Raw genomic sequence first — 104,878 nt, forward strand, 5'->3', positions numbered from 1 at the left:
GGGCAGTGTGAGGGGGTGCCGGGGGGGGGGGGAGGGGGGGTACAGGGCCGCCGCCGCGCGGCTCCTGTCCCGCGATTGTCACTCACCTGCGGTCGCAAAATGTTACATCGAGCGCAACTGCGCCTGCGCCGGCCCCGGGCCCCCGGCAGCAGCGCCCCCTACCGCACGCCCCGGGGATCACAGCGCCAAGTGCTGGGGCCGGTGTGATCATGGTGGGGTTGTTGTTGTTGTTGTTGTTGTGGTGGTGGTGCAAAGAAACAGGTTTAGGCTGGTGCTTACTTTCTTATTTAAAAAAAATTAAACTGCAAAACTCCCCCCTCCCCCCACCCATCACCTTTATAATAACAATCCTTGCATTTAATATGATGGCTGATCACATCATTCAGACGTCTCAAAGTGCTTCACAGAACACAGTAAATTGTAAAGTGGATTGACTGTATTTTGTGGGCGAAATACAGCAGCCAATTGAGCACAGTAGTGTCCCACAAACAGTCATGGATTAAGTGATCAAATTTATTATTACTTATTTTTGAAGCGATTATTATTATTTGAAGGGATTATTGCCCCTGGAGAGCAACCGGCCAATCAACAAACAACTGGGTTCCCTACTTACTGACAGGTAAACAGAGTCATGTGGAATAAGGAATCAAATCAAACCTGGGTCCTCTCGCTTGCCAGGCAAGTAGTGCTATAACCAATACTCTATACACAACACTTTTCTTTCACATTCAAAAAGCACCTAAATTGGCCACTCTGCTACTCACAATATTGGGCTACTTTTGGGATAGTGTAGTTGACTTTGGGCTACGAACCTAATTTTTAATTTCTGGCAAATCCTGCCGATAGCATTAAACTGTGGTGTTCCATACAGCACGGGTTGAGCCTCAACTAAGCTTCACTGAGTACTTTGTGTGGAAAAATGTTCCCCAATTGCATTCACTTCTTTCTGCCTTTTGATGGCAGCTGGATCTGAAACAGAGGGGCTCCTCCACTATGGGCTGAAACTCCTGATATCTAGTAGGCTTTTTAACTCTTCCTAGGAAGCATAATAAGATTTGTATTTAATATTGCGCCTTTTAGGTCAGAAGGATGTGTCAAAGCACTTCACAGAATTTACTGTAAGACCATAAGACATAGGAGCAGGAATAGGCCATTTGGCCCCTCGAGCCTGCCCTGCCATTTAATAAGATCATGACTGATCTTCTAACCTAATTCCATTTACCCGCCCTATCCCCATTTCCCTTAATCCCTCTATCCTTTAGAAATCTATCAACCTCAGTCTTGATTATGTTCAATATATTCACAGTCTTCTGGGGTAGAGAATTCCACAAATTCACTACCCTCTGAGTGAAGAAATGTTTCCTCAACTCAGTTAGAAAAGGCTGACCCTTAATCTTGAGACTATGACCCCTAGTTTTAGATTCTCCAACCAGGGGAAACAGTCTCACGGCATCTACCCTGTCAAGACCCTTAAGAATCTTATAGGTTTCTATAAGATCACCGTTATTCTTCTGTATTCTAGAGAATATAGGCCTAGTTTACTCAACCGATCCTCATAGGTCAACCCCCTCATCCCAGGTAGAGTGCGGTGGCTATGTAGTTTGTGGGCATATATGTAGACTAGTGGAAAACTACATGTTTTTAACGTTTCACCCACAAAATATACAGTCAATTCACTTTACAGCTCTGTGAAGAGCTTTGAGACGTCTCAAAGATGTGATAAGGCGCTATATCAAATGCAAGGATTATTATTATTATGCCTTTTGTTAATAATAATCCTTACATTTTGTATAGTTAAGCACCAAACGTTACCATAATAACAATTACATCAGATAACATAACAGCCTATTTGTGCAAACTTCAACAAACTACTATGATGTAACACGAATGACTATTTTGTTTTGGTCAGCAGTTGTCTAAACCCATCACCATGTTTAACAGTATCTAAACCAAACTGAGAATTCCACACATCCCACCTACACATGGAAATCCCAGAGATAGATTGCTGGAATGCTATGCGCACTCTCTCCCTGGAGGGACGGATCCTGCTTACCTAATTCTGGAAAGTATTAGGCACAGGTTGGCAAGAGCCAAGGATGATCAATTAGTGTCGAAAACTGTTGGTCAGGTCACTGGGAGAATTATCTTCTCTTTTGAGTACTGTAACGGAATCTTTAACATTCACCCGAACATCTCAACTGAAGGATGGCATTTCCAACAATCCAGCTACGCCCTCAACAACACACTGCAGGATGGTGACTCAAAACACAGGCAATGAGGTTGCTTTTCAGAAGGGCTCTGAAAACAGAGAGTGGAAGGGATCTTGAGAGAGTTGCAGAGAGTGAGGGCAAAATGTATGAAATCTTGCCCCTAATGGTGGAGAGGATCAAGCCAACGCCATGAAACAGGCTTAGCTGGATGGAGGGAATGGGCGAGGGGTTTGAACTGGAAAAGGTGACAGAAGTAGGGTTGGGTCAGAGTGTAGAAGCATCTGAAGGTGAAAATGAGGATCGTTGTTCATGAAGTTTGCCAAGGGATAAGGATGATATGGTGATGAACTCTGGTACGGCGGAAATGAAACTGCAGAATTTTGGACAATTGCACCTTGTGGAGGGTTGAGTTAGCAAAGGCCAACTCTGACTGAATCAATAGGGCATTGGAGAAATCAAGTCTGGAGGTGATAAAGGCATATAATGATAATCCTTGCATTTAATAAGCATGTTATCACATCTTTGAGACATCTGAAAGTGCTTCACAGAATATACTGTAAAGTGAATTGACTATTTTGTGGGCGAAATGCAGCAGCCATTTGCGCATAGCAGTGTCCCACAAACAGTCGTGGATTGAGTGACCATATTTTATTTTTTGTTACTATTTTTTATTAAGGGATTATTACACCTGGAAAGCAATTCGCCAATCGACTGACAACCGTGTCCCTACTTACTGCTAGGTGAACAGAGATGTGTGCGATAAGGAAACTTGACTAAAGTTTCGCCCGGCCTGGGAATCGACATTGTTTGCCAGGCGATCATTCTAACCAATACATTACAGGACTCCATCCCAAATACCATCAATTAGGTCGCATTGATTGTATTTGGGATGGAGTTAGGTGATGTTGCAGAGATGAAAGAAATCAACAACAACAAACAAACAACAACTGCAACAAAATTACATTTATAGAGCGCCTTTCACGTCGAGAGGACGTCCCAAGGCACTGAACAGTCAGGTGTCGGGGCCCAAGCATGGGGGAGGGGTGGTGTAGGGGTGAGGGAAGACAGAGAGGTGGGAGGGCGACTGAAGGCACGATCGAAGAGAAGGGTCTTGAGACTGGCCTTGAAGGAGGGAAGGGAGGAAGCGAGGTGAAGGGACCGTGGGATGGAGTTCCAGAGTGTTGGGCAGAGAGGCTGAAAGCCCGGCCACCGATGGTAGGGTGGGTCGGGCGGGAGACATGGAGCAGGCCGGAGCCCGATGAATGGAGGGAGTGGACAGGTTGGTAAGGAGTCAGCAGGTCAGAGACGTGGGGGAGCAAGGCCATGGATGGCCATGAAAGTGAGGATGAGGATCTTCAACTCAATCCTCTGGGGGATGGGGAGCCAGTGGAGTCGGGCGAGGGTGGGAGTGATGGGGTCATGGAGCCTGGTGGGTGGAAGTACACGAGCTGCAGAGCTTTAGATGATCTGCAGCTTGTGAAGGGAAGAGTTGGGAAGGTCGATAAGGAGGTAGCTTCAGTAATCGAACCTTGATGTGCCTTGATTGAAGGCAAATGCAGATTTGGTCAAGGACTGAGTGAAAGGTATAAAGGAAAGCTGTGGTTTGTACAAAATGCCAAGAATGAACACTTGTTCCATGAGCCATCAGGTTCAATCCCCAGCTTTCCTTTCTACCACACATCCATTCCCTGACAAGAACCGCTTTTTACATCTCCACCACATTGCTCGCTTTTGTCTGTACATCACAATCAATGCAGCTGAAACCCTCGTCCACGCCTTTGTCATTTTCCAGCTGGACTATTACAATGCCCTCCTCGCTGGTCTTCCCAGCTCCACCAAACACAAAATACAACTAATTCAGAACTCGGCTGCGTGGATTCTCAACCGCACAAAACTCCGTTACCCCATCACACCAGTCTTTGCCAGGCTTCACTGGCTCCCACTCACCAAACGGATGGACTTCAAGATCCTCTCACTCGTTTTTAAATCATTTAATTCCCTTGCACCTTCCTACCTATCTGATCTGCTTACCGCCCACTCCACCATCCGTTGCCTCCGCTCGGCTGACTCCGGCCTCCTATTTGTCCCTCGTACCTTCCATTCTACGAAGTGGCCGTGCCTTCAGCCACTACGCCCTGAAACTCTGGAACTCTCTCCTCCATTCCTTCCCACTTTCAAATCCCACCTAAAGACCTTCCTTTGTGATTGTGCTTATGCTCCCCTTAACTCGTTGTCAGACTCCACTACTATGAAGCTCTCTGGGATGCTACTCTGTGTGAAGGGCGCTATAACTGCCAAGTTGTTGTTGTTGAGCTGGTGAATTGCAGTGAGGTTAATTCAATCAGAGATAACAGAAATGAGGAGGCACTGACGGGCACCAAGCAGGACAGCTTGAGGTTCATCACCTGACTTCAGGTGAAGTTACTTGGAGCTCACTGAGGATTGGATGTATATCATAGAATCATAGAATTATACAACACAAAAGGAGGCCATTCAGCCCATCGGGTCTGTGCCGGCTCTTTGAAAAGAGCTATACAATTCAATCCCACTCCCCCGTGCTCTCCCCATAGCCCTACAGTTACAGAACAGCAATGATCCTGGAGTCTGAGTGGTGGAGGTGATCTGTATTTCATGTGGAAGTTGACCCCGTGCTTGTCAGACAAAACCTAAGCTGAAAGTCCTAACCTGGGGCTTCATGATCTCACCAAAGATGAGAGTGCTCCCATTTAAGTCCAGCTGACCCCTTATTGGTGATGTCTATCTCCCCATCGGTCCAGGGCTACACTGTGCCCGTCTGAAATTTGATCGCTTTCCTCAGCTCCTGTTAAATTTTTTCAATCACTTGTATCTAAACATACTCAAATGTCTGCGAGGGAGGGAGGAGAAGTCAGGGCTCAAAGAGTCTGTTTTGCTTTGATCTGAGAAGAATTAACATGTTTGAAAAGCAAACAGGAGTCTGAGTGAAATCCTCGACTCTCCCGGGAAGAGACTGGATCACTTACAGATCAGAGCTAAGGTGCTGGAAAGCATTCCCAGAAGCTGGAGCGAGAGTCGACTCACTGCTGACTTTCTCCGGATACCACACATCTGCACATCAGTACAAACACCAGCTTTACGGTGAGAACAATGTTACAAACATTAATTTGCCCAAAACCCGCTTGCACCTTTTCCTCCTTGATCTCTTTCTTTGTAGTTTTCATTCTCCCCTTATTTCAGATGTTTTGCTTCAGCCTTTCCTCCTTCACCTGTTTTCTCTCTCACATTTTCTTTCTCAGTTTTGCAACCATTTTTTTCTCTTTCTTCTCTCTCTCAATTTCATTTATTTCCATTTCCTTGCCTTTTCCCACCTCTCAAGAATTCCCTAGTTCTTGTTTTGTTCCCTGAAAAAACACTTGGATTCTGTGTTTTTTTTTGTGGGTCGGTAACCAGACGATACGGATTTAAGATAAATGGCAAAAGAACCAAAGGGAAGATAAAAAGATTTTTTTTAATGCAGCGAATTGTTACAATCTGGAATGCACTGCCTGAAAGGGTGATGGAAGCAGATTCAATAATAATTTTCATTAGAGAATTGTATATATAAAAGGTACAGTTTTAAGGAGCAGAGAGACTTGGGGATTCACATACACAGGTCTTTGAAGGTGGCAGGATGGGTTGATAGAGCTGTTAAAAAAAACATATGGGATCTTTGGCTTTATAAATAAATATACAAAAGCAAAGAACTTCTGCTATCCTTTTATAAGTCACTGATTAGGTCTCAGCTGGAGTATTGTGTCCAACTCTGGGCACCACACTTTAAGAAAGATATCAAGGTCTTGGAGAGGGTGCAGAGGAGATTTACCAGAATGGTACCAGGGATAAGGGACTTCAGTTAGTTATGTGGAGAGATTAGAAAAGCTGGAATTGTTTTCCTTAGAGCAGAGAAGGTTAAGGGGAGATTTGATAGAGGTGTTCAAAATTATGAGGAGTTTTGAAAGAGTAGATGGGGAAAAACTGTTTCCACTGGCAGGTGGGCCAGTAACGAGGGCACATAGATTTAAAATAATTGGCAAAGAACCAGAGGGGAGATGAAGAAAATGTTTTTTACACACAGAGAGTTTTTATTTTTCAGCGCCTTGGGACGTCCTCCCGACGTGAAAGTCGCTCAATAAATGGAATCTTGTTGTTGTTGTTGTTTATGGTCGGGAATGCACTGCTTGGAAGAGTGGTGGAAACAGATTCAATAACAACTTTCGAAAGGTAATTAGATAGATACTTGAAAAGGAAACATTTCCAAGGATATGGGATATGGGAAAAGAAAAGTGGGACTGATTGGGTAGATCTTCGAAAGAGCTGGCACAGGCTTGATGAGCCAAATTGTCTCTTTCTGTACTATAATATTCTATGATGAGATGTCTTAAAGACATAAGGCGTATATCAAATGCAAGGATTATTATTATTATATACTCAAAAAGAAAAAAATTGCAAGACTATGGGGAAAGAGTGGGGGAGTGGGACTAGTTGGTAGCTCTTTCAAATAGCCAACATGGGCATGAAGGACCGAATGGCCTCTTTCTGTGCTGTAGGATTCACACCATCTTTTCTGTTGGATGATTCACACTGTCCTTTCTGTTAAATTTCTTGTTGGATACAAGGCACAGACAATATTTATAAATAATCTCTTTTCTGCCTATGTGTTTCAAACTCATTCCAATTTTCTCCCCCTTCTACTGCTTTTTCATCAGTCTTTATTCCCCAAAGTTAACTTTAATTTCTCTTCTCTTTGTCCCTTCAACTTTGATCCACTGCAGTCCCTCTTCATGTCCTTGCACATGTCAAAACGTGTTTGTTATGTTTAACTCACGTTTGGTATTTCAGATTCTTGTGAGTATGTGAATCTGGGTTTGGAACGATCAAAGTGCAGTAACTTTAACCTGTGTTAGTGGATTTCATTTGTGTTTACTGTGTTAATCCAGCATTCGTATTCTATTCTGTGCAGGGTGCAAACAGGAAGCATTCCTTGTCAGAACATTCAAACAATGGAAGCAGCCTGAAGCAGACTGGGCTCAACATTGTTCTCAAGTGACACCCAGAGTGTGCGATCAGCAGAATATTGCGGAAAGCTTCTATTGTACCAGGATGGTGAGGAGAGAATGCTCGCAGGGGTTGGCGAAGCTGTGCAATGGCCAGTAATGGATTGAGCCTTACGCTGAGCACAGGGGATTTACTATACCAGCCTGCGCTGAGATCCCGCTTGCATTTAGAGGGAAAAGAAACATCTTACCTGCCTGGTGGTGCTTGGGAGATATTCCCATGGACTGTGGCCAGTGCTGGGCATAATAAACTGCCGCAACAGAGAGTGGAAGGCGGTGAAGAGCTGAGACTCTCCACTGAGCAGTGAGCAGCATGGACAGTGACCGTCAGCTGTGTGATCAAGCCTGCTCACTGGCCTCAGGGCTCCCACTAGCGAGTGAGCACGATCAATTTGGAGTCCGCTTTACCGAGGTGACGCAGTTTCCTGGGGACGTGCATGCGGGCAGGCTGCCCTACCTGCCGTGGCATGGACTGCGCAATTTCCCCTTCGAGCCTGACTTCATCAGGAAACGCAATGAGAGGGAGCGGCAGAGGGTTCGCTGCGTAAACGCCGGCTACGCTCGACTCCGAGCTCATCTTCCCCTGGAATTGGCCAACAGGCGGCTCAGCAAAGTGGAGACCCTGAGGGCCGCCATCGCTTACATCAAGCACCTGCAGCAGGGGCTGGAGCTAAGCCCTGCGAGGGCTGAAGGGAGTGGCTTCCTGTCTCGGGGGGCTGGAGGCATCCACGGGATCCACAGTCCTTGCCCCAGTGACAGTGACGAAGAGTCAACCTGATCCCCTCTCAGCGCAGTGGCTGGGCTTGGCACCTAAACTTCCCCAAAAGCCCACCGCGTTAGACGAGCACTTAAAGGGCACTGTCTAGAAATAATTTTGCAGTTTTTTTGCGCGACAGGGATTTCCCTTCAGAGACAAAAGTGTGCAAGGCTACAGATACAACAACAAATTACATTTGTTTCATGCCATTCACGTCCCATGGTTCTGGACAGTGAAGGATTTGCATCCTGGCAAGGTGGACCCTGGGAAAGTAGTGCATTAATAGGCATCCGAGCCCCAGCTGGTGGTGATTCAGAGAGTTCTGGCATCAACACAGAACCCAAGAAATCTGCAGCTACCACCACCCCCGAAAGATGAGACCAGACTGCAACTTCATTACGCTGGAATATACAGAGTATGTCTTACCAGTCTCAGACACTCCATGCGTATATGAAGGGCATGATGTCTATAAATCAGGCAGCAAAAACTGTAGACACAGATTCTTTCTTTTCCTCTGTCTTTTCTGGGAGCATTCACCTTTGCTTTTTTGTTGTCACGGTTTTGCCCACTAGATGATGTGATCCCTGTCAGTAAAGCAGTTACCATGTGTGTCTTGAGCATTATTAGAGTGTTGACACTATCAGCCTCTGACAGATTTTAATCAACTTCAGACTGACGTTTATTCGCCTGGAAAATGAAGTAGAGTCCCATCGCATAGCACGCTCGCCTCACAAACAAAAGGACCCCAGTCTGATTCCCGGGAGGGACAAAAGCTGTAGGCAAGTTTCCTTACTCCACATGCCTATCTTTACCTTGCAGTAAGTAGGAAGATCTGTTTCCAGGAGTAATAATCCCTCCAAAGAAAACGATGTGATAAGGCGCAAGTATTATTATTAATAGTAATAATCCTTGCATTTGATAGAACGCCTTATCGCATCTTCGAGATGTCTCAAAGAGCTTGACAGAATATACTGACTACATATTTTGTGAGCAAACCGAGTAGCCAATTGCACACAACAGTGAGCCACAAACAGTTGTGGATTGAGTGACCATATTTTTTAAAACTTTTTTTTGAAAGTATTATTACCCTCGGAAAAGCCATCCACCAATTAAGTTCCTACTTACTTCTAGATAAACAGATGTGTGTAGAGTAAGGAAATTTGCCGATAAAGGGACTTGGGCAGATATACGATTTAGGCAATTGTACAATTTATACAGATCAGACGAATGCGAGTTTTACTGTAATCCATACCTAGCATAATTCATATTAAACATACGGTCCAAACTGATACAACGTAGTTGCTCTATTGGTAAAGAGAAGGGAGCTTCTCTCTCCCGGTGTCCTGGCCAACAATCTCCCAAATAAAATTGGTCCCTTACTTTGTAGCTGTTTGTGGGACATTGTTGCCATGTTTCGCCCACAAAATACAGTCAATCCGTTTTACAGTATATTCTATGAATTGCTTTGAGGTGTATCAACAACGACAACAACAACTTGGATTTATATAGCGCCCTCCACGCCGGACGGCATCTCAGAGCGCTTTACAGTAAAGGATCTCGGGACCGAGCCAGGGGAAGGGGTGGGGGAAGGTGCGGTCGAAAAGAAAGGTCTTGGCAGAGACTTGAAAATGGGAAGGGAGGGAGCGAGACGAAGGGAGTGAGGAAAGCAGTTTCAGAGCCTCGGGGCATAGTGGCTGAAGGCACGGCCGCCGAGGGTGGAGCGGAGGACTCGGGGGACAAGGAGGAGGCCAGACCCAGAGGAACGTAGGCAACGGGTACTGTTTTGAGGAGAGAGGAGGTCAGAGAGGTAAGGGGGTACAGAGGAGTGCAGGTACTTGAATATGAGGGTGAGGATCTTGAAATCGATCCTCTCTGGGATAGGCAGCCACTGCAGTCTGGCAAGGACTGGGGTGATCGGGGAGCGGAGTTTTGTGCGGGTGAGAATGAAGGCAGAGTTTTGAATGATTTGGATTTTATGAATGGTAGTGGAGTGGAGACCGGCGAGGAGGGCGTTAGAGTAGTCCAGCCGAGAGGTGACAAAGGCATGGACCAGGGTTTCAGCGACTTTTGGGGAGAGGTATTGGCGGAGACGGGCGATGCGTCAGAGGTGGAAGAAAGCAGTGCTGGTGAGGGACCGGATGTGGGGGTGGAAGGATAATTGGGGGTCGAACCTGACGCCGAGGTTGTGTACGGGTTCGGAGAGGTTTAGGGGGAGGTCGGGTAGGTGGAGGAGTTGAGAGCCGTGAGATTTTAGACGTTGACGAGAGCCAAAGAGTACGACTTCCGTCTTGTCAACGTTCAGCTAAAGGAAATTTGCGCTCATCCAGCCCCTGAGATCTGACAGGCAGGCTGACAGAACATCAGAGGACTGGGGGTCGCAAAGAGAGGTGGAAAAATAGAGTTGGGTATCGTCTGCATACATGTAGAAGTGTACCCCATGTCTGCAGATGACATCCCCAATAGGGAGCATATAGATCAGAAAGAGGAGGGGACCAAGGATGGATCCTTGGAGTACCCCACAGGTGAGAGCGGGAGGAAACGCCATTTGTGCAGATGTTGTGCTGGCGGTTTGTGAGGTAGGATTCAAACCAGGCGAGTGCGGTCCCACTGAGGTGGATGACAGAGGAAATGCGGTGGAGGAGGATGGTGTGATCGACTGTGTCGAACGCAGCGGAGAGGTCCAGGAGGACAAGGAGGCAGAGGAGCCCTGGTCACAGATAGAGAGGATGTCGTTTGTAACTTTCAGCATGATAAGCCACTATATCAAATGCAAAGATTATTATTATTGCCAGTGAGAGGATTTCATACACTCCATTCCTCACTCCCACTAACACGCCCTGCAGTACAGAGATTATTTACACCTAGGAATGTCAAACTCAGGCTATGAGGTGAGGGCCCCCTTCAAAGTTCTTATCTGTGCAGTGAAGAGTGCCATTACCCTTATGCCTGTGCCACACACAGGCAATTAAAGGCAACAGCAGCAACAGATCACAATCTGCATCTTTCAGCAACTTGTGTTAGATAAGAGGCTGATCAGCTGATAGCCAGCAGTGGAAGAGCTAAGTACTCATTCTTTTTTGGAAGCTCACAGGGTGTTCCTTGTACCTACCATCAATTTAGTCAGGGCTCAAACCGGCTCTTGTTGGATGTCTAACAACCAACTAGTGACTATCCTCCTTGGGTGGGAGGAGGTAAGGGGGGTCTCCTTGGAGCCTGGCAATAGAGTGTTGGAATTGAGCCAACCAGTGTGCATTCCATTCCAATAATCTATCACTGGAATTTGCATATGTGTAGGTGGGATACCTGGAAACCTCAGTTTGGTTTGGATAGTCTTAAGCACGGTGATGGGTTTTTACATATGTCAGACACCCAGCTGACCAAACAAAATATACATGTTTTCTGTATCTATCCTGACTGCGCTATATCTTACCTGATAGTGCTGCTTGGATACTGTACAGTGAATTTTACTCACCATTTAACCCTCTCTGATCGCTTTGCTCCCAGACTCAGTGTATATGTTTTGGCTGCCACCCAACTCGAGCATCCCCCTCCCAAAATGCCCACCTCTATTCCTTTGATCCTTCACTCCTCCAAGTTATTGTTGTTGTACTTGACTTGGCAGTGCTGATGGGATTGTAATGAGGGAACTCTGCTCTATGTCTAACCCTTACTCTTTCTGCCTGGGAAGTTGTGATGGGACAGTGCAGAGCAATGGTGGCCAACCTTTATGATCGGCCAACAAAATAAATTTTCTTGACTGAATATTTCTTGATTTATGCCATCACGGTCTTACCTAGAGTTGTGCAAATGTTCGGCATTTTGATGGCTGTCCGGGCCACAGGTTGGCCTCTGCTGGGATAGAGGAAGCTTCATTCTATTTAACCTATGCTTTAATTGACCTGGGAATTGACCTTGAGAGGGATCAAGAGTTAAGAATGGAAGAGACACAAGGATAAACTGGGGCTTAATACAATAAGGAACAGATCGTCTGGAGGAAGTATTGCTTGGTGTTGGATGTGAGACATTTCTCGGTGTGGGAAATAGTCCAGAATTGGAGCGAGTTCAGGGAGAGGGACAGATCTTTCTTAACCTGACAGACTGTCTCCAGAACTCAAATCTAATTCCAGCCAGGAATAGCACCAAGAAACAAAGGAGAACATGGCACCTCCACCAGCATAGAGGCACTCCCAACTCTATCTCCCATCTCAAACACAGCCTTTCAGAGCTCTGCCACATTCAGACTGTCTCCAGATCCCACTGAAGATTAGAGCCATTAGCTGAGGGCAATGTAGGCAGTAAGGTGAATGGAGAAAGCTCATCAGCAAGCCTGCTGTTAAATCAAAACCTCACAGGGCCTGCAAACCAGGAATGTGGATCTGATAAACATCCGCAGCTGAACAAAACCCCTTTAAGTATCACCACACAGTGTTCTACCTCCCTGGAGTTTCTGCATTAACCACAGGACTGTGAGGTTAGTTAGCACACCCCCACACACTGCAAGCAAAACACCCACACTCCAACTGACTGAAAACTGTTCACGCACCTTTTCACTGACTACATGCAATATGTCAGAGGTTCTGTCCTACACCTACAGATAAAATGTTGAATCAGGTGGACCTTAAAGATCTCATGGAACTATTCAAAACGAGAAAAGAGTTTCTTCCCATGTCCTGTCCCAACAATCCGCTATGTAAAATTGGTCATTCAAGCTGTGACTGTTTGCTGTACAAACACTGGCTGCAGCTTTCATCTACAGTCACTGTGCTTTATAGTAAATATCTGGTGAAGTGGATTGAGACATTTCAATTGTGTGATTGCATTATATCAAATACAAAATATACAGTCAATCTACTTTACAGTATATCCTGTGGAGTGCTTTTGGATGCCTTTACGATGTGATAAGGCACTATATCAAATGTAAGTATTATTCTTTCCAATCAATATATTGGAAGCTGGGTGGACAGTGTGGTCAGTGGGAAGCTGTGTGGACAGTGTGGTCAGTGGGAAGCTGGGTGGTCAGTGGGAAGCTGGGTGGACAGTGGGAAGCTGGGTGGACAGTGGGAAGCTGGGTGGACAGTGGGAAGCTGGGTGGACAGTGGGAAGCTGGGTGGACAGTGGGAAGCTGGGAGGACAGTGTGGTCAGTGGGACGCTGGTGTTTCATGATACTCCTTATAATAATAATCCTTGCATTTGATATAGCGCTTTTCATGTCTTCTAGACATCTCAAAGCGCTTCACAGAATATACTGTAAAGTGAATTGACAGTATATTTGTGGGCAAAAAGCAGCAACAACAACAAGATTTCATTTATAGAGCGCCTTTCACGTCGGGAGGACGTCCCAAGGCGCTGGACAATTGGGTCGGGACCCGAGCAGGGGGGAAATGGTCAGGGTGAGGGGAGGGAAGGGAGGGAGCGAGGAGGGTGTAGAGAGTCGAGAAGGGAGCTGAAGGCATGGTCGAAGAGAAAGGTCTTGAGACCGGCCTTGAAGGAGGAAAGGGAGGAAGCAAGGCGAAGGCACTGGGGGATGGAGTTCCAGAGCCTAGGGGCTGAGAGGCTGAAGGCCCGGCCACTGATGGTAGGGCGGTTGGGGCGGGGGATGTGGAGCAGACCGGAGCCAGAGGAACGGAGGGTACGGGCGGGTAAGTAGGTCGGAGAGAGCAAGGCCTTGAATGGCCTTGTAGGTGAGGATGAGGATCTTGAATTTGATCCTCTGGGGGATGGGAAGCCAGTGGAGTCGAGCGAGGGTGGGAATGATGTGGTCATGGCTTGTGCACATCAAATGTCCGACAGACAGCCATGGAGTGAGTGACCCCATTGATTATGCTTCGTTGGCCAGAACACAGGTAGAGAATCTCCCTTCTCTTTTCAAATAGCGCCATGGGATCTTTGACATCCACCTGAACAAGCAGATTGAACCCTCCCCAGGGTCTCCCTCAGACTACCAGAACCCATTTGCAACTTAGGTGTTAAGTTTGATCCCCAGCTTTCCTTTCTACCCCACTGTTCTCTGACCAGAACACAGGTAGAAACTCCCTTCTCTTTTTTCCACCTCTGCACATTGCCCGACTCCGTTCGTATCTCACAACCAAAGTAGTCAAAACCCTCGTCCACACCTTCGGCACTTCCCGGCTGGACTATTCTAATGCCCTCTTCACTGGTCTCTCCAGCTACAACATACTCAAAATCCAATAAATTCAAAACTCTGCTACCGCCACCCAGATACTCACCCACACGAACCTCCGTACCCTCATACATCAGTCCTTACCAGGCTCTACTGGCTACCAATCACCGAATGGATCGATTTCAAGATCCTCTCACTTGTTTTCAAATCACTTCATCCTTCACATCTTCCTAGCTATCTGAACTGCTTACCCACCACTCCATCACCCGCTGCCTCCGTTCAGCTGACGCCAGCCTCCTAATTGTTCCTCGTGCCCTCCACTCCACCCTCGGTGGCCGTGCCTTCAGCGACTATACTCTGAAACTCTGGAACTCTCTCCCTCCGTCTTGCCCCCTCTCTCCTTCTCCATCTTCAAAACCTGCCTAAAGACCATCCTATTTGATTGTGCTTACTATCACCTTCCCCTCTCCTCTTTGCGCATTGTCAGACTCCGCCACTGTGAAGTGCTCTGGAAGGCTACCCCGCGTGAAGGGCACTATATAAATGCAAGTTGTTATTGTAGTTTTTCAGAGCCTCCACCTCCCATTTACAGTCACCAAACCCAGGTCATGATCATAACAGAAACTAATCAGCCTGGTCCGTTCAAGTTGTTCCACTACTTGTTTTTCTATTTTAATATTCCAATTAAAAATCTTTCACCATAATCCCAAAATGTTTAGGAACTTTCTGGGGGATAATAATCCCTCAAAGTCACTTAATCAACGACTATTTGTGGAACACAGCTGTGCACAATTGGCTGCCACATTTTGCCCAAAGTAGCCATTCCACTTTACAGTATATTCTGTAAAACACATTGACACGTTTCACTGACGTGATAAGGCACTATATGCAGATTATTATTTTCACTGCTCAGATACTAATTAGGCTCCCTTTTGACCAATCCATCTTCCAATCAAGAGTGATAAATTCAAAACACAACATTCCTCTAAACTGAGGAATTCTTTCGAACCTGTGCCTACATGATAGTCGCTATAAATTTTGTGAAGTCCTGAGAGGTATTCTCGACTTGGAAAGTCATATTGAATGCAAGGATAATCATTAGCCTCTTCCCCAATCTTTCCTATTGTAATCAATTTGAAATTTTTGCTCTGTGCCCACATGGTTTCAATCAAATGGGGATTTGTCCAGTTCAAACCTTCCTCTGCTCCTATTTATCTTAAACCACATTTCAGAATGAGATCCAACTGTTCTCTTGAATGCTACTCTGGACAATGCTGCCTCTCAGTGGTAATGGATACAGCACAGTACCTCCAGCAAAGAGGTGACAGAAATGGTTTTCTTTTACATCATCATTTTGCTCCTTGGAGTGAATTGTACAGAAACTGAGATTGTCACCTTTATTATGTACCAAAACAGCTTTCTTTCATTTGTACCTGCAGGAGCTGACACCGATACACATACAAGCAGTGGAAGTTGCAATATCAACTTAATCACCAAGGGTAATAATTCCTTTAAAAAAAATTGGTCACTCAATCCACTACTGTTTGTTGGACACTGCTGAGCACAATTGGTTGCGTGTTTCGCCCACAAAATAGTCAATTTACTTTACAGTGTATTCTGTGAAGCGCTTTGAGATGTCTTGAAGCCGTGAAAAGGATTATATCAAATGCAGGGAGTATTATTTATTAATCTGTCTCACTAAAAGTAGTCCGTTTGGTCCCATTCTCCTGCCTGTTCCCTATAACTTGACGAAGCAGCTTTCGTCACTTCCCAGCTGGACTATTCCAATGGGCCCCTCGCTGGTCTACCCAGCTCCACCATACACAAAGTCCCATTCAAAACTCCGCTGTCTGCATACTCACCTGTAAGAAACTCTGTGCCCTCATCGCACCAGTCCTTGCCAGGCTCCACTCGCTCCCAATCAATGAACGGATTGACTTCAAGATCTTCTCACTCGTTTTCATATCACTTCATTCTCACACCTCCCTACCTATCCAACCCGTTTACCCCCCATTCCACCACCCACTGCCTCCGGCCAGCTGGCTCCGGCCTCCTAATGCCCCCCCGCTCCACCATTGGTGGCCGTGCTTTTAGCCACTACGCCCCAAAACTCTGGAACTCTTTCCCTCCACCTTGCACTCTCCCCACCTTCAAATCTCACCTAAAGACCTTCCTTTTAGATCGTGCTTAGTCACCTCCCCGCTCCCTTGGCTCATTGTCAGACTTTGCCACTATAAAGCGCTCCGGGACGCTATCCCGTGTGATGGGCGCTATATAAATGCAAGTTGTTGTTGACCAAGATGAAATGAATGGATACAAAAGAGGCTCAGATTCCTGAATGTTTAATAATGGTTTGAATCCTATGCTTCCCTCAAACAAATGTAACAAAAAGAACTCAAGTCAATATTTACATACAATCATCTTTTGGTTATGAAGTTATAAAGATGGACAACAATAATCAGAGATGCTGGTGCAGCACTTCCCACTGGAATGAAGTAGACAGCCTGACTTAAGGCCAAACAGACAGTCAAAGCCTGTTGGGTTGCTGCTGAAGACATGGAAATGGAGGATTCAGGGCAGCAGACAACTATGGAGAGCATCAGCTCAAGAGTGGGTAGTCCTGGAGGCCTCAGGAAATCAGCTTTGGGAAATAGCCAGAGCAGAGGTTGGAGACCCCTGGATGGACCCGCACTTCGAGAGCACGGGAATCAGAGAACACAAGGTGCAGGACATGCAAACTAATTGAGGAGCGGGATTTGGTGCATGGGCAAGATTCCAGCTCTCAGGGTGAAACTGAATGGGAACCATTTAAAGAAAAATCCCATTGTTTTAATGTGGAGGAGGGGAAAAGAAGCAGGCAACAATTAATAAATTCTGACAAAAGGTCACAGACCTGAAATGTTAAGTCATTTTCTTCTCTCCATGGATGCTGCCTGACCTCCTGCGTGTTTCCAGCAACTTCTGTGTTTATAGAGATTTGCGGCCAGATACGGAGCAGTGAATGGGGAGCAGAGAGGTAACTGTTCAGAGGCTATGAGAGGAGGCCAGGCAGAGGGACTTAGGGAGTTGCAGGTCAGCAGACATAATAGGCTGAAGGCTCGGCCTCCATGGCTGTGGGGGGCGGGGGGAGATAGGCAAACAAGAGAAAAGAGAAAATACAGTAGGTCTCAGTTTGCTGAACAGAGATGGCAAGTTGCTGTTTGCAAGACCCAGAAACTTGCTGGGAACTAAAGAACAGAAATAATGGGCATCCAAAATTTTGTGTGGGTCAGGATACCTGCCTGCAAGAATTATACCTCGCCTCTACAGCTGGGTACAGTAAATGGACATTTTTGGGAAGTTAAATAACCAGTTAAATAAAAAAACATCAGTGATTATGACCCATGTGAGGGAATACACATCTGAATAATCATCCGGTGACAAAGAGATGGAAGAAAGCATGCACCCTGGCTATAATGACATCCATCACCGATTCCTGTTTCTCTTTTCCTCTTCTCTATCACTAGAGCAGAGATATCTGGCAACAGTAGTCTGCTGCTGAATGTCAGGACACTTAAGTGGTGAAGATAACAATCCCGACTTAATCCCCCCCACACAAGATCTCCTCCCGATTGCAGTGTCAGGCACCAAGCTTTGTATTTAGACTGTTGCTTCTGATCCAGCCTGAGCCAGGGACTTGAGGTCCTCACAGTGGTGTGGTTGGTGGGAGGGGCATTATTTTTTATAGATATGGGCAAGCGGGGAAGCTTTACTGCTGTGTACACTGTACACGTAGAGGGCCGGGCATTGGGGCTTTAAACAGATTAGACAAGTGACTGAATATGCTCCAGACCAGGGCATTACTCGCTGGCAGCAGCCTCCACTGTCTGCGATTTGGGCTCCACTACTTTGGCGCTCGTATCCATTGGCTCCCCACGGCCACCCTCCAACAGACTCTCCTCCTCTCCATGCACTGACTCCTTCGGCTTACTCTTCATCTTTTGAGCTTCCCGCTGTCAAAAAGGAGACAAATAATAACATAATTGTATGAAACGCAAACCACATTTGTTGCATTGATGACAAACATCCATTGTTTTTAAAAAATAAGACTAGCAGCTTACTTCTCAATTCCACATTTTCAAACTGAAGTCACAAACTACTCAAGAAACATAGTTTTCAAATATCTTGTTTTTTGTTAACATCAACTGTGATGGAATGTGTCGCAGGGTGGGGAAAACAAAAAGCACAACCAAGCCTGATCTTGCCCTCACTTGACTTTCCCCCATACAACATTTCCCAGTGGAGGTACGCTAGATAGAGATCAAGAGCCAAATAAAGGTGTTACTTGGCTCAGGAAGTAGAACTTACACCACTGGGTTTAAGGACCACATCAGGATTTTGACCTCATAACCCAGACTGATACTCTCAGGTAATGGTGGGGGAGTGCTGAATTGTTGCGAGATGTCGTTATTCAGATGGCTTGTTAAATCAAGGAATGATCAGCTGGATATTAAAGATCCTATGGCACTATTGGAAACAAAATGGGAATCTTGGGCAACAATCCTTCAGATAAAATCAGTCTCCACCTCTGGGCTGTTTGTGGGACAGTGACATTGTGAACATTGGTTGCCATGTTCTCCAACAAATATGATACTTGACCCGCGGGCCTTACCTTGGCATCAATGTCTGCAAATTTATCGAACATGTTGGCGTATATCTTCTTCTCCCGGTCCAGCTGCTCCTTCATCTTCTTCTGGCAGATTCCAATCTGCACTTTGGCCGCCTTGTTGTTTGGGTACAGTTCCAAGAGCTTCTGGAAATCAGACTTCGCCAACTGGTACTCGTTTATTGCCAGTCGGGCTTCACCCATCCTGAAGAGGGCCTTCTCATTGTTGGTATCCAGTTCCAAGGCCTGAGAGAAATGTAGAAGCATGAGTATTTCACCAACCAAGCAATTACATACAGTGCCAACCAAACGTACAGTCTGGACCTATGCCCCACATTGCTTAGTGGTTATCAACACCATATAGTGCATTACAAGGTTAAAGTTCTGCCCCCCACCCACCGGTGTGTGTGGAGTTTCAAAGGAGGAAGTTCAATCAGGCACCAGTACAATGCCTATATGGCACTTTCCAGGGGGTAAGAGAGAGAAAGGTGATCACAACTGGGCCAAATCTTCACCTATCCAGCAAAAGGAAAGGTGGAGGGAAGAATGGTCACCAATAGACAGTGATGAAGACAGAATTTTTCCCCTTCCTTGTGTCCCATTATGGCTGAGAAGAGTAAACTGCCTGCACTGTCACCAAAACCATGGAGGTAAACCATACAATTTACTCACAAAGCCACAAGGGGTCATAAAATCTCTAATCTCGCAACTGATAGTCCCCACTTTGAGCTGTTTGTGCGCGAGTGTGTGTGTGTGGTGGGGGGGAGAAGAGAAGATTTGGAAGGGGATGAGGAAGATAATGAGAAGCTCCCCAAGCGGGGGGTGGAGTAAAGAGGTCACCTATTACCTTCTGGCAGTTCTCCACAGCCTGTAGGTTCTCCTCTAGTTTGATGTAGCACATGGCCAGGTTGAGGTGAGCGGCCAGCCTCAGAGCCTGTGCACTTTTTTCTTCATCCTCGGACAGGCCTGCCTCATGCTCCAGCCACGACACAATTTTCTTGTAGTTAATACTGGCTTGTTTGTATTTCCCCAACTGGAACAAGGTAATTATACCAAGCAAGTGGTCATCCAACATACCAAGCACTCCACCAGCATCCAACGTCTGGACATGGCACACCCAAGATTCCCAGCCAACACCCAAATACCTTATGTACCTCGACCCCGCCCCACAAACCAGGATCCCCACACTCCATTACCAGTGCCTGACTCACCTAGCACCTGAATAACCTGCATCCCAGATCTCACATTCCACAGCCAGTGCACACTTCAGCAAGCAACTGATCCAATCTATGAGGATCTCGGCACTCCATGCAGTGCTCAATTCACCAAGCAAATGGACACTCCACAGAATCAGCACCAGGACCCCAAGACAGCATACTAGGAATGGCTCTCACCCCTCCCTCCCATACAATGATATTAATGGGACCTGCCTTCCCACAATCTAGAAACCCAGTATGGAGCAAGGACTGAAGACAGCATTAATTAGGGCTCTGGAATGTGCTCAGCCTGTTCTGCTTTCTCCACAGAAAGCCCTGTCCGCTTGCAAGAAACCCACCTTGAAGTTTTGGGTGCCTTTGTCCTTAAGGATAGCAGACTGCTCCAATTTCTCTGCAATGTTCATCTCCCATGATTCTTTGGCCTGAGGAAAGAAAAATATTTACATACTTAAAATATTTCACTAAGAAATGTAAAAAAAGTAGGGGCAAAAGGCAAAAGAATAGTTTCCTGTGATCTGAATGTGTGTGCTTATAAATGTTTCAGCAGTCACTTGTGTTAAAGCATTTTATATTCTAACAACCATCTATGAAGAGATTATTTTTAAATCTCCCCTTTTTTTCTTCTTCTGGTGATATTAAATTATGTTATTGACCTGTTCATCTATATTAAATGTATAATTTTGAAAATCTCAATTAATTTCCTCTTCTGCACCAACAGGCTTCAAGTCTCTCCAAGGAAAACATCACCTCTCATCCCAATTATCACTGCTGTACCCTCGCCACGCCTGACAAGTGCTGTGAAATGGGATGAATTCAGAGGAAATTGTTTTTCCAGCCAGAAGGGGCAGAGTTAGCTTTCTCCACTACCACCACACCAAGCTCAGGAGTTTAAAATTGGGGAGCAACAACTTCAATAACTTGTATTTATAGAACCCTCTTCACATTGGGAAACATCTGAGCATTTCACAAGGATGGGGTTGGACATTCAATAAAAGAGGGCCATAGATGCATTGAATGAGGTAGGATTTTTGGACAGGATTTGAAAGCGAGAAAAATGGTGATGGTAGGGGTAAAAGAAGGGATCCAAAGGTTGGGGAGTTGGAACTGAAGGCTCAGTACCAATGTTAGCATTGAGGAGGTGGGGGACATTCAGCAAGCCCGAGTTAGCTGAGTGGAGGGAGAATTAAAGGGATATGTAAACAAGATTAGATTTGCAGGTGAGAAATACACAATTGTCCCATTGCAGTCAATGTGTCTCTCAGCAAAGGATTGGGAAGTGGCGGACAGCATCAGCAGCTCACCTTCTCAAAGTTCTTCAGCACCACCTCGTACACCAGACTTGCGTTTGCTGGGATGCTAAACTTACTCTTTCCTGCTTCTCCAAAGCCATATCTACTCGAGAAGACACACAGCAAAGGTTAGTGAGATGCATTAACCCCCAACCACCACCACTACCATCAACACCTGGATTTAAGCCTCTCCTTTAACTCATTCTCTGAGATCAATATATAAACTACCTGAAACAGATGATCAGATTCCAGTCTATAAGACACTCAGTTATAACATTGTGATATAGCACAATCAGTTAATCTATAAAACATCTTCATTTCTGAATTAGATACTATCTTGTTTTCTCATTCTAGTGAGCAGTTATTTTAACCACATGAACCTCTACAACACGGACTTCATTCTTCAGAAATGTTATTCTATGTATAACCTCCACCACACCCATGAATTAGATTCCAACCGTAATTCACTCCTGGGGATCAGATATTCCATATAAATGTTTCACCCTGGATTAGATTGCAGGCTAAAACTCACTCTCAATGATCTATAGTTCAATGTACAACTTTTATTCCCCCCACATCTCCAACATACAGATGTAATTCTAGCCCACAACTCTGCTGGAATCCATTATTCTCTGCACAACCTGTGTCGGGCTTAGTTCTAAAGCCAGAATATTGTTGGGGCAGAGTTGTACTGTCTCATCGTTGGAAACCAGGCTGCAATTTGTTGCTGGGGCTCAGAAGAGTGGGACTCACTTAGGTTTCAGGGATATCATGGCATCCTCCCCCTTCTCCATGCTCTGCAGAGCCTGCTCAATACCCACAGGAATGTCATTCTCCTCAGCATCTCCGAGGACAAAGGACACATCTCGGCTGTCAAATACTGTGCCCTGATACTGGCCTTCCAAATGAACTGGAAAAGAGAAAGATGTGAGGATCAAATGTGCGCAATTCACTGCTGTTGCTAACTCTTCTACCAGTCCACTCCTCCGATACGTAGATTTCCCGCTGCCTCACAGGTAACAGCTTCTGATAATTGGATAGCTGCACAAAATTCAGAGAGAGGGAAGGAAAACAAGAACATTACTTACTCTCAACTAAGGCTCCCTCGTTTGGTTTTGAATAACCTTCTCCCTTCTTCCTGATCCGACGCATAATCCCCCCATCTTCATCCTCAGTCAGGTCTTCAGCTTTGAAGCTGAAGAGTTCAATCTAACCAAGAAGAAACAAAATACTGAGATGTCAAAGAAGCAAAAGCTCAAGTGCAACTCAGAGGCATTCCTTTATTTGCTGTTCTCCTCTTCTGATTGGGTTTGACCCCTTCCTTTGTTTGGAGAGAGAGACACAGCACCTTCAGAACTCCCCCAAATCCTTACTCTTCATGTGTAAATGTTGAAAGCAACTGTTGAAAGGGGACTTTTTGACCACTTGCATTCCAGCCTGCCTTTACCTGGCTGGCATCCACATCTGCACCTTCCAGTGAGGTGGAAATGGTTTCCAGACAGTGATTAAGCACAGGAAATTGCTGATTTTATCCTTCATAACATAGAAGCACTTAGAGCAAGTCATCAATCACACCAGATATCACCGTCAATGCTTCACACCAGACCTGAACCCACACTGCTTAGTCCAGACAGAAAGACGTACCTCAAAGACCAGGGTGCTGTCAGGTGGAATTTTGGGGGGACTTCCTGCTGAACCATAGGCGTACTCTGGTTTACAGATGATCTGACAAACCTCTCCGATCTTCATGGTGGCCACAGCTGTGTCCCAAGCCTTGATGACTTGCCCTGTTCAAACCAAGTAAAACACCCATGGGATTCCTGTAATCTGCACATGATAGAACAGGAGTATGTATAGCTGCTGGTATGGCAAAACTATTTTATGAAGTATTGGTTTGGGCATGAGCATGACCACAGACGAAAGATTCAGACAATCTTACCTTTGCCAAGTTCAAACATGAATTGCTCATTACGGTCCCTGCTGGAGTCAAACTTGGTGCCATCCAGTAGCAGCCCTGTGTAGTGCACAAAGACCTTGTCGCCAGTCATCGGGGTCTCATCCCCAGTGCCATCGCTCTTGATCAGCTGTGGGTCAGAGGAAGAAAAACAGGCAGGTTGGTTAAATGCACATTGTACAACGGTTCATAGAAGATCGAATTCTCCTGGACAACTCTCCTGTTCATTCTCCTTTTCAAGTATATTACCAATTCCGTTTTTCATGAACTTATGGAATCTACTCTAAGTATGGCTTACCCGAGGCGGGGTGCGAGTGAGTGCTTACATGAAGCAGAACAGCAGGGAAATGAGAACGCAAGGACAAAGATTTTGAATTTGATCAGTTGGGGAGCCAATCTAGCTGAGAATGCGTTAGGTGTGCGGATCCATTCTGGTTGTTATTCAGCTTGTGTTGGGTGTAGCTGGAGACTCCACTCCAATCCTCTGCTTGTTGGGAGCAAGCAGAGGATCAGAACGGTCAAGGTAGGAGTGGTGAAGGCGTGAATGAGGATCTCGGAAGAAGAGGTAATGATTGGCATTGGTGAGCAATGTTGCATCAGTAGTGAAAAACTGAGCAACTGAGAGCCCAGATTTTCAACTTGAAAGACAGTTGGGTATCTAACAAAACACCGAGATTTTGCACTGGCTTGTTGAGATAAAGTGAGCATCCAAACACATTTAAGCTGTCAACGTTTGAGAAGGCATTGATGGGGGTCAAGCAGGAGAGCCTTGGTCAAATTTATAGTCAACTGAAGGAAGTTAAGTAACCATCCAGAATTTGATTTGTTAAATTGTGTCCACTTATGATTGATTTGCTCCAGTGGAAATAATTACTATTAGTAATTACTACTATTCCAGGAGGTTGAAAACTCATGAAGTTTCCCCTGAAGCTTTTCTGCTTGTGTGGTTGAAAACAAATGACAAATTTATTCAGCCTCTCCATAAATGAAAAATAACTTGGCAGTTACCATCCAAATGAACCTACCCTGCACCTTTTCCATTGCTTTTATGTTGTGTCTATTGAAGATCATCTCAGACATTACAAACACCAGACGAGCCTAATTCTAGAAAAAAAGGCTTGCCTGTTATTGATCTTTTTTCTTTCCCTCAAAAAACTGTGAAGTATGGTCCAATCCAATTTTCACAGGTCAGGCAGGTACAGAGTAAAGCTCCCTCTGCACTTTCCCAGATCAGGTGCAGGCAGCATACATGAAATACAAAATTAAGATCCCTCTATACAATCATTCAAGACTCCAAAGTTATGTACCTGGTCACATACTGAGTAAACTGAAACATCCTCTAAACGGTCCCATCCAAAACTTCTACCACATGAAATACAGTACGCACCCCCGCGTCAAAGCCGATCAGCAGTGATTCTGGTAAGAAAATGTGTTGCAAGGTGAGGAGAGGAGAGCTGCAGCAGTCTGCCTCCTGGTTGCAGGTGCAGTAACCAGCTTGGGAACGAACAAAAAAACCTCTCCAGGTTGAACCTCTCTGGAGTCCGCAGCAATGCAGTGACCGAGCTGATTCTGCGGTGGGGTGGGGTTACAAAGCCAGGGAGTGGGGTGGAGGAGAAGCGAGGTGCACACATGGGTGGCGGCCTGCGGTGCCCGGGTGAACCCGGCCCGGGGCGGGTGGCGGCCTGCAGTGCCCGGGTGAACCCGGCCCGGGGCGGGTGGCGGCCTGCGGTGACCGGGTGAACCCGGCCCGGGGCGGGTGGCGGCCTGCAGTGCCCGGGTGAACCCGGCCCGGGGTGGCGGCCTGCAGTGACCGGGTGAACCCGGCCCGGGGCGGGTGGCGGCCTGCAGTGACCGGGTGAACCCGGCCCGGGGTGGCGGCCTGCAGTGACCGGGTGAACCCGGCCCGGGGCGGGGGCGGCCTGCGGTGACCGGGTGAACCCGGCCCGGGGCGGGGGGCGGCCTGCGCTCACCTTCAGAATGCCGCCGTCTTTCTTGGGGCTGATGTCCTCCCCCTCCAGGGGGATGTGCGCCTGCTCGGCCTGCTCCTCTCCTGCAGTCATGGCTGGTCTCGGTCGGTGGGACTGCGACAAAACAGGTCAGCGGCAGCAGCGATGGGGGGACCGGAGGAGTGAAGCCGTGCGGTGCGGAGCGGAGCTCAGTGTACCCGCGCCGCTGCCGGTCCCGCTCACCTTGTGTCCGCGAGGCGCGGAAAGCGCTGAGGATGCCGGGAGAACGCCCGCGAAGAACTTTCCAGAACCGCAGAAGGACCCGCCCGCGCGCTCCGTTACGTGCTCCAATGTCACCCAATCGGCCGAGGCTCTCGGTGTTCACAAAGGGCTCTTCCTTCCCTCCATGTTGTTTGCTACAGAATGATGGTAATTGTATTGGGAAGTAATTAATTGTATTCAGTACACGTGTTTAACTGTGTTTTGGCGGCCAGAGGATGGGCGCGAGTCCCATCATTATAATGGCAGATAATAATCCATTGCCACGTTCGGAGTAACATTCCGTAAGGATTGGGAGTGACCCGCGAAATACATCTCTGTTTCCAGCTCCTCCGTAGTCTCATATCGCTGTTTTGTAATAATGGAACAGAGTAATAATAATTATTGCATTTGATATAGCGCCTTATCACGTTGTTGAAACATCTCAAAGTGCTACACAGAATATACTGTAAAGTCAATTGACCTATATACAGTGGAGTCCTGTAGCTCAGTGGTTAGAGCACTCGCTTTGCAAGTGAGAGACCTGAGTACAATTCCAGGCAGAGGGCGAAACCTTGGGCACGTTTCCTTCCTCCACACAGAGCCTAATAATAATCCCTCCAAAACCCCAAACAATAATAAATTGGTCATTTTTAATCTACGACTGTTTGTGGGACATTGCTGTGCGCAATTGGCTGCCGCGTTCGCCCACAAATATACAGTCAATTCACTTTACACTGTGTGTTCTGTGAAGCGCTTTGGGATGTCCTCCCGACGTGAAAAGCACTATATCAAATGCAAGGATTATTATTATTATAATATTGTGAGTGAAACGCGGTAGCCAATTGCACACAGTAATAATAATAATCCTTGCATTTGATATAGCGCTTTTCACGTCTTCTAGACGTCCCAAAGCGCTTCACAGAATATACTGTAAAGTGAATTGACTATATATTTGTAGTGTGTGAGACTGAAACTCAGTGAGAAAAAGGCAACGTGTGTGAGACACAGGGGCAGAGCGAGAGAGAGAGAAACTTATATTGTGGAGTCCTGGAGTCTTAACGAGCACTCCTCACGGGTTAGGACCCAGTTTGATTCCTGGGTGGAGCGGGACCTTGGGCAAGTTTCCTCGCTCCACACACACCTCTGTTTGCCTAGCAGTAAGTAGGAACCTGATTGTCGGTCGATTGGCAGAGGATGGCTTCTGTCTCAGCGGGGTAGATATTGTGAGACTTTCCCCTGGTTGGAGAATCTAAAACTAGAGGTCTCAGGATTAAAAGTCAAGACTTTTAGAACTGAGTTGAGAAAACATTTCTTAACTCAGAGGGCAGTGAATTTACGGAATTCTCTACCCTAGAAGGTTGTGGGTGCTCAGTCATTGAACATATTCAAGACTGAGATTGATAGATGTTTAAAAACTAAAGGGATTAAGAGATATGGGGATAGGGCAGGTAAATGGAATTAGGTTAGAAGATCAGCCATGATCTTATTAAATGGCGGGGCAGGCTCGAGGTACTGAATGGCCTACTCCTGCTCCCATTTCTTACTTTTCCAGTGATAATTCCTTCAAAAATAATAATACATAATTGTTCACTCAATCCACGACTGTTTGTGGGATACTGCTGTGCGCAATTGGCTGCCGTATTTCGCTCACAAAACATAGTCAATTCATTTTACAATATATTCTGTGAAGTGCTTTGAGATGTCTCGGAAGATGTGATAAGGTGCTATATCAAATGCAAGGATTATTATTGTAAGGTGTAATATCAAATACAGTATTACCCTGAAAAGCGATCTGCCAATCGATTAACAACCGGGTTCCTACTACTATTAGGTAAAACAAAGCCATGTGATGTAGGACTTTGTGATCACATGTTGTTGAGTGCTTAGCTTAAAAAAAAGTCAAACCTGCAAAATGTTGTTTTCCCCTTCCCCTCTCCTCCCCCCCCCCCCCCCATTTGAAGACCTTCCATTGCAGTTTCAAAAAGCACTAACCTAAATCAGGCCGCTCTGCTCACTCCATAGAGCAGGTGATACATAAACTTGAGGCTACTTTGGAGGCTAGTGTTTGGTTGACTTTGGGGCTACAAATATATCTTAATTTCTGTCAAAGCCCTGCTAGCAAGACCCCCACAACCCACATACCCGGGTTATATCTCCCCCACTCCCCACCATGCACACACGTAAACACATACTTTGGCTCTGGCCAATCTGCGCTCAATACTCTCAGGTAAGTAGGCTGTGAACCTCTGGGGGAAGAACAAGAGCACATTAACCAATAAACCATTAAAACCATGAATTAGGGCACCCAAGTTTTAGGGCCCCGGATACGGTTGATGCCTCTCACTCTAATTGTCTTCCAGTTCTCCCAAAATAATTTTTTCATACATCGATATATGCTTCAGTGCAAATAAACTTGTCTATCTGTCCACACATGCTCAAGTGCCAACTCAAATGCATTTGTACATGCTCAAATGCAGAGCAGCCTCTCCCTTTGCACATGGTCCAGTGCAGAGCAATACTTCAGTGGAGAATAACCTGATACTTTATCTGCCTGTGGGAAAGTGGAACTGGTTATATCTGTATGAGCGAGACAGTAAATGAGGCTACAGAGAGGGTGAGTGTGAGAGAGGGAGGGTGCCTGTGTAATGGGAATGTGAGACAGTGAATGAGTGTGAGAGGGTGAGTGGGCTGTGTAACGAGAATGTAGTGACGGTGAATGCGTGTGACACGGTGAGTGTGAGAGAGTGAGAGGGGCTGTGTAATGGGAATGTGAGATAGTGAATGAGTGTGAGAGGGTGCGTGTGAGAGGGAAGCTGTAGAACCGTTTGGAAAAGGAAAGTTTCGAGCTGAGAAAGAAAGGTTCGCGTTTTGAGGATGTCCGGGGATCTCTTTGCGGCCTCCGTAGATCCAGAAGACCCGGAGAGAAGAGAGAGAGAGAGAATGAGTGCGAGAGAGTGAGAGCGGCACCGAAGCTCAGGGCTCAGGGCGAGGCCCAGACCTGGAGCACAAGCCATGAGGTCGGTCAGTTACGTGGAGCGAGTGGCGCTGGATTTCACCGGCAATCTGTTCCCGCAGGCGGTGTGTCTGGGAGACACCGACAACAACGGGGTAATGATCACGGAAGTGACGGGGAAGTCCGTGTTTCCATTGATACACGAACCCATTCAGTCAGATTCCTGTCTTGTTTGTCACTGCCCTGGAAACGTTTGTAAACCTCCCAAACCGTTCACCTGTTCGGGCGGCGCTGGAGATCTCATGTCACCACTTATAATAATAATCCTTGCATTTGATATGGCTCCTTATCAGGTCGTCAAGGCATTTATTGTAAACAACAACACATTACATTTGTAAAGTGCTGGACAGTCAGGGATCCGCACCCGAGCTGGTGGTTGGGATCAGGAGGCTTGAGGGGCAGGAGTAGGAGGGTGACCGAAGGCACGGTCAAAGAGGAGGGCCTTGATTCGGGTCTTGAAGGAGACAAGGGAGGGGGGCGCGAGGCGGAAGGACTGTGGGATGGAATTCCAGAGGAATCGGAGAGGGTGAAGGCCCGCCCGCCAATGGTGGGGTGGGCGAGTTGGGTCGTGAAGCAGGCCAGAGTCCAGAGTGCAGGGAGGGGACAGGTTGCAAAGGGGTCAGGAGGTCACAGAGGCAGGGAGGATCAAGGCCGTGGAGCGCTTTGATGGTGAGGACCAGGATCTTGAACCGTATCCGCTGCGTGATGGGGAGCCAGTGAAGCCGGGCGAGGATGGGGGTGATAGGATTAGAGAGTGATGGGTAAAGAGGAGTGACTATGTTTTGGGAAGAAGAGAGATTTTCTTCTGTATCCCAGCTGACAATTCCGAACCTTGGGCAAGTTTCCTTAATCCACACAGAGCCTAATAATAATCCCTCCAAAACAAAACAATAATAAATTGGTCCTTTCAATCCACGACTGTTTGTGGGACATTGCTGTGCGCAATTGGCTGCCGCGTTCGCCCACAAATATACAGTCAATTCACTTTACAGTCTATTCTGTGAAGCGCTTTGAGACGTTGAGATGATGTGAAAAGCGCTATATCAAATGCAAGGATTATTATAACTAAAAATTGTTCATTTATGACAAGCCTGTTTGTGGAATATTGCAATGGGGAAATTGGCTGCTGTGTTATCTTCAAACCGCAGTCCTTATATAATCTACAGTATTGAATTCCAACCTGTATCTTGCTCTCAGGGATCTGTTATTCTTTGCACAGTATGCTGTCCGGGGGTGGGGGGATAATGCATAGGGGTCTCCTTGGTTTCGGTTGGTTTTTAGCAACAGATTTTTGGAATCGAGTCAACTCAATGGTGGTCTCGATTATCTGGGACTTGAGTCAGGAAGGTCTGCAGGCCTCCGGGGCAATGTTAGACCAATCAGCCTCGCTTGTCGACAGGAGTTGGAGGCGCAGGTAGTTATTAGGGCAGGGATTCTTCCCACTCAGCTCTTGTTTATCCTGGAAGCCAAAGCCCCACCCAATTCCAATTCTCCCAATGTCCCAGCCAAAAATCCGCCAAATAAAAATTGTTCATTCATTACATGGTAATTTGTGGGACACAGCTATGTGTGAATTGGCTGCCATGTTCACCTACAAGTATGCAGTTACTACACTCTACAATAAATCCTGCGAAGCACTTTAAGACAACAACATGATTTGATATGAAAAGACCAGTGCTCTCATCATTGATCCCTCCACCAGAGGACAAAATTGTTAAACGAACCTGTCAATTCCTTTCATTATTTTAAAACACCTCAATCGAATATCCTTTAACCTCCTCTTTTGTGGGGAATACAAGCCCAGTTTCTCCCAGAATTTCATTTGAGCTATGTCCCTTTAGCCTAAGTATCAATCAAATGGACTGATGCTTGTTGTGACTTTTTTTATTGTGTGCAAACTTGCTGCCTAGAAGGAGAATGCTTATAATGTTACTACTAATTGTTCTACAGTTGAATGAGCTGGTGGTTGGTGACACAAATGGTAAACTCTATGTGTATAAAAATGATGACAGCAAGCCTTGGCTTACTCGATCATGCATTGGAATGGTATGTATGAAATCTTTGGCTTGCTTCTGTAATGTTCTCAACACTCAATACGTAGAAAACTCTTTTATTTTAGCTCACTTTTTTTAAACAAATCTATATTTATTTGGTATATAAAAAAAATTCAGCATTCTACATATATTAAAACACACCCATCACTGAACATTTGCAAAAAAAAATTTAACATCACAACAAATCGTGACATCGGAAATGGCCCCGTCCTTTTCTTCCCAAGTGATTATATAAACAATACATTCCTCATAGAAGGAAAACACACTCGTAACAGAAAAAAATGCATCCACTTCAAATTCAATATTTTCAAAGAAGTGCTCGATATCTTGTGTCGGCCACTACTGTCTCTCACTCTCCTTGCTCCTCTATTCTGCTGCCATTATTTACCTCCCTTATCTGGAGTCTTGTGCATTGTGGCTCTGTAGACATGATCCGTCCCAGATCTCCAGATAAATAAAAAATGCTTTTGGTGACTGCACTGGCCAGAGATTCACCTCTTACTGGATCACTAGATTTTTCCCAGTGATTGACAGTGAGCGCTGTTCCCACCTCCCTAGTTTCTTCTTCACTCACATTATCCGCTCTTCCCAGTTTTTCTTGCATGCTCCGACAGCCCCGAACCAGATGCCGAGGATTTTGATGTCAAATGGTGTAAGTTTGCGTTCTTACCAGTTGCCAAAGTACATCACCTCACTTTTCTGTCAATTGACTCTTTTGAAAGAAAGGATAAGCGATTTACCCTTTTGAAGTTCATTCGAAATGGTTGCAGATGCCCAGCAGGTTCTCGATCGATCGTTGGTCAGAGCAAAGGACTGACATCATCCAAATACAGGGAAATCTTGGCTTGTGAGCCACGGCTACCTGGGATGGTGACACTCCCTCCTCCTTCCTGATGGCCTGTGCAAAAGGTTCTATGCAGCAGACAAACAGGGTTGGGGAAAGGGGATACCTCTGCCTGACTCCAGATCTGATGGGAAGACTGTGGGTTTCATGTCCATTTATCATCATGATTGCACTACAGATGTCTTCGTAGATCAGCCGTATCCAATTTAGAATTCCCTCCGCGAAACCCATTTTAGCAAGGACCTCAAACATGTAGTCATGAGATACTATTTTAAAAGCTTTCTCCTGATTAGGCAAGTCTCCACGCCCCTGTCCTGCACGTAGATGGTGGTATTCCTGAGCAACGTAAGGTTTTCAGAGATCCTCCAGCCCGGAACCATGCAAGTCTGGTCATGGTGCAACAACTGCTCCAGCACCATCTTCATCCTCTCAGAGATTACCTTAGCCAGGATCTTATAGTCTACATTTAGCAGCGAAATCGGCTTCCAGTTTTTCATCTCTTCCCTCTTTATTTTTGTATATCAAGGTGATGTTGTGTTTCCTCATTGAGTCCACCATGATACCCTCCAGCAGCATGCTGTTGTACACTTCCAGCAAATCCAGTCCTATCTCATCCCACAGAGTTGAGTAGAGATCCACTGGAACGCCATCAGTCCCAGGGGTCTTACCGGTCTGAAGGGACTTGATTGTCCTAATCAACTCTTCCATAGAGAGCGAGCAATCTAAATGTTCCCAGCTGCCCTCATCCAGCAGCTCTGTGAGGGCAGACAGGAAATCCCGGGGGGCTAAGATGACCTTGCGATCCTCTACATGCCTTACTGCTCTGCGCACACCAAGCCGTTCACATCCTTATAATAATAATATAATAATCCTTGCATTTGATATAGCGCTTTTCACGTCAGGAGGACGTCCCAAAGCGCTTCACAGAACACACTGTAAAGTGAATTGACTGTATATTTGTGGGCGAACGCGGCAGCCAATTGCGCACAGCAATGTCCCACAAACAGTCATGGGTTGAAAATGACCAATTTATTATTGTTTTTGGTTTTGGAGGGATTATTATTAGGCTCTGTGTGGAGTAAGGAAACTTGCCCAAGGTTTCGCCCTGCCTGGAATTGAACTCAGGTCTCTCGCTTGCAAAGCGAGTGCTCAACCACTGAGCTACAGGACTACAGGACTTCAATCCAGAGATCACAGAACTGCCTCTGTTCGCTTTCTGGAAGAAGAAGCTTGAACATTTTTCGTCCTGCTCTATCGTGCGAACTCTGGAGCGGAAAATCACCTTGGAAGTTTTGGAGGCAAGGAGTGAAGTTTTCTGGCCTCTTAATTCCTCCCTAATCTCGGCACCTTCCAACTGCTGTCGCAGGAGCCCTGCAGCCTGGTCTGGAGTCTGGCCATTTCATTTTGCCTAGCTCTAGCTAATGCTACCTCTTTCTGATCAAAGAATTTCTTAATTCTTTTCTTTACCATTTCCCACCATTAGGTTGAGGAGTCACAGAAATCCCTCAAGGATTTCCACCCTCAATACTCCTTCTGCAACTCCTCAACATTTCCCCGGGTCATTAATTTCACGTTCAATCTCGTTCAACGTTCAACGTCCCCATACCCATCCTACGGCTTTCCTGCACTTGCAGGTTAGCCAGCAGGAGGCGGTGGTCAGTAAAGAATGCCAGTTGGATGTCTGTACTCTTAACCTCAAGACCTCTTGAAACGAACAGGAAATCTATGTGCGAAACAAACGATCCATTTGGCCTGGAAAAGGTAAATTGTTTTGGTGCACCATCCACAAGGGCTTTGAAAATGTCACGCTGATGCATGTCCATCACCACTCTTTGGAGCAGCTTGGACATAACATCTGGACATAACATCCATTTCCCATCAGATTGGGAAGATCTCCCATCTCTCTCCAATATACAATTGAAATCCCCTTCTAGAATGACTGGTCTGGATGTGACCAACAGTGGAGAAAGCAACTGGAACAGGGCCACGCATTCATTCTTCCCTGTCGGGGCATACACATTAACAAGCCTGATCGGAGCTCCGTTATACAGTACGTCCACCACGTGGACTCCTCCACTCCTCCTTATGGTCAGTGTTAGTGAGGTTCTTCCCCCGAGGTAGGACCAACATTCCAAAGCTGCAGCTGTCATTACACCCGGATCACACAGAGTCTGTAGGAATCCTACCACTTGGATCAGGCTCTGTAGCTGTCGGAGTGCGGGATTCTGCACTCCTGCAGGAACAGCACATCGGCCTTTACTCTGGACAGGTAGTGGAGTGTCACAACACAGCCCGGTTTATCATATACGCTGAGCACGTTCAGGGGTACCTATCTTCAGCGACATCTTACCCTATACTTAACACCTTTCCCTTGTCCCCTTTTCCAATCTCCTGCTCTGATCTGTTCCCAACAGCTTTGAAGGAGCTGGCAGGTACCCTCGACCAAAAGTTCATACTTTCCTTCTGTTTCCGGTTTCCTCATAGTTCCTGAATCACCAGTCCTCTGTCTGTTTTTAGTCCGAAGGATGATGTTGGAGGAGCTGGCAGAAAACTCCCACACTTTTTTTCTGTAGTCTGGGGCTTTTTGACTTCTTCGTCTCTCCATCTCCAGTTCCCTTCCTGTTTTTTTTCCCCATTGTTGTTGGATCTGGCAGAAACCTGGCCCAATTGTCCATTTTGGGGTTCCCGTCTTTTTTTCCCATTTCGTTGTCACCCCTGCTCCTTCACTATCCGTATCCGTGTTTTCCTTCTCCTCCTTCTGTAGTTTTCACTCTTCTTCGCCTTCTTTTCCCGGGCCCATTTGCCAGCCATCTGCCACTGTCCCTCTTTTCCGTACTCAGTTTGTTCATCCCTGTTCTGGCTTAGAGGTTTTATAAGTTTTATAAGTTTTTCTTTTATCACTTTTAAGCCAATATGATCTTGGATTTTCTTCCAAATTTCTCCTTTTGTCCAACCTTCTGATTTTAGGTTTTTCTTCCTAAACCATATTCTCTCTCCTCTTGTNAAAAAAATTCTCTTTTCCTGGTTCATTTCGTGTTTTCCCTCTATTTCTATTGTATGGCACTTGTGGTCTGAATTTTTCTGTTCCGAGGTTAACAAATTTCTTAACCTTATGACATCAGTATTTGTGTTGGTGAATGTCCCTCGTTGTCTTTCAGAGTGATTCATTTGGCCAGAATTAAACAATAACAAATTGGTCACTTCAATCCATGACTGTTTGTGGGACACTGCTGTGCACAATTGGCTGCCGCGTTTCGCCCACAAATATACAGTCAATTCACTTTACAGTATATTCTGTGAAGCGCTTTGAGATGTCAAGAAGATGTGAAAAGCGCTGTATCAAAAAAAATCAAAAAAAAATGCAAGAATTATCTGTCTCTTTATAATCTATATTTTGTGTTCCATCGGACCATTACTTAGGGGCTAGCCTGATGAAGTTGTTTTGTGGTTTATTTCCCACTATCTTGTGAATACCTTCTATTGAAAATTGGGGCCCATTATCACTAATTATCTCCCTTGGTATTTCATGCCGGGCATTGATTTCCTTGTTTTTTTCCACTATGGTTTTGGATGTTATTCATTCAACTCAGTATATCCACTATATCTCGATGTATAGTCTATTATTATGAAGTAGTTTTTGTTATTATAATAAAACAAATCAGTTCTTATTTTGGTCCAGGCTTTACTTGGTTTCTTGTGCCATATAATTGGCTTGTGTCTTTCCTGGTTTTGATATCTTGCACATGTTTCAGTTTCCAATAGTCTTGGCGGTGTTTCATTTAGCCCTTTTCTCAGAATGGTCTCTAATGGTTTGTGATTATTCTCTATAATCACTTTTTTTCCCAATACATATTGCTTGAACCTTTCGCATCCAGACACCACAGCTCCTTCTCTATCTTGGTATATCTTTTCTCCGTTTCCTAGAGAGCTCTGGATGCATATGCTATGATTTTTCCTCCTTGCATTAATACTGCTCCTTTCCCTGACTGACTTACATCCACAGATATTGTCACCAGTACACTTGCATCGTAACATTTTAATACTGGAGCTTTTGATATGGCCTCTTTTATTTTATTAAATGCTCATTGCTGTTCCTTTTCCCATATGAACTCTGTTTTCTTTGACCATCTCTCTTCTAGACTCCATAACTTAAATGACTTTGGGAATGAATCTCTCCATCCAATTCACCAATCACATCAAACTTTTTATTGCCTTCTTATCATTTTGGTGATCGCAGTTACGTTTTGTGGATACATTTTTAACCCATTCTGGGTAATAGTGTGTCCCAATTATTTTACTTTATTTACTCCCATGTGGCATTTATCCTTGTTCAATTTTACATTTTCCTTCAAACATTTTTTCACTATCTGCTTCAAACTTTCAACATGTTCCTTTCTTGTCCATCCATATTAAGATGACATCAATATAGTTTATGACTCCTGGTATTCCTTCTATTATTTGACAGTTTTTTCTGAATTACCTCTTGAGCTGATTTGATGCCAAATGGCATTCTGTGGAAGTAGTGTCTCCCTGAAGGTGCCAAAAATGTTGTCAAATATGTACTTTCCTCTGACAATTTGACCTGCCAATACCCGGATGAATAGTTTAATGTCGAGAAAATTTGGCTCCAACAGCGCATGAAATATCCTCTAAAGTAGGTATCGCATAGTGCTCCCTTTTTATTGCTTTGTTCAATTTTTGTGAGTCAATACATACTCGTAATGAGGTTTTTCTACAATTACCAATGTACTTACCCAATCAGTAGGTTTTGTTGACCTTTTATATTATCTGGTCCTTTTCCATTTTATCTAACGTTTCTTTTAGTCTCCTTTTCAATGTTTCTGGTACTCTCCTGAGCAGCAATATCATTGCCTTTACTGTTCCTTTTAATCTTATTGTGCATTCACCTTTCATCAAGCCCCTTTTTCAAAAACTTGTTGATATTTTTCCAGTATTTCTTCCGTCTCCCTTTATTTGTAGTCTTCTATCTCCACACTCCAAATTCTTTTGAGCAATCCCATTTCAATGATATCTTGTAGTCCGAGCAGAGTATCGGCTTTTAATTTTACAATGTGAAACTTTATCTTCTATGACTTATCTTTGTACACCTCTTCTATAGCTACTCTGTCCACTGTCTCCATCTCTCCTTTGTTATAGGCCAATAGTCTACTTTTCCAATTTGTCTTTATTGGGTTCTCCCAGCAGTATATACTCTTCAAATGATATTGGGTTCTCCCAGCTGTATATATTCTTCTAATAACATTACACTTGCCTGAGCTCCTGTATAAAATGCCCGTACAAATGACACACGTAATATTCCCTTCCGCAGAAGATCTCCAAAAAGGATGCACTAATCCACACGTTTCCTTTATATTTGTTTGCCTTTTAGGCCTGTATATCCTCTGTACTCCATATTCCTTTATTTGAATCATCCCAGCTTCTTCTTTGAGCTAATTCATCAATTTCCATCATCTCTTCCGCATTTCTATCAATGTCCCTCGTGTGTGCTTTGGACATTATTCCTATACCAACAATTTGCAGAGCTTTTTGGAGCGTTAAAGTCTCCTCTTTCAAGAGCTTGCTGCGTATTTTGTTATTCAACCCTATTACAATTTGGTCTCTGATCATCTCATCTTTTAAAGCTCCATAATTACACGTTTTACTTAGTGATCATAATACTGCACAGTATTGATCCAATGATTCTGCAGGCCCTTGCTTCCTTGTTCCACATTTGTATCTATGTACTGTGACATTGTTATACCCACAGCATCTTTCCTGCATGACCTTTATCATTGCATCTAATGGCATGTCCATATTTTTCCCTGTAGTTGCAAAGAATCCCTTGCTTCTTCTCCTGCTTCTCCTCCCGGTTCGGACGCAGAAAATCTCTCCTCTCCGCTAGGGATTCTCTCCCTTCTGGTCTCCTTGGTGCTAGGTATTCTCTCCCCTCTGCTCTCATTCACCGTTTTTCTTCCCAGCTTTCCGCCAAACTTTTGGGTCCTATCTTTGCGGCCTCACGGTTTCTCACTGCGGCTTTGCGGATTACCTTAGCAGTCTCCCAGCTTCTCTCCATGTTTTTGGGCCCTACCTCCACTGGCTTACGGCTTCCTGCACATCTTTGGACCCTATCTCCGCGAGCTCATGGGTTCCTGACACGTTTTTGCCACCATCTGCCTTTGGCTCCACTTCCATGACTGTCTCACCCCCCGCAATCTTTTTTCCACTTCCCAATTTATTTTTCTCTGCTATTTTCCCACTTTGCTTCACAGCAGCTTTCTCACTTTTCTCCTCCTTTTCGCTTTTCCTCTCCTCTTTCTCTATCCCACTTTTCTCTCCTTTCCCCTCCCTCTGCTTTCACTTCTCTTATCTCCATCATCATTTCTTCTCTCACTTCTACTATTACTCCCCCCCCCCCCTCTCTGCTTTCAGTATCCCTGGCATTTTGCTCCTACTACTTGTTTTATGCTTCCTGGTGTTTTTATGCATCATAATTTCTATTTCTCCATCTTCCAAGATACTCCTGGTCTTCTTCCTCCTCTCTTTCACCTTCCCACTCCATTTCTTTTTCCCCATGACTCAGCAAAAATTTAACCCAGTTTTCCTTAAACAGTGAAAAACCCAGGCTTTTGCCTGTCTTTTCTCCAGTCTCCTCTCATGCCTAGCCTGATATGACTCCTTTCTCTCTCTTTTTCTTCCTCATCTCAAAACTCTTTCAGTCTCAGTTCTCAATACACAAATCAAACAATTCAACCAAAACCCCTCCAGTCAGTTCTCCCTGCTTCCTGCTTTGCTACCTCCTGATCCTTTTCCATTGGTCCTAGTTAATTGGTCCTTAATGTCTTATTGGGTATCCAACAGCTTCCAAGCGTGAAGTAATGAAGCGTGTTTGAAGTGTTTTGTTTCTCTAGCTCATGTTGATGACAGGTTGTCTCATTTGGTATATACTCTTGCCATTGGATTAGAAGGTTGTAGTTACAATTTGGGACTTGAGCTGCCACAAGCATCCCATGCCATCGCTACAAGTGTGCCAAGACCGCACACATCTGGTGCTGTGGCCACATGTTTCCGGTTCAGTCACTGAACGTGCCTTGCCATGGCGGCAGTACGCACCCTAGGTTGTTCCCTTTTTTCAAAATGTTTTGATCTATTAGAAAAAATAAAATATTCTGGGACTTGGAATTCAGCCAAAAGAGCATACGCTTTATAGTGGAGAGCAAATTAGAGGTGGGTTGTGTGTGTAAACTGTCAGACCCATGTTACTGAATGAGTACGTAACAGTGTGCTCAAGTCTTTTGTCTTTATTTGCAGGTGACGTGTGTAGGTGTAGGAGACATCTGCAACAAGGGCAAGGTATGAGATTAGCAAGTACTTGGTGTATTGATTGTGCGTATACTCATCCGCACTAAACTCCGTACCCCCATCACACCAGTTCTAGCCAGGCTCCACTGGCTCCCTATTCCCAAACGGATCGATTTCAAGATCCTCACGCTCGTTTTCAAATCCCTTCATGCCCTGACACCTCCCTACCTCTCCGACCTGCTCACCCCCAACTCGCTGCCTCCGCTTGACTAGCTCCAGCTTCCTGCATGTTGCTCCTGCCCTCCATCGGTGCCCGCACTTTCAGTCACTGTACCACAAAACACTGGAACACTCTTCCTCTATCCCTGTCTTGCCCCTTCCTTCCCCTTCTTCAGATCGTACCTGAAGACCTTCCACTTCGACCGTGCTTACGGTCCCTGCACCAAACCCTGGCTCAGCGTCGTGCTCCGCCACTATCAAGGCTTTGGGACACTACCCTGCGTGAAGGGCTCTGTATAAATGCAAGTTGTTGTGGAGCACATGAGAGAAAGGACAGCGCTACGGGTCGATTGCAGTGAGCTCCTTCCTCACGCTCGTATCTGTCGTGAAGCTGAGTTTTGAAATAAAATGCTGTGTCTGGTGCAAAGAAACACCATAAATATGATGCAGAATCAGACAACAAACCCCAAATCTAGTAAAATAGTTATAAAAGATGCTGGACAGACATTTCAAGAGGAAGGCAAAATGGGCATCTGGGGAAGTGCAGGGAATTGGGCGAAGAAAAGTTTGCTCACACGTGGAGCTAGGCGCATTGGTGGGTTCAATACCAAACATGGGACTTTGAGCTCACAGGCCAGGCTGACCCTCCAGCACAGCCCTGGGGGAAAGCTGCATTGTCTGTGTTGCTGTCTTTCAGATGAGATATTGAACTGAGATTCAAGTTGTCATTAATAAGATATCGTTACACTTTTTGAAAAGAAGAGGATGTTTTTTCTGTTATCATAGCCAACAATCCTCCAGATGATTTTCAAACCTTGGGTGCTTTTGTGATACTTTTCTGACATAATTAGCTGCCATATTTGCCTATCAAAACAGACACAATTGACAGTAACTAATGAGAAGCAATTTGAAAATGTGTTAAGGCTCTGTGACGAATACATGTACCTTTTCTCTTCTTCTGAGCAGAACTTTGTGGTTGCAGTGGGCGCTGAGGGATGGTTCCATATCTTCGACCTCAGTGGTGCGTCCTCCACCTCTGAGTTGTCCAGTCACCATGACATTCTGTTTGGGGAGGAGCAGAGAGTCTCCTTCACACAGCACATCCCAGCCAACACCAAGGTGATGCTCATCAGTGACATCGGTCAGTACCCAAGGAGGACCAGTCAGGGTCAACTCATCCTGCAAGAGTGGGTGGGGAATCGAGGTAGTGAGGTGGGGAGGAGGGAAGTAAGATGAGAATGGGGGAATGGGGTGAGGAAGCAAAGTGGGGAAGGGGAAGTGATCTTGAGATTGGAAAAGGGGAGTAAAGTGGGGCAGGGGGAATGAGTATGAGATGGATAGGGGCAGGACACTAGAGAGAAGAGAGAATAGGAGAACAATATGTGGCATGGGGTTATGATGAGATCCCACCAAGGCTGGAGATTGAAGAGACAAGAGACTGAACAGTTGTCTGTGGCCTCCTACAGATGGAGATGGAAGGTGTGAGATGGTTGTGGGATATACTGATCGTGTCGTCAGAGCATTTCGCTGGGAAGACTCCTCCACTGATGGATCTGATCACATTGCTGGACAGCTGGTATTCCTGAAGAAGTGGCTTCTGGAAGGACAGGTACAGACCTTGTGACCCTGATAAGTTGTGAATTGTCCACCACCGTAGATTTTTAGACTAAGATGATTCAACACATTAGTTTCATGGAGAATAATTGATCCCTGGAATGAAAAATAGGCCAGAATCCAGTCCAGGAGTTTGGATGTTTTTTATATGAAATAATTGATCCCTGGGAATGAGATGAAGCCATTTCTTGCCAAACCTTCCACCTTTTCCTCCTGTCACAATGGATGGAAGTACAAGTTTCAAAAGAGTCTCTTACAAAATGCTCCTTGCAACACCAACAAATTACATTTATACAGCACCTTTCACGTCAGAAAGATGTGCCAAATTGCTGGACAGTCGAGCGTTTTCACTCGAGCTGCAGGCTGGAGTCGAGTGGTAGAGGGCAAAGGTGGTGGTAAGATGACCAAAGGTGAGGTCGAAGAGGAACTTCTTGAGACAGGCCCTGAAGGAGGCAAGGGAGGGGGCAAGGCAGAGATGGAGTTCCAACGAGAGGGGGCAGGAAGGCTAAAAACCTGACCTCCGCTGGGGGAGCGGGCAGGGCAGGGAATATAGAGTAGGCCAGTACCCACTGAGCAGAGGGTGCGGACAAATTGGTCGGGTTTTAGGAGGTTGCAGAGGTAGGGTGGAGCAAGACCATGGGGGGGTCTTTAAAGGTGAAGTGGAGCCCTAGCTAAGTTAGAGAATTTGCCATAAGCATAACCATGGGGACAGTGCACCAAATTTCTGCACATGTTCCCTGCATTGTGACAGGTTGACAGCCTTTCAGTTAACCCAGGACCTGATGGAACTCCAGAACTGATGGTCTCACAGCCGGGCTGTGGATATGCGGTTCTTCTCTGCACCTGGAGATTAGATCAGGATTGGACAATGAAAAGAGACCAACCTACTGTCTCTGGCAGGTAGGCATGTACAGTAATGTTTGGGCAAATTTGTCCTTAAAAACCTCTCCCTCCCAACATGCCCCAGTTCTGACGAAGGCTCGTGGACCCGAAACATTGACACTTTCCTTTCTCCATGAATGCTGCCTGACCTGTTGAGTTTTCCCGGCTCTCTCTGTTTTTGTTTCAGTAATGTTTGGGGATGTGTGTGTGTGGGTGGGGGGGGGCTCAATTAATATTATTGTATCTAGTCATCTATCACGTTGAAAACATCTCAAACCACTCTACAGAAAACACTGTCAAGTGTAGTGATTGTTTTGTGTAGGCAAATGTGGCAAACAGTTTTCACACAACTCTGAGATGAATGCCAAATTAGTAAGGGGAATTTCTGGCCTGGAGAAACCAGAATTTCAGATTGTGTTAGGGAATTGTATTAGGACATTGGCCTGAGAGAACACACTGACTCAGCATCCACAGTACAGATTGTTGGTGCTGTGTACAGTCAGCACAGTCAAGGCCCACCGGTTGGAGTGTCAGTGTATAAACTGATTCACTGCACACAGTGGAGTGCTTGTGTTGTGTATGCACTTGCACTCAGTAGCCACAGTGTGGAGTGTTAGTTCACCCACAAAATATACAGTCAATTCACTTTACAGTATATTCTGTGAAGTGTTTTGCGACATCTCAAAGATGTGATTAGGTGCTATATCAAATACAAGGATTATTATAGTGCTGTGTATAAACTGACACTCATTGGAGTGCCCACAGTGTGAGTACAGCTGCTGTGAGTGCAGTGGCTTTACAGTGGTTCAGGCAGCGAGATTGCAAACAAGCCAAGTGTCGAAAATACTCAACCACATTTTATTGGAATAAATTAGAAATTGAAACAGTGCTTGCTTGGGAGGGAGAGGTATGTCTATATATTTAACATCAGAGAGAAGAATTTGGTGGTCAACTTCAAGATAAATCACATGTAAACACGGACAATCTTTTGCATCTGCAAAAGATGTTTGTGTTTAAAGGAGTTTTGTGCTCCCTCAGTTTGTAACCAGTTTGCAATGACACTAATTGTATTGAAGCAGTGCCATTTGATCAATATTCACTTATTCATTACTGTACATGCCATATTCACTTCACTTGTGCTTGTCCCACTTTGTGGGACATTTCTGTGCATAAAATATGTGGAGTCCTGTTGCTCAGTGGTTAGAGCACTTGCCTCACAAATGAGAGACCTGGGTTCGATTCCAAGCAGGGCGAAATTTTGGGCAAGTTTCCTTACTCCACACGCCTCTGTTTTCCTAGCAGTAACTAGGAACCCGGTTGTTAGTCGATTGGCGGATCACTTTTCCAGGGTTAATAATTCCTTCAAAAAAAAATTGGTCACTTCAATCCACGACTGTCTGGGACACGGCTGTGCACAATTGGGTGCCGTGTTTAGCCGACAAAATATACAGTCAATTCACTTTACGATATATTCTGTGAAGCGTTTTGAGACGTCTCAAAGACGTGATGAGGCGCTATATCAAATGCAAGGATTATTATTATTTATTATTATCAATCCACAGTCATTGTGTTTGACAACAGTTCCCTGTGAATCACTGTGCAATGTTTAGATGTTACAGACTTTGTATCAAATGTCAGAAAGGTGACACTGCTCTGGAGCTTTGTTTAAATTGTTTAAACTTCTAATTGCAGCAGCACAAGACGTGCTAGCATCTGTGTTTTCTCCAGCAGTGCCTGATTGTTTTCTTGCACAGAAGCATGCCTAGCTGTTTAAGGAGAAATCTTTTTGGAACATTGAGCCTAAACTGGTGCTGACTCCCATCATTGGAGCTACATACTCAAATGCTACATTTCTTCTTTCATCATTTAGCTTAAACTTAGTTTGTTCTGTCACTGAAGCTAAGAGCAATTCTCTGCTCTTTCTTGTAGTCTTTTTTTATACTCTTTATTCAGTAATGCCTTAAGATGGACTCCATGTTTTTCGCCCACTTTGCAATGTTTTCTTTTGGCGTGGTAGTGCGGGTGAACTTCCTTTGGGTATGTTGAGTTTTCTGCAGACTGGCCGAGAGTTGGCAAATGCTTATTTGGGACAGGACCATGATTGTCTTTTCTCTCCGCAGCGAAGGCCTGGTCAGAGATGTTATTCTGCACCAGACATCCGGACGCATTCATAACAAGAATGTCTCCACCCATTTGATTGGCAGCATCAGCAGAGGTGAGTGCTCGAGCCCTCTCATATTATCACGAGTGATGCACCGCCAACAATGTATCTCAGCAAATGGTATTTCCTCCTATCCTGGCCCGGTCACCTGTGGGTTACCCCAAGGCTCCATCCTTGACCCCCTTCTTTTTCTCAACTACATACTGCCTCTCGGCGATGTGTGGTCAAGTTCCGCATTTATGTGAATGACACACAAATCTACTTCTCCAGCTGCGACTTCCAGTCTGCTGATGTCCTGTCAGCTTGTTTGACGGACATGAAGGCCTGGATGAACGCAAATATCCTGCAGCTGAATGTCGTAAAGACGGAAGCCATACTCTAGTTCCTGTCAACGTCTTCTCTACTGCGAGTCTGAAATCCTCAACCTCCCTGGCTCTCCCGATGTGGGGCTTCAACCTGCCATGTTCTGATCCAGAGTCGAGCACTGAATCTGAATGAACACTGAACATTTCCTTCTTTCTCCACAGGTCCCAGTGAGGATGAGTCAAAATCTGGACTGTTTGCTCTTTGCACTTTGGATGGTAAGAAATAACCATGATACTTAGTACAGAACTAAGGCATTGCAAGAATATCATCTGTCAGAGGTGCTTCACTCAACAATGCAGAACAATATAATGATACTCAATAATACAGTACAATACAGCGCGTCAGAAGAAAGCAATTCATTGGAGTACAATACAGCATGCACAACAATGCAATGCTGTGTGGTCTGATGTTTTTCCTCCCACATCTGCCAGATCACCTGCAGGATACCCCAAGGCTCCATCCTTGGCCCCCTTTTCCTTATCTACCCGCTCCCTCTTGGCAATGCTATCCGCAGCCATGGTGTCAACTTCCACATGCACGCAAATAACACCCAAATCTACTTCTCCTCCAGCTGCGACCCCCAGTCCGCTGATGTTCTGTCAGCTTGTCTGACGGACATCAAGGCCTGGATGAGTGCAAATTTCCTGTAGCTGAATGTCGGCAAGAAGGAAGCCATGCGCCTTGGCTCCCGTCAACGTCTTCTCTTCTGTGGGTCTGAACTCCTAACCTCCCCAGGTTCTCCCTCAGACTAACCGAACCCGTATGCAACTTAGGCGTCAGGTTTGATCCCCAGCTTTCCTTTCCAACCCACATCCATTCTCTGACCAGGACCGCATTTTTCCACCTCCGTCACATTGCTTGTCTCTGTCCATACCTCGTAACCAAAGTAATCAAAACCCTTGTCCACAACTTCATCACTTCCCAGCTGGACTATTCCAATGCCCTTCTCGCTGGTCTCACCAGCTACACCATACACAAAATTCAGTTAATTGAAAACTCCGCTGCCTGGATACTCACCAGCACAAAACTCCCCCATCACACCAATTCTTGTAAGGTTCCACTGGCTCCTAATTACCGAACGGATCGATTTCAAGATCCTCACACTCGTTTTCACATCCCTTTCAAATGCCCTCACACCTCCCGACCTATCCAAATTGCTTACCCCCCACCCCATCACCTGCTACCTCCGCTCATCTGGCTTCGGCCTCCTGTTTGTCCCTCGTCTCCTCTGCTCCACCATCAGTGGCTGTACCTTCAGCCACTATGTCTTGAAACTCTGGAAGTCTCTCCCTCAACCCCTCTGCCTTGCCCCCTCCCTCCCCACTTTCAAATTCTGCCTAAAGACCCTCCAGTTTGATCGTGCTTACGGTCACCTCCCTCTCCCCCAGCTCGTTTTGAGACTCCACCACTGTCAAGCACTCCGAGAAGGTATCCCGTGTGAAGGGCGCTATAAAAATGCAAGTTGTTATATGTTGCAATGTGAAACACCGTGTTATTTAGGCACAATTTGAAAGTAGAACAGAGTTTTTATTGATATTCTACCCAGCTATAAAATTGGGCATTCACTTCATCACTGTTTGTAGGATATTGACAGGGCCAAAAGAAAATGACGGAAATATTTGCCAAAAATTGCAGAGAAATTTAACAAATTTTGCAGGAAATTGCAGGGAAATTCAACAAATTTTATGGAAAATTGCAGGGGTATGATCTACAGCCCTCCAAAGCTCCTGGCTCCTTTCTCGCAAATATCTCCCATCTCCTCTCATCCCTCTCCCTCTGCTCAAAATGCCTGCTCATAATCGGCGATTTCCACTTTCATGTAAATTCCTCCTGCCCCACCTCCTCTGACTTTGCCACCCTCCTCTCCATCCTAAACCTCACCTCCACGTAAACTCTCTGACCCACAACCGTGGCCACCCCCTCGACCTCAGCATCACCCTTGGCCTAGATATCGCTGAGCTGTCCATCACAGACAAGGCCATCTCAGACCACTTCCTCATCTCCCTCTCTTCTCACATCACTCTCCCCTCCTCCAAGACCACCATTTTTTCCATCCTTTATCCCCCAGTTGTCGATACATTCCATATTTGGTATCCTTTTCTACAAATTGGTTGCCTGTGCATTATCTCCAGTGAAGTTTTAGATTCCTTTTCAACATTGTGGGAAGGATGTTCCCTTTCCAATTGTGAGGGAGGAAGAGGAAGGATGAAACCATGTGGTTTCCAAGTTGGATGAACGTGCCTGTGTGCATGCCTGGTATTAGAGGACAGAGGAAGAGTGGGATGGCTGTGGTGAAAAACTTTTCAAAGGAAACTGTTTGCCTGCCATTTCAGTGATAAGTGCATTTGTGGCTCCATTGCAGAATGTACATCAGAAATATTGAGAATCTAGCAAAGATTCACTTGGGTGCTATCAGGGATGACAGGTTGTACTTATGACGAAAGGCAAAAAAAAGCTATTTTACTGGAGCAGTGATGGCTCAAAGGGGAGCTCACAACAACTTTCAAAATTATGAAACGATTTGAGAGTGTGAATAATGACACACTATTCCCACAAACTGGAGAATCAGGAGCAAGGAAACATTAACTCAAGATTATTACTTGAACAATAAAGGGGTGATTACAAAGAATGTTTCCAAACGGGGTATTCGCTGAACCATGAGTGACTACTATAGATGAGTCAATTACATCATTCATAGAATCATAGAACTACCCAGCACAAAAAGGGGAGCCATTTGACACATCTTTGAAAAGAGCTATCCAAATCAATCACATTCCCCCACGCTCTCCCCATAGCCCTGCAAACTTGTCCTCCCCAAATAACTATCTACTCTCTTAAAAGTTATTATCGAATTGGCTTCCACCACCCTTTCAGGCAATGCATTCCAGATCTGAACAACTCGCGGTGTGAAAACATTTCTCCTCACCTCTCCTCTGTTCTTTTTAACAACTATTTTAAATCAGTGCCCTCGGGGGCAGTGGAAATAGTTTCTCCTTGTTCACCCTATCGAATCCCCTCACAATTTTGAAAACTTCTATTAAGTCTCCTCTTAACCTTCTTTGCTACTAGGACAATAATCCTAGCTTCTCTAGCCTCTCCTGATAACTGAATTCCCTCATTCCTGGTACCATCCTGGTAAATCTCCTTTGCACCCTCTCTGATGTCTTGACATCCTTCCTAAAGTGTGGTGTCCAGAACTGAACACAGTCTCTCGCTGAGGCCTAACCAGTGTTTTATAAAGGGTTATCATAACTTCCTGTCTTTTGTATTCAGTATACCGTACGCTTTTTTAACAGCTTTATTTACTTGTCCTGCTACCTTCAAAGATTTCTTATATGAACTCCCAGGTCTCTCGGTTCCTTCACCCCCTTTAAGATTCTACCATCAGCTTATATTGCCTCTCCTCATTCTTTCTTCCAAAATGCATCAGTTTGCATTTCTCCACATTAAATTTGATCTGCCATGTGTCTGCCCATTTTAATCAGTCTGTCTATGTCCTCTTGCAGTCGGCTACTATCCTCCTCATTGTTTACTACTTTTTCTAGCTTAATATCATCTGCAAACTTGGAAATTGTACTACCTATACCCAAGTCCAGGTCATTTATATGGATCACAAACTGCAGTGGTCCCAATACTGTCCTTGGGGGACACCACTGCACACTTCCCTCCAGTCAGAAAAACAACCGTTCACCACCACTCTCTGCTTTCTGTTTCCCAGCCAGTTCTGTATCCATGCTGCCACTGTCCCTTTAGTACCAAGTGCTTCTATTTTGCTTACAAGTCTTATTAGATGAACACTCATAGAATGAAGATATTAAAGAACAGAAAACTCCAGTGGAGGAGCAAGTACCAGCACAATCATGATTAGGGGTTGAGTCGTGAAAGGGGATCAGTGAAGATTGCCCAGTGGAGGAATTGTCATTGGTACAGACAGACTGAGAATAGAGCAGAGTAACGGGCTAAGAGCAAATACAGGAAGCTGCAGTAGGGGAGCAAGCAGCAAACAGAAATGGGTCGGCCTCCTTTTGAGTTTTTCGTGGTCCATGATTCTATGAAGCTGGGAAGATAAAATGTAGGGTTCGTTTACAGGGTACTTTTCTTGGCATGGATCAGGGTGAGGAAGCTCAGTCTCCCAAGAGAATAGGCAGGATTTGATGTATAATAATGAGTGATTATGACTCTAAAACCAAAATTGAAAACTAGAACGCTCATAGAAGTGTGGAGTCCTGTAGCTCAGTGGTTAGAGCACTCGCTTTGCAAGCGAGAGACGTGGGTTCAATTCCAGGCAGAGGGCGAAACCTTGGGCAAGTTTCCTTACTCCACACACAGCCCTAATAATAATCCCTCCAAAATCCAAAAACAATAATTAAATTAGTCATTTTCAATCTACGACTGTTTGTGGGACATTGCTGTGCTAATTGGCTGCCGCGTTCGCCCACAAATATACAATCAATTCACTTTACAGTGTGTTCTGTGAAGCGCTTTGGGACGTCCTCCCGACGTGAAATGCCAGGATTATTATTATTATAGAACAAACCTTGTGATGTAAAATTGAGAAAGGTATGATGCTGCCACTTTGACCCCTTCCATGATGTGCTGTGTGTTTAGTAGGATGCTAGTGGGTAAAGCATTCTGGATTGCCTCCTTGCACAGGTACTCTCAAGTTAATGGATGGATCAGAAAATCTTCTGTGGTCTGTTCAAGTGGATCACCAGCTTTTTGCCTTGGAGAAGCTGGACGTAACAGTGAGTATTCCCTGCCTGCTCTTGGTTCATTTCGCTGACAGCATCACCATCCATGGTTGCACACTCAACCTTGCTAAGCCAGTCCGGAAACTTGGGGTCTTGTTTGACTCTCAACTTTCCTTTCCACCCCACATCTGCGCATTGACCAGCTCTGCTTTCCCCCACCTCCTCATCGTCGCCCGGCTCCAACATTGTCTCAGCCCACAGGCTGCCGAATCCCTCATACATGCCTTCATTACATCGAGGCTTGACTATGCAAACCCTCTGCTTGTCGGCCTCCCCAACTCCTCCCTCCACAGACTGCAGGTCATCCAGAACTTTGCAGCCCGTGTCCTCTCCCACACTAGGCTCCGCGACCCTATTACCCCCATCCTTGCCCAACTCCACTGGCTTCCCATCACACAGGATACAGTTCAAGGTCCTGGTGCTTACCCTCAAAGCCCTCCACAGTCTTGCTCCCCCCTACCTCTCCAACTTCCTAACCCCCTACCATCCTGTTCGCTCCCTCCACTCAGCGGGCTCTGGCCTGCTTCACGTTCTCCACCTTGCTCGCCCCACTATTGGCGGGCGGGCCTTCCACCACTTTCCACCCACCCCCTGGAACTCCATCCCGCAGTCCCTCCGTCTTGCCCCCTCCCTCACCACCTTAAAGACCACCTCAAGATTTCTCTTCGACCGTGCTTTCAATCTCTCTCCTTCCCCCCCCGCCCTCCCCCACCCCAGCCCCCAGCTCGGGCCCGTAACGTTGTAGGTCCAGCGCCTTAGGACGTCCTCCCGACGTGAAAGGCGCTCTACAAATGTAATTTTGTTGTTATTGTTGTTCATCCTGTACTTTTTCCATAATCCCTGAGTCTTCAGCTAGTTACACTGTGTCAGTGTTCTCTTGGTCCAACTGGTGGCCCGCGGGTGGCATCCGGCCCAGTGGGTGATTATCGGGCCCGAGACCATTTCCGACATTCCATCTTCCGCTCCCTGCCTGGCAGTCCTTCCCTCCCGTCCTTCCATGGCAGCGGTAGGGAGGACACAGCGCGGAGAGTGGAAATAATGCCGGCCATTATTGCAGTGTGTACGGGAGCTAAGGGGAAGAGAAGCTCCTTATCCATCACATATGTAGCAACTGCCAGCTTCTGCCACTGCAGATAGTGAACCGCACGGCTGATTGGGAGAGAGAGAGAGATTGAGAGACGGGGTGAGGGGGACAGAGAGGGAGGAGAAAGAGAGAGAGAAAGGGATTGAGGGAGGAGGGGATGGAGAAGGAGGGAGAGGAGAGAGAGAGAGAATGGGGGGAGACAGAGGAAGGGGAGATCGATAGAGAGAGGGAGGGGAGAGGGGGACGGAGGGATGGAGACAAAGAGAGGGGAGAGAGAAGGGGAGCAGAGGGATTGAGAAACAGGGAGAGAGAAAAGGTTTTGAGAGAGGGGAACAGAGAGAGAGGGGAGAGGGCAACAGAGAACAAAAATAACAACAAGATTACATTTATATAGCGCCTTTCACATGAGAAGGACGTCCCAAGGCACTGGACAGTGTATAGCATTTCAGACCTGAGGACAGCGTTTCGTGGTTCAGTCAGGACAGATGATCAGATCTCCCTCGGCTGCTGTCAGGGAAGACGATGACCAAGGACAGACACCGAGATATGTGCCATGCAGTTTCCTCACAGAAAGCTCCCTCTTGCCCCAGTGAAAAACCTTTCTACGTCCTTCATTCCCTCTCGCCCCCCCCCCCACCTCTGCGAACTCCCAACCCGGCTGTTCCCTTTGCCCAGCAAACACCAGCTTGCTTCGTGTCACCCCCCCCCATCCCATCTGCCTCACCATCTCTATTGTGCCCCAGCTCTCCTGAGTTCCATTCCTGGAGTCCCTCAGACTCCCTCCCACCCTTCCTCCTTTCTTTCAAAGCACATCAAGAACTAACTCTTTGACCACACTTTTGGCCATCTTTTCCCCTACCCATCCCACCTCCCTTGGTTCCCACCCCCAGCTCAGGTGCCCAGCCAGCAGTGTTGAGCGCTTTGAGAAATCCTTCCAACATGAAAAAGGTGCTGTGTCAATGTTATGTTGCTGGAACGGAAACACAAAATATTGCTTATGGGGCCCGAGAACCTTTCTCAAACATGGAATCCAACCCAGGGCAGCCAAAAGGTTGGACCAATCTAGTCTAGGATATGTGTATGGATTCCAAGAACAGGGTATATGTGTATACTCCTGGTGCAGGTGTAACAGTGTGTTCTCCTGGTACAGGGCGATGGACGGGAGGAGGTTGTGGCCTGTGCGTGGGATGGACAAACCTATATTATTGATCAGAACAGGTCCGTTGTACGATTTCAGTTTGATGAGAACGTCAGTGCATTTTGTGCTGGTGAGTGTCAGTGTTAAGTGCAGTAACCTAACAAATATATGACAGTGTCAGAAGCCATTTGACCGAATGCATTTTTTAAAATTCCCATCTTACATACATCTTGCTGATGTCAGCCTGTACAGTTACAAGACTGAGCTAAAGATCAACAGTTTATAAGTTCAAGCTCCACATTAGGACTCATGCTCACAATCCAGGCTGAAACTGATGCCGAATCAATAGGGATGTTCAAAGGATTCTTGGGGATTTTGCCCACAAAATACACAGATAATTCACTTTACTGTATATTCTGTGAAACACTTTTGAGATGTCTCAACAATGTAAGGTGGAGTCCTGTAGCTCAGTGGTTAGAGCACTCGCTTTGCAAGCAAGAGACCTGAGTTCAATTCCAGGCAGGGCGAAACCTTGGGCAAGTTTCCTTACTCCACACGCCTAATAATAATCCCTCCAAAAAACCAAAAACAATAATTAAATTGGTCATTTTCAATCTACGACTGTTTGTGGGACATTGCTGTGCGCAATTGGCTGCCGCGTTCGCCCACAAATATACAGTCAATTCACTTTACAGTGTGTTCTGTGAAGCGCTTTGGGACGTCCTCCTGACGTGAAAAGCGCTATATCAAATGCAAGGATTATTATTATTATTATTATTAATAAGGTGCTAGATCAAATTTAAAGATTATTGTATTATTATGAAAGCTATTAAAGGGTATGGCAAAAGGACAGAGTAATGGGATTAAAAGATCTAGCAAAAATGAATAAAGTGGTAGAACAGAGTCGATGGTCAGAATATCCTCTTGTGTTCCGATATTCCTAATCCCTACAGATATTCCCAATCCCTACAGATAGTTTCCGAGCAACTGGGAGAGGAAATGGTTAGCAAAAGTAAAACATCTCAAAAGACCCAAGAAATTCACAGCATTATTTCTGAGAATCTTCTGCAGCACCCCAAGAACATTGTTGAGCAAGGCTGTGACTTGACAGACGTAAAGCTGTGGTCAGATCGTTATAGATCCCCAGGGCACAGTTTAAAAATGAAGAGAATTTCTCCTGGTCTCCTTGTCAACAATTCTCTATATAAAATTGATCATTCAGTTCTCAACTGTTTGTGAAACATTGATGTGCGCAAATTGGCTGTCGTATTTGCCTGCAAATATGCAAACACAAAACAAGACTGGAATTCCCTCTGAAGCGCTTGGAGTCATTTTGTTGTTTTCAGGCACAACATCAAAAGTGAAGATTATTATAAGAAAGGTCTTACGGATAAACTCCCTGGGGTTTGTAAAGTGAAAAGCTTGCGTCCTTTTACAGACTTGTATTTGACTCTTGTTTGCTCTTTCTTGTGGACTCCTCCAGACTGTTAACTCCTTTTCTATGCCTATAAATATTCTGCTGCCTTTAAACCAATTTGTGTACACTGAGTTTTGGAGACTATTCCAGAATGAAGACTATATGTCTGTCCCGGACAAGACTAATTTGTGGTTTCCAACTGCAAATGTAGCATTGTTTTTAGAAAGCATTAGCACAATAAAATTAAATGAGTTTGAAACTGGAAAGATGATGTGTTCAGTCTCCAGTTGCTCCTGTTAGACAAGACAATCTCTCCACGTGGGGGATATGAGCACATTTGCAGCTTTCTGCTCGGCTGGGTAATGCTTTGAATACAAACAATGTGGCAGCATTTTGTGAGATGGGTCTTGCACAAGCTAATAAGGCCTTGTCTGATCTCTACTGGAGTGCAGGAAGGGAAGCTGTTACACAAAGGTGTGCCTTCACATCTGATAAACTGGGTTTTTCTCAATATAACAAAGCTGTTGATGGGTTTTGTTGACATTTAATTGTTTGCCAATGGCTGTTAATTGCTAAATGCATTTTCTCGACTCTTAAGTAGAAAAAGAAATGAAGCATGAATCCTCACAGAGTTTGATTGAAGGTAACTTGCCTTGTTGTTCCTGAGTACAAATTGCAGAGGCAGAGTTTTTACACAAACTCCGGTCCTCCAAAGACTGCTTGCAGTGTTCATGAGACATTTCGCCATGGTTTCATGTCTCAAAGATGTCGAGGTATTTGCGCAAGGGTGAACCATTATTTTTTTGGTCTGTCTCCAAAACACCAAGACTGGAGGCCGGGAGCTGTGCCTGACAATTGGGCGACTTTACTCGCAGCTTTTTTCGCAGTTCGCTACTGTTATTTTGCAAGAGTAGGCACAAAAAAAACTTGACGTCATTGCCTTACTTGTGCAATATGGATTCCTCCTCAGTGCGCATGCGCAAGAAGACAGTTTGCATGTGTCTATCTGTGTCTGGTTCCCCCTTTTCTCACTGTCACTTTTTTTGCCATGTCCAGGTATGTTTGCGTGCAAAGAGGGTCGAAACAAACCCTGTCTGGTGTATGTCAGCTTCAACCACAAAATCTATGTGTACTGGAGGGTGCAGCTGGAGCAAATGGAATCCACTAACCTTCTGAAGGTGCTGGAGGAGTCAGCGGAGTTTAGCAGCCTCCTACAGGGCACATCAGTGGGTGAGTCTGTCAGTGGCTTTGGAGGAAAGGAGTGCATTGCTTTCCATTGATCCATAGAACAGGTGGACATTCAACCCATTATTTTTGTGTCATTGTCTGTTCCTCCAAAGGAGCTCTCTCTCCTCATTTAGCAATTTCCTGCTCTTCCCCAGTACCCCCTAATTCACAAGGCTCTGTATATAAATTCCACAGTTTTCCCTTATTCATACAATAATATCATAATAATCCTTGCATTTGATACAATGCCCAATCATGTCGTCGAGCCGTCTCAAAGAGTTTCACAGGATATATTGTACTATATAAATGGTGTGACTGTGTGTATTTGTCAGTGAACATGGCAGCCAATTTGCACGCAACAATGTCCCACAAACAACTGGAGTGAGTCACCAATTTTACTTGGGGGCTTCTTGGCCAGGTTATTGTGAGGAACTCTCTTCTCTTTTCAAATACACTAAAATCCCAGCTGGCTGGACCAATGGGGAGGAGCTCTGGTCCGGCAAGCCGGAATTTAGGCTAAGTGCAATTACAATGCTGGTCCTGGCATTTACTGGCTTTTTTCAGTGTCAAAAAGTATGATAAATCGGTAAAGAAGATTGTGAATAAGCTATCTTCTGCTTGTTCAAATTGAGTCAGAATCGATATCCCTAGCCAATGAAGGCCAGCAAGCACGATGAGGCAGAGAGTGGCCTGTGGGACTCTAGATGCGCAGTCTTTTTTAAAAAATTCTGTTTCAGGCTTATTCTGGCTAGGTCCAAATACCTTGTACAATGGGGGTGAGTTGCTGTGGTGCCATGGGATCTTTAAAGTCCACCTGGACAAGCAAACCGGACTTCAGTTTTAATGCCTTCGTCCAAAGAATGGTACCTCCAACCATGCAGCACTCCCCAGGCAATGCATTGGAGAGTCAGCAAAGACGAAATGGGTTCCAAGGTCTGACACGAGGCTTGAACCCACAGCATTCTAATTCAAAACCAAAAGTGCTACCAACTGAGCCAAGCTGGCATTTTCCATCAGTTTTCTCACTTTCATCTATCTATGGTTTTGTATCCTTTGATCTCTCTGTTCCTCCATTACATTGATAATTTTACCACTGAGAGTAAATTTCCATTCTCTTTTCTTTTCTCTTAAGTATACTGTTTCGTTTTTTCTCTGTGTTAAATTCCATTTTCCACAAATCTGTCCACTTCGCTAACCAATCGATATCTGCTGTAACCTCCCACACGCTTTCTAACAGATTTTGTTTCCAGATGCCTGAACACATATGCTTTGTGAATCAGTATAATACAATACAAATTGACATTTGTATAGCACCTTTCACGTCGGGAGGACATCCCAAGGTGTTGGACATATGTGGATAGAAAGGACAGTTGAGGGTCAAACAAGACGCCAACTTTCCGGACTGGTTCAAAGAGGTGGAGTGTGCATCCATGGATGGTGGTGCTGTCAGTGCCGGGAGCCATTCAGGAGGCCCTCGGTCTTGTTGGCATTTAGCTGTAGAAAGTTAGGTCTCATCCAGGACTTAAAGTCTGACAGACAGTCTGTCAGGACAGCAGTGGTCCTGGAGTCGAGGATGGAGGCAGAGATAGAGTTGTGTGTCATCCACGTACATGTGGAAGTTGACCCCATGTCTGCAAATGATGTCACCAAGAGGGAGCACGTAGATATTGAAGAGGAGGGGACCAAAGATAGAGCCCTGAGGAACGCCGCACGAGATGGTGTGGGGGCTAGAGGTGAAACCGTTTGCGGAGATGAAGTGGAGAGAGTGTGAGAGGTAGAATCTGAACCACTGAAGGACAGAACCAGGAAGGTTGAGGTGAGAGAAGAGGAGGTGGAGCAGGATAGAGTGGTCAACGATATCAAAGGCAACAGAGAGATCAAGGAGGATGAGGAGACAGAGGGTGCCCTGATTGGAGATGGAAATCGCTTCACTCCCTGGCACCTCCCTATCTCTCCGACCTCCTCACTCCCCAATCCACTATCCAGTGCCTCCACTTAACTGTCACTGACCTCCTATTTATCCCTCACACCCTCCATTCCACCATTGAATGTCGCGCTTTCAGCCACTATGCCCCAAAACTGTGAAATACTCTCCCTCAATCCCTCCGCCTTGCCTCCTGTCTCCCCTTTTTCAAGTCCTGCTTTAGAACCTTCCTTTTCGACCGGGTTTATGGTCATCTCCCCCCCCACCCCCACCCCCCCACCCCCACCCCGGCTCGCCATTGTTAAGTGCTCTGAGACGCTGCCCTGCGTGGAGGGAGCTACATATGTCCAAGTTGTGACGTTCTCCCAATGTGAAAGGAGCTATACAAATGTAATCTTGTTGCTGTTGACAAAATGTAGCTGATGTACTGATCCCAGCTGATAGCAGATAGTGAGAAACAGCGAAGAACATTTTAGAAATGGGCTTCTCAACCCAGTTTCCCATGGATGTAAAAATAAAACCTTGTTTATGGAATTCATACAAATTTTACAGCACAGCAAGAGGTTACGTGACCTGTCTTGCTTGTGCTGGTATTTGTGTGTACATTGGCACAGCCTCCACTTGCAGCCTGGCAATTCAGTGGAGGACGGTAGTTGCTGTGTGGAGCATGGGAAGAGGATGGGGTGGGGGGGAGGGGGGTTCACATGCTCATTGATGTTATGCACCACAATCCAACTTCTGTGTCCTTGAGTGAGGTGACCCAGGATGTCAGAAGCTTGCAAGAAAGGTTCGGATGAAGGAAGCCTTTACACTAACCCTATCTCATTCCCTTTGCAGGATCGAGTCATATTATTATTATTTCTTAAATAAGTCAGGGGTTCTGGCCTTATCCACTCTTCATGGTAACCTGTTCCAGATGTTAATTATGCTCTATAATAATAATAATAATAATCCTTGCATTTGATATAGCGCTTTTCACGTCGGGAGGACGTCCCAAAGCGCTTCACAGAACATACTGTAAAGTGAATTGACTGTATATTTGTGGGCGAACGCGGCAGCCAATTGCGCACAGCAATGTCCCACAAACAGTCGTAGATTGAAAATGACCAATTTAATTATTGTTTTTGGTTTTTTGGAGGGATTATTATTAGGCGTGTGGAGTAAGGAAACTTGCCCAAGGTTTCGCCCTGCCTGGAATTGAACTCAGGTCTCTCACTTGCAAAGCGAGTGCTCTAACCACTGAGCTACAGGACTCCACATGTAAGAGAATGCTATGTAAGAGAATGCTTCCTACTGTGTGTCCTAAACTTGCCCTTCACAAACCTGAACAAGGCCCATTTGATCTCATCCTTTGAGAAAACCCGACAAACTGTCTTCTCACTATCATCTCAAGCTGTTTCATTAATGAGTCCAATCTCCTGGCCTTTACCACCCTTCCTGGTAAAGCTGTTCCAGCTGTTAATTTGTAAAGTTTAAAGACTATGGCATACATGGTGACTCATTTACACGCTGCATGCATCTTACCACTGGTTTCAAATGAGGATTGTTTCTGTTTTGAGGAGAGAAGAGTACGTTTCATAAGCATTAATTGTGGCTTGAGGATTGTTTCAGTCAGACTTACAAATATGGAGACTTTCCGAGATCCTGGATGCAGAGGTTGCAATCGAGAGGTCTGGCAGAGGGATGTAGGAAGGACACGCAGTTCTTTCCAGGCAGGCCTCTGAACCTTGCAGTCATTTAGCTGTGCTATACTGAGTGTGGGAACAAGCCTGGGAGTTTAGAATGTATGTGCAGCCTGGCATTCTGCTGGTGAGAGTGAGTGCTCGGCTGCCCCACAGTCTCCTGACTGAGAACAAATCATGCTGCTTTCAAATTGCTGAAAGAATTGATTTCACAAGAGAATTTCGGATGAAGAAGGCCCTTCGGCTTATTTAATCTTTTCCTTCCACAATGCTGGGTCCAAAATGCAGAAAATAATCAAACAGAAATAGAAAGTGCAGAAGAGAACTAAAAAAGGAAATAAGAGGGGCAAAGAGATTATATGAAAAAAGATTAGCAAGTAACATAAAAGGGAACCCTAAAGAACAAAAGGTTAGTCAAAGGTAGGGTGTGGCCGATTAGAGAACCGAAGAGGAAATCTTCTTGTGGAGGCGGAGGGCATGGTTGACATACTGAATGAGTACTTTGCATCTGTCTTCACAAAAGAAGAGGACGCAGCCACTGCCACAGTATCGGAGGAGAAGGTAGAGAAATTGAATAGGATTAGAATAAACCGAGAGGAGGTACTAAAAAGGTTGATGGTGCTCAAGGTAGATAAGTCACCCGGTCCGGATGGGATGCATCCTAGTTTACTGAGCCAACACAGATTTGTTAAAACGCAAATCGGGTCTAACATACCTGATAGAGTTTTTTGATGAAGTAACAGAAATGTGAATGAAGATAGTGCAATTGATCTAGTACATGTGGATTTTCGAAAGGGTTTTGATGTAGTGCCACATGTTAGAAAATTTAAACCCACAGTATTAAACGGACAGTGACAGCATGGATACAAAACTGGCTGGGGAACAGAAAGCAGAGCGTAGTGATGAATGGTTGCTTCTTAGTAAAGTAATAATGCAGTCAGCTGGGTTCAGTATCTTAGCTGGCAAGTAATTAGCAAAAGACGAAAAAATGGTTTGACTTCACGGATGCCAGGTTACTACAAACAGTCTTTGCTTCCCGTGTGCAAGAAGTGCTGCTGTTGCATCTTTTACAAAATGATGTTAGGGCTGCTGTGCATCATGTGCAGAAAATGATATCAGCGATTCGTCCTGCACATCACACAAATGCATCTGACGCACAGGCGATGATGTTAATGACTTTGAAGCCAGCCATTTTTTAGTGCAGGGAACTGTAAATTAGCACTGGATGTGCCATGCTTCTGTTCAGTGTGAATCCACACTGTACCAGGGAGGCAAAATAACATGCTCTGTACAGCTTGGTGTCTGTCGCGTCACCAGACATGTCTCCTCAGAGCCAGTTCAGCCTCAGTGGAAATTGATTTTCTCCCAGAAAAGGGTGAATTCTAATATAACACAAGATTGTTCTGGAGAACTATCTGTTTTTGAAAGAAGCCTGGGAGTTTAGATTGTACATGTGTGACATAAGTGATTAGGCAGCTTCAATCCATGTGCTCGCACAACTGTGGCTCTCCTGTCCACACAAATTTCAAGAAGTCAGTTAAAAAATGACAGCTTAATTGCTTTGTTTGTACTGAGACCGCACGTTCATTACAAATGTGTTCAGGGACAATTCGCTGTCACAGCAACAGCAACAAAATTACATTTGTATTGCGCCTTTCATATCGGGAGATCGTCCCTTGGTGCTGGACAATCAGTGTTTTTGCAGCAAGTCTGCATCGTGAGTAATCAAACTCTCTCAGGTTTTATTGCCTTCCAAATTCTTCCTCCTCTTTTCGTTGTCTGGTGGTACTGACATATCTGCCAAATAGGCCAGGGAGATTGCTTCTCACTCACTCTGGTTGCCAAAGTTTTGAAGAGGAAAATGGTTACTTTGCTTTGCTCCTTTGTATGTACTGATGTCTGTTTCTGTTTGTGTTTATGTCTCCTTCTTATGCTCTCTCTCTCTGTGCATGTCTGTCAGTGTCTGGTTTACTTTATATGTGGTTTAGAAGCTAAGGACAACCCCAGACTCCTCTTTTCTACCATAAACCAACTCCTCCGTTCACCCTCCCATGCCTCTGCCAACCTCTCCTCCAACACCAAATGCGTGGAGATGATGGATTTCCTCGAGTCCAAAGTCGAGGGGATCACTCTGCTGCCTCTAGCCCCTCTATTAGCACCCCATCCCCACCTCCCACTCCCCTTCCAAGCCCCCCATCCCTCCCTCCACACTTTTGACTTTGTCCTCGGTCCCCTCCTCTTCAATCTATATATGCTCCCGCTCGGCGATGTCATCCGCAGGCATGGGGTCAATTTCCAGATGTATGCGGATGACACCCAACTCTTATCTTGCTGCCTCCATCCTCGACTCCAGGACTGTTGATATCCTGGCTAATTGTCTGACATCAAATCCTGGACGAGATCTAACTTCCTCCAACTCAACGTTGGCAAGACAGAGGCCCTCTTGCTTGGCTCCCTCACCTTGGCCGCTGACATTATCACTATTCATGGCTGCACTCTTCACCTCACTGAGCAAATCCCAAACCTCCGTGTCCATTTCGACCCTCAGCTATCCTCCAAACCCACATTTGTGCCGTGACCCATTCCGCCTTGCCACATCTCCACAACATTGCCACCGAGACTCTGATCCCTACTTTCATTTAGTCCCGGCTTGACTATGCCAACTGCCTGTTCGCTGGACTTCCAAACTCTTCCCTCCATAAGCTGCAGATTATTCAGAACTCTGCAGCTCATGTCCTCCCGCACCAGGCTCCAGAAACCTATTAACCCTGTTCTTGCCCGGTTTCATTGGCTCCCCATTCTTCAGAAAATCGAGTACAAAACCCTCCTTACCTTCAAGGCCCTCCACGGTCTTGCTCCCTCCTACCTCTCCGACCTCATAACCCTATATCAATCAGCCTGTCTGCTCTCTCCGCTCGGCATACACTGGCCTACTTTGGCTGCCCCGCATTTCCCGCCCTACAGTTGGGTATTCAGCATCTCTGCCCCCACACTCTGGAACTCTATCCTGCAATCCCTACTCTCCCACTCTCTTGCCTCCTTCAAGTCACAATCTTAAGATCTTCCTCTTCGACCGTGGCTTCGGCCACCCTCCTACCCCCACTCCCGGGCCCTCCTCCCCATCTGACCCCAACTCCTAGCTCAGGTCCAAAACTCCTGATTGTCCATTGCTCTAGGATGTCTTTCCGACATGAAGGGCGCTAAACAAGTGGAATTTGTTGTTGTTGTTTATATGTGTCTCTTTCTCTCTTATCTGTGTTTCGGTCTCTGTCCTTGTGTGTGTCTGAGTGTGCGCACACATATTATCTTGTGCGGTGTTCCTCAGGGCTCTGACCTCGGTCCCCTCCTCTTCACCCTCTACATGCTCCCACTTGGTGACATCATCCGCAGACATGGGGTAAATTTCCACATGTGTACGGATGACACCCAACTCTATCTCTCTGCCTCCACCCTCAACTCCGGGACTACTGGCTTCCTGACCGACTGCCTGTCTGACATCAAGTCCTGGACGAGGGACAACTTTCTCCAACTGAACGTCAGTAAGACCGAGGCCCTCCTGGTTGGCACCCGCCAGCGCCTCCGCACCTCAGGCGCTGGCAGCATAAGCCTCCACAGCTGCACACTCAACCTCACTAAGCCAGTCAGGAACCTGGGTGTCTTGTTCGACCCTGAACTGTCCTTTCTCCCCCACATCCACACCATGACCGGCACTGCCTACCACCACCTGTGCAACATTGCCAGACTCCGCCACTGCCTCACCCCTCAGGCTGCCAAAACCCTCACCTATGCATTCGTCACATCAAGGTTCGACTACGGGAACTCCCACCTCATCGGCCTTCACAACTCTTTCCTTCACAAGCTGCAGATTATCCAAAACTCTGCAGCTCGTGTACTCTCACGCACCAGGCTCTGCGACCCTATCACCCCACCCTCGCCCGACTCCACTGGCTCCTCATCCCCCAGAGGATTGAATTCAAAATCCTCATCCTCACTTTCAAGGCGATCCATGGCCTTGCCCCCTCCTACATCTCTGACCTGCTGACTCCCTCCGTTCAGTGGGTTCCCGACTGCTCCATGTCTCCCGCTCGACCCACCCTACCATCGGTTGCTGGGCTTTCAGCCTCTTTGCTCCCAAACTCTGGAACTCCATCCCACGGTCCCTTCGCCTCGCTTCCTCCCTTGCCTCCTTCAAGGCTGGTCTCAAGACCCTTCTCTTCGATTGTGCCTTCGGTCGCCCTTCCACCTCTCTGCCTTCCCTCACCCCTACACCACCCCTCCCCCATGCTCGGGCCCCGACACCTGACTGTTCAGCGCTTTGGAACATCCTCCCGACATGAAAGGCGCTCTATAAATGTAATTTTGTTGTTGTTCTTTCTCTATCCGTGCATGTATGTTGCTCTCACTATCTGTGCCCGTCTCTATCATTGTGTGTGTGTCTCTCTCTCTCTCTTTCTCTCTCTCTCTCTCTCTCTCTCTCTGTGTCTCCGTATGTCTCTACATGCTCCCCCTTGGTGTCATCATCCATAGACATGGAGTCAGTTTCCACATGTATGCGTATGACATCCCTCTCTACCTCTCCGCCTCCACCCTCGACTCCAGGACCACTGCTGCCCTCACAGAAGACCTGTCGGACATCAAGTCCTAGATGAGAGCTAACTTTCTCCAGTTGAATGTCAACAAGACTGAGGCCCTCCTGCTTGGCTCCTGTCAGCGCCTCCAGCCCTCAGGCGCTGACAGCATCAACGTTCATGGATGCACTCTTTACCTCACGGAGCCAATACGGAACCTTGGCATCCTGTTCCACCATCAACCGTCCTTCATTCCCCACATACATGCAATGACCTGCTCCGCCTTTCCCCATCTCTGCAAAACTATACGCCTCTGCCACTGTCTCTCACCGCAGGCCCCCGAGACCCTCATCCACGCGTTCATCACATCCAGGCTCGACTACTCAAATGTCCTGCCTCTCCAACTCTTCCCTCTACAGGCTGCAGATCATCCAGAACTCTGCAACCCATGTCCTTTCCCACAGCAGGCTCCGCGACCTTATCAGCATGATCCTCGCCCGGCTCCACTCGCTCCCCATTACTCAGAGGATACAGTTCAAGATCCTGGTCCTCGACTCCAAAGCCTTCCACGGCCTTGCTCCTCCCTACCTCCGTAACCTCCTAAACCCCTACCAACCTATCCACCCCCTCCACTCAGTGGGCTCAGGCCTGCTTCATTTCCTCGCCTTGCCCGCCCCACCATTGGCAGGCGGGTCTTCAGCCTCTCTACCCCGACCCTCTGGAATTCTATCCCTCCACCTCGCCCCGTCCCTTGCCTGTTTCAAGACCTATCTCAAGACGCTCCTCTTCGACTGTGCCTTCAGTCACCCTGCTACCCTAACCCTCCCCGCCCTCCACCCTTTCCTGATCCCAACCACCAGCTTGGGTGAGGATTCCTGACGTTCCTGACGTGAAAGGTACTATACAAATGTTTTTGTTGTGGTTGTATTTGTCTCTCTCTTTCTCTCGGGCCTGTGTGTCTCATTCTCGCACTCTCCTATCCATGAGCTCTGTCTGTGCATATATCTATATCCTTGTGTGTGTCTGTCTCACGCATGCTCTCTTTATCTATCTCTCATTGCCTGCTTTGCCTCCTTTGCCTTGATATAAAAAAGTCAGTCTGGCTCAGTTAGTTGAGCCTTTGAGGAAGAAGGCTGTGGGTTCAAGCTCCAAGTCAGATCTTTGAATTCACATTTGAGGCTGGTGTTCTAATACAGCGCTGGAGTTTCTTTGCATTGCTGGAGCTGCCACCTTTCATATGAGATGTTAAACCAGCCTTCTGTTCAGGTGGACAGTCGAGATCCCACGGCTCTATTTGAAAAAAGAAGTGAGTTTCTCCAGAGAAGAGAAGGGGCTTTCTCCAAGGCCAACAATCCCCCAAATAAAATTGGTCATAAAATTGGCTCTTCTGGTACATTGCCATGTTCAAATTGGCTACCAACTTTGCCTACAAATACATAGTCACTACACTTTACATCAAATTGTGTGAAGCACTTTGAGATGTCTTGTTGACGTGATAAGACGCAATAACAAATGCAAGGATTATTATCTGCAAATATTAATTTAATATTAATGGATTGGATATGTGCAACTATTGCCAGGCATGTCACCTTGGTGCCAGTTAAACTCCTAGGAGACCCCGCTTACCTCCCCACTCCTCCCCCACAAGAAGGATAGAGAAACAAACATACAAAAAAGAGATGTAACAAACAGACAGAAAGACACTTGTATGCACAGTATTTACCCATACGTCTATCAGGACACAGGGAGAGACTCCCTTCTGTTCGAGTAGATCTTAAATGTCCACCTGAACAGGCAGATGTGGCCTCGGTTTCATGTCTCATCTGAAGGACGGCATCTCCGAGAATAAATTGGAGTGTCATCCTAGATTATGTAAATTTGAGGCCTGATTTGGGCCTTGAACCCTCAACCTTCTGATTTAGAGGGGAGAGTGCTGTTAGCTGAGCCAAGCTGACACACAGTAGCATACATGGACAGAGAAAGATGTACACAGGATGAGATCAGACATAGATAATGAAGCTGGTCTGAAACTCAGAGATGCATAGCAACTAAAATAACATGAGAAGATCACAAATGGTATGGATAGAGAAGGCCATTTGGCCCATTCGATCTACTGGAAGTACAACTACCCTCCTATCTTCCCTTGAGAAACTCAAGGTTGTTTTTCTTAAAAGAATACAGCCTCTTGACCTCTACCATCCTTCCTGGTAGTTTGTTCCAGCTGCAGATGCCCCTTTATGTAAACAAAATATTCACTAGTGTCTGTCTGAGCCTTGGGACGTCCTCCTGACGTGAAAGGCACTATACAAATGTGATTTGTCAAATGTGATTAACAACAAAATGTTATTTGTTGTGGTTGCCTGAATCCATTTCAACTGCTGGTCGCTTATTTGTTTATGTGTGTTTCAGACACCAATGACACAAGTGCAGTCCGAAGCGCACTTCACCAGATTTTGTACTTCCCAGAGCAACCTGAGGAGGGCCCTGGTGGAGAAACAGCATCGAAGGCAGCCCACACTGAAGCTGCCTGATGGACTTGAAGCCACGTGAAAGCAAGGACTGAGAAGGACAACACAGGAAGAAAAATCTCCTCAAGTGTTACCTTAAGGCAGACAGAGGACATGAGGACAAGAGAGGACAGGACAGATGCCATGTTCTTTAACAAGGCCTTGTTTTGAGGCAACTTTCAGGCGACAGACAGAAGATTAGAAACTTTTCTCAGCATGAGGAATGAGAGTTTTGATGGGGCACAATGTACGTGCAGACCATGGAGAACATCTAAATCTAGATTTTATTAACTAAATATATTGTCTTGTCATTTAACATGTGTGCTAAGCCATATAAGCTACGCCTGTGACCTGTGCCTGTGGCCCATGCTATTGAACTACACCACTGTGACCAGTGCCAGTGGCCTGTGTGAATGACCTGCACCAGTGGCCTTTGCCAGTGACCTCAGTTATTGACCAGCACTGGGTTCTGCATCAGTGATCTGTGTAAGCTCTGCTGTGGAGCAAATAAAAGCCACGTTCACAGATTGGAAGTAAATTCCTATTATTGGAAATGTTCTCTTGATCAGCTTGACTGGATTTATGTTTCCATGCAGCGATCCACCTGACGCACGCCCTGCCTCATGCCAATTATTGATGAGCCTATAGGTTCCACCTGCCTGTAGGAATATTGAGGATTTCCCGCTTTCCTAGCTTCCCAGAATGGTGGGGATTTAAGACCTGTTGCAGGGACTAAAGTCTCTGCTTGGCTTTGCAGTTCAGTGGCCTTTGGTCGAAGTTACAGGATGGTGACCTCTGATTGAAATGGCAGGACTGTGGTCTCTGCTTGGAGTTACAACACTAGCCTCTGCTTGAACTTTGGGGACTGGTCTCTGCTCGGAGTTGCTGAGCAGAGATGGGTCAGTTTGGACTGAGCAGACAAAGAGCTGAATTGGCTGATTGGCACTTTGATTTAACATGTCACTCAACAATGTTGTGACTTCCCCAGTCCTACACTGGAGTGTAAGCCCAGACTGAGCTCAAATTTTGATGTTAAGCATGAACCCACAACATTTTGACCCAAAAGCTCGAGTTCTGCCAACTGAACCTGGCTGTCGCTCTTTTTTCAATATTAAGAATTAACTAACTATTTCAAATAGTTCCACTGTTGAGACTACTGATGAGCACTGGTTTGGTTTGATAGTAGAATTAAGTTGTAATTAGCTTTTCAGTGTAACATAAAAAATCCTGATCTGATTATTACTTGAATGACGAAAGTCTGTGCTGTAAATGATGAGGTAAATGGTTGTTTTTTTTCCAGGACACTTGCTAAATGAACCAGTTAAAAATCATAGTAAACATGGAATCCCATAGTGTATTGGTCAGAGCACTCTCCTCACAAGTGAGAGGACCCAAGTTCGATTCCTGGGCGGGTTGAAATCTTAGGCAAGTTTCCTTACTCCACATGCAACTGTTTGCCTAGCAGCAAGTAGGAACCTGGTTATTAATTGATTGGCGGGTCGCTTTATGGGGATAATAATCCCTTCAAAAAAAAATATAATTTGGTCACTCAATCCGCGATTGTTTGTGGGACACTGCTGTGCGCAATTGCCTGACCTGTATATCAAATGCAAGGATTATTACTATTAAATCAACAGCTTCAAGCACAGAAAGTAAATTGAGTATTCCCCAATCCAGTGAGACCATTGCTTCTTCCCCTCCCCCGCCCCCCCCCCCTCCCCACAGACACACAATGCTGGTTCATGAGGTCCTGCCTTTTTGGTAAATAACATAAATTTTAAAAAACAGTATTGTATGGTAACAAACAGACAAAGGCTGTGATTTGTAAAAGACCACAGTAATCCAATGGTTTGAGCAGTTTAGACGAATTAATCCCTCGGAGTGAGGTGCAGGTTGGAATCTGATTCAGGAGTTTGAGTGGTTCATGTCTGGAATAATTCAGGGGGTTGTGTAGTTGCATATAGAATAATTGCCTGGAAGTGAGTTGCAGGCTGGAATCTAATTGAGGAGTCTGCGTGCTTTATATATAAAATCATAAGAGTGAGTTGCAGGCTGGAAATGGTTGTGTGAAGTGCTTAATAACTATGATTGGGATGTTGTCATGAGATTGCTGAGAGTCTCTGAGATCCTTTGTGTTTGTTATAAGTTTGGGAGGAGGTTTAATTGCAGAGTTTGTCTGCCGTTTACTTGAAGTGATTGAAAGGAACATTTTGTATGAGCTGAATGTCTGTGTACAACATGTTACGCTCAGAGAAATAGGAAAGAGAATTGATGAGAAGTGAAGGTTGCACATTACATGTCTGAGGCTCTGGAGTGACCCATGCGGTGTGCCCTGCAGATTGTCATTCAGGCTGGTGTTCTGAGCTGGGAAGATGCCAAATCCTCTTCCTGATGCCGAGCTGCTGCTTGGCAGCAGGTGGGAGGGGAACCTGCTAATGTTCCCAATGTGACAGTGTGTTATTTCTATGAGCCGGATATGCAGGCGAGTGAGTAATTACTGACTGACTCCTGATTCTTTGAGAGGAAGGGAAGATTAATCCAATACTGGTGAGCAAAGCTCTTCACATTCAGTAAGGCCCATATGTTTGTTAACTGTGTTTCTTTGAACTCTTCACTGTATCTCTGGTTGGGTGAAAGAGCAGTAGATGTGAAATTGGCAAATAGCGAGAGTTTAGCAGCTCATAGCTGTGTTACTTCCTGTGTCCTCCACCCCTTCAAGAGGATCATAGAATTATACAGCACAGAAGGAGGCCATTCGGCCCATCGTGTCTGTGTCGGTTCTTTGAAAAGAACTACGTAAATCAATCCCATTCCCCCGCTCTCTCCCCATAGCCATGCAATCTCCCCAAATAATTATCTGCTTCTCTCTTAGTTGTTATTGAATCGACTTCCACCACCCTTTCAGGCAATTCATTCCAAATCCAAACAACTCGCTGTGTGAAAGAAAATTCTCCTCACATCCCCTCTCTCTTTTAACTTTTAAATCGGTGTCCTTGGGTTACCGATCCGCCCGGCAGTGGAAATAGTTTCTCCTTGTTCACCCTATCGATTCCCCTCATAATTTTGAAAACTTCTATTAAGTCTCCTCTTAACCTTCTCTGCTCCAAGGAGAATAATCCTAGCTTCTCTCCTCTTTGTCACAGTGCTTGAGCATTACAATGGATTCACATTTTTACCAGAGTTCATAAATGAAGAATCAGGTGAGGCAGTTTTTAGAGAGGGATAATAGAATCATAGAATTTTACAGCTCGGAAGGAGGCTATTCATCATGCCTATGGGCACTTTGGAAGAGCTACCAACTTGTCCCACTCGCCCGCTGTTACCCCATAGCCCTGCAATGCTCAGGCCTCCAGTATCATACACAGTGCGTTTGCCAACTGAGGCTATGGTCTGTGTCGCACCTTCTGGTGTGTTGACTGAGAATAGCGAGTGCCGGTGGATTTACTGCTGCCTTGCCAACACCATAGATTCCTCCGAATTCTTTCTCCTTCAGTTCTTCACCCCATATAATGGTGGGGATAATTTCCAGTAAGTTTCCAACCATTTTGATCTCCTCTAGGAAATTTTTCCTTTTTAAGTACCTATATAAAATTCCCTTTTGAAAACTATTATCGAATCTGCTTCTACCATTTTTTTGCAGGGCACTTTACAGATAAGAGATGAAACCTTTTTAATGTCAGCAGAGTGTCTGCACACGCAGAAACCCATCACCTTAAGTAATAGTCTCCAAACTGCTGAGAGTTCAGGCTTGTTAATATGTTAAACAATGTAAGTTATTTCAAACGCATGAAAATACAGTGCTATCCGCAGTGCTAACCTCAGGCAAGTTTCCTTACTCCAAACTTACTCGAAACACCTCTGTTTACCTAGTAGTAGACCTAGCTGTCACTACTCCACTGGCTCATTCCTCTCCTTTGAACACCTTACACTCTGCCACCCCTCCCATCTCTCACGAAAAATTCTCCTAATTTACCGCCCCCCCAAATCCTCCCCCACCTTCATCTCTGACATCATATACAGTCAATTCACTTTACATTGTGTTCTGTGAAGCGCTTTGGGACGTCCTCCCGACGTGAAAAGCGCTATATCAAATGCAAGGATTATTATTATTATTATTATTATTATCGCCACCCTTCTACCTTCCCTCTGCCTCTGCTCCGACCGCCTCATCATCCTAGGTGACTTCAACCACCACTTCACCCCTCTTGCTCCACCTCCTCAGACTTCTCTCTCCTCTCCTCTCTCAACCTTTCCCTCCACATCCACTCTGTTACCCATGTTCACGGCTACCCGCTCGACCTGTGATCACCCGAGGCCTCAGCATTTCGGATATCACCATCACCGGCAAGGCCATCTCTGACCACCAATTCATCTCCCTCAACTCCTATATCCCTCTCCCCACTGCCTCGAAACCTACTACCATTTCCTACCGCCCCTGGAAAAAGATCTCCCCGCAATCCCTTTCCGCTGCCCTGGAGTCCTCTGAATTCCTCCCCCTCTGGCCTACCTTCCGCATCAACCCATCCTCTGCATTTACTTTCCTCCACAGCACCCTCTCCACCAACTCGATGCACTTGCCCCCCTCACCTCCCGAACTTCCTCCTATTCCCGATCAGCACCCTGGTTCACCAGCCACCTCCGCTCACTTAAGGGCCAGGTGCGGGCTGCCGAACGCACTTGCCTCAAATCCGGCCTAACGGTCCACTGGCACATCTGGCTGGACCTCATCAAAACCTACCGCTCCTCTCTCGCCCAGGCAAAATCGTCCTTCTATTCCAGGTTAATCCTGGAGGTGAAGGGCAATCCCAGGCTCCTGTTCTCCACCACTAACCGGCTCCTCTGCCTGCCACGCCACACCTCGTAGATCCTTTCCTCTGACTCTCACTGTGAAGAAATGCTGGATTTCCTCGAGTCCAAAATCGAAGGAATCCGCTCAGCTGCCACTGCCCCCCAACTTCCACCCCCTCCACCCCCCACCCCATACTCTGACCACTACCCATCCCTCCTTCCACAATTTTTTGAACCTATCACCCCCGCCCCCTTTATCATCACCACCATATCCTCCATGAAGCTCATTACCTGATCCCTGGACGCCATCCCCACCCCCCTACTTAAATCCCAGCTCCATCTTCTTGCCCCACTACTCGTCGACATCATCAACTTCTCTCTGTCATTTGGCCCTGTTCCTACCCCCCTCAAAACAGCCACTATCACCCCTACCTTGAAGAAACCTTCCCTTGTCCCAACACAGCTATCCAGCTACCGGCCCATCTCCAAACTCCCTTTTCTGTCTAAGGTCCGTGAGAGAGCCGTTGCCTCCCAGCTTCGCTCTTTCCTCTCCTCCCACTCCCTCCATGAGCCCCTACAATCAGGTTTCTGTGCTGCCCACATGACATCCTGACCATGTGTGACCAGGGCTCCCTCTGCCTCCTCGTCCTCCTTGACCTCCCCGTCGCTTTTGACACTGTGGATCATTCAATCCTCCTCCATCATGTCTCCTCCCACCTCAACCTCCAAGGTTCTGTCCTTGACTGGTTCAGGTCCTACTTTTCACACCACCTCCGCTTTGTCTCAGCTAACAGCTTCTCCTTCAGCCCTCGCACCGCCTCGTGGGGTATTCCTCAGGGCTCTGTCTCGGTCCCCTCCTCTTCATCCTCTACATGCTCCCCCTTGGTGACATCATCCGCAGATATGGGGTAAATTTCCACATGTATATGGTTGACACCCAACTCTATCTCTCTGCCTCCACCCTCAACTCCAGGACTACTGGGGTCCTGACCGACTGCCTGTCCGACATCAAGTCCTGGACGAGGGACAACGTTCTCCAACTGAACGTCAGCAAGACCGAGGCCCTCCTGATTGGCTCGCGCCAGCGCCTCTGCACCTCGGTCGCTGGCAGCATAAGCCTCCACAGCTGCACACTCAACCTCACTAAGCCAGTCAGGAACCTGGGTGTCTTGTTTGACCCTGAACTGTCCTTTCTCCCCAACATCCGCACTATGACCGGCACTGCCTACCATCACCTCCGCAACATTGCCAGACTCTGCCATTGTCTCACCCCTCAGGCTGCCGAAACCCTCACCCACCCATTTGTCACATCAAGGCTCGATTATGGAAATTCCCTCCTCTTCGGCCTTCCCAATTCTTCCCTTCACAAGCTGCAGGTCATCCAAAACTCTCGTATACTCTCGCGCACCAAGCTCCGTGACCCCATCACTCCCACCCTCGCCCGACTCCACTGGCTCCCCATCCCTCGTCCTCACTTTCAAGGCCATCCATGGCCTTGACCCTTCCTACCTGTCTGACCTGCTGACTCCCTACCAACCTGCCCGGTCCCTCCGTTGAGCGGGCTCCGGCCTGCTCCATGTCTCCTGCCCGACCCGCCCTACCATCGGTGGCCGGACTTTCAGCCTCTCTGCCCCCACACTCTGGAACTCCATCCCACAGTCCCTTAGACACACTTCCTCCCTTGCCTCTTTCAAGGCCGATCTCAAGACCCTCCTCTTCGATCGTGCCTTCAGTCACCCTCCCACCTCTCTGTCTTCCCTCACCTCTACCCCACCCCTCCCCCATGCTCGGGTCCTGACCCCTGACTCTCCAGCGCCTTGGGATGTCCTCCCGACGTGAAAGGCGTTCTGTAAAAGTAATTTTGTTTTATTGTTGTAGCAGTAAGTAGGAATCCGATTGTTAGTGTATTGGCTGATCGCTTTCTGGGGATAATAATCCCTTCAAAAAAAATTAATAACAATTTGGTTATTGAATCCACGACTGTTTGTGGGACGCCGCTGTGCACAATTGGCTGCCACGTTTCGTCCACAAAATATACTGTCAATTCACCCTTTCAGGGAGTGAATTCCAGAACGTAACAACTCTCTTAATAAAAAAAATCTCATCTCCCTTCTGGTTCGTTTACCAATTATCTTAAATCCTCTTGCCCTCTTGCTACCGGCCCACCCTATCTACTCTATCAAAACCCCTCATAATTTTGAATACATCTATTAAATCTCTCCTCAACCTCAAGTCCCTCATCTCTGGTATCATTCTTCATAGAATCATAGATACGTACAGCACAAAAAGAGGCCATTTGGCCCATCGAGTCTGTGCCGGCTCTTTGAAAAGAGCAATGTAATGTCAATCCCACTCCCCAGCCCTTTCCCCATAACCCTGCAAACCCGTCCTCCTCAAATACCCGTCCACCGCGTTTTTAAAAGTTGTCATCTAATCTGCCTTTCAGGCAATGTGTTCCAGATTCGAACAACTCGCTGCGTGAAAACATTTCTTCTCACCTTCCCTCTGCTTCCTTTAGAAACTATTTTAAATCTGTGACCTCGAGTCACCGACACACCCACCAGTGGAAACAGTTTTTCCCTTTCTAACCTATCAAATCCACTCATGATTTTGAAGACCTCTATTAGGTCTCCTCGTAACCTTCTCTGCTCCAATGAGAATAATCCCAACCTCTCCAGCCTTTCCTCATGATCAAGGTCCTTCATTCCTGGTACCATTCTTGTAAATCTCCTCTGTACCCTTTCCAATGCCTTAACGCCCTTCCTATAGTGTAGTGCCCACAACTGGGCGCAGTATTCTAACTGAGGCCTAACCAGTGTTTTATATAGGTTAATCATAACCTCCTGACTCTTGTACTCTATGCCCCTATTTATAAAGCCTAGTATCCCATACGCCCTTTTCACAGCTTTATCTACCTGTCCTGTCACCTTCAAGGATTCATTTACCTGAACCACCAGGACTCTCTGTTCCTTCACCCCACTTAAGATTGTATTACCAGCCTATATTGCCCCCCCTTATTTTTCTTCCAAAATGCAATACCTCGCATTTCTTCACATTGAAATTCATCTGCCATGTGTCTGCCCATTTTACCATTCTGTCTATGTCTTCCTGCAGTTGGCTCCTATCCTTCTCACTGTTTACCACACTATCTAACTTTGTGTCGTCAGCAAACTTGGAAATGGTACTTGCTATACCCAAGTCCGGATCATTTATGTATATTAAGAAGAGCAGTGGTCCTAATACCGATCCCTGGGGGATGCCACTGTACACTCCTTTCCAGTCAGAAAAGCAGCCGTTCACCACAACTCTCTGCTTTCTGTCTCCCAGACAGTTCTGGATCCAAGCTGCCACTGTCCCTTTTATACCATGGGCTTCTATTTTTCTTTCAAGTCTTTTATGTGGCACTTTGTCAAATATCTTTTGAAAGTCCATATAAACTACATCTACTGCACTACCTTCATCCACCCTCTCCATTACCTCATCGAAAAATTCTATTAGATTTGTTAGACAAGATTTGCCTTTAACAAATCCATGTTGGCTGTCCCTAATTAACCCATATTCTTCTAAGTGAAGATTTATTCTGTCCCGGATTATAGTCTCCAGGAGTTTTCTCACTACTGATGTTAGGCTGACTGGCCTGTAGTTCCCAGGTTTGTCCTTCTGCCCCTTTTTGTAACATTAGCACACTCCACCTTCAAGGATTCATTTACTTGAATCTTCTAAATCTTTTCTGCACCCTCTCCAAGGCCCTGACATCTTTCCTAAAATGTGGTGCCCACAATAACCAGTGATTTGTAAAGGTTTAACATATCTTCCTTGCTCTTACACTGGATACTTCCATTTATAAAGCCAAGGATTGCATATGCTTTTTTAACCGCTTTTTTAATCATTGCATTTGATTTGGTGCCTTTCTACATTGAAATGTCTCAAAGCACTTCACAGATTTTTCTGTAAAATGTAGTGACTGTGTATTTGTGGGCGTCATGGCAGCCAGTTTGCTCACAGAAATGTCCCACAATCATCCAGGAAATGAATGGCCAATGTTAAGTGACTGTTTTTTGTAGGCAAAAGCAATGTCCATTTATTTCGATGAGGTCCAACAAATTGTTTGAGGTGGATGACCAATTTTAGTTGTAGGATTGTTGGCTAGGAAGGATTGCCTTTTTTCCAGTCATGCCATTAGATTTTTAACAACCACATTAAAACAAGGCTCAGACCACTGAACAATAGAAGCGTTTGGTGCTGAACCTGGGATAAAGGGACGGTGAACGAGGACAAGGTCAGAGAGGAGGGTATGGCGGAGGGGATGAAGGCAGGGAATTCCATAGGTTCAGAGTGAGGAGGTTGAAGTCATGGCTACCAATGGAAGAATGGAGAGGTCGAGGTCATGCAGAAGGCCCGATCCGGCCGAACAAAGGGAGGAGTAGAGGAATGCGGAATGTCATTGGAAGAGATGAGGGGAGAAAACAAGAAATATTTTTGCACTTATTGTTTTTGGAACATGGAATGCTTTGCCACAGGTGACTGATCAGGCTGAGACCATTATAGTGACATAGGGAATTGGATCAATATTTGAAGATGAAGGTTATAAAAATGTATGGGTAGAGCAGACAATTGGTATCAGAGCAGTTCGTTCGTTGGAGGAGCTGATACCAGTTTAGGCTCAATGGATTGACATCCTCCTGCGCTGTGATTGTGTGACAAATGCATTAATCAACTATTTTAAATACTGACTCTTCACTTCTTGCTTTGTTGTATCATGATAGTTCAAACCAAACGTCAGGACTCTGAGCTCAGAGTCTGGACTGCCACTCCAGGACGATACATGGAGAAGACATTCATTGCTTTGGAGAAGATGTTAAACTGAAGCCTTATCTGCCTGTTAAGGTGAACATGAAAGATCCCACGGTACTTCGTTGAAAACATTTGGGATTTTCTCCTGGTGTCCTGGCCAACAATCCCCAGATAAATGGTTGTTCTTGGTGCTTTATGAGAGTTTACTGTTAACAAATTGGCCGATGCCTTTGCCTACAAATACAGTCACTACTCTTAACACCAATTTCTTGTGAACTTTGAGATGTTTCAACCTTTCAGGTGCAATATCAAATGCAAGTATTATAACAATAATTATTATTATCTTTTGGGACAAAGCTCTGTTTAAGATGTTGTGTTCCGCACACCAAATAAATGTCTATCAATTCACTTTGCAGTATCTTCTGTCTCAATGACATGATAAGGAGCTACGTCAAATGCAGAGCTGTTGTTCAGAGTGCAGGCATTGGGGAGGAGAGATGTTGATGAGGGGGATGATGCGGGGGGAACATGCTGGCACTCCTGAAGCCCCAGGGTTTGGGCTGCTATTCCAAGCAGAGCCTGTGATTGAATGAGCAGCTCAGCGCTTTGGGCTGCTCTTGCAGTGCATGCTTATTCAGGCTTGAACGCAGGCAGATCAGTGGAGCAGAGAATGAGAGCACAGCATCTTCTCCATCCGACAAGCTTATTATTTCCAAGTACATGAATGGTTATCAGGGCGATGGACAGCACTAGTGTGTTTGCAACTTTCATTCACTCTTACCCAGAGTGACAGCATCCTGCAGGAGAACTCACAACAGGAGAAAGATGCATTTCTCAGCTCTCAAAATAACCCATTCAATGTACCCCAGCCCCAAACTGAGTAGATTTCCATCACAGCCGTTTGTGCTGAAGGGTTTCCTGTGTGCATCAATGTTCAGCCACTTTGCTCTTCCTCTCGGGAACTCTCTCAAAATCTCTCTTTATAAGGAATTCTCCTGCAATTCTCTTTCACAATTCCAGTCTGAATGGTGTAATAATATCCAGCTGCCTGAGACACTGAGGCAGTTTCCCAGGGAATATGCAACTTTTGTGACTTAATACTAATCCTTACATAAAAAGACTTGGTGCAAAGAGGAGCTGAGGAGACCACTGTCTTCTGTTGCTGTCTCCGTTTTAGTCAAGGGAACTGGGTCCAGGAAGGATCTGAATAATTATCATTGTATATTTGATATAACATGTTTGTCAAAGGATTTTACAGTAATTAACAACAACAGCAACAACAACAAGATTACATTTATATAGCGCCATTCACGTCGGGAGGACGTCCCAAGGCGCTGGACAGAATACAGCATTTCAGACCCGAGCTGGGGTCGGGGGGAGAAAGGAGGGGAGAGGAAGGGGGGTGGCTGATGGCCTGGTCGAAGAGGAGGGTCTTGAGGCGGGACTTGAAGGAGGCTAAGGAGGGGGCGAGGTGGAGTGATTGGGGGATGGCATTCCAGAGGTTGGGAGCAGAGTGACTGAAGGCTCTCCCGCCAATGGTGGGGCGGGTGGATCGGGGGACGTGGAGCAGGCCAGAGCCGGCTGAGCGGAGATTAAGAAGAATTAAGAAGAGAAGTGACTATTTGTAGGCAAATGTGGCATCCATTTATGCATAGCAGTGTCCCACAATAGCCATGAGGTGACTTCTGTCCTAATTTGAAACCATTTTTTCCGCACTTGAATGGAAATGACTTGTACAAATCTGCATTATCTTAAAGAGTAAGACAAAAATAGCTTTATGGGCTAACACAAGGTGGAATTTCAAACCTTTGGTGCTTGTTTTAAATGACATTTTAGGATTGGAAACTGGAGCTAATCCGTATCCTCAGTGCCTGTTCAGAGCGAGGTCTCTTGCGGCATTAGGACAATACTAAGGAAATAGCTCATTGCTGCTGGATCTGACTGAGGCATCCAAGACAAGGACAGTTTTCTGACTCAGTGCCTCGGTTCCAGACGTAGCTGAACTAACAATCACACAAGTCATCTTACATGAGCTGAATGGAGGCCCCAGGGAAGGATACCGCCACGGCTGCCTCTCCAGTGTGAATATTCAGCAACGATTTATAGAGCACATACTGCATGTCTCCTCATCACAGATGAGCAACAATCCTTTGTTGTCACTTATCTCCTCTTTTCATTTACAGATGGTGTGTGGGTCCTTGGCTGTTGTCACCTTCTGGTACTTTGGTCTGTCTTCCTTTGTGTGTGTGATCCCAGACAGTGGTTGTCAACAAGCACTTCACAAACCAGCTCAAACTTGCGCTAACTCCACATACAAGCACCTTCCAGCAGGAGGGATCTCAGGATTGCAGTCAGGAGCAGGAAACCTGGCAGAAGTTACCATCTCTAGCCTTGAAACGCTGAAGCTAGTTGTACCCCAACTCGTGTTCTGGTTGAGTTTAACTTCACGCGACTTCATCCATTGTGAGAATCCCTTACAATAATAATAATCATAATAATAATCTTGTGTTTGATATATGACAAGAGCTTACATTTATATACCTCCCTACATGTGGGGTAGCATCCCGGAGCACTTGACAATGGCGGAGTCTGACTCTGAGCCAGGGCTAGAGGGAGGGAGGACGTGACCATGAGCAGGATGCAAAAAGGTCTTTAGCAGGAATCTGAGGATCTGACTGGCCTCAAAGTAGCCCTACTTTCCGTTTGACTTGAGCTTGTTGCTTTACACTATTTGGATATGGTGAGCAAAGAGTCAACAAACCTCCCTCTAGGTCTTTTTAAACTACCCCTTTAGCATGTTCTAAACCATCCATGGAGAATATGTGCCTCCAGTTTTCCATTTGCAGTGCCTTGTATTTAAAGTGATAATACTTGCATCCGATTTGTTGCCTCATCACATTGTTAAAATGTCTCAAAGTGCTTCACAAGATTTCCTTCAAAGTGTCATGACTATTCATTTGTCGACGATCATAGTAACAAATATTGCACACAGCAATGTCCCACAGTGTTCCACAGCCATCATGTCAATGACCAATTTTACCTGTTAATTGTATTTGCTGCCTCTTATTTCACAATTCCCCTGCATTAGTCTCATTTGCAATTTTTAACTACAGGACAATTCTGTAATAACTTGGGCAATTGAGTGGAGGTTATTTACTTCATCAAGTGACATCGGGTGTGTTTTCCGCACATGGTGCATATTCACTAAGTGCACAAAGTATTAACCTGATGATTGGACATTGGACATTTTTTAGTGCTAGAAGGCAGATATTCCAGTGAGATAGTGGAAGGTGAGATTGCATCTTGCACAGATTATTAATTGGTAGAAGAACAGGAAGGGACCTTGTCCAACCTCTCTGAAGCTCTTCCAGTCAATATGCATGGAAATGCATTTTGATATAAATGCATTTATAAATCCATATAAATGTTGACAACTCCGTAACCAGCCACCCCCCCTCCCGGGCTTCAGAAAGCTCCAGGCCTCCATCCCACCACTGTTTAAGGCTCTCTCTAAAGACGCTTCCCCCTGGTAATGGAGGGCGCTATATAAGTGCAAGTTGTTGTTGTTGAATCAGCTAAAATTACATAGATAGCCATTTATGTTGCTGTCTGGCAAGCTTTCCAACTCCTGGTCCAGCTAGGACCACCCTACCCATTAGCGCTTTGGCTTGCAGGGCTAACAGGAGCTAAGTGGGATGACTCCCTGCCCCCAGTGACTGGTCTGCCCTTCCAGGTCCTGCTGATGAGCCAGACTGGCTATGCTGTCATCAGAAGTATCCTGGAATATCGCGGAACCACCTAGCTCAGGAACCGGACAACCGAGACAGCCACAGAGGGCTGGCTCTATTCCAACATTCTGTTGCCAGGCCTGTCACCTTGGAGCCAGTTCAGCTCCAAGGAGGCCCCGCTTAAGTAGACTACTATCATACATTATAGACCGTTATAGATTCCCTCTCCCCTCCCCCGTGTTGCTCTTTGTAAACTTCCTCATGAAATTATTAAACTTGTGTTAACTTTGGAATGTTGGCATGGTGCAGGACATGATAGCCCAGTCCCTGGCATTTATTCTGAATTAACGGACGCTGACTGGACGCCCACTTGCAATGCAAAACAGATATTTTCCAGCCAGGCAAAGGAGCGACACTCCAGGATCTCAAAGCCACTATTGCATGGCCAATGAGGGTTAGGCATCACTTTTCAGTATGGTTTTGTGGATTGAGTACCAGTATTTGAGGATTGTGTGGCAGGTATCACCAATTATCACCACTGCTCAAGAGACACCAGTATCTGAGTATAAGTCGGCAGCAATCACTAAATTTTCACAAGTCCTGGTTTGATAACAGTATTTGAGAGTTTCAGGGCAGATGATAATAATAACACTCCTTGCATTTGATTCAGCGCCAAGTATGTTTACATGTCATGTTCCATAGCTGATATTGCTCACTTTAGCTAGCACCCAGAGTCTGGTTTAACTTGTCCAGCATCTTGAAATTAAGCACACCAGTCAGGTGCATTGTGCTGGTTTAAAAATACCTTTATTTTGAATAACGGTAACCAAACAGCAAATTGACCAAGTGGCAGCAGAGTAACCATGAGGGCGGGGTGACTGGAGGGTGAGTGACCAGGAAATGGAGTGACCAAGCACAAGAATTACAGAGCAGCGGAGTGAACGGAGAAAGAATGACCAGAGAATACAGTAATTCAGCAGCAAATTTACCAGGTGATGGATTGAGCAGGGAGCAAAGTGACTGAGGCAGATTTATCACGTGTCTGCGTGACTTGGTATTTATTGTTTGATAATGATGTTTTCAAGTTGTAATACTGTAATCTATACTGTATTCTGCACAGCAGCAAGGACCACTCAAACTGGGTGACACTAAACTTACACAGAACAACTACAGACACCCAAGACACCCAGCAAAGGTTGTGCTCAAAAGAACAAGTGGCAATATCTCTGATTTCACACCATCAGAATGGGTCCAGTGCCTTGAGACGTCAACCCAATGTGAAAGGCACTATACAAATCTAATTTTGTTGTTGTTGTAATTTGGTCCCAGCTCTACACAAAATGTTGCAAACTTTTCCAATCTGCTGGCTCTTTGAGAACAAATTCCTCCACCTGTTATCTTGACTTGTCATTGCTATGGTTAAGAATAAGGTTCCCGGATTAATCCACTTTTTATCCAGTTTTTCATTATATTGTCCTGTTTTTCTGGGCCAATGCCACACGATTGTTGGCTATTACTCTGGATTGTAATATTCATATCCAAAGAGTTCAATCACGTCTCAATAGGTGTATTGAGGTTCAGGTAAAACTCTCTCTGCACTCCCATCCATCACTTGCTTGTCAGATACAGCATGGGTAAGGCATGGAGCAAAGCTGCATGTCGGGCACAGTACAATACTTCTATGTCAGGAAATCTTCTTGTGCATTGCTCAGATGTGGCAGGGATCAGATCTGATTTGGTCCATTGGAATTTGGTACAATGCCATTGAATAGGAAATATTGGTTTTATTGAATTCTGTACAATAGGAGGGAATGGGAAGGAATTTGATTCATTGGAAATGGAGGAAGTGAGAAAACTTGTGTTAGAGCTGTGTAGAATGAGAGTGAATGGGAAGTATTTTAGTCCAATGGATTTCTGTACAATTGAAGTGAATGAGAAGGGTTTGGTCCATTTGGATTAGTGCGGTGATGGTGGAGTTGTGTTTATTGGAATACTTTACCAGGGCTTGACTGGGAAGGGACTGTCCATTGGTGCTCTGTTTACGTAGGGTGCATTTTGTTATTTTTATAGCAGAACCCAGTCCCATATCTGACTCTCAGTGTGAGCTCTGGGATTGACAATGAGTGGGTTAATGGCACTGGGTTTGGTACTCATCAGTTAGATGATATACACGTTAAGGTTACTCAACAGTGAGAAGTAGCCATTGGACCATTCACATGGGAACCCACAATGCGGCTGAGACCAGGGAGGTCTTCCTGCATGTCCACTTAAAAGCAATTCCTGTCTCCACAAAATGTTTCCTGTCCTCCAATGAGTACTTTCTGCATTTCAATAGATAATTTGTGGAAATCAGCTTTTTCCTCACTTACCATCCCAATTTCTTTCAGGTAAATACTTTATTGATGCCACTCAATATGGAAAAGCAAATTTCGATGGCTTTAAAATATTCACCCATGTGCTTGGCTATTTCTCGTGCTGGGACTGCCTTCGCAAGCCCTCCCTCCCCCCAATTACATCAACACATCTCAGGAACATTGAGGAAGCAGTGGATATTGAATCCAAATTCAAGGAATATCTTCAGGCAGGCAACAAACGGCTGGATGATCAACATTAATTGGAAGAGGAGCAAGTCGTCTTTCAGGTGATTGAATTTAGTTTCAGGAGCCCATTGTGGATAGGCTATAACTAGTAAATGTATTTTGTTCCTCCTGCCCAAGAGGGAATAGGGCAGACCATATAAGAACAGTGTAAAGGTTTTGCATCACGGCATGGAATCTGGAGAGGACATGCATTCTGGTGATTTGGGACCTTGCTGGCAGGAAAGGGAAAGCTGTTGACAAGATTGTGGTTCCTCCTCTCAGCCAGATAGCAATATGGGAAGCAAAGACCACATCAGTCACAAATAGGTCAGAGAATGAGAGTAAGCATCACATGGCGTCCATGTGTCAATTTCAGTTTATTCCTTCAAAAGGCCAGGTTTGAAGAACCTTCTTCACTCCTTCTCATCTTCTTCCTCTTCTTCCTTCTTTTCCTCTTCCTCCATGGGCTCGGTAAGGAATGGCAGCTCTGTTTCTGAGTTTCCAAGTAGAAGTGCTCCCTTTTCCAAGTCGATCACACACTGGAAAGATAAGAGATAACATTCTTCCCATGCAATGCAGCACTGTTGCAGCACTAATGTAAGAAGTGTAAAGGTTCCTCAAACATTGTCCCATCCAGAACAAACCAGATCAGGTACATCACAGGTTAGATACACAGTAAAGCTCCTTCTACACTGTCCAATACAGCCCGGTTAGTTACAGGATGAATTGCTCTCTAATCTCTAATCTCCTACAGAACATGCCCAGACCATCACTTGCATGGTTGTTGCTAGCAGAAACCCAGAGCAATCTCAGTCTTCATTGTTCTGATGTCCTCTCCCTCACTGGAGGCCTTTGACTTTGCTACGCTTCTCTAAACTATGGACTGGGCTGGCAGCCAACAGTGAACTCTGCTCTAGCTGAAACCTTCCCCTCTCGTGGTAGTCATCAGAGGTAGAAGTTCATATAGCATAGGTAAAGAATGACGTGCTACAATGCTGGCTCAACTGCATCCAAGCAGCTGAAAAAGCAACCTGAAGTTATCATCTTTATACATTCCTGGGTGAACAGAAATCGAGAGACACGGAGCTGAGAGAGAGCGCAATGGACAGAAACAGAATGAGATCGGCAGAAACCTAGTCAAATGAATACAGAAACAGAAGCAAAAAGCACGATAGCATGAAAAAGAGGAGACAGACAAAATAAAATGAGACAGAGGAGCAGACACAAACAGGCCAAGGAGCAGGTACAATGCACAGTGATATGGTGGATTTCCTTACTCTGAGAGACAGCAATGTGCGAAGACCAAGGCACAGCTCAGACTTTTCATCATCTACAAAACAGAATGCAGAACAGTGTTAGACTTACAGCAGCAAGTCACAGCCCTGTCCATTCCTTCATCGTTCTCTGTGTTTATTACGATCAACAATAGCAAATTACATTTGTATAGCGCCTTTCAGATTGGGAGGACATCCCAAGGTGCTGGATCAGCATCATGGATGGGACAGTGAGACGGGTTAAAGATGGGACAGAGAAGTAGATCTGTGCTCAGTGTCAGAAACTGTGTTGAGGGTGGGACAGGAAGGTGGTTATCGTAGTTATCAGCAATTGGCACACACATTTCAACTGCTCTAAGGGACGGACCTGACTGTCCCAGCCCTCTACCCTGAAGAGTACACCCTCCTTGCTTTGGTACGATGCTGCAAACATTCATTGATCTACACATCTGATCTGGCCCAGAATAACTGGAGACATAGGTGAACTGACATGTTATTGATCCCCTCCCCCACCATGGATATTCATAATTCTGTAAAACATTTCTCTTTGTTATGCAGTCACTCCAGTTGGGCATGAATTACTTGCTGCCAGATTTCACAGCCCCATTCTTGACCCACCCACTGAGAGTATATGAGGGGTATTATAATCCCTGAATTTTATGTTCTGCCTGTAATATCAAAGTATTTCCGATTGCTTTACAGGAAAATCCTGCCAATTGTAGTGACTGTGTAATTGTAAACTAATGAGTTTGTCCCCACAAAGTTGTCAGAGAAAGCTATAAAGTCAATGACCAATTTTTCTGGAGGAGCAGGATGGTAACATTCCTTCTTGTTGTTCTGCGAACTTCGAATGAAAAACCTGGCTCACTCTGAGGAGACTTGGAATTCACTATATGGGGAATGTACAACCGCAAGTCCCTGCCATTGCTGCAATTATACATGTAAACAGAATCTGGATGCAAAAGTCAGGTTTGCACAATAATGTGTTGCAAATGAAGCAGTACGTTTAGCACTAGGGTCCACTAATGCTGTGAGTCTAGATCACTGTGAAATATTGTGTGTATTTCACATAGACGTTCCATTCTGATATGTGCATATTCGTTCCTGAAATCTCACGTTGAGATTATGCTCTCTTTGCCCAGCAGTAATATCATTGAAGAACGTGAAATGTAGAGGGCTTTGAGCCTATTGGGCATTTTCTCTTCAAATGTGCTGGTGGTCTTCATCAACCTCCAGCTGTCGATCATGCAATCTGTCAGGCTCTGGGAGGTGGACTGCCACTGGTAAAATCCACAAGAAGATAAAACTCTAGGATTTCTCCCTGAAGTCTGAAGATGGTCCAAGGAAAATGTCATTTTTGAAGGAGACCTTTGCAATCGTAAAAGCTCCTTATTGCCAACCTCCACTGCAAACAATTCTGTAGACAACGCCTGTCACCATGGACCATTACTTGTAAGAGCAAGTATAACTCAAAGATTCTGCAATGGAAGATAATTGGTCTCAGATTACTAAGTTATTTGCGGTGAAGGGCTTACCTACTATCAGAGCAGAACACTCTACTTTTTCCTTCCCCAACATGAGCTGTAATGTCTCCACCTGTGCTGGTGTTGTCAAACTGTGCATTGATCTGCCATGTGCTGCATCCTCCCTCTCTAGAAATTCCTTTAAACTGCAGGAGAGAAATGAACAAAATTAAACCGAAGATCTTATGTTTTCAAACTCTTTGATTAAACTGTGGTAAACTAGATATCACAGAGGCAACAAAAACAACCTGAATTTATATGGTGCCCTTTGCACAAGGTAGCATCTTGGAGCACTGAATCACAGTGGACTCTGATTCTGAGCCAAAGAAAAAGGGGAGGTGATTGTAGGTACCGTTGAAGAGGAAAGCTGAAGATGGGCATAGAGAGGCAAAGCAGAGGGAATGAGTCAGGGAGTTCCAGAGGTTCAGGGCATAGTAGTTGAAAGCACGGCTGCTGATGGTGGAGAGAAGGGGTCAACGGGGCAAGGCAAAGGGAGTGAGTAGAGTAGTGGGGAGTGAACAGTTTGGAAAGGTTGGGAGGTGCTAAGGGATGAAGTGATTTTGTAGATGATTATGAGGATCTTGAAATCGATCCATTCTGCGACAGGGCCCCAATGAAGCCTGGCTAGGACTGGTGTGATGAGGTCTGGGGAGTTTGATATGGGTGAGGATATGGGTTATAGGGTTTTGAATCAATTGGACTTTGTGTGTGGTGAAGCTGGAGAGAGCGGCGAGGAGTGCATTGGAGAAATTGCAGCGGGAGGTCACGAAAGTGTGAATGAGGGTGCATACCCCATGATTGGCTATAATTGCAGGTTGAACATAGAAACAATGGTCCATTTGGATTGTAATTGTGAATGGAACAGGTTTAATCTATTGGGATTTTGCAATGAGATGGAATCCATCCAGATTGTAGTTTTGAAAGGAGAGTTTGGTCCATTCGGATGCTGTATCATAAAAGTGAATGGGAAAGGATTTGGTCCATTGACATTAGGAACAGTGAGGGTGGGTGGGATGAGATTCGATCTGTTGGGATTCTGTACTGTGAGGGTGAGTGGGATGGGATTTGGTTTATTGAGATTCTGTACAGTGGGAGTGAATGGGATGCATTGGGGTTTTGCTCTTGTATCAGAAATCAGCTTAGATAACATATGTACATCATATTTCTCCTTCAAAGTTACAGAAGTACAGAAGCATCCTTCTGAACATGAACATCCTCTAAGGTATTCTAAAAAATATTTTAATTACTTTTTTTAGTGAGAATGATTGCAGGTGTATCAGGAGTGTCATGTGGTGCCACACACATGGCACGATAAAGCACACAGCAAGGAGCTGACAGGACTGATTATATTTCAGAAATGTCATGTTGTTCACTGCCCAGGCAACCATTGATCGAAGCCGCGCCTGCTGAGTCTGGATCTGTTCTATTTCCTGCTCTCTGCAAACCATTTTAATAATAAGCAGGATCCCTGTTTCTGTATCCTCGGGGGAATGACAGATAAAAGAGGATCAAGGTGTATTGTTTATGAGAATCCTCACTGTGTGTGTTTTTTAATCTCTCAGTGGATTGACAAAAAATCAACTCAAAAATCAAGAACATGCTGGAAAGCATTTCAGAGTCTCAAGTTATTGTATCGTTTTAAAATGGGAATCAGGGATGGTCTGATCCGATTAAAGTCAATGTGGTTTTCAGGCAGTAGGAATGAGAAATGGTGAGCCTTCAAACTTGATTCAGCTCTAAGGTAAGCCTTACAGCAATTAATAAGGCTAGTGGGAAGCTGTTTTTCATCACAAATGGTCGGTCTATAAAAGCAACAGCATGTTGCGCCTGTTGTATTGAGTACTGCTTAGACCTCAATTGGAGTCTTCAGTTTTCTAATTTTAGCCTTGGTGAACAACCAGTGAGAATTCATTCAATTAATACCTGGAACAAAGGAATTTAGTGTTCTGAGACATTATCCTATGTGAAGAAAGCAAAAAAAATATAAGTGGTTGTTCTTTAGCTACAATTTAAGGATAACTTGGGTCATATTCCTTGCAGTAGAGGAAGTTAGGGGTATTATGATTGAGGTGTTTAAAATAATGAAGGGAATTGACAAGCTAGATTCGGGTCAACTCTTCACTCTAGTTTTATATCCAGATGCACAGAATGCAGAAACAGGGAAGTAATGCTTCAAAACAAAAACAGAAGTCGCTGGGTACACTCAGCAGGTCAGGCAGCATCTATGAAGAAAGGAAAGTGAGTCAACATTTCGGGTCCACAAACCTTCGTCAGAACTGGGGCATGTTGGGAGAGAGAGGCTTTTAAGGACTAACAGAGAGTGGGGAGGCAGGGCAAGGAAGACAAAGGAGAAAACGGGTTAGAGGACAGGGGCTGATGGGTTAAAGGGATGTTAATGATGAAAAACAACGGTGGGAATTGCAACAAAACAGGCAGACCAGAGAGAGATTTGTGTCTGGGACCCAGATGATTTGGTAATGGTCACAGAAGAGGAGGTGGGGAAGGTAATTATCTTCTGTGTTTTGTACCTGACATTTATCATAAACGTCCTTTTGTTGTTTTACTTTAATTCCAATTTTGTTAATCATCCAGGGAGGATGCCCTATCTTTCTCCTTTGTGGGAATGTATTTGTTCTGTCCTCGAACTGTCTCCTCCTTGAATGCTTCCCATTGCTCATTAGCTGTTTTACCTGACAATCTTTCTTTCCAGTCCACCTTGGCTAGGTCCCTTTTTGACTCACTGAAATGAGTCCTCTTCCAGTTGAGTATCTTCACCTTTGATTTTTCTTTGTCGTTTTCCGTAAGTACTCCAAACCTAATGACGTTTCCTCTTCGACCACGTTTATGGCCCCCTCCCCCCTTCCCCCGGCTCGGAGTCAGGCTCCGCCACTGTCAAGTGCTCTGAGACGCTACCCTGTATGGAGGGCGCTATATAAGTGCAAGTTGTGGTTGTTGACGTTGTGATCACTGTTGTCAGATGCTCTCCTACTGAAACCTGCTCCACTTTCCCCACTTCGTTCCCCAGAACTAGATCCAGCATTGCTTCCTTCCTTGTTGGGCTGGAAACATACTGATCCTGAACGTTATCCTGCACACGTTTCAGGAATCCTTCCTCCTCCTTGCCCTTTACACTGTTATTTTGCCAGTTTATGTTAGGATAATTGAAGTCCCCCATTATCACTACTATTGGTTTCTGCATCTTTCTGAAATCTGTTTGCAGATTTGTTCGTCTATCTCCTTCGTACTATTTGGTGGTCTATCGTATAACAGAGTAACAGCTCCTTTTCTGCTTCTTAACTCTAACCAAATAGATTCTGTTTTTGGACCCTGGAGCACATCAACCCTTTCCAGGTCTGTAACTGTGTCTTTAATCAATATTGCCACCCCCCCTTCTTTTATTCCTTCCCTATCCCTCCTGAATGCATTGTAGCAAGGAATATTCAATTCCCAATCCTGCCCTTGTTTGAGCCAGGTCTCCATTATTGCCACTACATCATAAGCCATGTGGCAACTTGAGCCTGCAGCTCACCAATCTTATTTGTCACACTCCGTGCATTTACACACATGCACTCCAACACCAACAGAGTTTACTCTGCATTTCTTCCCTGTCTAACCCAACTTTTTCCGGACTACTCCTTATTACATTGCTATTCGTCTCTCCCAGCCCTCTATGTAACCTGTTTGCCCTCTCTAATGCTACATCCTGATTCCATTCCCCCTCAAAATTAGTTTAAACCCTTCCCCACAGCACTAGTTAATTTCCCTGTTGAGGTGTAACCCATCTTGTACAGTTCTGCTCCAGAACTGGTCCCAATGATCCAGGAACCTGAAGCCCTCCTTTCTGCACCATTTCTTCAGCCACACATTCATGTGTTTGATCCTGCTGTTTTGATACTCACTTGCACGACGCACTGGGAGTAATCCAGAGATCACCACCTTTGAGGTTCTACTCTTTAGCTTTTTCCTTAGCTTTTGATACTCTCCCTATAGGATCTCAGCTGTTTTTTTTCTAAATTCCATGGATCCCAACATGGACCACGACTTTTGGATGTTCCCCTTCCTCCTGTAAAATGTTTTACACCCGTTCTGTGATGTCTTCAACCCTGGTACCAGGGAGGCAACATGCCATGTGAGAGTCATGTCTTTGGTTTCAGAAACGTCTGTCTACTCCTTTCACAGTTGTGCCTTCAATGACGATTGCATTGACACTTTTCACTGTCCCCCCTGAGCATCCATTTGCTTTTGACTCTCCTCCCCAGTGGTTTCATTACCCCACTGGTAATCAGTTCAGAGAACCGGTTTGTGAGTGCCACACTCTCAGGAGATTTCTGCACTGCCTTCCCCTCTTCCTACCATATCACTGCCAATATGTCCCGCCATATTCCCAGACATGTTTTACATTATTTTAATATAACTATTATATATTTTATATATCCTTCCACCTCTGCACTGAATTCCCACTCTCACCAAAATCCTTTTGTGGAGTCCTGTAGCTCAGTGCACTCGCTTTGCAAGTGAGAGACCTGAGTTCAATTCCAGGCAGGGCGAAACCTTGGGCAAGTTTCCTTACTCCACACGCCTAATAATAATCCCTCCAAAACAAAACAATAATAAATTGGTCATTTTCAATCTACGACTGTTTGTGGGACATTGCTGTGCGCAATTGGCTGCCGCGTTCACCCACAAATATACAGTCAATTCACTTTACAGTGTGTTCTGTGAAGCGCTTTGGGACGTCCTCCCGACGTGAAAAGCGCTATATCAAATGCAAGGATTATTATTATTAACAGAATTCTCACTCTGGTCCACCTCACTCAGTTCCCTCCTCATGCTGCTGGGCTCTGCTCAAGTGAGGCTCTTGCAAGTTTTCTCCAACACCTAACCTATGATTATTGAAATCAATATTGAGGCCAGAGGGCTATAAGTTCCCTAGCAGACAGATGAGGTCTGTTCCTCGAGCTTATGCTGTGGTTTATTGGAACTTCCTGTTTTGTTGCAATTCCCCTCTTTGTTTTGCATTATTAACACCTCTTTTCGCCTGTTTTGTTCCAATCCTCCACTTTGTTTTGCATCATTAACATCTCTTTAACCCATCAGCCCCTCTCCTCTACCCCATTTTCCCCTTTGTCTTCCTTGCCCTGCCTCCCACCTCTCTGTTAGTCCATAAAAGCCTCTCTCTCCCAACATGCCCCAGTTCTGACGAAAGGTCGTGGACCCGAAACATTGACTCACTTTCCTTTCTCCATAAATGCTGCCTGACCTGCTGAGTTCCCATTGACTTTTGTTTTTGTTTCAGATTTCCAGCATCTGCAGAATTTTGCGTTTTGTTTTAAATAATGGTTCAGTCACAATTGGAGTATAGTATTGTGTTGGAGATTCAGAAAATAATGACAGGGTAAATAGTAATAGGTTATTTCCACTGGTTTTTGAGTCAATAACAAGAGTGCAAAATTTAAACTAATCGCAAAAGTGAAGAGTCGATCAGAAAACATTTATTTTCACAGAAGCTCGTGGGAATGTAGAGTTTGCTGTTGAGGCAGAGTCTATGAATCATTTCAAAGGGGAATTTGATAGATGTTTGAAGAGGAGGACTATTAAAGCGTATGTGGAGCGTGCAGGAGAATGAGATTAGAATAGGTTTCTCGTGGAGAAAAACACCAGAGCATACTTTGTGGGACAAATGGCTAATTTTTGTATTATAACCTCCTGTGTGAAACAGAGTGGTTCAAGCCATCAATCAGGACTTTGAATCACATTGTCTAAGATGACACTCCAATGAGGTAGTGGGACTGTGTTGCTCTGTCAGAGGTGCTGTCCATTCAATGAGAGTTAAACCAAGATCCTGTGTGGCTGTTCACATGGGCATTAAAGATCCCATGATGCTATTCGAAAAGAGAAAGGAGTTTTTCACAGTGTCCTTGCCAACAATCCCCCAAATAAAATTGGTCACTCACTCCATGGCTGTTTTGGGGACATGGCTGTGCGGGACTGGCTGCCGTGTTTCAACCACAAAATACACAGTTACTCCACTTTTCAGTATATCCTGCAAAGCGCTTTGAGACTTCTCAACAATGTGACAATACTATATCAATTGCAAAGATTATGACATGGAGCTGTGGAGAACATGGTCTCCTGGCCTATTAGAATAGTAAACACTGGATTTCTTACCCTAATGTGTTTAAGCAGCCCCTGGATATGGTGCTGTCTTTGCAGCCAGTGTTGATGGTGGCTTTGACTTCTCGGTCATAGCACTGAGGAATAAAGGATACAAAGGGCAGCGAGTGAGAAAGAGTAACAGTAGAGAATGGCAGAACAGGACAAAACAAGCACTATTACATAGACATAAATATGAACACAGTTCCACACATACACAGACACAGACAAATGGGTGCTCACATAAGCAAACACTCACAACGAAAAATTGACTTTCTGCAGATCCTCTTATCACTCTTGCATTTTAGACCCCATCAGCTGCTGACTACATCAGTCCAGAATTCAATTCTGCCCCAACCATGGACCAGGCATTCATCCTCAAACAGCAAGAAACAACCAGCTACAGCAACACATGAAATATAAGCACACAAAAAACTGCTGACGGCACAGTGAGTACATGTAAAAAACACATATAAGTGCTGTTGACACAATGAGTACATGTGAAGCACACATATAACTCCTGCCAGCACATTGAATACACGTAAAGCATACTTATAACTGCTTACGGCACAGTGAGTAAGTGAATTCACTGGTTTGGCAGACCAGTTTCAGAACACTTGATGATCTCTTTGCAAAGAACACAAAGTCCTGAGAGAGTACAAAAGTAGAAAGCAGACATTGCCACTTGCTCTGCCAGCCTTGAATTCCCAGCAGACTGGAGAAGGCTAATTGCATATCAAATGGAACTGAACATTTCAGCCCCTCCATTGAGACCAGGGAAACCACTTTGCTAAATTTGAGAGAAAATTTAAAAGGGAATAAATAAACACGGGGAGGAACAGTATTTGAGGGTATGGGGATACAGTGGGAAATTGGCATTTTGGATACATGGCTTCATTGGAGTAGCAAACACCATCTCAAATACAATGGGTTGAAAAGCCTCTTGGTGTGTTCTATATTTCTATAGTTCTCTGGTAAACATACTAAGAGGCCACTCAGTACAGATTTTAGGGATATGGAGAAAGGGCGGGTTGTGGGATTAAACAATCTGCTGAAATTTAATTACCTGATGAAACAGGCTGGATGGGCTGAATAACCGCCTCCTGTTCATGTTTTCCTCTGTTCCTATTAATTTTTCCTCATTCAAAAACCAACTGCATTTCTTTTATAAAATACTACATGGAGTTAGACCATTGTGGTCCAACAACAACAACAAATTGTATTTGTATAGCGCCTTTCACATCAGGAGGACATCCCAAGGTGCTGGACAGTCTGTGATCTGCACCCAAGCTGGTGGTTGGGATCAGGAGGCATGGAGGGCAGGTAGGCTAGGGGAGGAGGGTGACGAAAGACACAGTGGAAGAGGAGGATCTTGAGAAGGGTCTTGAAGGAAGCAAGTGAATGGGACAAGATGGAGGGATGGAGCTTCAGAGGGTGGAGGCAGAAAGGCTAAAGGCAAGGCGGAGGATGTGAAACAAGCCGAAGCCTGCTGAGTGGGGGGAGTGGCCAGGTTGGTAGGGGGTTAAGAGGTCACAGAGGTAGGCAGGAGCAAGGCCATGGAGGGCTTTGAAGGTGAGGACCAGGATCTTGAGCTGTATCCTCTGAGTGATGAGGAGCCAGTGGAGTCGGGTGAGGATGGGGGTGATAGGATCGTAGAGCCTGGTGTGGGGGAGGACACAGGCTGCAGAGTTCTGGACGATCTGTAGCCTAGAGGGAGGAATTGGGGAGGCTGACAAGCAGGGAGTTTGCATAATTGAGTCTGGAGGTGGTGAATGCATGGATGAGGGTCTCGGCGGCCTGTGGTGAGAGTCAGTGGCAGAGCCTGGCAATGTTGCAGAGGTGGGAAAATGCGTAGCAGTTCATGGCATGGATGTGGGGGATGAAGGACTGTTGAGGGTCATCAGGATGGCGAGGTTCCTTATTGGCTCCTTGAGGTATAGAGTACATCCATGAGTTGTGATGCTGTCAGCGCCCGAGGAATGGAGACGCTGACGGGAGCCAAACAGAAGGGCCTCGGTCCTTGTTGACATTCAACTGGAGAAAGTTTGCTCTCATCCAGAACAACCTATGAGGACAGCAGTGGTCCTGGAGTCAAGGGTGGAGGCCAAGAGGTACAGTTGGGTGTCATCTGCATATCTGTGAAAGTTGACCCCACGTCTACAGATAATGTCACTAAGAGGGAGCATGTAAATGTTGAAAAGGAGGGGACCAAGGACAGAGCTCTGAGGGACGCCATACGTGACAGTGCGGGGCCTGGATGAAAAGCTGTTAGTGGAGACAAAGTGGAGACGGTGGGAGAGGTTTGAACCAGGCAAGGGCAGGTCCGTGAAGGTTGAGCTGAGAGGAGAAGTGGTGGAGGAGGATAGAATGATCGATAGTGTGGAAGACAACAGAGAGGTCGAGGAGGACAAGGCGGCAGAAAGAGCCCAGGTCGCAGATGGACAGAATGTTGTTAGTGACTTTGACCAGGACTGCTTCCTGGTAGGCAGCACGGAAACCCGATTGGAGGGGATTGTATAAGGAATGGCCGGAGAGGAAAGAGCGAAGCTGGGACACAACGACTCATTCCAGGGCCTTGGAGAGGAAGGGGAAGTTAGAGATGGGGTGATAGCTGGAGAGTAGCGATGGGTCCAGCGAAGGTTTTTTTGAGGATGAGGATGATGACAGCTGCAGAGTCATCTAGGACTCTGCAGCTCATGTCCTTTCCCCACCAGGCTCCATGATCGCATCACACCCACCCTAACTTGGCTCCACTGGCTCCCAATCCCTCAGAGGATCGAGTTCAAAATCCTCATCCTCATCTTTCAAGGCATTCCATGGCCTTGCCCTCTCCTACCTGCTAACCTTTTTGTTAACCTGTTAATAGAAAGGGAGGGAAGAGCATAGAGAATAATTGAGAGGGGGAGAGAGATAAAGTGTGTGGGAGAAAGAGAGAGTAATTGGGAGAGAGAGGGCGAGAGAGTGTATGAGAAGGAGAGGGGAGAAGGGAGAGAGAGTGTGTGCGAAAGAGTGATAGTGATTGAGGGAGAGAGAGGGGAGAGTGAGAGAGAAAAAGAGAGTGAGAAAGCAGAGAGAGAGAAGTGAGGGCAGCGTTTCGAAGTTCACTGTCAGCACAGATGATCCGAGCCTCCCTTGGCCACCGCGCGTGTGATGGGGGCGGGGGAAGGGGAAACCGACGACAGACACCGACTGATGTGCTGTGCAATTTCCTCCCAGAAAGCTTCCACTTTCCTCAGTGACCTCCTTCATGTCCCTCAATCCCCACCCCTCCCCATCCAACTATGTGACCCCTGACCTGGCCTTTCCCTTTGCCCAGCAAACACCTGTTTACTTCATGTCCCTTCATTTTACCCCCGCTCTCCTCCCCTCTTTCAAAGCACGTCAAAACCAAACTCTTTGACTACACTGTTGGTCATTTTCCCCCTTCCCCATCCCACCTCCCTGAGGTGCCTACCCCCAACTCAGGTACCCAGCCAGCAGGATCGAGGGCTTTGAGTTGTCCTTCCAACATGAAAAAGGTGCTGTGCAATATTGTCTTGTTTCTAGAAGAGAAACACAAAAATATTTCTTTTTCTCAAATAGGGCATCTGGGCCATGGCAGCCAAAAGGTTTAACCACCCTGATTTCGACCAATGCTTGAAAAGAAGGAACATTAAACTGTCAGGAAGTGAAGAGCAGTGTGGGATGACTTAAGGTTATTTGTGTGTAGAAAAACGGCATGGTAGACAATGCAATGCTCTGAATATAGTGCTAGCGAGGGATGGTAACATACCGTGCAAGAAACTTTCAGGGAGTCCCATTGATTCAAACAGGCCGCATCTTCTTTCACATTTAGCCTCTCAGTCTGCTCGGCCAGAGGTGAGCAAACTCTAGAAGCCATGTCTTTGGCATCAACGTGCAGCCTTGTGATGTTGCTCTCCAGTAATCTCCTCTGAACAATGCTGTGAGGTTGCTGAGCAGTGAAAGAGATCTAGTGTTTTATCATATCAAAACATCCAAAAGCACTTAAAAGGTTCAGGGATGAGAATCTTTATTTCTGTTTTTTGGCGCTCTGGTATCTGTGTGTGTGCACACATGGGTCTCTTTCTCTCTCTCTCTCTCTCTCTTTCTCTCTCTCTCTGGTGTGTGTATCCTCTCTGGTGTCTGAGTCTCCCTCTGGTATGTATACCTGTCTGGGGGAAGTTGTCTTCCTCTGGTGAATTTATGTCTTTCTTTGGAGTGTATTTTTGTTTCTCTGGTACGTTTGTGTTTCTCTGGTGTTTTCCACCGCCCACCACCTCCTCCGAGCGCCCCCTCAAGCAACCTTCAATCATCACATCTAACGCCAAGTGCGAAGAGGGCATGGACTTCCTTACCTCTAAAATTGACAACATCCACCTGGCAGCTTCATCCTTCTGCACCGTGTCGCCTACCACTACCCCCAGCCCATCTCCCTCACCCACCCCGCCTTCAGCTCCTACCACGGCCCCCATCCTACATTCATTTGTCCCAATCTCTCCTTCCTTCCTCTCATCTACCAATGAAACCCACCACCTACTGCCTCGACCTCCCCTCCCCACCCCACTGCTGATCACCCAGCTCCCCCTCCTCTGCCCACTGCTGGCAGCCACTATTAACCAGTCTCTCTCCTCAGGATCAGTCCACTCCCCCTCAAAACTGTGGTTATCATTCCCCTCCTTAAAAAACCTACCCTCGATCCCTCCAACCTCGGCCACTACCGCCCTATTCCAAACCTGCCCTTCCTTGCCAAAGCTCTGGAACACGTTGTTGCCAACCAACTTCGTGCACACCTCTCCCTCCACACCCTACTCGAACCCCTCCAGTCCAGTTTCCGCCCTGCCCACAGTACAGAGACAGCGCTCATGAAAGTCACAAACGATATCCTCTCTCTGTAACCAGGGCTCCCTCCGCCTCCTTATCTTCCTGGATCTCTCCACCGCATTCGACACAGTCGATCACGCCATCCTCCTCCACCACCTTTCCTCCATCATCCACCTCAGTGGGATTGCACTCGCTTGGTTCGAGTCCTACCTCACAAACCGCCAGCACTACATTTCTGCAAATGGCTTTTCTTCTCGCTTCCACCCGATCACCTGTGGGGTACCCCAAGGATCCAACCTTGGCCCCCTTCTCTTCCTCATCTATATGCTCTCTCTCGGCGATGTCATCTGCAGATACAGGGTTGACTTCCACATGTATGCGGATGACACTCAACTCTATTTTTCCACCTCCAGCTGCGACCCACAGTTCCCTGATGTTCTATCAGCTTGTCTGTCAAACATCAGGAGATGGATGAGCGCAAATTTCCTGCAGTTAAACGTCAACAAGATGGAAGTCATACACTTTAGCTTTCGCCGACGTCTTCTGTCCCACGGTCCCGACCTCTTCAACCTACCCGACCCGCTCTTAAAACTCTCTGAACCCGTGTGCAACTTAGGCGTCAGGTTCGATCCCCAGTTATCCTTCCTTCCCCACATCCGGTCCCTGACCAGCACTGCTTTCTTCCACCTCCGCCACATTGCCCGTCTCCAACAATACCTCACCCCAAAAGCTGCAGAAACCCTTGTCCATGCCTTTGTCACCTCTCGGCTGGACTACTCTAATGCCCTTCTCACTGGTCTACCCTCCTCCACTATACACAAAATCCAGCTCATTCAAAACTCCGCCGCCTACATTTTCACTCGCACCAAACTCCACACCCTGATTACCCCAGTCCTTGCCAAACTCCACTGGCTCCGTCACAAAGCGGATCGACTTCAAGATCCTCACTCCAGTGTTTAATCCCTCCATCTCTCTAACCTCCTCTCTCCCCACAGCGGTACCCGCTGACTTCGCTCTACTGGGACCGGCCTCCTCCTCGTCTCCCGAATCCTCCGCTCCACCATCGGTGGCCATGCCTTCAGCCACTACTCCCCGAAGCTTTGGAATTCCCTCCCTCAAACCCTTTGCCTCTCCCCCTCCTTCCCCATCTTCAGATCACGCCTGAAGACTTTCCTTTTCCCTAACCTTCCCCCTCTCCCTGGCTTGGCTTTGGGCTCCACCATTGTTAAGCACTCTGAGACGCCACCCAGCGTGGAGGGCGCTATATAAGTGGAAGTTGTTGTATTTTTCCGGTGTGTGCGTATCTCCTTCTATTGTGTGAGTGTTTCCTGACTGCTCCCTTCCCTCAGCAGCCTCCGACCTGTTCCGTGTCCCTCACCCGGCCCGAACCACTATCAGCGATCGGGCCTTCAGGCTTTCTGCTCCCACCTTTTAGAATTCCATCCTCTAATCCCTTCGTCTTGCTCCCTCCCTTTCCTCCTTCAAAGCACGTCTCAAGACCCTCCTTTGACCCCGCATTTGGCCACCCTCCTACTCCTACCCTATCTAGCCTCCACTGACCTCATCCCAACCCCCAGCTCGGGTCCAAATCCCTGATTGTCCAGCGACTTGGGACATCCTCCCGACGTGAAAGGCGCTTTACAAATGTAATTTGTTGTTGTTGTTGTGGTTGTGTGTGTGTATGTCTATCTCTGGCATGCGTGTCTCTCTCTTTGGTGTGTATGTCTCTCTCTGGTGTGTGTGTGTATATATCTGTGTGTGTGTGCCTCTCTCTGGTGTGGATCTTTCTCTGGTGTGTGTCTCTCGTTCAATCTGGTGTGTGTGTGTGTCTCTCTTTCTCTGGTGTGCGTGATTGTATGTGTCTCTCTGGGGTCTATGTCTCTTTCTGTTGTGTATAAGTGGCTGTGGTCATGGTGTTTGTCTCTCTGTGGTTTGTGTGTGTGAGTCATTCTCTCTAATGTGTGTGTTCCTCTCTGGTGTGTGTGAGTCTCACCAGTTCTGGCCAGACTCCACTGGCTCCCCATCACTGAACTGATCGACTTCAAGATCCTCACACTTGTGTTCAAATCCCTTCACACTCTGGCACCTCCCTACCTCTCAGACCTCCTCACTCCCCAATCCACCACCCAGTGCCTCTGCTCAACTGGTGTGTGTGTGTCTCTCTCTATTTCTGATGTACACGGATGACACCCAATTCTATCTCCCTGCCTCGACACCAGGACCTCTGCTGTCCTGACAGAATGTCTGTCAGACATCAAGCCTTGGATGAGAGCTAACTTTCTTCAGTTGAACATCAACAAGACCGAGGCTCTCCTGATTGGCTCCTGTCAGCGCCTCCACACCTCAGGCACTGACAGCATCACCATCCATGGTTGCACACTACATCTTACTAAGCCAGTCCGGAACCTTGGGGTCTTGTTTGACCCTCAAATGTCCTTTCTACCCCACATCCATGCCATGACCTGCTCTGCCTTCCCTCACCTCCGCAACATTGGCCGGCTCCGCCACAGTCTCATACCACAAGCCGCCAAGACCCTCATAAACGCATTCAGCCTCGACTATGCAAACTCCCTGCTTATTGGCCTTTTCAAGTCCTTCCTCCATATGTTGCAGATCATCCAGAATTCTGCAGCCCATGTCCTCTCCTGTACCAGGCTCCGTGACCCTATCACCCCCATCCTCTGTTTCATGTGTGTCTGTCTCATGTCTGTGACTCTCTCTGTGCAGTCTCGCTTCAGCATCTTCTTCTGTTTTACCTTACTTTCTCTCTTCTGCCCCCGTATTGATCTCCAACTTATGATACAAGAATATAATAAATAATTCTTGCATTTGATATAGTGCCTTATCATCAAAGTGCTTCACAGGATATACTGTAAAGTGAATTGACTTTGTTTTGTGGGCAAATCGCAGCAGCCAGTTTTGAGCGCATCAATGTCCCACAAACAGCCATGAAACGAGTGACCAATTTTATTTAGGGGATTGTTGGTCAGAACATTGGGAGAAACTCCCTTCCCTTTTTGATTAGTGTCACCTAAACAAACAGAGCCTCGGTTTAACCTCTCACATGAAGATCGGCGTTGCAAAGCACCTCCAGCACTGCACTGGAGCCTCAGCTTGGACTAAGTGATCCCAAGTCCCAACGTGGTGCTTGAACCCACAACTTTCTGGCTCAGAGGTGAGAATACTACCTCCATTCCAACCAGGCTGTCTGGCAGAATGGAAGTATCGGGTATGCGGCTCGAAGCTGAATCACTGGGAGTGAGTGTCCCATCCACTGGTCACAGAGGTCCAGGGAGTGGTTGTCAGGGCAGGCCAAGCCTGAGCTCTGACTGTGCGGACAAGGGCGCAAGCTTTCAACTTAACTCCATCTCCTGGCACTGCGCCACGCACCAATCAAAATAATAATATTTCTTGCATTTGATATGGCGCCTGACACCAACAATTTGCACTTATATAGCGCTCTCCACGAAGGGTAGCATCGCATAGTGTTGACATGGGGCTTGAACCCACAACCTTCTGACGTAGAGGCAAGAGTTCTACCAACTGAGCCAAGCTGTCATCTAGTCATGGATTAAAATGATAATAATAATAATAATCCTTGCATTTGATATAGTGCCTTATCACTTCCGTTTCAAAGCACTTCAACAACAATGATAATAATAATAATCCTTGCATTTGATATAGCGCTTTTCATGTCTTCTCGACATCTCAAAGCGCTTCACAGAATAGACTGTAAAATGAATTGACCGTATATTTGTGGGTGAAACACAGCAACCAATTGCGCACAGCAGTGTCCCACAAACAGTCGTGGATTGAAAATGACCAATTTATTATTGTTTTGTTTTGGAGGGATTATTATTAGTTGTGTGGAGTAAGGAAACTTGCCCAAGGTTTCGCCCTATCTGGAATTGAACACAGGTGTCTCGCTTGCAAGATGAGTGCTCTAACCACTAAGCTACAACAACTTTTATATAGCATTTATATAATGCCCTTCACGTGGTGTAGGCTTGACAATGGTGGAGTCTGACCCCGAGCCAGGAGAAAAGGGAGGGGGAGGTGACCGTAAGCACGATCAAAAAGGAACGTCCTTACGTGGGATTTGAACGTGGGGAGGGAGTGAGTAAGACGGAGGAATTGAGGAGAGAGTTCCAGAGTTTCAGGGTGTAGTGTAGTGGCTGAAGGCACGTTCACCGATGGTAAAGCGGAGGGGACGAGGGACAAACAGGATGCCAGAGCTGACCGAGCTGAGGGAGTGGGTGGTGGAGTGGGGGGTAAGCAGGTCAGATAGGTAGGGAGATGCGAGGGCATGAAGGGATTTCAAAATGAGTGAGAGGATCTAGAAATCGATTCGTTCGGTAATTGGGAGTCAGTGCAGCCTGGCAAGGACTGGTTTGATGGGAGTGCGGAATTTTGTGTAGGTGCGTATCCAGGTGGTGGAATTTTTAATTAATTCGATTTTCTGTATGGTGGAGCTGCGGAGACCAGTGAGGGGGTTGTTGGAATAGTCCAGCCAGGAAGTGACAAAGACATGGACGAGGGTTTGTTGTGTTGGTTGTGAAGTTTGGATGGAGGCCGGCAATGTGGCGGAGGTGAAAAAAAGCTGTCCTGGTCAGGAAATGGATGTGTGGTAGAAAGGAAAGCTGGGGATCAAACCTGACATCTAAGTTGCGCACAGATTCAGTGAGTCTGAAGGAGAGTCCGGGAAGGTTGAGGAGTTCAGACCCGCAGGAGAGAAGACATTGACGGGAACCAAAAAATATGGCTTCCTTCTTACAGACAACAATGTCATGTCACCTATCACCCTGATAGGAGTCCTGTAGCTCACTTTGCAAGCGAGAGACCTGAGTTCAATTCCAGGCAGAGGGCGAAACCTTGGGCAAGTTTCCTTACTCCACATAGAGCCTAATAATAATCCCTCCAAAACCAAAAACAATAATAAATTGGTCATTTTCAATCCACGACTGTTTGTGGGACATTGCTGTGCGCAATTGGCTGCCACGTTCGCCCACAAATATAGTCTTCACTTTACAGTATATTCTGTGAAGCGCTTTGGGACGTCCTCCCGACGTGAAAAGCGCTATATCAAATGCAAGGATTATTATTATTAGCTACAGGAAATTTGTGCTCATCCAGGTCTTGATCAAACAAGCTGACAGGACATCAGCGGACTGGGAATCGCAGCTGAAGGAGAAGTAGATTTGGGTGTCCACATACATTTGGAAGTTTACCCCATGTCTGCGGATAACATCACTACGAGGGAACATGTGGATGAGGAAAAGAAGGGGGCCAAGGATGGAAGCCTGGGGTTCCCCACAGGTGACTGGGCGGGGGTAGAAGGAAAAAACATTTGCTGAGATGTTTTGTTGGTGGTTTGTTCAGTAAGATTCAAACCATATGAGTGCAATCCCGCTAAAAATGCATGAGGGAGGAGAGGTGGTGGATGAGAATGGTGTAGTTGAATGTGTAAAATACGGAGGTCTAGGAGAATGAAGAGGCAGAGGGAGCCTTGGTAACAGAGAGCACATCATTTATTCCTTTGACAAGCTCTGTCTCTGTGTTGTGGATTAAGGTGAAAATCAGACTGGAGGGGTTTGAGTATGGAGGGGAGGGAGAAGTGTGAGCGAAGTTGATTTGCAACCTGAGATTTGAGGTTTGAGATGGGTCTGAAGTTCGTGAGGTTGGAGGGTAGGTTTTTAAAGGAGTATTGACAGCAGTTTTAAGGAGAAGGAGGAGGACAAAGCCTGAGGAGAGGGACCGGTTGATTGTATCAGTGGGCAGAGGAGGTGACCAGAAGCTGGATGGGAAGAGGATTGAGGCACAGGGTCAGGGCAGCAGGTGGTGGGCTTCATCTGAATGATTGTGGATGAAAGGGAGGAGGGAGAGATGGACAAAGGAGTGTAAAGTTTGGGCCTTGGTAGGAGCCGTGGTAGGAGGAGGAGGTGATGAAGGAGGCATGGGGAGGGTGATAGGTGACATGGGGTGGTGGGGGGGGGGGAGCAGGAGGAGAAGCCAGGTGGATGTTATCTATCTAAGAGATAAAGAGGTCCATGACCTCTTCGCAATTGGCATCTGAAGTGAGGATTGAGGGTTCTTGAAAGGGGACTTGGAGGAAGTGCTGGGTTGGAGAACAAGATTTTGGGGTTGTTTTGGGCAGAATATACTGTAAAGTGGATTGACTGTATTTTGTGGGCACTTTATACAATACAATACAAAAATTACATTGACCGGAACCATAGAGTATGGCTTCTATCTTGCCAACTCTCTCCTGCGGTCTGAACTCCTCAACCTCCCCGGGCTCTCCTTCAGACTCACTGAACTCGCGTGCAACAGTGGAGTCCTGTAGCTCAGTGGTTAGAGCAATCCCCTTGCGAGTAGAGGACCTGGGTTCAGTTCCCAGCAGGGCGACACATTGGGCACGTTTCCTTACTCCACACCCCTCAATCTAGCAATAAGTAGGAACCTGGTTGTTAGTCGATTGGCGGATTGCTTTCTGGGGGTAGTAATCTCTTCAAAAAAATAATAGTCACTCAATCCACGACTGTTTGTGGGACACTGCTGTGGGCAATTGGCTGCTGCATTTCGCCCACAAAATATACAGTCAATTCACTTTATAGCATATTCTGTGAAGCGCTTTAAACCGTCTCAAAGACGTGATAAGGTACTTTATGGAATCCATGGATTATTATTATTATTATGGTGCCTTTCACGTCGGAAGGACGTCCCGAGGCTTTTTCCAGGTTTGTAACCTGGATACCTGAACAAAACTATGTCTCTGCTCTACTTGTCGACACAAACCAAAAAAAACCTCCTCCCGAACAGACAGAAGCTTTGATGTAAACGGCACTGTATTAGCCCTGAGGTTGCGCACCGACTGCTGTGTGTGTTCCACACAGTGACACAGTGACAGGAGCCACACAGCGCAGCGCAGCACTGCACTGCCTATCCCGTTATCAGCACCGAGCGCACACTGCCCACCGCGGGCAGCCGCACCTACCAGAGATTTCGCTGTCCCCATCCTGTTCAGACCGTCCAAAGGAAGCAGATCTGCCGAGTCCTTGTGAGTGAACTGGACCGCTTGCTTCAGCCGCCTCTGCTGGTGCAGGATCGCCTTGTCCCTCAGGTTCAGCTCCTTTTTCTTGCACTCAGACATCGCTGTGGATTTGCCTCCTTATCGCTCGCCCCTCTGTGGTGTCTGGGACTATCGCTCTGACCCTTCCCTAATGCTCTCTCCTCTCAGCGCTTCCCTCTGCGGTTGGGTAGGTGGCTCTCCCCCCCTCTCCCCCCCACCGCCTGCAACACACGTCACCACCACACAGACATCTCCATGAGTGTAATACCATGAGAGAGAGAGAGAGAGAGGACTCTGCAGAAAGCTGCTGATGAGAGCTGTAGGGACCGAGCACAGGGCGCACCGAGACCTCGCGGGGATTTACCGTTGGCGACTGTGGTTCTTCTCCCCCAACTTAAACCCCGACTGAGCTCAGTGGTGCAGTCGCCTTTGCCGTTGGGGCTGATTCCAGGCGAGTTTTCGCTGCTGATGAGACGAGCTCCACCGTCTTCCCCATTGCGCAATGACTGTAGTTCCAGTGTGTTCCCCCAGACCAGAGCTCAGACCCGCTGCATTACCCTCTTGTATTTTTTACGTTCACTAAATATTTTCGTGAATTTGTGGTCCACATTGAAGGTTCATTCCATTCAGCGTGTGTTGAGGTGTAATTGTGTAACTGACCAGCTCCAGTGTGAATCCTTTAGGAGATAAAGGATTTATTCATTTAAACAGATTTAGGGCAATTGAGGGGTTGGTAGGGATCCCATTGAATTTGGATGTGAATAAATTCCCAATCTCATATTTGAAGTCGATTTGTTTAAGGCAGTTTGTGAAATAGATTTTGTGAGGAGGCTTCCAGCTTTTAGTTTGCAGACAGGGTTTCTCACAATTACTTGTTTTAAATACAATAATAATCACAATCCTTACATTTGATATAGTGCCTTATCAAGTCGTTGAGAAGTCTCAAAGCGCTTCACAGGATACACTGTAAAGTGGATTGACTTGTATATTTTGTGGGTGTAGCGTGGCAGCCAATTGCGCACAGCAGTGTCCCACAAACAGCTAAGGAGTGAATGACCAGGTAATAGGAAAATTTGTTTCCTTTTTCGAATAGTGCCAAGGGATCTTTAATGACCCTGGATCATGTCTCATCTGAAGGATTTATTGCCCCAGGAAAAGCTAGCTGCCAATCGACTACTGGGTTCCTTCTTACTGCTAGGTGTATATAGAGTAAGGAAACTTGCCCAATGTTTCGCCCAGCCCGGGAACTGAATTCAGGTCATCTCGCTTGCGAGATGAGTGCTCTAACCATTAAGCTACAGGATTCCAAGTAATAGGTTAATGTGGTATGTTACTGATTGGTTAGAGCTGTATATAATAATAACGATAATAATCCTTGAATTTGATATAGTGCCTTATCACGACATGAGAACGTCTCAAAGTGCTTCACAGGATATACTGTAAAGTGGATTGATTGTGTATTTTGTGGGCGAAATGTGATCCAGAAGGTTGGGGCATAGTGACTGAAGGCTGACCTGATAGAGGAGGAACCCACTATATATAGACAAGTGACAATAATGATAATAGATTTTTTTTTGGTCAGCTAGGTGTCTTGACACATGAGGAAACCCATCATCATGCTTAAGAGTATCCAAACCAAACTGAGATTTCCATACATCTCACCTAGAGGTGTAAATCCTAGAGATAGATTGTTGGAATGGAAGGGGAATAACACCCTGGAGGGACTCATCCTACTTACCTAATTCTGGAAAATGTTAGGCGCAGATTGGCAAGACCCAAGGCTTGGGGATCCCAGGGTGTATGTTGGAGTAACTGCTGGAGTCCAACCTGCTAAGCCCACGTAGCTTGCCATTGATATTGCTGTCTAGCAAGCTTTTCCACTGTTTGTCCAGCTAGAACCATCCCACCTGTTAGGGCTTTGTCTTGCTGGGTTAACAGGAGCTGAGTTGGTTGACTCCCTGCCCCCAGTAACTGGTCTGCCCTTCCAGGTCCTGCCGATGAGCCAGGGTGGCTGTGCTGTCATCAGTAATGCCCTGGAATACTGTGGACCCAGGTGGCTCAGGAACAGGACTACCAAGATCACCACAGAGTACTGACTCAATTCCGACATTCCATTAATAATAATAATAATAATCCTTGCATTTGATATAGCGCTTTTCACGTCGGGAGGACGTCCCAAAGCGCTTCACAGAATATACTGTAAAGTAAATTGACTGTATATTTGTGGGCGAACGCGGCAGCCAATTGCGCACAGCAATGTCCCACAAACAGTCGTAGATTGAAAATGACCAATTTATTATTGTTTTGGGTTGCCAGCCATTGCCAGCCATGTCACCTTGGAGCCAGTTCAGCTACAAAGAAACCCTGCTTATTCTCGCCCCAAGGAGGACAGTCACTAATAGGTCATTTGACATCCGACAAGTGCGGGTTTGAGTCCTCACTGGGTGGATGGTACATACAAGGAACTCCTTGTGAGTTTCCCAATGAGCGATGGTTCCACCAATTGGAGGTATGGAGTTTAAGCAGCAGCTGCCTGCATCTCTGCAGGCAATCAAGATGGATTCCAGGTGCTGGACGTTTGTTCACAAACTCGGACTCCAGGTAACGCCTTCCAACAGCTGTCGCCCCAAGTCTCAGAATTCCTCATCAGCTATCTGGTGGGCAGCTACCTTCAGCCTTGTGGGAGGACCTTTACAGGACAGCTTGTAATGTGTTAGCTACTTTGACGTTCTCGAGGTCCAGTCCAATGCCGGGTACCAGGTTTAGTACCAGCTGCTTAATCCAGGTCCTCATGCGAGGGACCTTGGCAAACAGACATGCCTGGTGTGAAGCCGACTCAGCCTCCAGGCTGTTTAGTGTCAGGTCAGTGTAGGTCAAAGCTCTCCCTCCTTATAGCCGCTTTTCATGTTTGCCACAAATGGTTGATCCTGGACTTTGCAAATGGGTCGGAGGAAACCTCTCCACTACATTCCCTGGAGCTCAGATTGGTAAAGGAGGAAATAATTGATTAACATGGTACAGCAGTTGGCACGAAGAAAGCTGACTTTTCACTTCAGCAGTGTAGCAAGTTCCCCCTCTGTTGACCTACTGATGTGTATTGTTTTGACTGTGCTATTTATTGGATAAAATGTCTATATGATGAAGTGGTAATTGCAGCTTTGCCGCAGTTTTAATGGAAAACTGCTCCCGTCAGTACTTGAGATGCTGTGTGCACAAAAATGGAGTGTGCAGTGTTGAATTACGGCTGCCAATCTGTTAGTGCTCACTCTGTAGGCAAACAGGAGAAAGAGCAGCTCACTGCTGGACTGCACTGCATCACTCCAGAGCCTACCTCTCACACCATCTCCAATTCATCTCCACAAATGGCTTCACCTCTGGCCCCTGCGCCATCTACGTGGCATCCTCAGGGCTCTGTCCTTGGTCCCCTCCTCTTCAACATATACATGCTCCCTCTTGGTGACATCATCTGCAGACATGGGGTCAATTTCCCCATATATGAGGATGACACCTAACTCTATCTCTCTGCCTCCACCCTCAACTCCAGGACCACTGTTGTCCTGACAGAATGTCTGTCATACATCAAGTCCTGGATGAGAGCTAACTTTCTACAGTTGAACGTCAACAAGACCGAGGCTCTCCTGATTGGCTCCCATCAACGCCTCCTCACCTCAGGCACTGACAGCATCACCATCCATGGCTGCACACTCCACCTCACCGAGTCAATTTGGGACTTTGGCATCTTGTTTGACCCTCAACTGTCCTTTCTACCCCACATCTGTGCCATGACCCACTCTGCCTTCCCCCACCTCTGCAACAATGTTCGGCTCCACCATTGCCTCACCCCTCAGGCCACCGAAACCCGCATAAATGCTTTGCAAGTGAGAGACCTGAGTTCAATTCCTGACAGGGCGAAACCTTGGGCAAGT

General features: G+C 46.1%; 3 protein-coding genes across 7 annotated transcripts; 1 reads left to right on the plus strand and 2 right to left on the minus strand.

The window, feature by feature from the left end:
- Window positions 1-16,487: 16,487 nt before the first annotated feature.
- On the minus strand, window positions 16,488-25,456 carry fkbp4 (FKBP prolyl isomerase 4). Its single transcript, XM_007905102.2, has 10 exons — window positions 25,237-25,456; window positions 23,252-23,396; window positions 22,957-23,099; window positions 22,401-22,521; window positions 22,066-22,222; window positions 21,325-21,415; window positions 20,362-20,445; window positions 19,654-19,839; window positions 18,813-19,052; window positions 16,488-18,153 (listed from the first exon to the last, which is right to left on the minus strand). Exons 1-10 carry the CDS (start codon window positions 25,324-25,326, stop codon window positions 18,001-18,003), a joined length of 1,410 nt encoding a protein of 469 aa, XP_007903293.1. The 5' UTR covers window positions 25,327-25,456; the 3' UTR covers window positions 16,488-18,000.
- A 79-nt stretch (window positions 25,457-25,535) lies between these two features.
- Window positions 25,536-65,460, plus strand: itfg2 (integrin alpha FG-GAP repeat containing 2). 5 transcript variants are annotated; one of them, XM_007905105.2, is made up of 13 exons: window positions 28,016-28,087; window positions 28,379-28,581; window positions 30,437-30,532; window positions 38,693-38,734; window positions 39,869-40,043; window positions 40,369-40,511; window positions 41,268-41,416; window positions 43,519-43,613; window positions 44,087-44,140; window positions 48,579-48,670; window positions 50,911-51,028; window positions 53,372-53,545; window positions 64,126-65,460. In XM_007905105.2, exons 2-13 carry the CDS (start codon window positions 28,486-28,488, stop codon window positions 64,245-64,247), a joined length of 1,356 nt encoding a protein of 451 aa, XP_007903296.1. In that variant the 5' UTR covers window positions 28,016-28,087; window positions 28,379-28,485; the 3' UTR covers window positions 64,248-65,460. The 5 variants fall into 5 exon arrangements, with proteins under 5 accessions (XP_007903298.1, XP_007903296.1, XP_007903297.1 ...); XM_007905107.2 differs by lacking the exons at window positions 28,016-28,087; window positions 28,379-28,581 and adding an exon at window positions 25,536-25,641; XM_007905106.2 differs by lacking the exon at window positions 28,379-28,581 and having other exon boundaries at window positions 28,040-28,087.
- Window positions 65,461-78,324: 12,864 nt separating this feature from the next.
- nrip2 (nuclear receptor interacting protein 2) lies at window positions 78,325-101,162 on the minus strand. Its single transcript, XM_042335964.1, has 6 exons — window positions 100,878-101,162; window positions 92,835-93,014; window positions 89,078-89,160; window positions 82,922-83,055; window positions 81,390-81,442; window positions 78,325-80,651 (listed from the first exon to the last, which is right to left on the minus strand). The coding sequence occupies exons 1-6, from the start codon at window positions 101,031-101,033 to the stop codon at window positions 80,526-80,528; spliced, it is 732 nt and encodes a 243-aa protein (XP_042191898.1). The 5' UTR covers window positions 101,034-101,162; the 3' UTR covers window positions 78,325-80,525.
- Between the last annotated feature and the right edge of the window lie 3,716 nt (window positions 101,163-104,878).

Source organism: Callorhinchus milii, unplaced genomic scaffold (genome assembly GCF_018977255.1).
Source record: "Callorhinchus milii isolate IMCB2004 unplaced genomic scaffold, IMCB_Cmil_1.0 Scaffold5, whole genome shotgun sequence".
NCBI lineage: Eukaryota > Metazoa > Chordata > Chondrichthyes > Chimaeriformes > Callorhinchidae > Callorhinchus > Callorhinchus milii.

What these genes read in the sequence shown, in the direction of transcription:
- fkbp4 (XM_007905102.2), bottom strand. Translation starts at nt 25,326, where the DNA reads ATGACTGCAGGAGAGGAGCAGGCCGAGCAGGCGCACATCCCCCTGGAG. An exon ending in AAGGCACCCAAAACTTCAAG is followed by an intron (nt 19,840 to 20,361) that starts GTGGGTTTCTTG and finishes ACCTTGTTCCAG; the next exon opens with TTGGGGAAATACAAACAAGC. An exon ending in CTGTGGAGAACTGCCAGAAG is followed by an intron (nt 19,053 to 19,653) that starts GTAATAGGTGAC and finishes CATTTCTCTCAG; the next exon opens with GCCTTGGAACTGGATACCAA.
- itfg2 (XM_007905105.2), top strand. Translation starts at nt 28,486, where the DNA reads ATGAGGTCGGTCAGTTACGTGGAGCGAGTGGCGCTGGATTTCACCGGC. An exon ending in AGTGGCTTCTGGAAGGACAG is followed by an intron (nt 40,512 to 41,267) that starts GTACAGACCTTG and finishes GCATTGTGACAG; the next exon opens with GTTGACAGCCTTTCAGTTAA. An exon ending in GATTGGCAGCATCAGCAGAG is followed by an intron (nt 43,614 to 44,086) that starts GTGAGTGCTCGA and finishes CTTTCTCCACAG; the next exon opens with GTCCCAGTGAGGATGAGTCA.
- nrip2 (XM_042335964.1), bottom strand. Translation starts at nt 101,033, where the DNA reads ATGTCTGAGTGCAAGAAAAAGGAGCTGAACCTGAGGGACAAGGCGATC. An exon ending in CCCTGAAAGTTTCTTGCACG is followed by an intron (nt 89,161 to 92,834) that starts GTATGTTACCAT and finishes TTTATTCCTCAG; the next exon opens with TGCTATGACCGAGAAGTCAA. An exon ending in GTGTTCTGCTCTGATAGTAG is followed by an intron (nt 81,443 to 82,921) that starts GTAAGCCCTTCA and finishes TCTGTTTTGTAG; the next exon opens with ATGATGAAAAGTCTGAGCTG.